This window comes from Bombyx mandarina, chromosome 24 (assembly GCF_030267445.1).
Source record: "Bombyx mandarina strain Sakado chromosome 24, ASM3026744v2".
Classification (NCBI taxonomy): domain Eukaryota; kingdom Metazoa; phylum Arthropoda; class Insecta; order Lepidoptera; family Bombycidae; genus Bombyx; species Bombyx mandarina.
Window position 1 is genome coordinate 7,738,944 of NC_143230.1, and position 144,179 is coordinate 7,883,122.

Here is a 144,179-nt window from a genome sequence, read left to right on the forward strand (position 1 = left end):
TTCTGTCACATGTTCAATGTAAAATAATTGAAACAAGTTTATTCATTATGTAACCATACATATACCAAAATGAACTTAACAAAACATAGATTCTTATGACACTAAAGTTTATTCAAAATGACCTCCGTGAATTTGAATACAGGCCTTCAATCTGCGCGGCCAGTCGTCTATCGCAGCACGAACGAGGTCCATGTCAATATCGGCGGCTGCCTTAATCAAGGATGTCTTGAGTGACTCCAAATTGGGATGAGGCTTTGAGCACGCCTTTTCCTCCAAGTGTTGCCATATCTTGTAATCTAACGGATTCAAATCTGGACTGGAGGAGGGCCAGTCTTCGTGCCGGATGAAGTCGATTTCACGCGCCGCCAGCCAGTCTTGTGTGCTCTTCGCTCTATGAGCTGGCGCCGAATCTTGTTGGAATACCCAGTGCCTGTTATTGAACATGGTATAAGAAACAGGTTCCACAAGGTTCGTCAGGACGGTATTTTGATACACAACTGCATTCGTTTTTACACCTTTCTCACAAAAATGTACCTCTGTTAAGCCCCAATAAGAAACTCCCAACCATACCATGAGCGAGGATGGAAAATGACCTCGTTGGACACGCGGAATACGGTTGCTCGCTTCTTCACTACTGTGTGCGTACACCTTATCATTTTGTTTGTTGTTGCTCTCTTCTACGGTAAAAAATTTTTCATCCGAAAAAAGAATTTCCCAATATTTTTTTCCCGCGTACCGCTTCAACAAAGCGCGGCCTCTCTTCAGTCTCAGTCCATTAGACGAGCATTCAAACGATGTCCTGTTTTTCTTCGATATGCCCGAAGCCCTAAGTCTTCATTTAACACCCTTTTCACCGTGGTTCTGCTTAACCCCATCTGAAGGGCCAATCGTTTCTGCTTATGTTTGGGATTTCTTTGAATTCGCGCCTTCACAGCTTTTATCACTGCTGGAGTCCTAACAGACCGAGGGCGACCACTTCTTGACCTGTCATCTACACTAGAGTCTTCATTGTATCGTTTGATGGTACGATAAACGAATCTTTTGGTTATATTCAAATTTTTCAGTATGTTAAAAATTTGAATTGGCGCGTAACCGCAACGATGCAACGCAATAACTGCAAGACAGTCTTCTTTAAGCGTCCACTCCATATTTAAAAATGAGTAAAATTCTAAAAGTATACATTTTAATTTTCATGAACAATTCGTAATTCGAATTCAATAAACTTTTTGGTGGCCAGCATTCTAAAAGAAAAGTTTTTACTGTGTGACAATACTTATAACCTGACTAGTTATAAATCTACAGTGGTTGTTTACGCCATCTATTGGTCAACTGGAACAGACTGCTTAATTCCATCATTTTAAATTTATCGAATGCGCCATCTACCGACGTAACTTTTTGTTTCATTCATTCCGATTCCATTTTAAGTATGTATTATTCAAGAAAAACCTTTCAACGACACAATGCGATTAACCTATAAAATTATATGTAATGTATCAAAGGAAGATTAAAGGTGGATTACTATTATAAAAACGGCCTATTTTCATTTCAAAATCGCTAATACGACGAGGAACGAACCTGCTTCTGAACATTTTGGACCTTCGATCACGGATTACCTGGGTGACGAAATCGGAAAGCAACCAGGACCAGCTAAGACGAAGTTATTTCTACAATAAACGAAGAAGACGAAAAGAAAAAGCAACGGTCAGGTCTTTGTTCCCGTCTACCCCGTTCCTAAAACGATTTGTGCTAAAACCGTGTGTGTTTTTTTTTTAGTTACACTACCTACCATTTTGTTTGTTTCGCGCCGCGCCGTGGATGCCTTCACGTAAGTACATACTGCTCATCACACGTAGACCATCAAAATGCCTGGCGATAAGGTTAGCAAATTGGAGGATTTTAAACGGCAAGGGGGAAACCTTAAAGGTCGACTAACTCAGTTTAAAAAATTTATTGATACGTTTACTGGTGCAGTTTTAACACAGATACAAGTGGCTGAAATACAATTAAGAATACAGGCAGCTTGCGATATTTATAAAAGATATAATGATGTGGAGATGGATATAGAATTGCTATTAACCGATTTATGTTGCGGTCTAACGCGGATTATGTCGAATCATTTGAAACATTGTATTTCACCACAATGGCTGTCGCCAACTGTTTGGTGAACAGAGCAGACAATTCTAACAGTTCTATAATGTTTCATCAGTTCATGTTCACAAAAACCGGTTAGTGTTAAATTACCTTACATAAAACTACCTTCCTTTGATGGATCATACGACCACTGGCTTGAATTCAAAAATTCGTATATTACTATGATTCATAAACGTACAGACTTAGACGAAATACAAAAGTTTCATTATTTACGGTCTGCGCTCGACGGAACTGCCCTGCAAGTGATCAGTGCCTTAGAGTTTACTCCTTCCAACTATCTTCACGCATGGGAGCTTCTAGAAAATCGTTTCCATAACACTAGGCTCTTAGTTAATAATCATGTAAAGTCGCTATTTAATATCCCTTGTTTAAAACAGGAATCATCTTCGTTAATTCGTAAGTTAATGGATACAGTGTTACGTAATTTACGCGCTCTTAACACTTTGGAGGAACCCACCGACGCTTGGGATACTTTAATTATCTATCTAATGGTATCGAAGCTTGACTCATCAACAGAACGCGAATGGGAGAACCATAAGGGTACGATATCGTTGAATAATTCTAATCAAAAATATACCTTAGACGACTTGCTATCGTTTCTTAGAAATCGAGCCGACATGTTGGATATGATTAGTGCCAATCATAGTAGACCTAAAGATAAGCCGTTAATTTATGGTAGTAAAATTAATAGTGAAATTAGTAAGCGTTCTTCTAGTTCAAATAATTTTCGCAGTTACGTTACATCAATAAACGAGAAATCCTTTTCAAACAATAAATTATATACGTCAAAGGGGGCTTCTTATAAAAAATGTGTATTGTGTGAGCAAAACCATGCACTTTATACATGTATCGCCTTTCTTAACATGTCCGTTAAGGATAGGTTGAAATATGTTGATGATAAAAAACTGTGTCGTAATTGCTTAAGAGCAGGTCATATGATAAGTGAATGCGTGTTTGGTCCGTGCAAACAGTGTCAGCGGAAACACAATAGTTTATTGCATATAGGTTCGAATAGCTCTCAAAACGAATTAAATGTGTGTGTGCGCGAAGACTCGGGTTCAGTGCCGAACCGGGTACATGCGTCTACGTCTAATGCGTTGCATTGTCTGCCCGATAATACGAGTGGCAGTTACGAGTGCAATAATAATAGCGAATTTAAGGTATTACAGACGGTCTTACTCTCTACAGCGTTGGTGGAGGTAGCCGATAATAATAACGTTTTTCATACAGCTCGTGCGCTTCTGGATAGTGGGAGTCAGAACTGCTTTATTACGGAGATAATGTCAAATCGATTAAACGTGTCAAATATATAGTCCACGGTTCGAATAACGGGTGTAGGACAAACAATCACACAGTCTAGTCACTCGTGCGATATTAATATACGATCAAAACTAAACGATTATCATGCTAAGATTCGATGTATTGTCTTGCCGAGCATAACATCCAGTTTTCCCACGATAAACATAGATTCTAGCTTTATACGAATACCTAAAAACATAAAACTAGCAGACCCTAACTTTGACGTCCCCGCAGATATTGATTTACTGATAGGTGCCGATAAGTTTTGGGATCTTTTAGATGCGGATAAAATACGTCTTCCGAGTGGACCATACTTACAGAATTCGAAGTTGGGATGGTTAATAACCGGCCCTGTCTTTAATAATACGTACTCGCATACTACTAATAATGTTCAGTGTAATTTTACACAGGACATTGGTAGGCAGCTAAGGTTATTTTGGGAGCTCGAGGAGGTAGCCCTATCACCTCGTGCAATGCTTTCGGAAGATGAACAAAAATGCGAAAAGTTATTTATCAATACGAATAAACGTGATCGAGAAGGTAGATTTTCGGTACGGATACCGCTAAGGGAGTCAGCTGATGTGTTAGGTGATTCTTATACGTTAGCGAAAAAACGATTTTTATCACTAGAACGTAAACTTGAACGTTTACCGGAATTTAAACGTATGCACAAATTTTATGCGAGAGTACCATAACTTAGGTCACATGTCTAAGGTAACTACGTGTAGTCAACCTAATTATTATTTGCCACATCACGGTGTTATTAAAGAAAGTATTTCAACTACTAAGTTGCGCGTTGTATTCGACGCTAGTGCGGTAACTAGTTTGAATAAGTCCTTAAATGATATACAATTTCCGGGACCTGCGTTACAAAACGATACTTTCTCTATATTGTTGCGGTTTCGACAACATAAATTCGTAGCTTGTGCTGATGTAGAAAAGATGTTCAGACAAGTTCTCATTCAATCTGACCAACGGTCACTTCAACTAATATTATGGCGCGAAAATCCTACGGATCCATCAGAGACGTATCAGCTCAATACGGTGACGTACGGAACCGCTTCAGCGCCGCACACTGTATTATTATCGAGATCTAGCAGAACTTAATTCAATCTTGCGTGAATTTATCTTTTTTTAATTTTACGTGTCATAAAATGTTAATATTAGATGTTATTTCGTATTTCTAAATAAATAAATAACATTAATTATTAATAAAAATCATTTATTTCTTTATTTTCTTTAAAAATATTATTTTTAATACTGCAACTTTGTTCTAAATACACAAGAAATATATTTTACACCCCTAAATATATTCAAAAGACTAAAAACAATTCGCATAACCTTCTACCCACCCATCTTCCTCCGTCGAGTAAGTTTCTTCTCCCATGTTCTATTTTGCACTGTTGATTTGGAAGATAGAAGACCATCTGAACCTATCAGAAATCGGTTAAGTACGTCTCGATTGGTGTTAATTCTGCTTGTTTTCCTGCTGAAATACTCGCGATTCCTCCTATATTCCTTATTGTTCGCTTCTTGAGCTTCTTCTGCTAATTGGTTCAAAGGTAAAACGCATGTTTCAATTACTTCTTTTGAGTGTGAGAGGATTTTGTGTATACTAAAAGGCATGTAGTACCAGGAACAATGTACTAAATAATGTTTTCTTGTCTCTTCGGCATATGTCTTGTGCCTCCAAGATAAAAGAAATGTTTGATTAAATCCAGATTGATATCTCTGTTATGTTCGCTTACATTTCTCCCATTTAGATTGTATTTTTGCTGTAAGACTACTTATTAACATTTGAAGTGATCATGGAGGGTTTCTACAGTCCTCTATGTCATAATATTGTAGTATTTTTTCAATTATAAGGTTATTTTGACCTTTTTTTATTACTTGGAAACCATATATTAAAAATATCTCGCCTTTTCATTGCGCTGAAAACAAAAAAAAAATGTATGAGTGGGCAAATAGGACCAAGGGATTTCAACTAAATTTCAAAGAACATTGACCGTAGAATGCTATAACAGTGATTTCCCGGTGTATACACTTGCATACATTTTTAAAAGTCAACACTAATACAAAAAGAAATTTTTTTTCAAGGACTACAGCAAAAACGTTATTAATTAATAACATTTCAATATTATAAGGTTCAAACTTACCTTAACGTATCCTCGATGATATAAAAAACGATAAAAATGACCAATTATAGCACTTTAAACGACAAGAACAGACCTGTTCGCATTCTGCAATAAAGCAAAACTAAACAATTCACTCGTGCTAGTACGCATAAGCTATGTTTCGAGACTTCCCCTGTGTTGTATGGTGTTACACACTTATTATTTTTATTTAATATTGGTTATTTAGTTATACACCTGTGTAATAAAGGGAGTTTTAGGAATATTTAGAAGAGTATTATTTTTTAATTAAGTTCTGCTAGATCTCGATAATAATACAGTGTGCGCCGTACTCGAGTATGAGATGCATCAGACAACTTGCGCTTGAGTGTGATGATGACGTCATCGCGCGCGTCATCACGCAGGACATTTTTGTCGACGATCTTATAAGCGGCGACGACGATTATCATAATTTGTTACGTATTTGTGAGAAATTTAATTTAGACATTTCGCAGAATAAATCAGCAGAGCATTTTATAGGCGAACATGCACAAACTAAAACACTAGGGTTGGGCTGGCATAACACTAGTGATGAGTTATATTTTTTAACGAATATTAATAGCGATCATAGTGAATTAAATTTAACTAAACGTATAATGCTATCTATCATATCTCAAATATATGATCCCTTAGGACTTTTGTCACCAGCAGTCATAATATCAAAAATATTATTACAAAATTTGTGGCTAAGCAGAATTGATTGGGATACTCCTGTTTCTGCAGACATAACTAAAGCTTGGAAACAATTTATTTATTCATTAAGATTTTTAAAGGAAATACGTATCCCTCGTCACGTAAGGAGTGAACATACTCAGTATACGGAACTTCATATATTTACCGACGCATCCCAGAGCGCGTACGGTGCTTGCGCTTATATTCGCAATACAGTGATGATTCGGAAATAACAGTTCGTTTGTTATGTGCCAAAAGTAAGGTCTTTAAAATCGATTAGTATTCCTCGTTTGGAACTTTGTGGTGCGTTGGTAGGAGCCAAGTTATATAAAAGAGTTAGTGAGTCGCTTAGATTAAAATATAACAAAGTTTACTTCTGGACAGACTCGACGATAGTCATGGGTTGGATTAAGACATCACCACATTTGCTTAAAACATTTATACAGAATCGAGTAACCGAAATAAATGAACTCACAGGCGAGTTGGTGTGGTCACACGTAAATGGCAAGGATAATCCCGCTGACTTGTTATCGAGAGGTTGTAGTTTAGATTTATTAAGAGATAGTGATTTATGGTGGTATGGCCCGTCGTTTTTACGCGAGTCATATTCAATAAACATAAAAAAATCCGATATACCGAACTGTCAAACTTTACCAGAACTAAAATCTAAGCAAGTGAGTTTAATTTCTACAGAATACGATGATTTAATTGACTTTAAGCGATTCGAATCATTTACGAAATTAAAAAGAATAGGTGCTTATGTACTTCGGTTCATAAATAATACACGCGCGAAGGATAGCCGTCAAACCGGTTCCTTAACAGCCTGGCCACGGGACATTCGCCGATACGAATATTCGCGCGGTGCGAACGGCGAAGCGTCTAGCGACTAAAATAAGAGCATAGAAATGTACCTAACAAGCCACGCGCACGGGCGACCGGCGAAGCGACCGGCGAAATGTACCGAGCGAATCGCGCGATGCGGCGGGCGAGCAAAACAAATGCATGAATACGGACGGCGCGAGCCACGGAGTCGAGCGGTAGTCGCGGCGAATAGTACAGTGATTAAATGAGTTTAGTTGTTTTCGCCGCGAAAAATTAAAACCGAAATTTTTATATTTTTTATTTATTTTTTATTTTATATTTTTAAAGTCGTCGTGGCCTAACGGACGTCCGGTGCAATCGTGTTGAGCGATGCACCGGTGTTCGAATATCAGGCGGGTACCAATTTTTGTAATGAAATACGTACTCAACAAATGTTCACGATTGATTTCCACGGTGAAGGAATAACATCGTGTAATAAAAATGAAATCCTCAAAATTATAATTTGCGTAATTACTGGTGGTAGGACCTCTTGTGAGTCCACACGGGTGGGTACTACCACCCTGCCTATTTCTGCCGTGAAGTAGTAATGCGTTTCGGTTTGAAGGGTGAGGCAGCCATTATAACTATACTTGAGACCTTAGAACTTATATCTCAAGGTGGGTGGCGCATTTACGTTGTGGATGTCTATGGGCCAGTAACCACTTAACACAAGGTGGGCTGTGAGCTCGTCCACCCATCTAAGCAATAAAAAAAAATTTGCTGAAATACTAGCTAGACCAGCTATTTGGAAGTCTAGCCACCCAAAGTATTTCTCGTACTTCTTATGGAATTCTCCATCTATAGGTACACTCCGATTCTTATTCAAATCATGTACTTCACAATCTTTTCCAAATAATAGGTCCTGAACCAAAAAACTATTAATTTGTAAGCAATATCGAGATAATTTCGATATAGACATTTCGCTGTCGGACTTCCTTACTAGTCGCGGCGGCGAACGTGAGTACCCGTGGCCTGCAAACGGTGCTGCGCGAATGGTCGCCTCGTCCACCGCTTCGCTGTTCGCACCGCCGATCCCCGTGGCCAGGCCGTAACTCTTAGTGAATTGAACGCGTCACAGCGAATGCTCATTAGATTAGTGCAAATAAGGTCGTTTCCGGACGTTTATAATAATTTAATCAACAAGATTCCAATTCGAACAAATTGTAAACAATACAACCGTATTTCTAGTTTGAATGTTTTTTTGTATGTATATTACAATGACGATTCGTTATTTTTTGGAACCGGGCATAAGTTGTCGGCCGTTTTCTTAAGAGTCTAAATAAATGCATATTCTAGCATTCAATATGCGTGATATAAAACGAATGTTTGCGGCTGGTGTTATAGCTGATAAGGCAACAAGATACTCTTTAAGGGTTTTTCCGTCAATAGAATCCAATATTATGGCTTGATCTTTTTTTGGAAAACATGTTAAAGACGTTACGTTGGCATAATTTGATGATTTGGGTGTTGATGGCATCATTGTGGGTCGTGACGTTGTTGGTTTTTGGGACTTTGGGTGACTATACATTATTTTTGTAGGGGCTCCTGTTTCCAGGAGTAGAGTGTTAATTTACTCGTCGAGCCCTTCGTCGCAAGCGACGGGTTCGACGAGGACGGTGACCGGTGCTTGTGGTACTTAAAATGGATCAGGAGGATCCGTAATGACGTGCTTTGGGCGACGTCGACGGTTTACCATTCGGTCTACTGGGTCGGGTATGTAGTTTCCAGCGGCTACGATGAGAGGGTTCTCATGTCGTGCCGCCTTCTCAAAATGGCGCAGCGATGCCGACTGTAGATACTTACTAAATGAGTCGAGCTCAATGTCATCGTGGAGATCCACGTTCCTAAGGAACCATGGCGCTCCGACGGCTATCTTGCAGAATCGGGATTGAATAACCTGAAGGGATTTCAAGTAGGTGCGGGCTACGTGAGCGAACACTACGCTTGCATATGTCATAACGGGGCGTATACAAGTTTTGTAGAGAGTTACCTTATTGCGGAGGGATAGTTTGCTTCGACTACAGAGCATTGGGTAGAGTCGTCTTAGTATAAACGCGGCGCGTGCCGTTTTTATGTGGGGACGGAATGTCATCCCTCTGTCGAGGGTGACGCCTAGGTATTTGACCTTCGAGGCCCACGGTATGATGGGGCTAACGGCGGAGGTGTTTGCGCGCCTATTAAGGAGTGGGATGCTCGAAGTGGTGTCCGGAAGGGTTCGCCCCTTTTGAAGAGCACCGCTGCGCTTTTCGTGGGGTTGATGTCAATTCGCCACTTCCGGAACCACTGTCCCATGGTGGCTACTGCGATCTGGAGTCGCCGATGAAGCAGCGACATCTTCCTACACGAGTAGTAGATAGCCGTGTCATCGGCGAAGAGTGCTAGATGGGTCTCCGGAGACCGGGGTGTATCATTGATATACAAACTAAATAATAACGGGGAGAGCGCGGAGCCTTGCGGGACTCCGGCAGTCAGTTGACGGGGACGAGAACGAGTTCCCTCTACTCGATATCGAAACGAACGGTTCGACAAGAAGTCTCGTATGATGAGCACGAGTCTGTCTGGCACTCCCATGTTGTACAGTTTGTAAATTAAACCGTTGTGCCAGATTTTGTCGAACGCCTTCGCGATGTCGAAGAAGAGGGCGCCGGTCGGGATTTGTATACGCCTATTTAGTCCTATCAGGATGTGCTCCGTTAGGCGGTGCACTTGTTGTACGCACGAGTGTTTAGAGCGGAATCCGAACTGTTCGTCTATGAAAATGTTGTTCGCGGTAACAAAGTCCCAGAGGCGTTTCCAAAGGAGCCGTTCGTAAATTTTTCCTATCGTCGGAAGGAGACTAATCGGACGGAAATTAGAAGTTTCGTTTTTCAGTTTGCCCGGCTTATGTATACCGATAACGTCCGCTTCTTTCCACACCGTGGGAAAGATGCAATGCGTCATAGCGGCATTTAAAATGGTAGCCAACATTGCTATCAGTTGGACTGGCAAAAGTTTTAGCGCGTGGTTGCGGATGCCGTCGGAGCCGGGTGCCTTCCTAGGTTGGAGGTTGTGGATCCCGTCTCTAACTTTGTCAATGCCGTTAGTCAATGCCAGGTCTATAGTGCTCGGACGGAGCGCGATATTTTACGCGATTATTATACGGATAACATGTTGGAGTTGGGGGACCGACTACTTCAAAGGTGAGGTCGTCTATAAACGCGTCGAGACGCCTACCGTTAACGTTTGTACGATGGCAGTTCCACCTAGTGTGGTGGCAATTTAAATCGCCTGCCAGAATGACAGAGTCTCCCATGCCGAACAGTGACTCGATGTCACTGCTCAGGAGGGGCTTGTCCGGGGGGAGATAAACGGATGCGGTAACGATCGGCTGGTGTCCCGTCAGCGAGATACGGCACACTGACGCCTCGATATGTGAGAGCGAGGGAGTATCGAGAGGGACAACGTGCAGAGCCCGCCTATAGTAAATGGCAGTCCCGCCTTTGGAGGCGGTGAGTCTGTCATTCCTAACCATGACGTAATTCGCGACTTTCGGGTCACGACGCGAGGGCTTCATACAGGTCTCCTGCACTAACAAAATATCTACAAGATTGTCGCGGAGGGATTCGAAAATTTGATCGCGTTGCCGCGCGAGTCCGTTAGCATTGTAGAATGCTAACGTAAGGGAAAATGGTTTTTCTCTACCGTTTCGCGCCATTGATTACCGGTAAAGATTTACAAAGTACGGGACACGGACTCGTATACGTCCATGTGATCGAAAGCGGCCGCGAGCCGCTGTTGGGGGTTGTCGACCTACATATCGCGTCTGCGAACCCGCGGAGACGAAGTCGCGCACAAGCGCGAAGTCGTTGACGGCAGAGGGTTGCGGGGGACGGAACGCGGGCGCGGGGCAAGGTGCGAGCAGGGGCTGGGGCGCGGGGCGTGTCGCGAGCGGGGGCTGGGGTGCGGTTTGCGTTCCCACCTTCGTATACGGCAGCGGTTTTTTCCACGCCGAGACGGTGGGAACTGCAGCCGGCACGAAGGCAGGTTTCGGCACTGAAGGCGCCGAAATCTTTGGGCCGACGGTTCGGGGGGCTGGGTGGGTCGGACGTTTACGCGGAGCCCTAGGACATCCACGGTAGTTTGCGGGGTGCCCTTGCTTAAGGCATAGGACACAGCTTGGAGGTTCGGTCGCGGTTTCCCTAACTCGCGGGCAATCTAACGTTGCGTGATCGCCGAAGCATTTCACGCAGCGGGGACGCGCGTGGCAATTACGCGCCGAGTGGCCATAAAGCTGGCACCTGTAGCACTGCCCGGGAGTGTCACGTTTATGGGGGGCTTCGATGGAGACCCCGGATGACCTATCCGGGTTCTCCATCTAATACTGACGTGAGACATGCGATTTTCTTTTTGGCCTCCGGGGTGGGTTCTAGCGCTACTAGAATCATGTTATAGGGCTGTTTGCCCCGCCCACTGTGCATCCGGTGCACACTAACTATCGGGAGGAACTGAGCGGTCAGATCCTCCTTTATGTAGTCAATGTTGAGCTTCGGCTCGCCGTCCTCCTGAAGAGCATAAGTATGGAAACCTATGTTCTCCTTTCGGAGGTAAGCTGAGAGGGCCCTATGGTCGCACGGCGTTGCGACCTTGATCTGGATACCATGCGCGACGTTACGCGCATTGATGTAGTTAATTAATATTGGCCTTAAGAGCCTGGGAAACGCGGTTTTTTCCTGGAGAATCAGCGGGGGCGGGGCAGCTATTTTAGGAGCGGGCGCGGGTTTGGGACGCGGCGAGCGGAATCCGATTCCGGTGTCACGACTACTTGCGGGCGGGAAGCGGTCGCGGATTTTGTTTGTTTAGTCGTGGAGCTCCGGGACTCCACGACGCGGGTTCGCTTTTTTCCGCGGGTAACCGTTTGGAAACCATCTGAGGTTCCGGGCTGAGTGAGGGCTGGACGCGGATTCGAAATCCATCTCCGATTTGGTATCGGAGCCTGGACTCGAGACATAGGCGCTACATGAGTCGCTCCGTGGGAACGTGCGCTCGAATTTAATACGGAGGCGGGGGGCGCGGTGCGTGCCTCTGAGGCACGGTTAAAATACGCGGCGAGGGCCGCGGGGGGGGGGGAGGTATTGCCACGAGAGGCCCTATAGGCTAAATACTCGGCCCTAATTGTCGGGTACCTTTCCCGGAGGAACCCGACAATATCACTGTCACTGACACTTTATTCGTGCATCTTCGGTCTTCTTGCCCGGGGGGGGGGGGACTTTTGTTGAACTCGCGAAAGGCGAGGCCCCGGATAGGATTTTAAACCCCCCTGTGCTGCAGGACAGCAAGGAGCAGGGGGGGGGGGAATGCCTATGCCGTGAAAACGGCAATCGGCGGAGAAAAGGAAAGGAACCCGCTCGGGCTGTATAATGCTACAGCGAGCGGAACACCGAGCGGGGGTCTAGTCTTGAAAAAGACTGTTGGTTTGGGAAGGGGTAGGAAATCACTAGCCTGTGATAGTGCCACAAGAAGTCTGATCGTAGCGATTGGTTGCCTTGAAAAAGACAGTTGGTATCGGGGTGAGTTCGCGGTTACAACACTGCAGCGCACAAATGTGTGTTCCGATGCGTAGATCGCAAGCGACCAACGGATCGGAAAGTACGTCCGCACACAACCGAGTCGTAAACGTGAATGTATTCACGGTCACTACACTGTCGTGCACAACTGTGAGTTCAGAGACGCAGCCCGCAAGCGAGCAACGGATCGGAAAGCACGTCCGCGCACGACCGAGTCGTGAGCGAGAATGAATGATAATATGTCTAAAATGAACTTTAACTATTATTTTAAGAAATAAAACAGCAAAGGACAAATACTTGTATTACATTTACTTCAAATTACTAAAAACAATTGAATTGATAAAAGATTTCAAGATATTATTTTTAACAACATGAATTTCGTTGTTTGTAGTAAAATATACACCGTTCTATTTTATGTAAGCCTTATATTCCGATTTCAAGCAAACAATGAACAAATTTTCGGTCGAGTAACATAGACCACCCTTGGTCTTTGATGAATATCAATCTGTGGAACCACAATGTTTCACAAGAAAATAAAGTGTTAATACAAAATTTCGCATCTTATGAGATTAGTTAATTTTCTTGCTATCCAACCTGAAATGTAGACCACTATTTGTTTCATAGAATCGGTTGAGTGTTCATCATTAAGAATTTTCACAAACAGATCAACATTGTCCTGTGTAATGTTATCACTTTTCAGTACTTTGGCTCCGTCTGAAGAAACAGATTCATTGTCAGGTATTTGCACGGTTAATATTCAAGATGGCGGATGAACAATTTAAAATAGGGATGCTTTCTAGTGTGATGCAGTTTGTTCGGAACCGCAGTAAAAAGTTTATTTGTAAAGCAACAGCTGTCATTTATATTTTTATAATTTTTAAATTTGTTTCAAAAGTCATTAAGAATAAACTGTCAGCCATGAAAGTTGCATCATAATTTTATTTTATTTTATTGTAAAAATCTTCCTCCTCACAAATCCAAAGAAAGTATAAATATCTAAATAAGAAACCGTCCGCTACACAGTTACCACTAAAAGCGTTACGCAGCTCAAAATGATTTAAAATCTGTTTTATATATTCCCTTAAATTGAACCACGTTAGGGTTATTATTGTAGCCTCCGTGCTTCCGGATGACGCCAAATAGAATGTCTATGTGATCTTGGCTCAGTCTGTATGTGGATATGTAGTCCAGTGTTTGGTTATCTTCAATAAATGAAGCGTAAAGGTGTTCAGAAGTTCCAGGAAACCAGATTTACATTTGCATGCATACATCGACCCGTGTCGTCGGCTGCAGTTGTCTGTGCCGTTGACAACATGCCGTTCGTGTGTATGAGCACTAACCCTTTCTTGGTGATTGTAAATGTAATGCGACGTCTAGTTGCCCGTCTCGTTTTGTTGTAAATTTTCAATGACAAGATATACTGTGTTAATCCAGTAATTCCAAGATATCAGTAGAATTTTTTTCGGCAAATAGGTTTTTTGTAGCCATAAATATTACTCGATCGCGAATTGAATACATCAAACAGGCCATTAAAATTTTTGATAAGTTCGACGGTTGCTGCTGTTTCCTTGAATCTCGAAGATACTAATAGCTGTTCACAGAGCTCTAATGCATTAGCAACGCTTTTGCCGTGTAACTGTGTCATCAATTTCACCTTCATTATTTCATTTTGAAAATGCAAATGTCGCTCAGTCACTTTGTTTGCAAAATTTAATCCTTCATTGTCTTGCAACTTGTGTAAATTAACTAACAAATGCCATCTAATTTCTCTTTCGCACTCGTTGAAGATGATTGGTTTAGATTCGAAAGTGTTTCCAATTAGTTTAATCATATGGCAAGGATAAAAAAATACTGCCACTACTCTGTTACTCTCCGGGTGCTTAAAAGTGGTTTTTAAGTTATTAAAATCACAGCCGAAAACATTTTCCATTGAAAAGTTGGCTTGGCAACAGTCAAAAGTAAGAGCAAACTACATTTTCCCCAGATTGAAAACATTTACTCAAACAAGAAGTTATCAAATTAGCCTTTGTTTCGCCAGTGACACCTTTTACAAAAAATAGCCTACCGGAAGCTTCCAACTCTCGTTTAATGCTACCAATAGAAAAACATGGTTCCGTGGAAATTACTTTGCTAAATTTAGAACCACCGAAATCTACTACACCACCCATCCACCTTCCACAATGTAATCTAGATTACATTCAAGTATATTACATTAGATTACAGGAAAGTCTAGACTTTCAGAAAACTTAGGTATATTTACATTCACAAATTCCAATATAATTAAATTTTACTTTTCCCCTTCACGACTCCAATATAATAGATATTTGGATAGATATACTTACACTTTGTATTTACTGTGTGACATTTAGAAAAAAATTAAAAACAAGAATACGCAACGAAAGTGCTTGTATTCCAATGATTCTAGTAATCGAATTCACTCGCATCAGGATCTGAAGAATGGGGCCTGGAAACAGATTGTGGTATGCAAGGCGATGGTGGGTCCATGCATAGGGTGGGTATATGCATAGCTAGTAAATATATGAGGTGTCTCGTAGCTTTTTGTTGTAGTATATGGGTTGACTGTAGACATCTTCGGGCAGAGTTTGGAGTGATGTATGAAAATGTTTTAGGTGCAGTGTCTGTCTCGTTTGCAGCGTGAGATGTCTTGAATGAGTTAATTTCTGTGAAATGTTTAATTAATATTCGAATCTTCAGGTGAACTTATCAAATTGGAAATTTGTGCCCTATCTTGAATGAAGGGTTTGATAAATTCCAGTTCTTTTTGAAATTTAACGGGTCGATCGTTTGTCGTTTTTGTCCTTGCAGAACCACTTTTATTTTGCTTTGTTCGAAGACTCTTCCGGTAGCTGTCATGAATTTTTTTCCAGGATTTTTGACATTCGTCCACTAAAAAAATTAGGCGTGTAATGACCTACTACAGATGTTTAGTGGAAACTGTTTTATATATTTATTGTGGTTGCGGGACTTTACTCTCTGTTCCTCGCTACCCCTAAAATGGCAACCCCGACGTGATCACCTTTATATTCGTATTAAATATATCTGCCAAAGGATAAATTCAGTGTCCTTGAGACTTCCAATCTAGATAGGCGGTGTTCTATCTTGGCAAGTTGCGCTTTTAAAGGATCTGACGTGACCGAACTGCTTTTCGTTGTGGCTACCTCCTGAATCTCGGAGTAACTAGTCGTCTCGGCTACTTTATCTGCCATACTTGCAAATCTATCGATGTCTCTGACCTCACTGACGGATGACTTGCGACGGCAATACAGGCAGTGTGTTGCCGACGGGTAAATGCCCATCCACAGCATGCGAAGAGTTTCTTCCGCGAATTTATTTCTGGCAAGAACCTTCATTCTTCGTAGAAGCTGGGGTGGCTTTTGATCACCCAGTTCCATTTCATTCAGGAATTTTGGTACTTGCCGAACCTCGGATTCCTCGTAAACGGCAAGCAATCTGGTCTTCAATGCCTCGTATTTCTGGGAATCTGGGCGTGTCAGGACTAAATCACTGATCTGTTCCACATTATGTCTACTAAGCTTTGCGACGATCAAATTATAATGATATTCGTCTGATAATTGTCAAAAAATTTGGAATGCGGCTTGATACTGGTAATTGGAGCTAAGGTGTTGTCGCCTCCCTCGAACACGGTTGCATTCGTCAATGGATGTGACATTGTTACGTTACTGCGGCACTGACACGTAAAACTATGTAATGTCTTTCTATTATTATGTAAAATATAGCTCACCCAGTCCTAGTAGGTTGTTGGGTTGGAGAAATCCCGGCTGTTTCTGCTCAGCCCCGCCAACCCGTGAGGGCTAGAGAGGCAGGGGGTTCGGCTGATTGAGGTCGAGTATGCGAATTTTATTATTATAACCGTTATTTTTGAATTTGGTTTTAGGAGGGTACCTCCATTTCCAGTTCGGGCGATACTGTAACCAATTGATTGTTTAAAACGCTGAAATGAAAGTACCGCTCCCTTACCTGATTCCAGGTCAGTATCTCTGCGCTGGGGGCGAGATCGGCGCGCCTGGCCCGCAGCGGGGACGACACACCGCAGTCCACAAAATTCTCTCAGTAATTTGAGTATATTCTGCTTTTCATTGTAAAAGTGGTGTAATAGCAGATCAAGTGTGAAGGTATTGAAAAAAATAATAAATTTATTTAAAAACAAGGTTAGGTAAATTACAATGTTTACTGTGTAATGTATGCAACAAATGTTTTTATTAACAAATAACAGCATTAAACACAAATCAATGTCCCTAATATGGTTGCTTAATGAATATGTACTTTGACCTGAATAAACACTTACCTAGCAACCCAATCTCTTGACTAACATGAGACCTACTGTGGCTGGAGCTACTAGTAATACCATCACAATAAGTAGAAGTTATTTGCATTTAGTTAGGGGAGGATGACTGCAAAATAGGTGATTCTTGATGCAATGCTAAAAGGGCAATAAATATTTGTGTTTGAAATGCAAGTTTTGTTTAGGTATTATTTAAGATAATTAGGTATATAACATGCATACCTGTAGGATGTTCTGGATTGTTCCAATACTGATACATTTTCCGAGTTGGCAATAAATTCTTACAATATTCTGATTATGTGGATTAGTATTTGTTGTGTAAAGAAGGTTTGTTGAATTAAATTTATTCCCAGAAAACTAAACCGACTAAAAAGAGGGAAGGTACTCACAAATGCTTGCTCGATATTATTTGTGGTCTTCTGTCCCCGGGGCACTGTTCTGGATGCTGGAGTTTAAGACACACGTTCTGGATGCTGGAGTTTAAGACACACGGACACACGCACAAGTTGAATAGCAAAGTTTGGGAAAAACAGTATTTTTGAATTAAATAGACTTTTTTAATGTTGCGCGTGCGGTGCAGAAACGTCGACGCAGTTCTTTTTTCCGCCCACTAGGAGGCACATTACAATTCTTCATTATGCCGATAGATGGCGTGGATTAGGACAAGGGAATTTTAGTCGGTTCCCTAACATTTCCCCCCACCGAAATCAACAATGATTTCAAAATAGGTAAACACAAAATAACGTTAGTATATCTAGAATGTTAACCTATATGAATGGGCTCTGCAAATTATGTAATTTTGCTTGAAACTTACAATCATAAAATAAAAATAAAAAAAACTAATACGATTAAGCTTTGAGCGAAATGGACTGTATATATAAATTTAAATGAAATAGATATGATGTTGTAATATAAAATAATGAATTAAATTGATTTATAATACGTTAGTCATCCTGCATTTTAGAGAGAGGACTCAGTTTTGTGACAGGACGCTTTAGCTTCGAGTTTTGCGTCCGAACCGTAACAACGTGAACCCTCCCATCAAGTCCGGGATGAATCTGTTCTACACGTCCTAGACTCCATTGTTGACAAGGGGCATTATCATTGTGAATCAGTACTAGGTCATTTATAGATAGATTAAGCGCATCAACGTACCACTTTTGACGTTGATGCAATGTATGCAAATATTCTAATTTCCAACGACGCCAAAAATGCAATGTAGCTTGTTTAATACATTGCCAACGCGTTAAATAATTAATAGATACGTCAGCGATATCATAACTTGGAGCTGAAACCAATTGACGACCAACCAAAAAATGTCCCGGTGTCAGGACGTCGAATTCACTAGGATCGGTAGATAAAATGCACAGAGGGCGCGAGTTTAAAATCGCCTCTATGTTAGAAAATAAAGTAGATAATTCTTCGGACGATAAAGCGCGTGTACCTACTACGCGTTTTAAGTGTTATTTAGCCGATTTGATTCCAGCTTCGAAAATCCCACCAAAATGACTACCAGTTGGAGGGTTATACATATTTCCACGTTACCTTGCTGATGGTGAACTGATCAGTGAAATGATTTTGATTTGAAGTATAAAATTCATCTATTTCAATTAGGTCTCTGCCAGCGGCAACAAAAATTTTTCCATTGTCAAAAAAAAAAAAAAAGGATAGACCGTATGTGGCAGTCCGCGTCAAGCCGTAAACCGATCGAATGAAGCCAAGAAGCATTCAGTAGTCAACGCCGAGAGTACTTCAAGATGTACTGCACGTGTTGAGTAACAAATAAATAAGCACAAATAGGCTTTTGATATTTTCGCATTACGCCTATTTGATTCCTTTGTATAAAATGGACCTCCTATATCAACACCGACAGTATGTTGGAAGGAATAAATATCGGACTCTAAACGACATTTTGGTAATGAGGCCATTTTAGGTTGATTAATTCCGTATGCTAAGAAACCGAAAATAACAAGTGAATTGCAATCAACAATTGATGATACAGAAGTTATACACTCTACAAACTCGCAGCTATACACCTAAATCGACAATATATGGATGATCAGTCATGTTTTGCAATTACCTGACGTTCCTATGTGGGTTGGTTTCAATAGCCGGATTTGTAACAATGCTACCTCACAACAATGTATTTCTTATTTAACCCCTATCAATGCATCACCAACTAGTACATCTATAGTGCTAGAAACTATGGAACAGAGTAAAAAAATTGCTGAAGATTTACATCAAAATTACATCCAGGTAACTTATGATCTTGCTATAGTAAAAATAGCATGGCAAATACAGTCTACGGAAAAACCCAAATTTGATAATTTATTCATACATCTCGGACCGTTTCACATTATGATGGCTTACAGGTATCTAAAAGAAAGCATGTGATATATAATAAACATTGATTGAGAAAATACTTTGTAGTATTTTGGCCTAGTTACATTTAGTTTTTCATAATTATAGTTGATTAATCTATATTAGCCCAGTATATAATTTATGCAAAGTTTGCCTAAAACCAGATAAGGATTCAAAATGTAAAGAACCTTTAGAATACTCAAAATATTGAAGTAGGTATTAATATTATTACTTTTAATATGTAGAAATGTACCTTATCACAATCAAATCGTGGAGACAATCCTTCCCCACTTGGCCCAGCAAGCTCCATTATTATTTCCTCTTCCTGAGTTAGATTTAAAGCCTGCGATGGTCCAGGGCCACCTCCAGTGTAATAAAGGCTTCTTTTATGGTTACTATATTTTCGTTTTAAGGTCTTTTTTAAATTTTCGTATTTAGCCCGCAGTTTTCGCGTCTCTTAGGCACATTCCAGAAGAGCTATTGAAATCTTCTGCGAGCTTTTTCCATGTTCCTTCTTTTAATTTATTGTTTACAACGTTTGTTGTTTTGTTTTCTAACACATTCGAATATCTTTTTACTAACGTCGTTAAAAGTTCCGTTTCGGCAGTCGTAAAATTCGCAACTCTTTTCTAATTTTCACTCATTTTGTTGCTTATATTAATAAATATATTGTATCAACAAAATTTTAAAAATCCCGATCAGTACCTACTATGTTTAAAATTGGATTATTTCTTTTTTAACGTCACTGTCACGTATAATTATTGCCTTATTATTAAAAATGATTAAAAGAATGAATGGATAGTGAACGAAACTGAGAATATTGCCATGAAAAAAGCACTGATCGAAGTTTAGTTGATCTCTCCACATTTTCGAATTGATATTACGACACAGGTTTAAGCCATCGATCAACTTTTTCCGTAGATTATGAACTCCATAGTTTAAACTGCGATTGATATTACGGCCCATAGTGTCCCTAGGTATAATATAAAAACTAACACTATAACTGTGTCCGTCTAATTCAATGTGAGTGGTCAACTTTTCAGTACACAACACTTTGCTATATCCAGTAATCCCGCTAACACTGTATTTGTAGAATCGCTTCTCGGTGCGCCTATATGTGTATACAGTTCATATGACATTAAATTAATTTCACGGCCAGAGTCGATTAATGCTTTTACGACACACTGATTCACCATAATAGTTTTTATACACGCGTTTTCAAACTGTTCTTGAACCGTTGACGCTTCGCCGTAAACATCGCTCGTCTGTTTCCGTGAGGGGTCGGAGTTTCGTCCCCGGCGCTGCGTTGCCGATTCGTGCGCTCTTCGGACTTCGCTTTCCCACTAGATGTAGACTGCGTGGAAATATGGCCGTATTCGTTGCACTTGAAACATTTCATGCCTTTTTCCTTGTATGGACATGTTGATGATATGTGATTACAATCTCCACAATTAAAGCATCTTTGATTTTTAGGGTTCACCGTTTTTGTATGTGGCATATCACTCGTGGACTTTAATTTATCTTTAATTGTTTCGTACAGTTTAATTTTTTCTTTCAGCTTGGCGTATGTGGTAGCTCCGTATAGTACTATTTTGTTAATCTCGTTGTCAACTATGCCTTCTATGATATACTTAATTGCTACATAATCGGGTATCTTCCTGCGTTTGCCCATCTCTTTCATAGTCAGTACGTAGTCCAGACATGTTTCATCTTTTCTCTTTTTTTCTTGCAGCCATCATCTCATGAATAGTCTTACTATCAATTGTATCCGGAAATTCTTTTTGCAAAGTAGTTTTGAGGTCTTCCTAGCTCTTGAACGGTCGCTCTGATCAAAGAGTATGTAACACTACGTTTAAGACGGGAGTGCCATAGAAAAAAACGATGTATGAAACGTGCTCTCTAGTCTAATACCAACCTAACGGAACTAAGGCGTGATACAATGCTGCCAACATAATGTCCATAATGTCATTATTAGTGATGTGGGCTGTAGTAGCGGGCGAAAACTTATCGATATCGATTACAAAATTCTGGGATTTCAGGAAATATATAAATACAAAGAATATTTATTTAAACTCAGATTGTTTTAAAACTTATTTATTTACAAGGAATTAAACAATTACCCATGTTATTGATAATTTTATTTTTTTAGATAGGTTTTACAAACAATTACGCGTCAATAATATTTTTTTAGAACTAGATGTAGTCGGCGTTTCCTATCTGACTACACTGAGAAGAAAGAACTCTGTCAAACTCAGAAGTCACAATATCTTTAGAAGTCCAGTCATAATCTTGGTCAGATCATATGAAGACTATAAAATAAAATAAAAAATAAGTATGTAAATCAAAATTAGAGCAGCGTAGCCCCAAGCCTTCTTATCCACAATGTAGTGTGCAGCTCGCCTAACCTTATATTTGTAACTGCACACACTAAATTATAACAGTATTACATGAATTGTCGACTTGAACAGTTCTCTTTTATTTCAGCTACAACACTCCAATACATGGCGACCCTTAGCCAACAGTTAAAATTTTGCAACATACGTAAAATACGAGACTAGCTGAATAAAATATAAAGAAATATAATTATGAAGAATATTATGAAGAATAGAAGTTTGTAAAACGAGAAGAGGAAAGAAGATTTTAAAATTACAGAAAATGAAAAAAAAGAAAAAAAAAACCCTCGCAGAAGATTGATTTGGATGAAGCGATGAGAACAATAGAAGAAGACAGAAAAGGGTGTTGCTGCCGGGAGCCGGGAGAATGCTCAAGCCTTATGATGAGAGGATATGCAGGGCGCCGGGAGATAAATTGTACGGGTCCGAGGTGGAGCAGCTAGGAGTCAGCTCGAGTCCAATGCTGAGGAGTTCATTCACTCATGCTACGTAAGACGTCATGACCTACATATACGTTGACAGTAAATACGTGCTTACTGCAATGTAAGTTTTTGCTCTGATATTGTAATTTTTTTTTGTTATTATAATGTTTTTGTTTATTATATAAATTTTATATGATATTATTCAGTTCATGCGAAATTACTTTATATTCAGTTTAAGGAAATTATGTCAGAATGATAGAATATTCTAATTGTGCTACAAAAATGTCAGACTCATTTGATATTAAGACTGCAATTTCCCTGTTGCCGGTAATGAATGGCCAGGAGCAGGTGACAAATCAACTTGTCGACGGTATTCTTTTTTATAGTTCGCTCATCAATGATGACAGTAAAATTAAATTAATAGATTTCGTATTAAAAACACGTCTGTCACCTAGTGCAAAACTGCGCCTTAAAGCTAAATATGCTGACATCGAAAGTTTGGTAGGAGATATTCGCGTTTATTTGTTACCGAAAAAATCGGCTGTAGCATTACAAACCCGATTATTTAGAGTTTCTCAAGGTCGTAGGACTATAGAAAAATTTGGTTCTGAGATTGAGGAGTTGTTCGTAAACCTCACGATTGCTCAGGCTAACGAGAAGCGCGATGCATATGAGGTATTGCGTACTCACAATGAGAAGACTGCAATTAAAAGGTTTAGCGATGGTTTGGCCGACAGACGGCTCAGCACTATCATTGCCGCGCGACAATTTGCGTCCTTATCTGAAGCTATTACAGCTGCTGTAGACGAGCAATCTATGTCTTTCCACCCACAAGAGCAGGTTATGCAATTTAGAGCTAACCAAAATGTTAAACGCGGAAACTACAGAGGTTTCCGAGGCCGAGGAGATAGCCATTTTTATAACAATAAGACAAATTATAATCGTAACTATAATTGTTATGAAAATAGTACAGGTCAACGAACTTCACATATCGTAAATCGAGGTAAACACTCAGGCGATCAACGCCAGCGTCAGCATTTTCGCGGACGGCCGATGAATAATCAGCGTGTACAGCATAATACGCAAGAGTCTAATGTCCAAGACAACTTGCGCAACGATAACGCAAATAATTATGACAACTTAGAGTTTTTCGCACCTAAACAGTGCACTCATTCTATTTTTAGTTATAGTAATTTTTGTGTAATTAAGTGTCAACTTAAAAATAGTAATATCGATCTTAATTTATTAATCGATAGTGGAGCTAGTTTATGTGTACTTAAGTATGAATGGTTGTCGCGACATAAGAATTTATTGAATTTAGTAAAACATGATAAGATAATTATAAAAGGAATTAGTGGTAATTTAGAGTCTATGGGATATATTTATTTAAATATTGTAATTGATCATGTGAATTTTCATCAGAAATTCTACATTTTTGAGCATTTATCTTGCGCCGCAGAAGGTATACTAGGTCAGGATTTTTTCGAGCGATATAACGCGGTATTAAATTACAAAGATGGTACAGTGACTTCAGAATCCCAAAACGAGTCTGTTAGTGTTAATGTTAATAAAAGTACGTTTACAATTCCACCCCGTTGCGAAGTCATCAAACACATCCCGACGTCACAAAACTGTGATTGCGTCATTTTGTCAAAGGAAATTTATAAAGGCGTGTACACAGCAGGTGTAATATCGAAGCCACATAATGGACTTATTCCTGTTAGGATATTGAATACAACGGATAGTTCGGTTAATGTAAACACTTCAGAATTAACTATTAGTTGTCTAGATAAATTTTATGTTTGTAAGTTTGATGACGATTGTTTGTCGGTTGATAGAGTTAGAACTTTGCTCACTACTTTGCAACTACATACATATCTGAATAAAGAGGAGCAAATAAGCATTGAGAACATATGTGCCAAGTATGCAGATGTTTTTCACTTACCAGGCGATACGCTCACAACAACTAATTTAATAGAGCATTCAATCCAACTTAAGGAAAACGCGTCTCCATCATATGTCAAGCCTTATCGATTGCCAAAAGCATTGAAAGGCGAGGTACAAAAACAAATAGATGAGATGATTAAAAATGATATTATAGAGGAATCTATTTCAGAGTGGTCAAGTCCAATTTTATTAGTACCTAAAAAGACAGATAGGACAGGAGAAAGGAAATGGAGACTTGTAGTAGATTATCGTCAACTTAATAATAGGATACAGGATGTTAAGTTTCCGTTACCTAACATCACTGAGATCCTAGATTCGCTATCAAATAACATCTATTTTTCAAAATTAGATCTCAGTCAAGGTTATTATCAACTGTCATTAGACGAAAAATCTAGAAAATATACTGCATTCACAACAGACAAGCAGTATCAAATGAAACGATGTCCAATGGGATTAAAGACATCCCCAAGTGCCTTTGCACGTCTTATGACTATAGCAATGTCAGGGTTAAATTATAAATCATGTTTCCTCTACCAAGACGACTGTATTGTGGTAGGTAACTGTCTTGAAACGCACAACAAGAATCTCGTAAACATTTTGAATGTTTACGAAAAGTAAATTTGAAATTAAATCCATTAAAATGTGAATTTTTGCGTAAGGAAATAGTTTATTTAGGTCACAAAATTACTTCAGAAGGTATATTTCCCGAACCATCAAAGGTGACATGCCTGCAAAAATACCCTGTACCACAGAATGTAGACGAAGTCAAGAGATTTGTTGCATTCGCTAACTATTATAGGCGCTTTATTCCAAAATTCGCAGAAATAGCTTATCCTTTGAATGCGTTATGTAAGAAAAACGTACCGTTTGTGTGGAGTGACGAATGCGAGAGATCATTTTATAAGTTAAAAGAGATACTCATTAGTCCGATTGTACTTGACTATCCAGACTTTAGTGACAAAAATACTTTTACGCTACAAACTGACGCATCAAAACTTGGATTAGGCGCCGTACTGTCTCAATAGCAATGGCAATGTAGTCGCGTATGCCAGCCGTAACTTGAAACCAGCTGAGATGCGGTACCCTGTGATTGAGTTAGAATTACTCGCTATTGTTTGGGCAGTTCGACATTTTAGACCTTATTTATACGGGAAAAAGTTTTATATAAAAACTGACCATAAGCCATTGATTTACTTATTTAATATGACCGATCCTTCAAGCCGTTTAACTAAGTTTAGATTATATCTTGAGGAGTACGATTTTGAAATCAGCTATGTCCCAGGACGGCACAACGCAGCTGCAGATGCATTGAGCCGGATACCTATTACATCCAACAGTTTAAAGGAAATGCAACAGCATGTAGTATCGGTCATGACAAGAGCACAGGCTCGTAGGTTACGTATTGACTGTGACAATAATAACATGACTACGGAGGTATCCTCTACTCCAAGGCCTGATCAACCTAAAGTAGTGGAAATCCTCAAACGACCAATTGACGGCGTTGAATTGATTCTATTTTGTAGTAAAAATACATTAAAACAGATATTTTTATAATTTCTCAATCGTTGTCTACCGTAAGTGTGTTAACGAGAGAATTACAACGTTTTTGCAAGCAAATCAAAATAAACGAGCTCGTAATAATTAAAAGTAAGCGCTATGAACGACTTGTAAACAATTTTGTAAAGGAAATAAGCCATTTGAAAGATTTTCCCAAGTTACTTGTCATTAAAGATGTGACAAGTATTACTGACAAAGACACTAAGACTGTGATCCTAAATGACTTCCACCTGTTACCCACGAGTGGCCACGCGAGGGTAAACAGAATGTTAAATAATATTAGGAAGTATTATTATTGGCCAGGAATGACCAATGAAGTATCAGAATACGTAAAGAAATGTAAAAGTTGTCAGATTCAAAAGCATTCCAATAGACGTACAAAGGAGCCAATGGTTATCACATCCACGGCATCCACTGCTTTTGAGAGAGTTAGTTTAGATTTAATGGGGTCATTAGATGTAGATAATTTTAATTATAAGTATATTCTGACGTTACAATGTGATCTGACTAAATATGTTGAAGCTTATCCTTTAGAAAATAAGGATACAGTTTCAGTAGCGCGATCATTTGTAAACAATTTTATTCTGAGATATGGTATCCCTACAGAAATAATAACAGACCAGGGAACAGAGTTTATGTCATCAGTATTTACTGAAATTTGCAATTTATTGCATATAAAAGAAACTGCATTCAACAGCTTATCATCATGAGACTCTTGGAGGTTTGGAAAACAGTCATAAGGTTCTAGGAGCTTATCTTAGGATTCAGTGTGATAATAATAAAACAGATTGGAGCAGTTGGCTTCCATTCTGGTGCTTTTCATTTAACACTACAGTTCACTCTGAGACAAAATACACGCCATTTGAATTAGTATTTGGTAAACAATGTAATCTACCATCTAACATAGAACAAAATTCATATGTTGATCCCTTATATAATCCTGATTCTTACCCTTTAGAACTAAAGTACAGACTTCAAAGAGCACAAGCTGAAGCAAGAAACAATTTGTTATTTAATAAAAAATTAAGAAAAATAAATTTTGACAAAACTATTAATTCAATAAAATATAAGAAACGAGATTTAGTATTAATTAAAAATCAAGTAGGAGATAAGTTAGATAAGATTTATTTAGGACCATACGAAGTCATAGAAGATGTCTCACCAAATGTTAAAATCTTAAAGGATAATAAAGCATACATAATTCATAAAAATAATACAAAGAAGTTTGTAACTTAAAATATTGTTTTATTGGATTTTTGTTAGTAAAGTATGAAATTTAATAATATTTTGTGTAATTTAGTTTAAGTAATAAATATAAAAAAAGGAATTATATAATAATATCATTTTTTTTTTAAAAAGGGTGTAGTGTAGTGTGCAGCTCGCCTAACCTTATATTTGTAACTGCACACACTAAAATATAACAGTATTACATGAATTGTCGACTTGAACAGTTCTCTTTTATTTCACCTACAACACTCCAATACATGGCGACCCTTAGCCAGCAGTTAAAATTTTGCAACATACGTAAAATACGAGACTAGCTGAATATATAATCATTAAAGGCGAATTTACATTACGAAATTGTGGCATGAAACTAATTTCGTGACATTAGTTTTACCAACAGTTTCACTTGTAATTTAATACTTTCGTAATGCATGCATTAATTTCATGCATTCAAATTAGTTTCGTGCGCTGCGCGATTTTTTGGTGAAATTAGTGTCATGCAACTAATTTCATAGTGTAGACGCGACGTGAAACTAACGTTGCGAAAGGGCCTGCGCTGTGCGGACGTGTGTATTGTTAGTTCGGACGCGCTTCAAGCGTTGAAAATGGCAAACCAACGATGGAGTACAGAATAAAAATTAGATCTTATTAATGAATATCAGCGACAAGGGTGTCTCTGGAACCCGAAAAACCTACAGTAAAAAAGCAAAATTATCATTCGAAAATAGTTTTTATAACTCTCAGGATCTTCATCTGCTAATTTAGAGACTAACTTCATTGCACCTAAATACCTTCTTGTTGACCATCCTCGAATCTACCAACTTTTTTTTTTCTTGATAGTCTTTTTTTAAGTTTATATTCTATAGATAGCTACATTGAATATAGCAAATTACAGCTTTGATGCTGAAGGCGCCATGGTGACTGCGATACTGTTGATTTCGCGACACTAATTTTTTAACGAAATTACTTTCGCATATATCGAAACTACTTTCGTGAAACTGAGCTCAACATGCATGACACTAATTTCGTAATGTAAACTCGGCATAACTGTAATAAGCTTTCTGGTACAACTTACGCTTAATGTATGATTTGAATTTATTAGGGCTTAGATCTTGAACGTGGTTTGAAAGTTTATTATAAAAGCGTATACATTGACATTTGAATTACTACAAATACTAGTATTCAACTGCATCCCGTTAAGACTGGCAGCCGGCCCCACCGTAGTTGGGAAATGGCTAGGCAGATGATGATACATTCATTTGAAACGCAGGATAACCTAGTTCAGACACTCAAGACTTAGGGATATATTTTACATAAGCAAAACTGTATTAATTATATTTATTTTGCAACGCCTTGTTGTTGCGCCTTCTTTATCGCATCTGCAGAGGCCTCTTCACTGAGCGCAAATGACTGATTTATTAAGTTACAGTGATTTCTTATTAAAAGTAGGCTTACGCGTTGCAATAATTTTTCTATCATTACATTTTTGTGTTCTTCACAGATCCACGACAAATCAATATTTGCAAGTATTTCTATTTTAGAGTAGCTGCATATATTTTTGCGAAGATATTTGATTTCACCTTCTCATCAAAAATACTTGTCGCATCGTCTATTGCCTGACATAACTGAAGACTAGGGTATGTTAATGAGGTTTTGTCCGTCCACCACTCTCGCAAAGCAATATAATTATATATTGTATTTGGTTGCGGGTTGGAAACCTTCATGGCAACTATACATTTTAGACAGTCCACACCTTTCAGAAGCACAGAAGCTAAATAGCCGCTCACATATACTGTGGGCTGCTTTTCAAATTTTTTGAATTTTTCTTCTATATCTGCCAAGTAATTTTGTTGCTCAATATTATCAGCTAAGTGCAAAACAGGAACATCTTGAAAATCATCGATTTTGATGTCGTAATCTTCACTAGCTGCGCTCTCTGTCTGTTTCACAGGCTGGTATTTTTTATTTGGAAAAACAATTTCCTGAAAGTCTATAATGATTTCATTGTTATCTCTTTGGCAGTTGCTCCCTCTGCTTAGTGGTGCACTGAGACGTGTTAGAATCGCAGACTTCAATGCACAAGTGAAATGATGGCACGTTGGATTTCTATTAGTAGGACAATGTTGACGTATTTGGCCGAATAAATTTTCCAATGCATCCTGGTTAAATTGACGCAGGTTCATATATTTGAATTTTTTCACTAAATGTAAATAGTGCCAAATATCTTGTAGAGATGACAATGTGATTAAATATCCATTTACACATCTAATGTTTCTCAATCTCAGTTGACTGTCCGATTTTAAGAAATTAAGGGTTTTAATTTTACTTTTGAATTCAATCCATCTCCTATGATGGAAACTATTTTTACTGAAATTTTGCCGAATATTTCTTTTTATATCGCTTTTAGAAGCTGGCCCATTTGTACAATCAAATAATTGATCAAGTTCTTCGACTATGTGTGCTGTTTGAAGTATTTCCGGTCTTTCTCCTTGGTTTTCAACACTATCAGCTTGTAGTTTTAGTATAGCTGCAACAGTATTACTCAAAATTTGAGCAGCTAGCTTAACTCTCATTTTGGCTCGAAATCTGGGGTTCACATGTAATTTAGTAATTTTTTTGAAATGGAGTCTGATTCTATTTCTTTCTTCAAGTTTGATCAAATGAGCCCATTTCCCTTTTTTATTGTCCATTACCAGTTCACCGCCCTGCATAAAATTATTTCGTATTGATTTAAAAAGATGTGGCACGTCATATATTATAAAAACTTTTTTTCCATCAAGAAAAAAATAATGTGGTTCCGCAGAATTTCCCCAAGTTTTTAGCAAATTTAATGAACCCATGTTCGTTGGTCCCTGATCGCAAACCGTAGCTATTACCTCATAACCAGCTTCTGTTACAGCTCGAATTGTATCTTTTATTATAATAGCTAATTTATCGGTTGCTATAGTGCTCTTAACGAAATAGTGTGCAATGGGCTGTTTCATACTTTTATGAACCCCTTGAAGCATGATAACTAATGCGTGATCAGCAATTTTTCCAGATCGTTTATCATCGCCTAGGTCCTCATAACCATCTATTTTATCCGTGGCAACATTATATATTAGCCTTTTTTTTAGTGCTATTTCGTCAAAAAGAATAACACAAGTTTTATCTTTGTCCGATAAACTTTTAGCTTTTTTTTTTAGTTGATGCATACTCATGGAATCGATGCCGGTATCCATTTTCATATTTTCTAATACTGTTTGAAGTGTTCTGATACTAGGCATTGGTAAAAGTTGGGACAAATATCTGTACGCTTTAGGTGACTTTTTGTAAATAGCTAAAGCTACGGTTTTATTTAATTTAGTCCAACGTTTGCCTTTAGGTTCGCGACTTTGGTTAGCAATAGAAGATTCTATCAAACTTTTCAAGACAGGTGATGTTATTTTATCTATTTTATTAACTTTCTGTTTGAGGTTTTTTATTAGAAGACGACTTGATTTAAGTTTCTTTATTAGTCTTCGCTTCCGAGGTGTCACTGGGACAGCTTCTCTGTCTTGAGGTTTTCTTGGTGACACTAATGGTGCTGAAACATGAAGAAAGTCGGTGAAAAACACGTAAGTCATTAAGTACTTATATACTCAAATAACATATGTATAACACTCACTAGGACTAGAAAATCTTCTTGTCTTTGGAGAAGTCTGATTAGGATTCGATGTCGATGTAGAGGGTACTGTAACAGAACGGGTCAAAATATTATTTGTTGAAGGTTGATATTAAAGGATCTATAAAATAAAAACGACGTAATATCATTGTAAGGCTGTGCATCATAAAGACATGAAATATATTGACATAAAACAAATAAACTAAATTAACTAACTTGGTTCACACAAAAAAGCTTGGTGGTAGTTATGTTCCTTCTGTATGACTGAAGATAATTCTGTAAACATAAATTATATCATTATAGCAAAGTAATATGTTGAGAAATCAGGATGTGCTTTACAAATCAATAAATATCTCACCGCTGTATGAGAGCTGCACATTATCAGTTCTGGCTGGCAATGGTTGACTTCTAGCAATACAATGTAGTGGAAATCCAACTAAAATGTCATCAGATAATGGTGTAGATGAGATTTCCAAACTCGGAATAGCAGTTTTCTTCAGCTGAGTTTTTTTCTTCTTGAAATCTTTACTTCGGAAATGCTTTTCACAAACATATTTCAACTGATGCAATTTTTCAATGGGCACATAGACTAAGTCTTCTTTTCCTGTTACTTTGACCCATTGTTTACACCTAAAAAGTAGGTGAATAGTTATTTTTACTTATAAATTACGTAAACTACTGTTTTATATGAATGTAACAAAATAACTTTATACAATGTTATGATATGCTAAAATTATACCATTAATACATATATATTATGCACTCTTCGACCCAGTGTAGCTTTACATGTAAGAAAATTTATAATGACAAAACCAACTAATAGAGAAAACATTTATTTTACTCCCTTAAGTCATTATCATCATAAGTGACAACTGTAGATGTCCACTGCTAAACATAGCTTTCTCCAGTAATTTTTAAAACTAAATATCGATGTCGATAAATCCGATTGATGGTTATCACTAAGCAATGTTTTGTTAAAGTTATTTTTTTGTTAAAATGCACTAAACCTTTAGGAATTGTACTAGAATTGACTTCTATAAAGAAATAAATATCTAATTATGTTTACCGTTCTTCATCTAATGGAAATTTAGCCATAAAAACACGTTTGTTCACACCAATCCGGCATGTTTTTATACCGCAAATTTCACACGTTATTTTTCTCATTTTGATTTTTAGAAACACTCGATGACAAACAGATAACAAATTTCTTCGAACTAATTGATTATTAATGCACTTTTATGCAATTTGTACCGAAAATATAACCATAACAAAATAACTATCAAACTCTTAGCACAGACTACACAGAGTACTTTTACCACTGAAGTAGGAAACCTATGGAAATGAAACGTCAACAAAAAATTCGTGCCACTGTGACGTCATCTGGCCACAAAACATGGCGGTTTTAGTGCTGCCCAAAAGATTTTAATGTTAGTAGGTTTTATCGATAAACGTTCATGGCTTATTTTATTTTAAATATTGTTGAGTATTAATGTATTTGTAGAATTTATACTTTAATAAGAATTAAGTATATTGTTATGTGCAAAGATGATGTGATTTAGATATTATGTGAAATCTAAGACGAGTCGTGCTTCAAATTTTCCAAGTAAACGATATGACGATTTTTAAAATTTGTTACACTGATTTTATAAAGTTGTCGTTTGCCGCAAAACATAAAGATATGGCATAGTACAGTGCCATCAGCCCATTTCTAGCATGCTGAATGTTATCGTATTTTGAGTACGTGTTTTTCTTAGACTATTACAATCTATTTTAATTGTTTTGCTGACTCTAAAGTCCGTAACAGACTACCGCAGTGCACCTCAAGGAAGGTGCACCGCACCATTTGAATCACTCTCACTTGAGAGTGATTCAAATTTGAAACTTATCAAGGGACCGCCTGATAAAAAAAAAAAACACCTACAGAACATTTATGAAATTACAAACGTCATTCCTTGTGACTTCCTCTCTAAAATCACTTAATTAATAAATATTTAACGAATTTACAATAGTGTTTTACTCACTGCGGAATAAAACTATTTTATTTAAATAGTTCCGAAGAGATTTTGTCGGTAGCCTTTTTCCCGAAATATCTAAACAGAATGTCTAAATATGTTTTGATGACATATTTTAAAGAGGTATTTATGATTAGTGTCATGATGAATAGATTCCGACCGAAAAATGGTGTCCGATATTTCGGATTCAAATATATTATTAAGTGTATAATCTATGTTTCGGATGAGGGCTCCATAATGAATTTAAATATATATAGATAATAGTTTTGGGGCATCGACCTTCTTGAGATCCTATAAAATATGTTTTAATTATTATTTTTGTACGTTTTAAGCATGATAAAATTAGAAATTTTATATAAGCAATCATATTAAATCGATATCAAAGTCAATAAATAATGTACAACCCAAAACAGACGGCCGAACTGACGTGACAATGACATTTGGTGCGCTAAACATGGCGGATTTTCGGCCTCATTAGACGGAGACGGAGACATTTACGTATATTCATGTTTCATTTTATGTACGCACTGAAATACTGTTATATTGTTTTCCTGCGAGTTAAAGTGCTGAGTAAGAACGAGATAGATAGATATATTTTGAAGTCGTCGTGGCCTAAAGGATAAGACGTCCGGTGCATTCGTGTTGAAGCGATGCACCGGTGTTCGAATCCCGCAGGCGGGTACCAATTTTTCTAATGAAATATGTACTCAACAAATGTTCACGATTGACTTCCACGGTGAAGGAATAACATCGTGTAATAAAAATCAAACCCGCAAAATTATAATTTGCGTAATTACTGGTGGTAGGACCTCTTGTGAGTCCGCGCGGATAGGTACCACCGCCCTGCTTATTTCTGCCGTGAAGCAGTAATGCGTTTCGGTTTGAAGGGTGGGGTAGCCGTTGTAACTATACTGAGACTTTAGAACTTGTATCTCAAGGTGGGTGGCGCGTCTACGTTGTAGATGTCTATGGGCTCCAGTAACCACTTAACATCAGGTGGGCTGTGAGCTCGTCCACCCATCTAAGCAATAAAAAAAAAAAAAAAAAAATGTTTATGTGTGTGCCTTCAAAATGGGTGCTATTTATATAAGCAATTGTACGTATAGAACAATATGTCGTGTCCCTACTATATAGGTCTATGACTTTTACTTGTTACTTGTTGACACTAATGACAGTCAAAATGGCAGTTGATGTAATCCATCTATCTGTAGAAGACGTTAGCCCGATATAATCCCAGAGTTCTGAGGTCTTTTCGTAATTTTACAGGATTATAGCCGCCATTAAAAAGGACGTTCGTTTCATACAACATTTCTTTTGTATAGGAGTTTCGCCAGACTGGCTCTGATTTCAACCACAGAGCAGCTGTACCGATCAGCGATCGTCTCGCCACTATAAGCGTTTGCAATGGCGTCCATTGAAAAATGGCAATGGCGTCCATTGAAAAATTTCAAAATTGTCTTCGATGTCCTGCGTCCACCTGACGACAGAATACGTTTTGTCTTGGCCGCTGAATTTGGAACGAGGTCTTCCGCGTGTAAGGTACATGCCTGTTTCACCTGGTGCGATGATGACGTACCTGCATACTCGTGCTCGTCGGCAAAGTCCGCTTGACGGCTATTTCGGCGATCCTTATCTTTACCGTGGCCACCCATCTTCGTTTTATAATTCTCGTCGTTAATCCTCTTGAACTGATGGTCACTGTCTTCTTTGTTCTGCAGCCGAAAATCACCACGCCGCCACGTTGATCAACCTTTTCTACCGACGCCAACGTTGGCCCGATAAAAAATATTTTTGAATCCCGGACGAGCTCCCAAAATTGTAGGAGTTAAAATTTGGGGTGGGGCAGTGAAACACTCGATCACTACACAAAATCACGATTCTTTATTTCGTCTTATTAAATCGTCTTTAAGGTTACGTCTTTCGTCTTCCGGGTTACAATGCGTCTGAGCGTCGTCGCGTCCGGAAGCTAACTCCCGTGCTGCTTATGCAATAATCTAGATGTTCCGCATTCATTCGCCTCCTGTCTTACTTCCTAACACGACATCTCCTATCTCTCTCACTCAGTCATGCTCCATATCTGTCATTCCTCCATATCACTCCGTTCCGTTCCTACATATATATATATATTATATTATCCTACACATATATATTATATATGTAGTGGGCCATGGTATAATGGGTTCCATGCATTTACTCGATGTGATTTTATCTAGCTTTCTTTAATAACGGGAAGAAAAGACCGTTTACTTTGCTGAAGAATAATACTGAATATCAACAAGCATTTGCTACTCTTGGTGAAAAAAATTCAGAGGATCAGCTACGTAACTATACTGAGACTTTAGAACTGATGTCTCAAGGTGGGTGGCGCATTTACGTCATAGATGTCTAGGAAAACCAGAGAGAACAAAGTCACAGAAAATCTAAAAAAGAAATTGTTACGATTAAAGAATCAATACTACACATTAAAACTACACGGAAGAAGGTACAAAGAAGAGGAGTTTTACTACATAATGTGTAACGAAAAATATGGGAGGAGTACCATATATAAATTTTGGGCACATGAAAAATGTACTGTCGGCGAGACTAATCAAGGTTACATATGTGATATGTGCCGATCAAGCAATCTGTAGTTATTATCGAGATTTAATTGTGGCGATCCTATTCACCCCGTACCGTTCTCATTCACCCCGCGGGACGATCTTAATTACCTCGTATGGTATCGGGTAAAAAGGAACGCTATTGTTTTTTAGTTTATTCATATTTTTAATAAAACGTTGATTTTGGAAACTTTTTTAGATGATATAGTCGCTTTCAACTCAAAGAGCTCTTATCTCACTGTCAAGAGCTCTGAAATATATTTAAAAGCTCCGTGAACGCAACCTAAAGTTACAACCCGATAAATGTGAGTTCCTTTTTTCCTACCTATGCTGATAGCCTTGAGAGGCTATTTCAGCTTCACCCTAACGTGTCGGTGTTGCTTACACTGGCACTACCCGTGCTTCGCAGAATCTACCACCGGATCGGAAACGCGACCTACTGAAAAGATCCGGCGAGAAACTCAGTGGGCTGTGTCTGTGGGTTAATCTGGCCGCATCTGACCTCCAAAGCGGCTTGATGACAGTTTCGGTCATTAGTCGAATGTAAACTTGCGACGTCTTCACTGCTTACGATTTTAACGAAATGCCGCGTTGTTCAGTGATTGTTTGCAAAAATAACAGCTGTATTGTAAATTACAAGAAAGATAGCATCTCATTTCACACGTAAGTACTACAATATTATAGTTTGTCATATTAAAAAACGCGATGAATCAATCATTTTCATTAGGAACTAAAACCATTGCTTGCTTAGTACAAATGAATCAATGAATCAGTTAGTCTAATAGCGCAATGGATAAGTGTTTTTTTTTTTTTTTTTTTTTTTTTTTTATTGCCCTTGTAGGCAGACGAGCATACGGCCCACCTGATGGTGAGTGGTTACCGTCGCCCATGGACTTCAGCAATGCCAGGGGCAGAGCCAAGCCGCTGCCTACCGCTTAATACTCTCCACAAGCCTCGTTTGAAGAAGGACATGTCATAGCGCTCGGGAAACACCGTGGAGGGGAGCTCATTCCATAGCCGGATGGTACGTGGCAAAAAAGACCTCTGGAAACGCACTGTGGATGACCGCAGTGGCTCCAGGTAGTATGGATGAACTCTACTCCGGTGGCGGGCGGTGCGATGGTAAAAACGAGATGCCGGTATCATCTCGAACAATTCCTCAGAGCACTCCCCAGTGTTTTACTGATACTCTCACTCAATGATAGTTTCGTGAAGCGGGCGCTGCTGGTTTTGTATGTTAAGCCTTGTTCGGACTAGGCGAGTATTTTAGTCGAGTAGCGAGTAATTTAGTAGCTAAATGTGTCTAACACCAAAAATTTAGTCGAGTAGGTTAGTAAATAATTTAGTCAAATCAATCCATTTTGTTCTATTTTTCGGGCGAGTAGTGCCTCCACCACGAGTCCTTGCTCACTGGGTCACTGACTAAACATGTCCGAACCTGTTGATTACTCGAGTTCATTAGTGGCCGCAAAAATGACGTTTCGCTGGAGCGAAGAAACATCTTTGAAATTTGTTTCCAAATATGTACACCATGAATGCTTGTGGAATATAAGTCCCCGCATTATAAAAACAAGCAATGAAACTATCCGCATATTTAGATTTAGAAAATACTATGAATATACCCGGATTTGGTGAAAAGGAAATTAAATTGAAAATTATAAACATCAGGTTGGTACATAAATTTATTATTTTAAGTATTTGAAAAGCATATTTAATACTATGATACAATAAGCTCTTAATTATTATTACCTATTGTTTTGAGAAGTAGTTTTACATAACGAGATCCATTCCTTTATTATAGATCGACTTACTCGCAGGAGTTATAAAAATAAAGGACTCCAAAAGTTCAGGCGCTAGGACCGACACGATTTATTTTCCTTCAGTAAAATGGTTCAGTTTATTGGATGCATCCCTTCGAACTTAACTGACACAAAGTGAAAGTAATTTGGTAAGTAGCTACCTATCTACTTATACACATTATTACAATATAATAATTATATTATTAATTAGACTGTAGTATTGGTAGGCCGGTAGTTTTCAATGTATCATTCTTGTCTGCCAAGGGATAGATCCGCTTCCGACAAAATAATTTGCATATCTCTCCCGACGATTTATAGACCTTTGGGATGAACGATTACTTAAAGAAATAGGTATTGGTTGCATTCCGGGAGATTGTGACTCATTTCTCCAATTACCAGGAACGGTAGTCCCCTGCTTCAAAATGTTCTGAGTCTACTGTGTATTCATACTGTCTGTTCTGTAATTTTTAGGACTATAAGGCATCGGTTTCTCAAACACTGAATCTGACAGCCAGTATACCGAAGGCATTTTCGACTATTCTTCTAGGACATGACCCTCTGGTAGAACACCGTTTTCTAATTCTTGGTACAAACTACAGTTACGAAATACGCCTCCATCAGAAACCCTTCCATTACACCCAACGTCTATGTAACTAAAGCAATATTTGTGATCTACAACAGCCATTAAGACAATGCTGTTTGTCTCTTTGTAATTGTAGTATAAACTTCCTGATTCAGGGGGTGCCTTAATGACGACATGTTTGCCGTCGATTGCTTCACAGCACCCTGGAAAGTTCCACTGTTCTCAAAAACCATTTTCAATTATTTTCCAGTCTGTAATAGCAGGAACCCAAAAAAAAATTATGTTCATGAATATCTTTGATACTAATTACATTTTGTTTGTTTCAGGCTTTTGGAAGCCACACACTAATGATGCAGATACTGAGGAAATAGTCCTTTAGTGGATACTTTTCGTAATCCTACACCTCCTCCACCTCCGACAAAAAAGAGGAAAATCGCCCAGCTCTCGTGCATGGTTGGCCAATTAAAAGAAATAATTGATAGTAATAATTCTACAGTCGAAGAAACTGTGTTTGAGGTCTTCGGTAAATACGTCGGTCTTCAACTGAAATCTTTGCCCTTACTATTGGCATTAGAAGCACAGGAACAAATTCAACTTTAGAACGCCACAGTCATCGTATGCTACTGGATCACCATATAACGATCTTCAATATATTATATGACACCAGTACATATAATTTGGAAGAGCAAGCAACTGAATGTAAGTCCTCATCCATTTTAGCAATGCAGAACGCTAACGTTGACAATCAAAAGTGATGGGTACAAACAAATACATATAATAAATGCCTAAAAATGTTAAATTATTCTCTTAATAAATAATGTTCATAATAAATCTGTTACAGTTATTTAATCTTACCTTGATAATTCCATTATGATTCATAAATTGCTTCACAAACTTCGATGATGAATTCGGAAGTAGTTGATTTTCCGAGTCTGAATATATGTGTGAGTGATCTTAACTACATCCAGTAGCAAGAAAGTATAGAACTACTTGTAATTTTGTAATTGCAGGAATTGTACTTCTCAAATGGGTGGGTATCTTTACGCTGAATTTGAGAGTGTATTTTCGTTAACAGAAAATTCACACAACTTTCGGACATTCTCAAACTATCGAAGTATTCTTTGGGATCTTCCAATGCTAATTCCTTCAAAAGACAATTTCGTACCCATAATTTCTTTTTATGAATCACAGAACTTTCCTCACCACCTCTTCTAAATAGCCATTACGATTAGCTTAATCAGTTTATTCACTCTATTGCGTTGCCTGTTCTCATCTTGCAAAACACCACTCACTTGTGTACTTTGCTGGACCGTAATGCGAACAATTTCTGTGCAGTAGCAAGTAGTTTAGCTACTAAATTACTCGGTACTTGACTAAAATACTCGCCTAGTGCGAACAAGGCTTTAAGGGATGGGATGTGCTGTTTGTGATTGTCGATATTTATACGATCCTATACGAATAATTATTTAAGATACAATTATTATTTAAAAACACAATTTGTTTCTAATTCTTTATTACTTCACTTAACTTTTATTGAATCAATAGCTAATGGGAATATAGGTAATATTAACTTCAGAACCAAGTATTAACTGATAAACGTAAAAAAAGTGTAGACAAAGTATTGGTTTATATATTGTGGTATTCATGCATAATTCATATCATGATCATCATTTATTCTTCTATTCGTACACTCTTGACAGAATGGTCGTGGTCATGCATCAGTCGGATCTTGCGATACCGATGCTCTCGCGATGCGACGCAATATGGCACGGTGTTTCGCAGAGTGAGAGCAATCGTTATGTTGGAGTGAGTCACAGATTTTATGAGGTCGGTTATTCGTGTTGGAGATGGTCCGCGAGATCTTTTGCCCTCGACTTTCCCTTGCACCACCAACCGCTCAATGGAGTCCTCATTATGATGTGCCCGAGGAACTTGAGAATTCGTATTTGGACTGTTGACGATAGTTGTTATTGAATATGGAGACTCGCCCCAGTGAGTTTCCACTTCAGACACAGTTTTGATCGTCTCTCTTGCACCACGCTCCGAGAGAGACTCTGATGGCCGATATATATCGCGTCGGCGTAAGTCGCAATTATTGAGCAGCCTGGTTGTAGTGTTGACCGCGGTAGCCCCCTACCTCATCCGGGTTCTGACCTCGGAGGGGATCGGACGTCGGGTGTAAGAGTGCAGGGGAGTCGTTTAGTGGGTGGTGGGTCCTAAAATCCTTGGGCCCGCGGTCTGCTCACAACGCCATGCAGATCGTTGAGTCTCACATACCCCGCGCGCCCCTTTTGCGCGGGGACCTCGTAGGAGGTTCGGCCCTCTACCCGAAAAAAAAAAAAAAAAAAAAGTGTTGCAGATGCCCTGAATTTTTGTTGTGAAGTACAAATCGCTGGTTTCCATGATTGTAAAGGCATTGTGGAATATCTAAAAACTATCAAAACTTGTTCGATGTGTTAATTCAAGACATATGGCCAACTCCTTATAAAATACCAGTTTGCCCAGGCAACAAGACAAGGTTTTTGAAACTTTAGAAAAGGCGAAGGGTAGCTAACATCTATAAGCTTTCATATGGTACAGAGGCTATCATTACACCAAGAGAAACGGGTTTTATTGGTTTATTAGTGTGCATAGAAAGCCTCAAGGCACTGTGTATACAACGAGTTGAAAAGGACCAAAACCTAAGTACATTCCGGTTTACAAAATCAGCCAAGATCATTTAGAGCTTATGTTTCGACATATAAATAAGATCACATGGTGGATACAGCACCAACCAACGGCGCAACAGTTTCAGCAATATACAAAAAGCTCTTGGTACAGTCGGAGCTTAGAGATGTAGACCAGGGAAAGTGTATAGCTCTTGAGGAGGTTCTTTTTGTCGTGCTCCTCAGCTGTCCAAAATATAAATCTGACAATCGAACCGTGTAAGTTACACGAAGGTAATGACGAGACGAGATAAGTTTGTTATATGAACAAGCCGTATTGATGAGGAAATCAGTATACTTGTACAATAGTCACAGAATTTAGTAGCCAGGTAGGGTCATACAACGCTGGATTTATAGTTCATCGTTGCTAAAATTACTGAAGTGTGATGCATACATGCTGTAGCGGATTGATTGCAGATACAATTGACGGCAAGCACCTCAAGTTAATAAAATTGAAGGATAAAGGCGGCCTTATATTTCCATTCAGTGACGTAATAACCATATTTAATGGATGGAAGTAATAACAAAACATATCGAGGGGTGAAAGGCTATTTGGTTTAAGCGACATTTTTGCAACTTTACACGAGAGCCATTTAAAGTTTAAAATTTCGGAAAAGTTCATAACAAAAAAACTTCTTCAGCAATTTGAATGGAGTAAACTTAATTGAAATTCAATTAAAACATCAGTTGTTGATGCTAATACCGAATAAAACGGACCTTTAATTACAAAGATAAACGTCGCTTAATACAAATTGCCTTAAGCCTTATTTTCAGAGTATGGAATAAAGATTTAAGTGACTTCATAACCACAATTGGCTACAGGGAAAAAATAAGCGACGCTGCAATATATTTTCAGAGTAAGCCAAAAGCATGAAGTGACTTAGCCTAAAATTAATAGTAGCAAGCTATTTATCTCAACTACCAATTAGATTAAAATGACTGACAGGCGAATTTACTTATGTGACATATAATATGAAAATTTACCGTTTGATGTTACATTTTTTTACGTCTAATACTATCAGTGGCTGTTAAAACAAACTAAATATATCGCATCACTGAAAATCTCAGGTGCTTATATTGAATAAATAAAGAATACACAAACAACAACAGTTAAAGTATTTATTAGAAAATAATTAAGTAGATCAGTCTCAATGTGGGAACATCAATTATATTTATTATTTTTTAGTCTTAATCAACAACATCAGTTAAACTATTAATATTTTGTATAATAATCAAGTAAAATCAGTCTGACTGTAGGAAATCATCTATAATTATAATATAATAAATAATATAGTGATTTTCCTACATTCAGACTGATTTACTTGATTAATATACAACATATTAATTAACACATCAGTTAAAGTATTCAGATTCGTATAATAATCAAGTAAAATCAATCTGAGTGTAGGAAATCAACTATAATAATTCATTATACATGATTTTCCTACATTCAGACTGATTTTACTTGATATTTCACATCAGTTAAAGTATTAATACGTATTAGTATTTGTACATTATAAAGTATATTACTTTTACTGATGTGTATTAATCAAGTAAATTCAGTCTGAATGTAGGAAAATCAACTATAATTAGGTATTATTTATTCAGTATTACTTGAGATCGGCTGTTATAAAACTTACTAAGAGTATAATTAATCACAACCAATATTGTTTAATTATAACTTAAACTAATAAAACAAAATAAAAATATCAAATCAATAAACAAACTTGTAGTAATTATAAAATACAGCCAATGCTTGATAATAATCATAATGCAATAAGAAAGAACGTATTAATAATCATTTCTTCGACTGTATCTTCTACATCAGTATCCAGTAGAACATCTTTGGAATTGCAGTGTTGTAGATTTATGTATTCTTTATGAAATATCTTGGGTATAACCCAGTGTCACACAATTTCTTAGGTCCATGTATTTGGCTTTGGTAATCGGCAACTTGAATTATATCTACGATTGATAGCTCTAGGTTTCGCAATAATTGTATAATCTCTTCGGATGCATTATCTTTCATTGAAAATTTTACTTTCATTGATTGGATGAGATTTTTTGAATTGCTGTACGGATTTTACTAATTTTACCTACAAGGTTACCCTTAAAATATTTTTCAGACATATCATCAAAATTTAAGAATCCTCGTGTGTCAGATTTTCATTATAAGGTGCTGGTTCTTTTCTTGCTAGTGCTATTGTAGCCCATTGCGAAGGGCCCATACAGTAATATTCTTACGGATTGTTCGATTGTAGAGTGTATGCTGTCTACCGACATTCCGTGTGGCCAGGGAGAAGGTAATTCATTTGAATTGCTTGTAAATTGTTCGATTGCAACAAAGCATTATGTATTGTTGCAAGGACATTTATTTTTGTTTTGTCCAGGGCAAGAATCTGAATAGCTGAAGCGCCTGCGCGCGGCAGTCCGGTTGAAAGATCACGATTTTAACTCCCGGAGATGAAATAAATATGTATCATGCGACATGAATGAAATGTATCATATTAAATTTAATGATTGAAAGACCGACCCGTATTTTATTTATACCGAAAAATGTTTCATATTGCATTACTTCATTTATTGTCTGTATTAAGCGACATGCATTTAATAAATAATAGGACCAAATGTTTAACGGCTAAGCAAAATATCTGAAACAAAAGAACTACTTGATTTAAGTAGCACCTGCATGGAAAATAGATGCAGCTGAAAGAGCTTAACGACATCATGTCGTATTTGGGTGACGGCAAATGGTTAAGAGACATCACACCATGTAATGGTAAAGTCAAAATGATTTAAGTTACTGCTTAATAAAATTTGAAACAGGAAACACGCTTTAACTCTTATTGGATTATTTTCTGAGAAAGGTAACTGGTTTATGTCTCGTCTCTAATATCATTGTATGGTTTAAGTACATTACTAAAAAAAATTCAAAATCAACGTTGGATAATACACTGCCACTTTGGAAACAACCCAAAAATGTATTGTTTCAAACGCCAAATTTTAATAATCCGGCATCATTCGACGGAAAAATTCGCTGATTCCGTATATGTATATAACTCAATATCACCCTAGATGTCGCTTAAACCAAATAGCCTTTCACCCCTCGATATATTCTTTCATCTGATAACACGAAAATTCATCAAAAATATTAGACAAGAGCTCATGTCAAAATCTTTATCGCATTTTTTAGTTACCTTTTGAAAAAAATAATTTTCACCAATATAATCAATCGCCAATGAATAATCATTTAATAATACTTCTAAAAGCCGTAATGGAAAAATATATAAACATAAGATTACACTACTTAACTAGGAACGCTATACCTAAACTGTGTAAGCGCCAAGTATTAAATAAATATTTACATTGTACTGGTCAATAAAATCCTTAACAATTACGTTCGAGGGAAACTCCGGTATAGTTTTCTTTTAACAGTCGATAAAATTTTAGGAAAGAGAGCAGATAACATAGCTACTCTCTGAATTTATTGGATATCTTCTATGATTATCACTTAACCCCACTAGTTGCATAACTTGCACACGTGTTTATTTAGAGTCCGTAGCTACAGGTAGATGCGCCGCCCTCTTTTGCATGTGTTCTATTAATGAGTTTATTGGTGTTGCTGTAAGTTTCTTCGTATGCGGGAAAAATATGAGTTCGTGTGCCGTTCTTACAATTTTGGTTTTGTGTGAGTGAAGTAAGTGGGAGATGCGCAGAGACATCTGACACGAATAAATTTGTGTACAAGCTAATCTCCTGTGTTTCTATGATCTGTGGTCGTATATTCCACGCCTACCATATCCGCTTGATATTATTCAGATAAAGAAGTAATGCCTGATCCTAAAAGGTTCTTTTCTACTCTTCTGAAGTAATGAAACAATTAGAGCGTTTATTCAGAATCAAACATTTTTGCTTCTTCATATTGTAGTGTGTATGTTAGTAGTAGGACAGTCTGAAATATAGCGTCGTGCAACTACATGTGCATTTTATTAAATCCCGCAAACCCGCACTCCGTATAACGAGCCTGTCAGTCGTGCGATATACCTCACCGTGTGCACTTCGGCGACAGTAATATCCGTTTGATGTAGACGAAAATAAAATGGGAAAATCGTACTCAAAAGAAGAAAAAAAGTCATTATAACCCAAAACGCGGCTGCTGGAGAAAATATAGCAACAACACCAGGGAAGATCATATGCACACAATAACATCCTATTAGGCACCCTGCTAACTATTACAAAAGTGCATTAAAAAGTGGGTGCGCAAAATTTTCCACAGAGTACAAGCAAGATGGATAGGGCGTGAGCAGCCGGAGACGAGGAAGCTGGTATCTAAACAAGTGAGTTAGTGTGGTGGACAAAAAAAAAGTGCCACGGAAAAATTAAGATAACGGTGTAATAGGAATAGAACAAGAAATAAGCAAATATTAGAAAAGTACAAAGAATATATTAAGAAATTAGGTCCTAAGAGAAAAACAGAAAATTGGGTTTAGATAAAATAGAGGAAGCTAAAGCTTATATTCAAAATATAAACAAATGTTATCAATATCATAAACATAAAAAATAAGTCTTTGGTCGGAACAAAGCTTCCAAACGTTTCAATTTGGTTGGACCGGATAGGAATTTGGTTGGTCGGATCGCCGTTGCATCCGACCAAAAAAAATGCCAATAGAGATGCCAGAATCAAACGTATATGATTATGACGGACGTTTTAAAAAAAATTGACAGTGCGGCTACTTTAAAAACGTTGAAAAATAAGTTGGACAATATGCGTACATCCTATAAGAGGGAGCGAAAAAAGGTAAGCAAATTCAAGTCAAATAACCTGTTATGTATAAAATAAATATGTGTCTCATATGTATTTAATGACAATTTTTTTGCGTTTCATAATGATAATGACATGATTGCTAAAGGATTTCGCCTATTCCCTCGACCGACTTCTACAGTCTAAATGACTAGAGAAATATGAAGTGATATACAGCTGCGCGATATCAAAACATGTCTTGATGTAGCAAGACTAGCAAGTATACATAGCGGTAAATCAAGACATGTTTTGACAATACTTAACAAGTAAAAAAATCATTATATATTCTAAGTACTTTATTGAAGAAATAAAACAACTATGGGTTTCTGGAAGCTAGCAAGACTAGTGGCGCTGGAAACGATGAGGTGCATACGCCATCACTATGGTACTACGAACACCTCTCATTCTTGGACGAAAAACCACGCCGACGACAGAGGTTATGATAATATGGAGACGAATTCTTCCCAGTCAAATAATGATGAGGTAAACTTAAATATTTAAAGTATTAATCATTCTTTCTTGAAAATGTACCCGGCCCTGATTGTTAAAATGTTCAGTGAATATTTGTCTAACAGAATGACCATCTGCAGTACGTTGCCTTTCTGTTTTGCTAAGGCCTACTGAATTGTCATTAATCTCCAGTCTCCTGGCCGAAAAGTACATGTTTCAGTATCCTCGGTATCAACACAATTTCTTGTTATATAGTTTGATGACTTTTTTCTTAAATAATTGTGCAGTGCGCATGAAGCCATTACAACTTTAGGTTACATTATAAACATTAATTTGAATGGTCTTTTAATACTCTAAAACGGTCAGCTAAAATGCCAAATTATAACGGAACGTAATTTCCGAACGTGCGATACCGCCCCCGCCGCCGCCTTACCGCCCGCTGGGACAGAGCTCTCTGAGCGCGAAAACACACGCCCTCAGCGCGCGCGACGACGAACAGTAAATTTTGCGAGTCTTAGTTTAACTGTACGATCTAAACTCATTTTGTATTTATGTTAGTTATTGTGTCGCTTTTATATTAAAACCTCATACCAAATCAGTGTAAACATTATTTCTATATCATCTTCGCCAACAGCCCGGAACAACGAACTCACAAAAACTCACAAAAGCCCCGCCAGTCGGACTTGTAGTGTTAAAAAATGCATTTTCTACAATCTTCTTGCTCTGGAAAGTCTATAATTGAAAATTCTTTGATCATGTGTCAAATTTCTTCTTGGATATGGTTTTAAAAGATTTTCATTAATGGCCAATGCATTATCTGCCACAAAACAATATGGGACGATAACATTTCATTGCGGTAAATAGAAGGTGATGGTAAATTTAGTTGTTTCGATATCAATTTTTCATGAAAAGTTGTATGCTTGAATACTCCACCATCAGAAAAACCTATATTTATATAAATAAATTCTTAATTTGCATTCACAATACCAAGCAGGACTATGCTAAAAGTTCCCTTATAATTATAGTACAATGTACTCGATTTTGGCGGCTTCTCGATAATAACATGTTTGCCGTCAATAGCACCCAAGCAATGATTAAATTGCCATTTATTTCAAAGTCTTTAGCTATTTGTAACCAGTCATTTTCTGTTTCAGGAACCTGCAACAAAAAGAGAACGCGATAGAAAACTAGAAGTCATTACTTTTGAAACATCAATAAATGTAAAAAGAAGTTCAGAACAATATTTTGGTCAGCGGTATGCGTACCAGCAGCAGGTGCCACAACCATCACCAACACCATCACCAGCCGTCACCATATGTACCATCACCAACACCATCACCACAGCATCGCCAGCCGTCACCATATGCACCATCACCACAGCATCACCAGCCGTCACCATATGCACCATCACCACAGCAACACCAGCCGTCACCATATGCACCATCACCACAGCATCACCAGCCGTCACCATATGCACCATCACCACAGCATCACCAGCCGTTACCATATCAACCGTTACCATTAAGGCTTAACGACGGAGGGAAGATCTTCCACCGAGCGGGTGATATTGCTCGGTAGACCGGCGGTCCGAATGTTGTTGTTCGGAACTTGTTTATATGCGCTTTATCTTGAAATGTCGTAAGCGAGATTCAGGCATCTGTCAATTATCTTGCGTTGTATGATGGCTACCCGCCACATCACTCCCCTTCGAGACTGGAGGTTGTGTCATTTTTAGTTAGTGTTGTCCGTGCTGAGATTAGCTTGCAAGGGCCAGTGCTGCTCGAAGCCTGCGGTGAGTCGAATGTGTGTCGCCAGTGCTGCTCGAAGTTTGCAGTGAGTCGAAACTGAGCTGAATGCTGCGTGATTGTCGCCAGAGCTGCTCAAAGTCTGCGGTGAGTCGAGACTGAGCTTGAATGTTGCGTGCGTGTCGTGTGCAGTCCATGTGATGCAGAGCTGCCACGCCGGAGATGTGTGACCCCAAGCGTTGATGATTCGGTCGTGGGCTGCGATGAACTGTAGCGGCGTGATGAGGCAGTGAAGTTGCGTGCCGTAGGACCAGGAAGCGCGATGAGTCGGCTGCGATGGTCCTGTTGAGGCTGCGATGCTGGCTTGCTGTAGGACGACTATCAATGACGTGCTTTTATCTGCGAGAATGCGAGGATTGTGGTAGCTGAAGTTCTTGATGCGCTGATGATGAATCAGAAGGTTGCGTGTTCACATCTCGTCGCAGGTCACCAGTTTGTAAGGCTTAACGACGGAGGGAAGATCTTCCACCGAGCGGGTGATATTGCTCGGTAGACCGGCGGTCCGAATGTTGTTGTTCGGAACTTATATATATGCGCTTTATCTTGAAAATGTCGTAAGCGAGATTCAGGCATCTGTCAATTATCTTGCGTTGTATGATGGCTACCCGCCACACCATCACCATCCCACAGCATCGTCAGCCATCACCATATCAACCGTCACCATCACCATCCCCACAGCATCGTCAGTCATCACCATCACCTAAGTACATACATACATCACAATCACTTCAACTCAGTCAGCCATCATCATCAACATTACCTCAGCTTCCACCATCATCATACCAACACATAGTGTCCTCTCAGCTTACATCGGATGACTCGTCTTCACAACTAATCTATGATTTGCCACCAATCCAATTAGATTCCACTTCACTAAATAATTACTTCCCAAACACTTCTTTTGAGTTGAGCAGCAATCAACAACAGATAGTCAGAGGAAGGCGAAGGAGTTAAATAAATATTTGATTTTAAAAGTAATTTTTGGAATTGATATTCGTACTTTTTCATTTTAATTTTTTGATTTCGAAAGTAAGGATACACCCAACAAATAATACATCTAACTTCTTTATACTTGCTAACAGAACCGCCATCTTCATGTTTGTTACTATATAACGTGTCTGTGTCTAAGGGTGTCCCTGGTATGCCGATGTTACATGAGGCCCAGTCGCGTCACTCCCCAAAAGGTGGTCTATGGGTCGAGAGACACGGGGCCGAGTCGCACCACTTCTAGACACGTCACCACCGGTAGACAACCGGTGAACAGAACAGGAGACTCTGTGAGGAGGATCTCAGGGCGCCACCACTTACCGCTCTGGGAGACTCACGCCAATTGGGAGACTCACGCCAATAAATGAAACGATTACAATATATATTACACTTGAGTTATTCACTACACAGGAATACAGATTCGATGGTTATAATTGTTCACACAGAATAAATTTAGTGGTACGGTATCGTTGTTAAATATGTGTCGGTAGGTATACCGAACACACGAGAAAGTATTCAATGAAAGTGAGATTAAATTAACAATATTATAACAATGACGGTATCACCAGTTTGGTTCACAAAATGACGATGAACGTTCAGTGGATTGCTTCCCCGCAACTGGGGTTGCTGGATCCGAGCCAGGTTGTGTATGCAGGTGTGTTTCTTGTTTTACGGTAGTCAAGCACTTTCTTGGATCGCCTAGCCAGAGCGCCTCGCTTCCGGCAGCGTCCACTCAGAAAAGTACTGCGGGATCTTGAAGGTGAGAGAGGTCACGCTCCGCACCCTAACATGTACATGTAATGTACCAGTTATTACACGACAAGACAAAGTGGTGTTAAATTCTATTTAGATAAAGGTTGTGGACACAGTGTGGGGAATAAATATGAAACACTTACCCTGGTTGAATAAAATACACCAAGGAACTGTTAAATTGACTTTGGTAAATACGAAATACAACTTGCACTGCAGCTCAAGAGATGTTGATTGAAAAAGGCTTCGGACAAAGTGACTTGTCCTTTTATATTAATTGTCTTACGGTTCTCGAATGTTCCGCCTATAGTGCTGTGACAATCTCACCCTCGAACCACAGACAAGATAGCACGGTCACGCCATGCAGTGTCGAATAAGTGCACTACGCAGCGTTTCATAATTATATATTTCCCACACTGCGCCACGTACATGCTAGAGGGCGTTAATTTAAAAAAAAAAAATTTTAATTTTTCTAGCGTTACAACTATAGAAAAGAAATATACATTTTTTTTAAATATTAAAGTTGTTTTATTGATTACCTTTAGGTAATCGTTGAGTACTCTAATGATAGCTTCGCAGGTCTCTGGTATTATCTCAGATAGTAGTTGTGGTTGATATACATGTGCTTAATTAAGATCTTTATATTCTCTTCCTGAAGCGAGATATTTTAAAGTTGCCACTAATCTTTCTTCGGCAGTTACAGCTCGCCTCATAACTGTATCGGTTTTCGTTATATATTTTTTCACAAGATTTAATATTTCATCAAATGATTCTGGAGTCATTCGAAGATATGTTCGGAAATCTTCATCATCCAATTCCGTAAGGAGCCGCATATGACTGTAATATTCTCTATTTCTATAGTAGAATTTAGCCCATTCTCTTCGTTTTTTCCTTTGTTCCTTTGTAGCGGTGCTGTAATAAGAATGGTTGCTGCAACCAACGCTATTTTAGCATTTTTCGATAATACCGGTGGCATGATGTTTATGCATCGACGATCGACGGCATCAGGTGGCAAGACGTCCGTTCACTACTTCATAGCAAAGTCAACTGACGGCTGGAAGGCCAACCGTCGGACATCTGTAGCAATGTTGGAATGGTTGCTATGTCGGTTCCAATATGGCTGGCACCAACCGAATCGAAGCGTCTGTACTTACTTATAGGCTACGTCACACAAATCGGAACGCGGCGTAGACCTCGTAGCCGAGCAGCATAGCGTAGCCTAGCAGCCGTGTCGTAGCGCAGCCGCCGGTCAACACGAGGAGATATTGCGTGGAAGTTCGCGTGTCGACAAAGTGACCGTTTGGGTTTTTGTGTGATTAGATAGCAGGACCAAATTAAATTGTAGAAATATTTGAACAGACTACACGCTGCGGCCGCGTGATAGTTGTTTACGCGCAAACCGAGTGACCGAACAGCGCGCTCAAGGTCATTGTCGTCTTGTGTTGTTCTTGTTTGTTTCTTTTTGTGTTTGTTTTGTATAATACACTACATATATTACATTATTCCAAATTTTTGATTTTTCGCCTAGTAGTTTTTTCAAAATTGCTATTACAAAATTGTGTACTAAAACAGGTTTTCAACTTACACGAAATTTCACTTTCTCCCAAATTAAATTTCAAAATTATTTTTGTTAACATTGTATTTAGATAGGTCCCCGATAAATAGCTTTAACTATTTTTTTAATTTTTTTTTAATTAAGTATTTTTATAAAACAATAGCCTTTGCGGTCACGGCGGAAAGGCGGCACTGAAACAAACCCTCAAAACAGGGTGAAAATATTATTGCGCGCAGACGTAAATTAGTTTATAAGATTCTTTAGGCCATAGTGAATAAATTAGTGTTTAAATTAGAATTTTAGGACCGAAATTCGATTCGCGATATTCAAAAACATTTTTGTTTACACGCCGAAGCAACCGCACAACAAAGTTGGCATTGAGATCGCGAATCGAAAATCAACTTTTTAAATAATAAATATTTTTAATTTCTTTTATTAAAACTGGGTAGGGCGTGGTCAAAAACTACCCCCACGTTTTTAAATTTTCGAAAAACACCATTTATATGTAAATAAACCAGGCCTAAACTTAGAAATTTTATCTATTCTTTTTTGTTTGTTTTTGTAAGTTTTGTTTTTATTTTATTTTTTAGTTTTTGACGCTAGGGTCAGACTGACATTGTCAATTTTCCCCGTTTCTCTCGCATAGCCCACGCACAAAACACTATACATTCGCGTATACACACAAGCAGACACAACATACACACGCCATCACAAACACAAACAAAAGACTACACAAAATGTATCGCACATCAACGACGTCTGGAGCCGCGACTAAACCCGTCAACCCTAGCCCCTCTGCCGCACCTAGCGCAGTAAAGGACGCTGCCAGAACGTTCATCTGCAGGCCCGAACGAAGCAGAAGGTCCCTGGATAACATGGAGACCTACAAGAAGCAGCAGGACAACTACGCGGCAATGCCGAGCGACCATCTCTTCCAGGAACTAATGAACACTTTGAGGATATTCCCCCAAAGGTTAGTGAATACCCTAAAATGAGGAGGGATATTAAGAACTTCCTGGAGATTCGTTCGGACAGGGGCCAGCGTGTCCTCTACGAACTTTGTAAGTGGTTGACGTGCTCGGAAGCGGCAACAAAACCACGATCACCCACTGTTGCAACTTCACCAAAATACGAACATCACATCCTGGAACGCCTGGGCCAAGTGGAAACAAACCTGCAGGCACGACTAAAGTATCCTTTGAAGAGCAAAATGTTCTCCGCGACGACGGCGGCGCTGACATCATCGACAGAGTCGACGATGTTGGGGTAGCCATAGACAAAACCGCCGAGAGCGTTAAAGTCATGGTCTGCTCCCAGAGTACCCTCGACGATAGGCTCGATGGTATTGCCGGTGATGTCGCGTCGGCTAAAACTTTAATTGACGAGGTCGCCAAAGGTTTAGTCACAAGCGAGCAAAAACCTATCTCCAGGTGGTATGCTCCAACGTTGCGGCCACCAAGTCAGGGCACAGGCCGGCGCTTCACTCAGTAGCAGTCACCCTTGAAGGGAACCTTGAAACTGCTGACGAAGTCCTAGAAAGAGTTAAGAAGGCGGTCGACGCCAGGGCAGCAGGCTTAAAAATCAACAAGGTGAGAAAGACAAAAAATCAGACGGTAATTCTAGGATGCAACATAGACGAACTAGAAAACTAGAACTAGAAAACACAGCCGAAATAGAAAAAGTTAAAACTAGAATAGAAAGCAAAGGGAATGGCTGGTTGTAGCGCGAATGCAAAACAAAAACCCTCTCGTCGTCCTTAAAGACGTCTTTTTGGACAGCGAGGACGACGAGATGGTCAAGGCGCTACACTCACAAAACCACGATATCTTTACAGGGCTTGAGGAAATAGATATAGAAATAAAAGTAAAGTTCAGGAAAAGGACGAGGAATCCTAAAACAGCGCATGCTGTGGTCCAGGTCAGACCTATAGTATGGCAGAGGATGACCTGGACCACCAGTTTCCTGCAACCCTCGACGTCTGGTTCCTGACAAACTAAAAATCGCTAAACAAGAGTTCGAGTCCATGATACGAAATGGCATCGCTAGGCCGTCAGAGAGTCCATGGGCATCACCGTTACACCTTGCTTCAAAAAAGGACAATGGATGGAGACCATGTGGCGATTACTGCATGCTAAATGCGCGTACAATACCTGATTGTTATCCGATACGCCACATCCAAGACTTCGCACACTGCATCAATGGTTGTATCATATTCTCCAAAATAGACCTAGAAAAGGCTTACCAGCAAATTCCAGTTGTTCCAGAGGACGTACCAAAGACAGCTATTACCACACCGTTTGGCCTGTACGAGTTCCCTTTCATGACTTTTGGTCTACGTAATGCTGGCCAAACGTTCCAAAGATTCGTTGATGAAATGACTAGAGGACTTGACTTTTGCTACACTTTCTTAGACGATCGCATAACGTGCATGAGCACCAATCGCATCTACGTGAAATATTCAAGCGTCTTCAAAATTATGGCATGGTCATAAATAGTTCCAAGTGTGTTTCCAGAGTTGAAAAGGTGCAGTTTCTGGGATACACGATCTCAGCTGAAGGAACAACACCTCTCGAAGCCAAAGTAGAAGCCATCCAAAACTTTCCTGAGCCGAAAACCATAAAACAGCTTAGAAGGTTCCTAGGGATGCTTAATTTATACAGAAGATTTATACCATCAGCTGCACAAACTTAAACTGCCTTGAACAACCTCCTTACAGGCTCAGTGAAGTGCACACATCCTGTCAACTTTAACGATTGGCATTCTTTTCTCGCAAGCTAAGTCCCAGTCAGTGCAAATACTTACCTTACTTAAAAGGACTACTGCGTACCATCCTTCCTGCAATGGATTAGTGAAGAGATTTCACCGCCATCCGAAAGCCAGCCGCTATCGTATGCCTCGCCAAAGCGAACTGAACGGACATACTACCGTTAGTTTTACTTGGCATACGGTGAGCTTACAAGGAAGATCTGAAATCTTCCTCAGCAGAATTGGTCTATGGCGAAACGTTGAGACTACCGGGACAATTTTTTGACAGTCCTACTTTGACACCAACCAACGATGACTTTATTGCTCGGTTACGTTTATTCGCCCAGCAAATAAAACCACAACCAGCATCACGACACGGACATAAACCAACTTTTACATTTGAAGATCTCAAGACGTGCATCCACGTTTATTTGAGAGATGATGTAAAACGCAGGTCATTACAACCTACATACACAGGAATTCACACCGTGCTGCACAGAGATGATAAAACATTGACACTTCTCATAAAAGGGAAGTCCATCAAAGTAACATTAGACCGAGTGAAACCAGCCTTCTTACTTGATGAACAACTACCAAAACACCAACCTGAAAAGGAAATTATCATAGAGAGGCGTACCAGATCAGGTCGCAGAGTACACTTCCCTGACTTTTACCGCCCGTAGTAACGGTCTCCGCGGGGGAGTGATGTGGCATCTACTTACCCACCTACACACACAAACACACACTAACACACTATGTACATTGTCATTTATATAATATATACATATAATACCGCGACGATAAAAAAACGGCAATAGAATGTGCAACGAAAACGCACATTCCAACGGTATTTGCAGTGGAGTGTGCGGGGAGACAACCCCGCTCCGGCGCATCCAGTGTGACCAGATTTAGCAGATTGCGTGGCAGATCTGAAATTAAGGAATTTTTTAGCGGAATCTCATAAAATCTTCGCAGAATTGTAGCAGGATTTGTCATCTAACTGTGTTTCACATTTAGTCAGTTGGGTAGTTGCGCTAAAAATATTTGAGGAATTTTACCTTTGTTAAAATAGTGTCAGATTTTTCTTCAACACTGACAACACTCAAGCACATTTTAGGGGAATCCCCTTTAAATGTTTTGCTTTGAAGTTGTGTGTAGTGTTCAATGAACACTGTTCTTTTTCTAAAAAGTCGTCGACCGTCATCACTCAGTTGTGTAATACTCGTAAGTAAGCTTATTGAAAATGAAAAGAAAATATGACCAGAACTATCGTACCGAGTGGGAGAAGGATCCAGTGTTTTCATTTTGGTTATCAAGATCCAAAGATGACAGCAATGCCGCTTTTTGTAAAGCATGTAATATGAAATTAGTTTCACGACTATCTGTTCTGAAAGATCACTCAAACTCTGTGAAACACTCAATTTATGGATACTTTGCTTATAGTAGCAAACGCCAGCGTGAATTCCAAGAATTCCAAAATTTTCTTAATTCTGAAAACCATAAAATTCTCCAGCATTACGATATACGTTGTTTATCACTTCATGCATGCGCCAACAGAGTTATTGAACAATGGAATCCACTGCAACTTTATTTCCGTGCAGAATATCTGGAAGATAAAAATATATCAGCTGAATTTTTAGCTCAAAATTTGAAAATGATATTATCAAACTCTACTTTTATGCCCTAGACTATATTTTAACCTATCCCAAATAAAATGAATGTTATTTTCCAAGGCGAGTACTCCACAGTGTAAAGAGTATACAAAGATTCGGCAGATATGCTTGTACTTCTTTTAAGTTGTTACATGAATATAGGTTATTTGAGAAGCACACACACTTCCGAATTGGATCCGACATCATCTGTAAATTTTTTGCCTCTATCAGAAATATACCTTGGAGTGCACGTAACGAAACTAATTGAATCATTAGCTCGAGATGTAAGACAAAAAACAGAAATTACAACATTCCTGCAACGAATACAGTATTTTTTTATTAAACTTTGCGTTGAACTAAAGTTACGTCTACCTCTCAATGAACTATTTGAGCAAATGCAATTTCTTGATCCACAAAACGTTGTATACAAAGAATTCACAAGTTTGGCCAGAATTGTTTCTAAATTTCCTAATTTGGTTAAAGAATCTGACATACAAACAATTGACTCCGAATATCGGGAGGTTAAATTAACAATTAAAAATTAAATTAACAAAAATTTAATTAAATTAAATTAATTAGGTTAAATTAAATTAACAAAACGGTGGCCGATCTGTTAGAATCTGGAGGAAGTTCTAATCCCACACCTATGAGTTCAATGAACACAGAAATGTTTTGGGGCCACATTTCAAAAATTACGAAGGCTGATAGAACTAAGAAGTATCCGCACTTGGTTGATTTTGCAAAGGCTATGATGATTTTGCCTATGTCTAATACAGCTTGTGAACGCCTATTTTCTCAAATGAACAATATAAAAACCGACTTGCGGAACAAATTTAAAAATGAATATGTTGCTGCAATTCTACATGTCAAACAGGCCGTTAAAGAACAAGGTGGATGCGTCAATTTTACGCCATCAAAAAATATGGTGAAGGCAGCACAAAGCTCGACAGTTCTATATAAAAACATGGACGCCACATAAAATTAGAAGTTACTGTTTCTGGTAAGGAAATTGATCGGGTGGAGTTAGCATGCAGTTTGGGTTTGACAATTGATCCCGAATTGCGATTCGAGGCCCATATTACAAAGAACTTAAGAGCTTGTTTTTACAGACTGAAGATTCTGTACTCGTTTAGACAGTACGTCAGTGTACCCATTAGGAAGTTGCTTATCGATAGTCTAGTTTTGTCGAAATTAAATTACTGTGATACTGTTTATGGTCCCTTTTTACTCTCGAGAACTGAAAAATTAATACAACGCATTCAAAATGCCTGTGCCAGGTATTGCTTTGACATTCCTGTGAGAGGACACATAACGCCCTATTTAAATTTAAATGATCACAATATATTGAAAATGGCAGCTAGAAGAAGGTTGCACTTAGCAGTCTTACTATTTGGAGTGATTTCGACACATGAACCTAGGTACTTGTATGAGAAGTTAGATTGGAGAAGCACTCAGTACAGGTATGGCTCACGAGCTACTGTTAAGCCACTGTTGACACCCAAATACAGAACAGCTGCTTTTCGGGGAGCGTTTAAATACGCAGCTACGCATTGCTGGAATGATCTCCCACCACCTATTCGTCACATTGTAACAAAGCATGGCTTTATTAATCGTTTAAAATCATTTCTTTTGGACTCACAAAAACTAATTTAATTTATAGTATTTATAGTAACTAATTTAATCCTAGCTTGTGAAAACTTCCTTCTATAAAAGTTTTTTTTTTTATTTTTTATTTTTTTAGGCTGCCCCCATGTTGTTGTTACTGTGTGCTTATTATGTTTCGTATTCGGGTTCACCATTTTATTTGATTTTTGTTTTGTTTTTTTTCTTAAATTTTTGGTTTTATTTTCGGGTTCACCATTTAATTTTATTTTTATTTTGTTTCTTTCTTAAATTTTTATAATTTATTAATTTTACTAATTTATACCATATTCTGAGTATGTACACACGTACGGAGTCTTCATTCCCGCAAAGAACCAAAGGGAAACGGGGGTGACTGAAAATCAGCGCTGTTCAATTTATCAATCTTGAACAGCAATAGCTGAGCCACCTCCTTTTGCCTTTTTCTCTTTTTTTTTGCTTTTCTTTTTTTTGTATTTCATTTTATGATGTGAAAGGCAATAAACGATCTTTATTATTATTATTATATTATAATTGGTTAATAAATATTTGAAATTAATTATTTGCCTTTTTTTCTTCTTTTAAATCCTGGTACAAATGATGACCTCATCTATTAGCAGAATTTTGGAATTATTTACAAAAACAAAGCAGATTTTAGCAGAATTTATACTAGTAACTGGCATAATGTTCGATTTAAATCTGGTCACACTGGGCGCATCGTCCCAACCGACAGTGATTCTCACGTCTTCATGCAGATCGCATGTCGCCTATCGATAACTTACTGATTCCGTTATCCTTTGTTTCCTGTATTCGTTTTATTTAAATTCAGTTTCCATCTTACTATCTGTCTCACTAATTAATTCTCTGGACTAAATCTTCGTCTGTGCTGTGCTACCTGCTTGTGCGTGTTCAACTTATTTTACGTAAATAAATAATAAATATAGACCTTTGTGGTGCAATTTAAATCCATAAAAACTAGCTAACCTAAAATAACCTTTATTAAAATAATAATAATAACAATATATATTCATCCATATTTTCAAACATTCCATATATACTTAATCAATATTCGTCATAAAAAATATGGTTTTTGACTATCATTTTTATTTAATTCAAAGACGGAATGTGTTAAAATGAAAAAAATGAATGCAGTCGCCTACCATAACCGAATCTTCAAAAACTGAAATCAATCAACAACTACAAAATTATGAATCTGATAAGATGTAGTTTGAGACTAATGAAACCGGAAGCAATATTTCAATAGAAGACTAACATTTTTTTTAAAGAAAACTGACTCCCGTACTAATGAAGAAAATTGAGACAATATTCGAGAAAATATCATAGAATTAAATAAGGAAGATTCCGTGTGTGGAAAAAGAAAAAGTGTGGCTACAATTTTCTAGCCATAACATACTCAGTTGTTTCCCTTGCAGATTTATATTTCAGGACAGATTGAATGCCTCGAGGCAAGGGTCAAACGAATACCCGGAGAATGGACCACGATGTGTAGTGGGATTGGAGGCATGCATGAGTGGTTAACCCAAGGGGGATGGACCCCATTAACAACATTGCTTATCCCTATGGAGGTGCAACACAACACCGTGGCCACCCTAACAGTACACGGGGATAACCAGGTTATCCACCGACGAATTCTATCTAGGAATACTGATGAACCTGAGAATGTCAAAAGGTCAGTACATAAAGTGGTTCTAGGAGATGTTGCTGATGTGTTTTATGGGTTTTCAATTAAATAAAAGGATAGTATTAACATTGGTTTAATTGAGAGATTAACACACTGAGAACATATTTAGAGCGACGACCAACAGAGTACTTCTTGTATAGACACAGAGTAGTTAATGTGACAGTTCACATTACAAGAAATGCACAGACTACGTATAAAGGCTCATATTTAAATACAACACTCTCACCAAAGGGGAATGCCCACTCTCCATAGTGTGCTAGGCCCAAGATGGACATCAAATATTACTATAAAAATGTACTGATTCAAATTCTTAAATGTATTGGATATCTAAAAAATATATTGAAATTGACGCCACTATTATAAAAAATATTATAAAAATAAAAATTCGTTTTGAGGTTAATTTTCTATATAAATAAGTGTCGGATTGTGAGATACTTCAAGAACTTTTCTTTTCTTAATGTTTAAGATGTTCCTAATGTATTTTTATCCAATAGGGTATAAAAAACACACTTCATTCTTTAAATATCTATATTTTCTTCATCTTCATACACAATTAGTATCATCTAAAAATAGCAAAGGAGAGCATATACACGGTTTTAAATCTCGGTCAGGGTAAAACCACAATTCGCACAATGTTTTTTAGTCGTAGTATGAAACGTTATTGATAAAAGTAAAATAAATCGAAGAAAAATCAAAACACATCCATTTTGTACGCAAGCACAACACCACAAGCAGCAAGCGAAGTGTCAGTCAGTCAGATTAAATTCAGTGTTGTCAGTATAAAGAAAAATAATTACATGAAATTCATATATCGATTTTTTTTTTAAATAACCGATAATTGATTTATATCTTAATCTTTTTTTTACGAGTACACATAATTTTTTATGTTTTTGTTTTAGTTGTACATATTTAAATAACAATACTAGTAAAGTTTTTTTTATTGCTTAGATGGGTGGACGAGCTCACAGCCACCCTGGTGTTGCTAAGTGGTTACTCGAGCCCACATACATCTACAACGTCGCAAATGCGCCACCCACCTTGAGATATAAGTTCTAAGGTCTCAAGTATAGTTACAAGTTAAAGTCCAATGGGTATGTCTTCGATGTTATTTTATGTGCATAAAATCCATTAAAATCGATTGATTAATGACAATACTTAAAATGATTTATTTATATGTTTTATTTATATACTCAAAATATTTACTTCATAGTAAAAGGTTTTGAAGCTGGCAATATTTTTCCCGCAAAAATAAAAATCCTTGTTTTTTCAATAGAGTTACTTTTTTTAAACTACTTATTCTAAACTGTAGTGGCGCTTATTTGTAAGAAAGTAAATGCATATTTATTAATGACAAAATTAATGCACTAAGTATTTTTTCTATAATCGATTGTCCGCTTTGGGCCTAAAATGGGCATTCTCCTTTGAACCTTTCTCCTAAGTTTTACAACAAACAGTTACAACTATTAAAACATTACTTACTAAAACTCATATGCACTGTACACACAACATATTCCAAATTTATAGAAACAGAAGCAACAACAAAGATGTTATTATTATAACAAAAGCATATTTTTAATTTCCTAACTTATGCACACCTATTTTATCTCTAAAATACTGAAATTTATCTCTAAGAAGAGCTTTAGTAAACAAATCAGCATATTGCTCTTTTGTACATTGTTCCATGTGCATGACAATCCTGGAATCCCAAAAAATCTAAAATATAAGAGATATTAATTATAGTGAACTATGTTTTACAAATTAGACAATTCAAAATAATTGTAGTTCTATGTATTGTAAACATTGTAAAGATAAGATTTTAATTACCTTTTATCTCACTAAAACTGTTTTTAGGCAGATCTTTGGTATCAACAATGTGAAAAGAGTTAATCTGTTATATCCACTTTTTTTTTCCCTACCTAAGCTGGTAGCCTTGCGAGGCTATTCCAGCGTAACCTTAACTAGTAGGTGAGCTCACGGGGCTCAAACCTGGCGACGTTGCTAACACGAACCCTAGCAAGAGCCGTGCTTCGCAGAATCTACCACCGGATCGGAAACGCGACCCACTGAGAAGATCCGCCGAGAAACTCAGATATCCTCTAAGCAATCTTACAATAAATTAATTCCGTATCCATCAAACATCGAAATAAATAAAACTGCTTAGTATGTGATAAAAAAATACAACATAATTCACTGAATTTTTTTTACACCAACGTTTAGTCGCAGTTTTTTTATTTTTTTTATTGCCTTTGTAGGCAGACGGGCATACGGCCCACCTGATGGTGAGTGGTTACCGTCGCCCATGGACTTCAGCAATGCCAGGGGCAGAGCCAAGCCGCTGCCTACCTGCTTGCCTACAAATGCTCGGGTTTTTAAACATATAAAAAATAAAACAGGTCAAAAAAGTTACTTTTTCTCAACTGCAAATTTTGACAGCAAGGCAGAACAATTATAGACTTTTCTAATGTCAAAAATAAGTTCACGGTACGCTTAGAGCCCGTCAGCATGCTGAAATGTAGTCACGTGGCCTCTGTCGTTCGCTGGCTATACTCTTACTATAACTTATATCTCAAGGTGGGTGGCGCATTTACGTTGTGGTTGTCTATGGGCTCCAATAACCACTTAACACCAGGTGGGCTGTGAGCTCGTCCACCCATCTAAGAAATATAATATTTTTTTTGTGATGAATACCAAATTTTCGAATTTTTTGAAAAAGAGAACAGCGACAAGCAAGTTAACAAGATTGAGAGGAAGATAATGAGGATGACTGCCAATCCATTCGACATACCCGATGATTTGTTCATCGAACGGTATAGATTATCAAAGGAACTCGTCCTCGGTCTTTGCAATGAACTTGGAACGTTTTTACCACGACCTACTAAATCCACAGATTTGTCAATTGAAAACAAAGTGAGCAGGCAATATGCATGAATAATAATAATGCAAGAATAATAGTCTAATTGAATGATGTAATTAAGGTTCAACTTGGTTTGCGTACTATCCGTAAAGAAAAACTGTGTGTGGTTGCAACGACATTTATTGTGCGACTCACTTTACTTTTGACAAGTAAAAATATCGTAATTAGCAAAGAGTATAAGGTTAGTAACAACATACCGCCCACCAAAGGACTACTAAGTTCTTTCTAAATCTATTGCACTAATTACAACGTCAAGGTGACTTCAAAACAATATTCTACAAAACGAAATAAAGGTTGCTTAAATACTAGACATCATAATACAATATGCTTAACTTGCGACTTAGTATAATATTGCTACAGTGACATTGGTAGAGAATCTTGACAAAAATACAAGATGACCTTTCACCGAGTGGAATCCACCGGCAAACGACATAATTTTGTTATTGATTTTGCCCTTAGGATCCAATATTTTGATCTGAGCATAGCATTAACTGAACCCCTCCATGTAGTGTCTTGATATGGGCGTCAGCAACGATCAAGTGTACTAGGGTGTTCTTATTTCCAAGAATAATTGGGTGTTTTCGGTCATCAGGTAAGTTAGTATATTTAAGGCGACCGCCCACCCTGAGGATATGATTCTCATCCAGGTATGGGTTTAGCGATCGTAATTTACTTTTTTTTTCTAACTTGTTTCTTATCTCTTAGCCGATCTCTTTCTTCTTTGAATTCTTGTTGTACTAACTTAATGCATGTGATAAGCGCCTCTTCTAATTCTTGTGTAGTTATTTCCTTGTTCGTACTTAAATTACTTTTGTATCTTAAAAATCTTTTACAGTAAATAATAGTTTTTAGTTATTCTGGTAACGTATCAAAATCTTCAAACCGAGCGGTTAAAGGTTTTAATTCTTCTGCATTGTGGTAAGTATTTAATTTTATTGGTTTCATTTCTAATTCTGTTTCCGTTATTCCTGGCTTACTGTATATTATTTCTTTTTTGCATAACCACTTGGGCCCTGTCCACCACAACTCTTTCTGTTTCAAGTCCGCCAGCAGCATGCCCCGCGACCCGATGTCTGCAGGATTCTCTTCCGAAGCTACATGAAACCATCGGTGTGTGTTTACATTCTCTACAATTTCTACGACCCGGTTCGCCACGAATGTCTTCCATCTATGAGGATCACCAGATAGCCATGCAAGAACAATTGATGAGTCTGTCCATGCATAGATGTTAGAAGTAGGTATACGCATTGCATTTTCTATTTGCTTAACTAGCCTTGCTAATAACAGCGCCCCACATAACTCCAGGCGTGGTAGAGACACGGTACGGAGTGGTGCCACTCTAGTACGAGCAGCTAATAGATTGGTGAATACTGAACCATCTTTCCTCTTCACACGAATGTAAGCTACCGCGGCATAAGCTTTCATGGAAGCATCGCTGAAACCATGAACCTCGATGTTTTCCATCTGTGTGCTTACTGTGTTTAGCCATCTTGGAATACCTATCTCTTTTACAAGTTCAAAGTCTTCTCTAATTGTCAGCCAATCGTGTAACAGCGATTGGTTAATCTCGTCATCCCAGCCAATCGGTTCTAGCCATAGCCTTTGTATGAGTATCTTAGACAAAATTAAGCTAGGGGCGATCCATCCCAGTGGGTCAAAAAGTCTTTGAATATCAGATAGTATGCCTCTCTTTGTAATACTGCTTGACCTTGCTGGTAAGTTAACTTTGTAATGAAACTGATCTGTGCCCAGGTTCCAGATCAAACCTAGGGCTTGTACATTTCCATTCAATTTAAAATCCAACTGTGCTCGAGATGTACGTTTGTTTGGTTCGATAGATTTCAAAAATTCAGCAGAATTGGATGACCATTTTGATAATACAAATCCACCTTTCTGTAGAATATTATCTACTTCTTGTGCTCTCTTTATGGCTTCAGGAGCACTGCTCTCCCCCGACATTAGATCGTCCATGTAAAAATCTTCTTATATAATTCGAACAGCCATTGGATGATTTCGACCCTCATCGTCAGCCACCTGGTGAAGCGTTCTTACAGCCAGGTGAGGGGCCGCCGCTGTACCAAATGTAACACGAAGCATACGATATTCTTTAATCGGGTCTGAATCATTCTCTCTCCACAAAAGGCGTTGATATCGATCGGCGTCTTCTTCATAAAGTAATATTTGCAGGTATATCTTTTGTATATCACTTGCATAGCAAACACGATGTAATCTCGATCTCATAAGTATATTCCTTAAGTCTTCTTGCAGTTGTGGACCTACAAGCAATTCATCGTTTAGAGAAACGCAGTTGGAGCCCTTCGCTGAAGCATCAAATACTACGCGTGTCTTAGAAGTTTCTCTGTCTGCATGTACCACGGCGTGATGAGGTAAGTATACTGATTTTCTCTCATTTATTTCATTCTTAGGTATTTCTTCCATGTAGTTAGTTTTTATGTATTCTTTCATGACCTTTGTATAATCTTCTTTCAGTTTAGTTTCTTTCTTAAATCTTCTTTCTAGCTGAAGTAACCTCTTTCTAGCTATTTCTTTCGTATTTCCATCAATCGAAATTGGATTCTTTGTATTAAATGGCAGCCTTACTAGATATCTTCCTTTATTTCTCGTATGTGTGCTTTCATATATCGTTTCACATAGCTTTTCTTCCTTTGTTAATATTCTCTTTTTATCATTGTCAATTTCCCAGAGGTATTTCAACATATGATCTATATGGATTTGATGATGAAGGACCAGAAATGATTCATTTTCACGGTTATTATCGATTTCTCCGAAGAGGATCCACCCCAGGTTGGTTTCTTGGGCACATGGAGAACCTGGAGGGCCCTTAATAAGTGTTGGTTGCACAATCTGTGCATACTCTTTAACACCAAGAAGTAAGTCTATAGAACCTGGTTGGAAGTAGTCTGGATCTGCCAGGTTGAGTCCTTCTAGATGTGGCCAATGTGTGACAGTTACAGCTTTGGAGGGGATCTTCGTGGTCAACTGTTTACTCATAACATATGCTTGTATGTTGATTTAGAAGCTTGGATTCCAGCGGGAGCCAATCTTAAGTTGAACCACGTGATCAACATTAGTTCTAGTAGATCCCACCCCGATAATACTTCCTCTCGCTGATTGCCTGGTAAGTTTGAGCATTTGAGCCGCCTTCTCGCTTAAAAATGAAGCCTGCGAACCTTGGTCTACTAGCGCACGAAGAACAACGGTTTGGTTATGCTCGTTCCTCGTTAAAATCATCGCTGTGGCTAGTAGTGCTGTGCTTTGCTTAGTACTGTGATGTGACGCCACCATGCTATTTATAACCTCTTCTTTCTCTTCTACCCCGTGGTGAGATGCACTCGGTTGATTCCTTTCCTCAGTTTGTGCCGATTCTTGATGGCGGTGGAGAAGAGTGTGATGCCGTCTTCTACATAAGCGACAGGACATTTGTAACTTACACTGGTAAGCAGAATGCCCAGGCACCAAACAGTTAAAACACAGATTGTTGGTCTTGACATAATCAGCTCTTTCTTTAGGTTGCAGTTTGGTAAAATTCTTACAATGACATAATGTATGTTTTTCTTTACAGAGCACGCAAGTTCTTTCATTTGGCTGTGACGTGGTAGCTGTGGCAGTGACTAAGTGTAAACGTTCTCTTACAGGTTTGTCACGGCTGCTACAAGTCCCTGACACGGACAATACAAGTTCTAAGGTACGGTATCTTGACTGCAGGAAATCTTTCAAATTCTCCCAAGTTGGTAGTTCGTCCTCTGATTTTGAATAAGCTGTCTGCTCCAATTCTTTGTGAGACTCCGGGTCTAACTTTTGTATCACAAGGAATATAATTATAGGATCCCAGGAGCTCGTAGGTATATTTAAATTTTCTAAATTATTCAAACAATCTGTCGTGACGTCTAATAATTTTTTTAATTGATTTGCAGACTGAGAACTAATTTTCTTCTGATTAAATAATTTCTTCAACACTGAGTTAATTATTAATCGTTTATTTCCATACCTTGACTTCAAAATATTCCATGCTTTTTTATAATTGTTTTCCGTGACTTGAACAGGTTTTAATAATGTTTCTGCCTCGAAGCTGACTGTACTCTTAAGATAATGTAACTTTTGTACGTCACTTAAAGCCGGGTTCTTATCCACTAAGGAGGTAAATAGGTCTTGAAACGTAGGCCAATCTTCATAGTTTCCAGTGAATTTAGGTAATTCGATTCTCGGTAACCGAACAAGGTTTTCGGTATCCGCAATAATCTTAGAATTATTTGGTGAGGACGTTAAAGTACTCGGCGCGGCTGCTTGTGTGAAAGATTGCAAAAGATCTTTTAAATCGGCTAACAAGACGAGATACAAATCTTCGAACACAAAGTAATCTTCATTTTGAAAATATGGTAACTCTTGTCTTTGTTCTTTCGGTGTTATTTTTACCAATTGTAGATGCGTTTGCTTAAATGTAGTCCAATATTCTTCGATACATTTGATTCTTGCTTCTACATAACCTCTTGTCAATCTAGCTTTTGGACATTTCTTCAAATTAATTTAAGTTTTGTTTAAGAGCGCAGCGGTATCTTCTAAAACGTTCAAAAGTTCATCCATAGTACCGTCCAACCAGAAAACGGAATAAAATTGTAATATTTATAAATTATGTATAAATTATTTGTCTTTAAATCACTGGAATGTGGTTTACGGCTTACTGGAAAACAATATTTTCACTGACCGGCGTCCATCTTCGATAGATGTTCAAAAAAATCCGCTCGAATTTGACCAATATGAATGATGTAATTAAGGTTCAATTTAGTTTGCGTACTATCCGTAAAGAAAAAATGTGTGTGGTTGCAACATTTATTGTGCGACTCACTTTACTTTTGACAAGTAAAAATATCGTAATTAGCAAAGAGTATAAGGTTAGAAACAACACTAATTATTAAACTAATAATTGTTCCAAAATGGAATAACTTCACAGTGAAATTGGAGTTGACATTAAAATTAGTATTTATCCTTTATTTTTAGGTATTAATTGCATTATTATTTTATGCGACTGGATCATATCAAAGACCTACACGAGATATTGCTGCAAATTCAGTTGGTCAACAAACAGTGTCTGCTGTTAAAGTACGCGTCACTTAAAAAGAACGCTGGCGGTCAAGCTGCGCACTAGGCTATATCGATGTATTTGGTGGTATGAGGTGCGGCGCGGGGCGGGCGGGTCACCTGCCGCATGCTTGCCGGTGTGCTACTGGTTCGTCAGTCGACCTTTGCTTTCCGCGCCGGGTTCACGTTACGTTCGTTCTCAAAATACCATCGCGCACAAAAGTTTTAATTACAAAATGGTTTTACATAGAAAAGTGAGAAAAATGATTTATGACGTATATTGTTTTATGAAGAGAGGCTGATAATAATGCAGTTGATAATTTGAAACAATGCATGAAACGGACCGCAGAGGCAACAAAATGTTCCGAGTCTACAGTGAGACGAATTGTAAAAGGTTCAAAACATTCAGAATTTCTTACTATCTTCCGAACTCCAGGCAAAAATAAAAGAGTTAAACAATCACCAATAACAGACATTGACAGCTTTGACCAGGGTGTTATAAAAAGAATCATCCACAATTTCCACGTCCTGAAAAAGAATTAGGAAATTACAGGATGACCTACATTTCCAAGGATCTGCAGCAAGTCTCAGGCAAATAATAAAAAAAATAGGTTTTAAGTGGAAAAAAACAAAAGCAATAGAAAAATTTTAATTGAGCAGTCACAAATTCGATTTCAAAGAATTGAATATCTGAGAAAGATAAAAAAATATAGATAGGAAGGAAGACCTATCCATACACTGATGAATCATACGTCGATAGTTCCCATGGGTCTCACCATTCTTCGACAGACCATACACTGATGAATCATACGTCGATAGTTCCCATGGGTCTCACCATTCTTCGACAGACCATACACTGATGAATCATACGTCGATAGTTCCCATGGGTCTCACCATTCTTCGACAGACGGTCCCACCACGGGCATTAAAAACTATTCCGGACGGCCACCGCTCAGGTTTCGGCCACCACGTGTGATTTTTAGACTTCTTACGTTGAAACGTGGCAGCTCGAGTATAGCCGCAGTGGCTGTCGCGGAACGGGTGCTGGGATTGCTTCGGGGAAAATAACGAAGACTTAATATGGCGTTCACACGGTCCTCGTGGCTTGACCGGCTCGCTGTCTCGAACTGAATTTTGCAGCGAGGTAGGCCCTCTATTTATGGCAACCCACGCGCGCTCGTCTAGTACTGTGATAAATTCGAGGCGCGGTGGGTGTCTATTGTTCTCTTGGCCGCCTCGCTCGCTCTATTGTTTGCCTAGTCGCTCTATTAGTGCTCGCTCTATTGTGACTCGTTCCCACGCCAAATCAAAGACCACGAGGACCAATTTTTATTTACAAAATGAATATTTACAATCTTACTTATTTCTATGTTTTAGCCTTTTTTTATTGCCTTTGTAGGCAGACGAGCAAAAGGCCCACCTGATGGTGAGTGGTTACCGTCGCCCATGGACTTCAGCAATGCCAGGGGCAGAGCCAAGCCGCTGCCATTTTAATTTTAATTTGTTCTTAACTATTCCTATTCTAATTTCCCTGTCCTTTGCGAACATATTTTCTATGGACTTATTTTACAACTATTTTTAACATAACTATTTATTTCTAACATATTTATTTTTAACTATTCTAATGATTATGTCCGTCGCGAACATCCTCCCGCCGTGTAGCGCCGTTCACGTCGCTGCATCCTCCTTGGTGAGCGGCGGACCTCGTGGGCAGCACGATGATTTTCTTCGCCGGGCGTCTCAGGATACCGCCGGCGGTGCGCACGTTGACCACTCGGGTGATGCCGTCGGCCCCCGAGTAAACCTCCTCGATGATCCCGCGTGGCCAAGTGTTCCGTGGGAGCGTTCCGTCCGCAATGATTACGACGTCGCCTATCTTCAGGGCGGCCCCGCGGCTGTGGGGCTCTCGCCACTTCTGCAGGTCGGGCAGGTACTTCCGGAGCCAGACTCCAGAACACGTCTGCCAGAGGTTGAGCTGCGCGCCAGTGTGCGCGCCCTATAAGGTCGGCGTCGTCAAACTTGCCCGGCACGGGGACTCGCGCCGGACCTCCCAGCAGGAAGTGGTTCGGTGCCAGAGGGTCGGGGTCGTCGGCGCTCACCGATACGTGGGTGAGAGGTCGGCTGTTTACTGTGAACTCTGCCACTGCTAGCAGAGTGTGAAAGATTTCGGGCGTCGGGTGCCTCGTTCCGTGGCCGAGAGCGCGGCCTTTACTGCCCGCACCATTCTTTCCCATGCGCCGCCCATGAAGGGCGCGCCCGGTGGGATGAAGCGCCACTGGATGAATCTTGAGCTCGCCTCGTGCTCGGTGGCCTTCTCCAAGGCTTGGCGCAGCTCCTTATCGGCACCCCGTAAGTTGGTGCCGTTATCGCTCCATATTTCCGTTGGGGCTCCCCGGCGCGCAATTATGCGCCCGAGCGCCATCACCGCTGAGTCACTGCCGAGGGTCGCTGCCGGTTCCAGATGTCCGCACGCGTCGTGAGACACGTGAAGATAGCCACGTAGTGCTTTTGTGTGCTTCTGCCGGTGGTGACTTGATAGGGCCCGAAGTAGTCGAGGCCTACGTACGTGAACGGTCGCCGATGGTGTGCCAGTCTGCTCGGTGGGTGGTCGCCCGTGGCTTGACACGGTGGTGTGTCCTTGCGGATACGACACGGGAGACAATTGTGTATCACGCTCCGTGTCACTGGACGTAAGCGTAAGACCCAGTACGACTGTCGGCAGTAGCTTCGGTTCCGGCGTGGTGCATCTTCCTATGGACGAAGTCTATTAGAAGCCTCGTTTCGTGGCGGGATCCGCCTAGCACGAGGGGCGAGGTGATGCGTCAGCTCCTTCGATGTTACCGATGCGTCCGTTTATTCTGAGCATTCCGTCCGTGTATGTTACGGACAAGCTTCGCAATCGGCTCGCTGGGGATACTTGCTTCCCTCGTTGGAGCGCCAAAATCTCCTCTTCGAAGGCTGCCCGCTGGCTTAGACGCCAAATGAGCATCTCGGCGCGTCGTTGTGTGTCGGCGTCCAAGGTTCTATATTGAATGACCGCGTGCTTTGGCGTCCGCGGTGTGTTCAGCGGTGTCTTCGAAGTCATTTTCTTAATATTTTTCTCCCACGTCGGATCCGAGCGCGGGTTCCGTCTGGTCCTCTTATAATAAGTGCGGTCACGACTCCTGCGGCATAGGTCGACGAATTGCACTATTCGCCCCGTTGCACGCAGGTACTTCTCCCACTTGGAAAAGCGTCTTGGGTCCGGGATTGCTTCGCCGAGGCTCTCTCTGCTCACGGCGAGCGCTGCGCATTTTTCTTCGCCCGTAGCTTCTGCTCTTCTTGCAGTCCGTTGTACGGGCCAATCATCCGGATGCCGTCTTAGGTATTCCGGGCCTATGAACCAGCGGTGGTTTCCTTCAAAGCCGACGGGTATTTCCCTTGTGGCGTCGTCGGCGACATTTTGTCTGATGGGGACCCAGCGCCATTCCTCCACAGTGCTGTTCTCCTCTATCGCTGCAATGCGGTGAGCGACGATCGGTCGATACGACCTCGATCCCGTTCGTAGCCAAGTCAGCACGGTGGCGCTGTCGGTCCAGAACACTCTCGCGTCTGGTTTTCGGTCGTGTTCTTCTGTGACAGCCGCGGCCATGCGGCTGCCCATTACGGCGGCTATCGAGGTGAGTTTCAGGGGCGCGACTCGGGCTTTAGTGAGTACGAGGGAGGTCCTGATCTCCCCGTCGGGCATTTCGGCGCGCCAGTATAACGCGGCGGCGTAGGCGGACTCACTGGCGTCTACGTATGTGTGGAGCTGGAGGTCGGCGGCGTCTGAGTAGCCGGGATAGCAGCGCGGCACTGAGACTTCGCGCAGGCGTCTTAAGTGGTCGATCCACTCTCTCCACATCGCGCAGAGGTCTTTGTCGAGGGTGGAGTCCCACGCCGTCCCTCGGCGCCACGTTTCTTGCAGGGTTTTCTTCGCTCCGACAGTGACTGGCGATGCGATGCCTTGGGGATCGTAGACGGACATCATTATGCGCAGAGCCTGTCTTTTCGTAGGCGCGCTGCTCTCCAACACTTCTTTTGAGATTCGCGCCATGTCCAGGTTGAAGGCGAGGACGTCTTCAGCAGGTCTCCACATCAGGCCAAGCACTCGTTCTATTTCAGTTCCATCGGACAGCGTCACACTTGTAGGTGGGGTTTCGTCGGTCATGTGGCACCGTACCTTCTCACTGTTCGAGGTCCATTTGCGCAATTCAAAATGGCCTTGCCGGTGTACTTCCCTTACCTCGTTTGCGATCCTGATCGCGTCTTTGCTTGTCCGGTAACTTCCAAGGTAATCGTCCATGCAGTGGTTACGCACGATTGCGTCGGCGGCGTCTGGGTACTGCAGTCGGTATTTCTCTGCGTTGGCGTTCTTCACATAGATGGCGGTCGCCGGCGCGACAAGCCGAAGATTATGGATCTCATCCGGTACTTTGTAGGCTCTTGTAAAGGGTCCTCCCTCCACAAGTACCGGAGCGCGTCGCGGTCCTCGCCTCGGACGCCTATTTGCATGAACATCTCCACGATGTCCGCTGAGACGGCGACGGCGTGCTGCCTGAAGCGCATCATTACTCCAGGCAGCGACTGCAGCAGGTCCGGGCCGGTGAGCAGGAAGTCGTTCAGACTCTTCCCTCTGGTCTTCGCAGCGGCGTCGTGCACGATGCGAATCTTCTCCGGTTTCATTGGATGCGTCACGCCGAAGTGTGGCAGGTACCAGGTTCGGTCCTTCGTACCCGTCGACGAAGCTACTTCGGCGTATCCCTTCGCTACCAGTGCGTTCATATGTTGCCTGTAGCGCTCTTTCAAATTTGGATCCTTCTCCAGTTTCTTCTCCACGGACGTGAGGCGATTTAATGCTTCAAAGTTGTTGGGTATCTTTGAGTTCTCTTCACGCCACAGCAGTGCGGTCTCGTAACGGCTGTCGGGTCGTTGCTGGGTGGAATCCCGAAGAATCTTCAGCGCGCGCTCGTCTGGATCGTTCTTCGGCGTCTTGGCGGCGACGGTGAGTCCCTCGATCGCGAAATAGTGTTTGAGGGCTTCGTCCATGTTTGTGTCAACCGTCGTCGCGTGAGCCACGAAGTTGACGCGCTGTCTCCTGCCTCCCGGGTGTGCTCCGTGCAAGACCCACCCGAGTGGAGTACGAGACGCCACCGGTTGATCGCGTCGTCCCGTCCGCATCTCCTCCGTCACCAGCAGGTGCCAGTTGTCTTGGCCGATCAGAATGTTCGGCGAGGCGTAGCTCGTTTTTAAGTGATGCCGGAGGTCGGTGAGGTGATGGCACGACGCGAGGACTTCGTTGTTCAGTCGCTGTGGTGTCAACTTCAAGCCGTTGACTGTCCGTAGGTGTAATTCTTGCGGTTCCCTCGTGCGTCCGCATAAATTCAGCGGGACGCGTCGTGAGCGTGTTACGTCTATTGTTGTCCCCGATGGCAGTGATGAAGAGAGGTTCGACCGGTCCTTTCGCGCCGACTCGTCTCGCGAAGTCATCGTCGATCAACGAGATGGTTGACCCGTCATCCAACAGAGCCCACGTATCCGCTTCTCCCGCCGGTCCGATGACAGTGATTGGCGCCATCTTGAGTTAGGCTGTCGCTGCTGTCTCGGACCGTGTGAGCACCATTTCTTCTATCTTAAATTTTCTTCGGTCTTCCCCAAACGAATCCGGCTCTCGAAGGACCAATATTCCGGACGGCTACCGCTCAGGTTTCGGCCACCACGTGTGATTTTTAGACTTCTTACGTTGAAACGTGGCAGCTCGAGTATTGCCGCAGTGGCTGTCGCGGAACGGGTGCTGGGATTGCTTCGGGGAAAATAACGAAGGCTCAGTATGGCGTTCACACGGTCCTCGTGGCTTGACCGGCGCAGGGCGTAGGCGCGAGTCTCTTCTTGTTTGTTCTTCTCCCGGAGAGGTCTTGACTCGTCGGCGCGCTATCTCCAACTGAATTTTGCAGCGAGGTAGGCCCTCTATTTATGGCAACCCACGCGCGCGTCTAGTACTGTGATAAATTCGAGGCGCGGTGGGTGTCTATTGTTCTCTTGGCCGCCTCGCTCGCTCTATTGTTTGCCCAGTCGCTCTATTAAGGTTTATGATTATTTATATTAATATGATTATATAGAGTCCTATAGATATTAAGAATTATTATTAAATATGAGGTTTGTATTGCAAAACATTTAAATATTATTGTTTATTAGTTGCTCAATTGACTGCTTTTAAAGTCACGTGACTAAGCCACGTAACCAGTCAAGAGGGGATAGCCGGCTGAGACATATTTAAAAGAGAATGCAGTACAGGGCGCCAAATCGTCGGTGCGCCCAGTCACGGCCGGAGTTCCCCAGGGAAGCGTCCTGGCTCCAGTCCTCTACGCTCTCTTTACCAATGACATTCCCACGCTCGAGGGCAACCTCCAAGCGTGGGAAGCCGATGTGAAGTTGGCGCTGTTTGCCGACGACAGCGCCTACTTCGCGTCATCGAACTTCCCCTCAGCGGTCATCTCGAGGATGCAGAGGTTGTTGGACTTGCTACCCCAGTGGCTGGACCGATGGAGGGTCGCGGTCAACGTGGGGAAGACCGCGGCAATTCTTTTCGGTCCGGTCCGTACAAGTCGTCCCGGGACAGCTCAGTCTCCGTGGATTCAATGTCGAGTTTGGATCCCGCGTCCGGTATCTGGGGGTCAATATCGACCGGAGTTTGAGGATGACCGCCCACGCCATGTCGGCGTTGGCGGCCGCTCGCTACGCGAGATTCCTCCTCCGGCCGGTGTTGTTCTCCAGACTTCCGGTCAGGACCAAGCTCGGCATTTACAAGACGTATGTCCATTCCCGTATCACGTACGCAGCTGCGGCCTGGTATCACCTTATCCCACAGAGTATGCGGAAGGGGTTGCAGGCCCAGCAAAATCTGGCTCTTCGCGCGATACTAGGAGCAGGCCGTTACGTCAGAAATGACGTAATAGCCCGGGATCTAGATGTGGAGTCGCTCGAGGAGTTCATCCGGAGGCTAACTCGTAATCTTTACGAGCGGGCTGACGACGGTGGACCCCACGAGCACCTCCGCAATTTAGCTCCCTTGCACGCCAGACCACCTGATGGTCGGGCGCTACCAAGGGAGCTACTTGAACCCCCTGCTATGGCAAGATAGTCGGCTTAACCGGAGTGATATGGGAGTGCTCATAATGAGTGCCCCCATGAGGAGTAAGCTGTCCACACTCATCATTCCCCCCACATTGTTGGGTGCTCCCTTATGGGGACCCTTTAAGGGAGCACCCAACAACCACCCCCGTGGGTGGGCCCCTCCCCCGTCAGGGGAGTGGTTCTTTCATGTCGGTCCTCCCCGCTTTAGTCTTCCCCTTATGGGGAGATTCTGCGGGTGAGCGTCAAACCCCGCGGCTCCCCCTCTGTTTTGTAGAGTAGGGGCCGCGGCATGGGACCGGTGGCGGGCCCCGGATTAGTTGCTGACTGTTGTCCAGGCTTGTAAATAATGTATAGTTAGTTTTAGTTAGTTAGTTAGTAGTTAGTGTAGTTAGATTGTAAGGAAAAAAAAAACGAAGCAGAGGACAGCAGCCGGCGCCGGGGTGCGTCGTCCACGGGCATCGCTCCTCCTGCAACATCAAGCCCATCGTATTACATATATGTATATATTTTTTGTCGATGTGAGTGTGCCGAGCACGCTGCGAACAGCCCCCCCCCCCCCCTAATCCCGTCTTGCATCCATTCCACCCCTGCCCTGTGTGGCAGGGAGCTTCGTTCCGGGCAATGGGGTCTACCCCGAGGCCCGTTTCGTGCCCCCGTAAGGGAGCAGGACGACCCCGAGTAGTAGTCAGAGCACAGCATTCATTGATTTCATTTTCGATTCGGGTTTCACCAGTGCTCTGAGGAACATTACCGTAGTCGTGCTGTGCGGAAAAGTGCATCCCAGTGCCAGTGTGATTGATCCAGTTCGTTGTCCCGGTGCGGAGACGTGCCAGCCAACAAGAACAAGGACCCGGGAACAGGTAAGTGGATCGACACTTCTTTCTTTAAACACCAGTTTAATACGGGTAGGTGTCGACCAGCCTGTGAAAGCTGCGTCGCCGTTTTATTTGAATATAAAATCGGCGAACGTTAGCGCTACTGAGTCTGGCCTCCCTGTGTCACTCCCAGTCCTCTCCTACCCTTCGGGGTTAGGCGGGGCGGTCGCTAAGCCCGGTTAATTGGTCTAGACATAAGGTTGATGGCGCCGGAACCCCTGTAATACCAGTTTTAGTAAATTTAGTGAAATTTAGAATAGCTTAGATTAGCCTCATTATTATTTCATACATTTAGATTAAATTAACTTAGACCTTGTAAAATAGTATTGTGTAATAAGTGGCGCTGCTGTAGCTAGTTTTAGCTTTATTGAAATTTTTTTTTTCTTTTTTTCACAACTACCCACATTTATTAAAACTTTTTAAGCATTTCAATTTTACGTAGAATTGAATTCTGGTATACCGGCCGACTTTATTAAGTATTCACTTATTAGATTTAGTTAATTTTACTTACCTAGTTCCTTGTTATTTGTAGTTTTAGTGGGGTGCTGGTAGGGTGTTCCCGCTATCACCTTTGTTTATAGGTTTTACAAGTGTTATTTGTTTAGGTTGTAGTTTATGTTATTTAGCATTATTTACTTTAATTATTTGGTTGACTGGGTTGCTTCACGGGTGTGGTGTGGCTGACTGGAAAGGTGGGATTTCACGGTACCGGAATTTTTTCGGAACCGTCAAATCTGTAGCCTTCGGTCTGTCGATATACGCTGGAGTAGTCCATGTTAACCGGGTATAGGAATAGGTATACTTATATATATTTACAGTCTTTGGACTAGGTCTCCATTCAATCAGCGCTTGTACAGACTGGTGCTACAATCTACCCCCAACGACAGCGTTCTGGTCTGTGCGTCCGGCAGACCCGATCGAGCGTAAGAGGGGTACTTCTTGTATTCGTTGTACGTTTTTAGTTTTTTTTTTACCACACTAAACACATTTGCGAGTATTGACTGCGTATCCGTGGAGTGGTGGTCGGGTTGGAGGGCAGATCTATTGGGTTCCAAAATAGACATAGGCGTGACCCAATAAGGGTCGGCTCCGGGAGCCGGCAGGCTGAGGGGTCCCCATCCGGACCGGGTCTGGCACCGACTTTGGCAATCGCCTCCCCACGAAACCCCACCCCTCCCCCCTCCCCCTCATCAAAATGATGAAAAGGCGCAAAGCCCCTGGCGAGGACGGTATAACTCCCCCTGCACTTACTAATCTCCCTCACTCAATCGTGTCAGCAATGACACGGAGGGTCGTTCCTTCTTTGTCGCGGTCGAGAACGCACGGTCCTCCGTGCGTGTAGTATCGGCTGGGGTCCCACAGGGTAGTGTTCTATCTTCTATCCTCTACGCCCTCTATACGAACGACATTCCCACGCTGAAGGACAACCTTCGAGCGTGAGAGGAGGACATGATGTTGGCACTGTTCGCTGACGACTCTGCCTACTTCGCGTCCTCCCCGTTCCCATCTGCAGCCATAATGAGGATGCAGAGGCTTCTGGACTTACTGCCCCAGTGGCTGGACCGTTGGAAAGTCGCGGTCAACGTGGGTAAGACTACGGCGCTCCTCCACGGTCCGCTCCGTATCAGAGTCGTCCCCAAGAAGCTCAATCTCCGAGGTGTGTCGAGTTTAAGCCGAAGGTCCGGTACCTCGGGTGCGACATCGACCGCTCACTGAGCATGGCGGCGCACGCCAGCCGAATCATCGGTTCGGCGAGCGCGGCCAGGTTCATGCTGCGGCCGGTGCTGGCGTTCGGGCTTCCGACCAGGATTAAGCTCGCTATTTACAAGACATATGTCCGCTCCCGCTTCACATACGCTGCTGCGGCCTGGTACCAAATACTGTCGCCGTCCCAGCGATCTAGGTTACAGGCCCAGCAGAATCTTTCCCTCCGTAATATCGTCGGGGCCGGGCGGTACGTCAGAAATGACGTTATCGCCCGGGACCTAGATGTGGAGTCGCTCATGGAGTTTGTAATTAGACTCGCACGTAACATGTACGAGCGAGCTGCAGCCCCCATGAGCACCTCCGCAATATAGCCCCTCTGCACGCCAGACCACCTGATGGTAAGGCCCTGCCGCGGGAACTATTGGTGCCCCCGACGATCGTTCGGAGTTAAAGATCCTCATCGGCTGTGAGGCCGGAGAGTACCTATGAGTGTCTCCGTCGGGATGGGTTTCACCTGTGACCCCACAACCGTTTACCGGTCTGGCGGGTTCCCCTTCAGGGGCCTGCACTAACACTCCCCGGTAAGGAGCGCAAGCCTGCCCCTTCACGTAAAGGAGGATGCTTATTACAGCCCCACCAAGGGGCCTGACGCCGAGCTGCAGCCCTCTTCCCCCGCCCCCGTGGATTGTGCGGAATTGTGGAGGAGAGGGCTCCATCGAGGCAAAAGTCAAGTGGTCTACCCCCACCGTTGGGGTGGAGCCCCCTCCTCTTTCCCGGGGGCTGTCTTTTTTTCTCTCGCCTGGGGGCCGGAATGCGGTCTCCCCACCCACCCAGCAAGTCCAAGTGCGACGCCGTCGACGTTGGGAGCCGGATTGGACCTCCGTCGCAATTTTTGCCGCGGGGACTCAACTGGATTGATCGGCCTTCCTCCTATCCTATGTTAAGTTGTCTAAAGATCATGTTTTATGTATTGATATTAGTATGTTATTATCTAATTCAATCTCAAAGCAATTGTTTTGACAATTGCTCTTCGATGATTGTTGTGATGAATTTTCGTTTGCTCCTTTTATTTCGTTTGCTCCTTTTATTGTTTTTGTTGTGTTTGTATTTGTTTTTGTGTTGTTGATATTTCTAAAGTTTAGGTCATTGTTATTGCCATATTGTCCTGTGAGTGTCCTGGAAGGCTGACCTCGCATCGCCGGCGGCGTCGCAAATCCATCTCCCCCATTCTGTAGCCCATAGTGTAGCCGTTAAGACCAACAGTGTGAAATTTACAAAAATAATTAAAGGAAAAAAAAAAGAAAAAAAACTCATTACTGCGGGACCTAAATTTTTGGGTAACCAGGAATGGAACGGAGAAAAAACAATCTCACGGGGGACTGCGGACGGTCGGCGACGGCGGGTGGAGCGGCAGCGGCTGGGGAAGAAGAGGAAGAAGAGGGAAGAACGAAGATAACATCTGGGGGGGCGTCCATCCCTCCCCTACTTCATGGGGGTAGACCCGCCCCATCATCATCATCATCACTCCTACATTAACAAAAAAAAAAGATGTGTGGTGTCATGGGACACCGGACAGGAACGAATTTCCTTATTATAAAAATATTAATTTTAAGTTATATTCGAGGTATAAAGAAAATAATTATTCGGGTATACATTTTTTATTGATAACAATAAAAAAACTACATTATCAACTTCATTTTATTCACAATGATTTATAAAAATAAATATAAATAATATACAAAGAAGCAGCTATTTATGTGAATAATAATAATGACCGTCAGCATGTAGACTATACATTAGACACTATAGCCATTAATTATACTAAGACTATACATAAATAATAAAAATCTTCTGCTGTTCGTTCCAACAAGGATTTCTGCCTGATTTTTTTAATCGCAAACAAAATCTTTGTACGCCGACCAAATGATTTCAATGCTGTTTTTTTGTGGCTCACCAAATTTTATAATTGCTAAACATTTCATTACTTCTCTATTATTATTGTGTGACATTCATATTATAATATAATACAGATGTTAGATGCATTAGTAACTGTTGCACTCATTCCATAATTTCAACAGTCTAAGTTGTTCCCATAAAAATTGATAGATGGCAGTAGTATTTCTAAAAATAAATAGTCGTGACAACTTTTTGTAAGAATTTTTTCCGTATAGCCCCCTTTCACAACGAGCGATAAGGAACTTCGTTCCAAAAAAAAAAGGACTACCTATCGAACATACCATCACCTCATTATATTACTTCATTACCTGTAAAAAACGGCCAACAGGCAAAAACATCACCCCTGCCTCGTTAGGCAGGGAGACCAAGCCCGGGTAGAGGGGATTGCCCCGAGGCCCGATCCGTGCCTCCGCAAGGGGACACGATGACCCAACGACGTCAGAGCACAGTAGTTGAATAAGACGCATCAATGTAAAAATGTAATGTGTTTACTGGTGGTAGGACATCTTGTGAGTCCGCGCGGGTGGGTACCACCACCCTGCCTATTTCTGCCGTGAAGCAGTAATGCGTTTCGGTTTGAAGGGTGGGGCAGCCGATGTAACTATACATGAGACCTTAGAACTTGTATCTCAAGGTGGGTGGCGCATTTACGTTGTGGATGTCTATGGGCTCCAGTAACCACTCAACACCAGGTGGGCTGTGAGCTCGTCCACCCATCTAAGCAATAAAAAAAAAAAAAAAAATGTAAAATTGGTAGATTAAATCAGAGTGTGAATAAAGTTAGGCTGTGTAATTTATATGTCTGACACCCAAAATGTCAGAAGCGGGATAAATAAGGCTCTAGAAAACTACCCTTACTACGCCCACGGCTCGGTAAAACGTAAGTAATTTTTTATTATTTACATGTGATTCAGTGATATTGAAAATTCTGGTGGTTGTGATTTTTTTTTTACTTGTATGAATTTTCTTTGTCTTGCTCCTCTTCATATTACAACCTGCGCTGAAGTCATTTTTTTTATGATTGCCTTGTAACCGTTCAGTGTAAGCGCACCGAACAATCGACCACGTAATGATCACATGTGCGATTGGGTTGAATAAACTATCAATGACGATTATAACTTTGACTTAATATTTAGTAAATCTATTAACCAGTACCAGTTTTATATTTCACGTTATTTGAAATAGTATTTATTACACGTAATTAAACTTAAAACAACAAATTCATTCTACCCACCTACCGTTTTATTTGCATGGTGACGAAAAAGTTAACGGTTTTATCCGTTGTATTAGAATCTAACGACACTCGTTATTACATTACATAAATGTATTAGAATGCGTCAGGTCTTTGGAAATACATGATTTTCGATGAATGCACATACATAATAATTTCTTTTTTGTTCCCCGTTCCACGAGAAGAGTATTTATACAATTTCCTCTTCTAGCTTTTCAGAATGTACCCGATATTATGCCATTTATATATGCCAATAACCCTATTCTACTTTTTGCAATTATTAAACCCGGTTAAAGCAGTTTATAATTATCATCATTCTAAGCTCCACAATGTGAGTTTCAGTTACGCTCATCATCTGTGACATGGAGGACGACACTAGCCGAGGGGAAGGGGCTAGTGCTCGGCTAGTATGAGGAAGTGGCTTAATCATAAAAAGAGCCCATGTGCTTAGTCGAGGGGAAGGACTAACACATAGGGAATGATCAAGGAGCATCCGAGGCTGAGGATGTAGGTCACATGTGCTTAGTCGAGGGGAAGGACTAACACAATGAGAGTGACCAAGGAGCATCCGAGGCTGAGGGTGTAGGTCAACAGGAAGGGATTAGGAGGATGAGCTCGAGGATAGAGCAAGGAGCATCCGAGGTTAGAGGATGTAGGGTCCATGTGCTTAGTCGAGGGGAAGGACTAACGCATGGGAGTGATCAAGGAGCATCCGAGGCTGAGGATGTAGGTCACATGTGCTTAGTCGAAGGGATGGACTAACACATGGGAGTGACCAAGGAACATCCGAGGCTGAGGGTGTAAGTCAACAGGAAAGTATTAGGAGGATGAGCTCGAGGATAGAGCAAGGAGCATCAGAGGTTGAGGATGTAGGCCAACAGAAAAGGATGAAAACGACAAGGACAGGACAGAGGAGACGGCGTGCGTCTTCCTCTTCAGGATCTAATATGGGGTCACCGCAGCTTAAGCGTGGTAAGGAGGACGATTGTTCGGATCAAATGTATTATTAGATAAATTATTTACCTCGACTGAGTGGAAACAAAAACTTATAGAATCTTTTCTCCAAAGCAAGGACTATGCTGAGTTACTGCATAATATGTTGGCAAAAATGGTTAAATACGGTGAGTCGCCAGAACACTACTATTATGCAAAAATAAACTTGTTAGATCATTGCAAAATTTATGGCAAGGAAGCGGTAGACTGTTTACTGTATGGGGCTAAAGATCGTGCCGTTAAAATCGGTGCTGCAACCTGAGCTGGTACTCAAATACTTTAGGACCGTGAAGATAGGCAAAGTTCGTAGGCAAGAAAAAAAAAACAAATCAGTCCGGCACAAGCGGAACGAAATAGGTCACCCTAGCTTTAAATGTGCAAAACCTTTCATGAAGTGTACATACAACCTGCAGGAGGATTGATCTCAGGTGATTAACTAAAATAAAACTCCGTTTAATAAAGACGATAGTGAGGCCTAAGATACTCGTTCTTGTACATTATTTTTATCTAACTGTCGATGATCGCGCTAATGATAAATATAACTGGATATAAAGATTAACAACTCAGGGGTCAAGTGACATGTAGATTTTGGGAGTCCTTGCTCATTAATGAGACATAGTACCACTAAGGATTTGAACCTGAATTTTTATGTGAGTGAAGGTATGCCAGTATTAAAAGGAATAGGAGGAAATGATATTGCCCTTTTGTTGTAGCTACTGTGAATGTAGAAGTTCAAGGGTTAAAAAAAAACATTGGAATATATAGTGAAAGTTTATCTACATTACTCGGACATTCCTTTACAAAGAAGCCTGATATTAAAATGACTAAGACTTCGACTGAGATTGTACTTGAAAGACTCACGTGTAATTAAGAATCGTAGTGGAAAATGACACTAAAATAGATGGTAACGTTGTACGTCCCATCATTGATGCTAATAGGCAGGGAACACAGCCGAAGACAGGCAGGAATAGCGCAAGATAATACAGGAGAAAGTTGATAGAGGAGGCCATGACCCTCAGCACTAAGGATTATCGACGTAAGGAGGGGGATGAGCAGGAAAACGATAGCATCTACGTCCATGGCTCGTTAATCTTTTTCCGGGGGACTGGATGAAGGGATCGATTGCAGTCCTGAGCTGGCAAAACAGCAACGTGAGGAGCTGCAAGGGTTATTGCTTCAGTATAGCGATTGCTTCTCAAGTGGGCTCAGGGACATTTTTTGGTGGCCCATGAGGGGAAAGAACTAGCACGATCCAGTTCTACGAACAATCCAGCTAAGTCAAGCTAAGTGAAAACTATATAATAAATCAGAAAATCAGTATATTCAGTCAATAATAGTCAAGATAATTATTCGACGTGTTCGGCACGGCAACATCGCATCGCGGCGCCCTCAAGAACGAAGCGGTCAAACCGGCATGCGGCCGGCGCCCGGCTCAAGTCACCGACGCATCGGCGCAAGTACATCAGTGAATCAGTGTCATATGTAATACGTAACGTAGTTAATAATATTTTCTAATTATAATATCAGTAATTTATCGTGTACTTGTAATTCAGTTTAGGTACACTGTAGTGCATTTGTCAGTTAACGATAGAATAATTAGTTAGTGTAAGTCAGTAAATAATAAGTCATATCAATACATAATATTATTCATTATTACTAGTTCAGATGTCTTCTAAGGGGCTATTGAAGGCTAAGGCTCAGTTTCAGTCGCGTTACGCGATATTGACTAACGCGTTTAAATCAGTTCAAGATGTCAACCCTTCATCAGCCACAGCCGCTGCCCAGCGGCAGTTCAGTACGTACTTCCCTCACATGTTGGAGTGTTACGAGGTAATTATTACCAACAAAGCGGAGTTCGACGAGCCCGAGTTTGCGGCGGAGCTAGAGGCTATTCAAACTCAGTTCAGCGAGGTGAGTGCAACGTCACTTAAAATAGACGAATTAATGCTTTCACCAGCCTCACCGACGCGTTCACCCGTTTCAGACCAGCTGAAGATCCAGCTGCAGGTCCAGCTGCCAGCCATTAAGTTGCCTGAGTTCAGTGGCCATAGCCTAGAATGGCTTAATTTCAGAGACGTGTTTCAGTCGTTGGTGGACAGTCAGCCAACATTATCAGAATCAGAGAAACATGATTACCTCCGGACCTCACTCCGAGATGAGGCGTTGATGGTAATTGGTCATCTGCCCATGGACGGCAGCATTATCAGGGTGTCTGGCAATTACTTAAGGCCAGGAATGACAACTCACGGGCGCTCACAGATCACTCTTATTATATCCCATTGCTAGATCTTTATGAGAATTTAAGAATTCCCACAAAACTTCCAATTTGTAATTTATGTAGGTTCGCAGGTTCGTGGAATGCACTAACAGAGGTTTTAGTGAGAAAAATATTTATTATCTATAGTGGCGTCGGATGACAAAAACTTTAGTGGTTAGGAAGCGCGCGGCGTTCGTTGCTTTGGTCACAGCACTGACTTCGTTCGCCTCAGGTCATCGGTCCGAGGCCCCCTCACCTCTCGTTGAACCCCGCGCACTCCCTCATACAAATCTTGTTAATTTAAAACTAAGCTAAAACTTTTGTTAACTTGTCCTAACAAAACAACTTCACCATACAAACAAACATACACCAAATATACTAATCGCAGCTCCAAATTTATATTTAACGCATCGCTAACACGCCCCACCCCAGTGCTGCCTCAGCAGTACTCACTCTCAACTCGTAATCGAGCGATGCGCGTGACCGATCTAGTTAAAATTCCCATGCCCCACCCCAGTACTTGGGGGTCGATATCGACCGGAGTTTGAGGATGACCGCCCACGCCAATAAGGCGTTAGCGGCCGCTCGCTACGCGAGATTCCTCCTCCGGCCGGTGTTGGCCTCCAGGTTGCCGGTCAGTGTGCTTAGTGCGAGTTTTGTAACGTTCTCACTAGCGAGCCAGTTTGCTCAAATTTGTATGCAATTGGAACAGCGCCCCTAGCGGCAAACGTACTCGGTGTTATTTTGTGAGTGCGAGTTCATATTAACGTTGTGATCTCGTAACCGAGTAATTTTACCGAAATGAGTACTACGAATGACATTTGTGCGAGTGCGTGTTACAAATTTGTGGATTTTAACGTTTCGATCGAGTATTTCTTTAGTAGTTTTATTTTTCCAACTAGAGAGGCAAAAATATCATGCCATAGAACCTAATTTTTTTTTATGAAAAATGATAATATGAAGTGAAATGGATTTGATTAATTTGAAGCATTAATCAATTGGCATGGAATGAAATGAAATGAGATCAGATAATATGGGATAAAATATAATCTCTGCAAAATGCTGATTATATACTGAGATTTTTTTCAGTGGACCTTTTCGAAGACTTCGAGAAGCTACGTCCAGCGGTTTTGTTTAATTTTTTTAAATTTTCGCTCTTTCACAGATACTAAACAGTTAATAAACCCACGTTACTTTGTTATTGCACAGATGGGTGGACGAGCTCCCGGCCCACCTAATCTTAAGTGGTTACCGGAGCCCATAGACATCTACAACGCAAATGCCGCCTCCCACCTTGAGATATTAGTTCTAAGGTCTCAGTATAGTTACAACGGTTGTCCCACCCTTCAAACCGAAACGCATTACTGCTTCACGGCAAAAATAGGCAGGGTGGTGATACCTACCCGTGCGGACTCACAAGACGTCCTACCACCAGTAATTACAAAAATTAATTTTGCGGGTTTGATTTTTATTACATGATGCTATTCTTTTGCAGTGAAAGTCAATCGTAAACATTTGATAAGTACGTATTTCATTAGAAAAATTGATACCCGCCGGCGGGATTAGAACACCGGTGCATTGCAAGATACGAATACACCGGACGCCTTAACCTTTAAGCCAGGACGGTCTCAAAATTACACTTAACACGAAGAAATATTAAATACGCATTAACTAAGAAACATTAAATAGACAAAATAAAACAATTCACACAATTTAGCTCCTCGCGGTCCCTCCAAAATGTCTTTTCACCTTTTTTTCCTAGTTGTTCAATTGTAAATGAATAAATCAAAATCAAATCGAGTTTACGTTCTATACGGTGAAAAATGAAGAATTGTGAGTGTGAGTTGAGATATGCTACTCGCTTCGCAGGGCGTTTATTCACCGAGAGCAGCAATAATATTATTTCTCGTATATTGGTAGCACGTGATGTTTTGGCATTAGACCGTCTAAATGAAATACAACGCATTTTAACAGCATTTTAATGGGAACCTACTACTTTCAAAATTATTCGGGTAATGTCACGTGTTCAATACTATTTTGTACCTTTAGAATTAAAGTGGCTCAACCCAAAATTCTTAGTTTCTGGTAAACTTCAATATTGTAATACAATAATTGTATTTTTTTAGTTTTTCGGTTTAAACACTTTAAGGCATGCCATTTTATTTGAAAAAGACAGAAAGAGTACTTTGTCCTTTTCTAGACTAAAAGAGACTGTTTAATTTTATAAGCTGATAGAATAATATAGAAAAGAATAATAGGATACCTACCCTCTAATCGTCACATTGGAAAAAGGTATGGCTTTATCATTTTATCATTTAAATTATTTTTTATTGCACTTATAAAACTAATTTAATTTACAATATGTAACTACATATATCTATAACTAATCCGTACTTGTCAAATTCCTCATAAATTGTCAATATTCTTAATAAAATTCCTATTAATAATATACAAGTGCAAATGTTGAGCTGCTTGCCAGAAATGATATAATAGTGCTTTGTTTTTATGTTGTTTCCTTGTAGGCTGCCTGTAATAACCTAAATCTGTGTGAAAGGCAATAAATGATTTTATTATTATCTACTAATGGTAGTCCAGTGGTCGAAATTTGACCATAATTTATTTAAATTTTAAGTTTGAACATTATTATAGTTCTATTGTCACCTTTATATTATCATCATTTCTATAATAATCATTACTCTATGTCGCCAAGGCTACATTATAGAAAAATAATATTAAAGACAAAAAATATTAATCTATTCTCAATTTGACCACAGATTGATAAATCAATAAACAAAAAAAGTATAAATGCATGTGTGTGTGTGTGTGTCAAATACATGGTAATGTGTGTAAGGTTTTTTTATTCATTTAGTTTATTTTTTTATTGTTTATGCACAATTAGTAATCTGCACTACTTCTCTATATTCTCTATGAGTGTGGGAAATTTCATACTTCTCCGTCCGCGCAATTTTCGTAAAAAGGAGTCCAACATTTTTGCTGCACGTATTACCTACTTAAAATGTAGGTTCTTAAGAATAATACATAAGTGTTTTGAAATATAAAACTAATCTTAAATTTTTTAGTTATACCACTTCCATTCTAAGGGTGCAATTTCGTAAACAAACTTTGCCGTAATGGCGTAACCTTTAAAATACACGAAAACTGCCCAGCATAAACATATTTTTTTAGTAACTTTAATAGAAGTATTAGAATTAGAAGTTTATTATAGAATTTATTTAATTGTAATTACATATTTAGACATACTTAACATAATTAATCTTGGAATAGGTAATTATTTCAGCTTTTTTTAATTAAAGAAATTATGTTTTACATAGGTTTAATCTTTTACCCGTTGAACGTTTATAAAATGATTGTATTTACGGTAATAGTGTTGATGATCTTCATTAGGTGGCCCAAATATACTAAAATTATTACGAGCATCCATCCTTATTTATAAATGTGTAAAGAAGCAAAATTATTATTACATTGTTCAAATTTCTATATAATTTATAAATATAAATCTGTACGTATGTACCTGTAAATATGTATATTGCGCGCGTGTGTGTGTGTGTGTGTGTGTGCGCGTGTGTGTGTGTGTGTGCGCGTGTGTATGTGCGTGTGTGTATATATTTCTATAATAGATAGATACACAGTGTGCAATTCATTTCGAAATTATTCTTGCCCATCTAATGGTTGTCTGGAAGAGATCACTGTTAGCGATAAGACCAAGAAAAAATGTTTCACAATATTTATTCATTTTGTGTACAATAAAGAATACTCTTTCACTGGTGGTAGGACCTCTTGGGAGTCCACACGGGTAGGTACCACCACCCCGCCTATTTCCGCCGTGAAGCAATAATGCGTTTCGGTTCGAAGGGTGGGGTAGCCGTTGTAACTATACTGAGACCTTAGAACTTATATCTCGAGGTGGGTGGCGCATTTACGTTGTAGATGTCTATGGGCTCCAGTAACCACTTAACATCAGGTGGGCTGTGAGTTCGTCCATCCATCTAAGCAATAAAAAAAAAACAACTCTATCTCGCTCTCTCTCTCTCATCAAACAACTCTTTAAAAAAAAGCAATGATTTAATAAGAATTAAATGAAAAAGCAAAGAATTAATATGTATTTACAACTAGCTAGACGTCTATAAAATTTTTTAACCGAAAAAATATATGTGTATAAACAATTAGAATAGATAAAACCTTAAAAAACAACATTATTATTAAAAACGAAAGAAAAAATCTTGATATTGTATTGGTTTCACGGCAAAATTTTTAGTGACTACTTAACTTGCTTGAAAGTGAAGAAATACTCTCAAAATCCATTAATTTGTAACTCGCACTCGCACATACAATAATCGAGAGGCTCACTTCGGTAAAGCTATTCGATACATGAGACAGCAACATAAACAAACCTTCTCTCTCCCACAAAATGAGATTCATAAGCTTACCACTAGGTGGCACTGATACAAACTCACACAAATTAAACATAACATTAACATCGACTGAGTAATTAAAAAAACTCGCACTAAGCACAGGTACATTACCCATTACCCGACTAATTATAAATATCGTTAGAAAGCTTGGCATTTCAATTAAACGCCTTAAAAAAAAACTTGCGTGCTACCAATATAAAAGAAAAAATTATTGCTTCTAAAGATGAATAAACGTCCTGCAAATCGAGTAACTCGCACTCAGAGCTCCGCACGTTTCACCGTGAAGAGCGTACACTCGATGCGAGTCATTCGATTCGATTTTTGAAACTCGCACTAAGCCTACAGGACTAAGCTCGGCATTTATAAGACGTATGTCCGTTCCCGTATCACGTACGCAGCTGCGGCCTGGTATCACCTCATCCCGCAGGTTACGCGGGTGAAGTTACAGGCCCAGCAGAATCTGGCTCTTCGCACGATAGTCGGAGCAGGGCGTTACGTCAGTAATGCCGTAATCGCCCGGGATCTGGATGTGGAGTCGCTCGAGGGGTTCATCCGGAGGCTAGCTCGTAATCTTTACGAGCGGGCTGACGGTGGACCCCACGAGCATCTCCACAACTTAGCTCCCTTGCACGCTAGACCACCTGATGGTCTGGCGCTACCAAGGGAGCTACTGGAACCCCCGGCTATGGTAAGATAGTCGGCTTAATCGGAGTGATATGGGAGTGCTCATAATGAGTGCCCCCATGGGACTGAGCTGTCCACACTCGTCATTTCCCCCCACATCGTTGGGGTGCCCCCTTATGGGGACCCATTTCCCACCCCCGTTGGGTGGACCACTCCCCCTTATGGGGAGTGATTATATCGGTCCCTCCCCGCGACGGTCTTCCCCTTCTGGGGGCCCTTAGCGGGTGAGCGCCAAACTAGTGTCGCGGCTCCCCCTCTGATTTGTAGAGGCGGGGCCGCGGCATGGGGCCGGTGGCGGGCCCCTCGTAGCTGCTGACTGTTGTCCCTGTATGTATATAGTAGTTTAGTTAGCTTTAGTTTAGTTGTAGTTAGATAGTAAGGGAAAAAAAAAAATAAAAAAAAATTTAGCTGTAAGGAAGCAGAGGACAGCAGCCGGCGCCGGGGTGTCACCGCCGCGGGCATCGAGCCGCGACCAGACTGCCCATCGTATTATATATAAGTATATATAGATGTAAATTGCCGCCGAACACGCAGCGAACAGCGTACCTTCCCCAAGTCCTCCCCGCATCTACTTCACCCCTGCCCTATGTGGCAAGGAGCTCCGTCCCGGGTAGTGGGGTTTGCCCCGAGGCCCGTTCCGTGCCCCCGAAAGGGGGTACGACGACCCTTCTTGTCTTGTCCACCCCAGTGGGGACTCGCGGGCGGTATGAAGGTCCATTTGATTCCGTGATTGGAAGCCTTATCTTTCAACACATCTTCGTCTAGATTTTTTATAGACTTCTTCAGTTCCGTATTCGCTCCTCGCAAGTTTGTTCCATTATCGGAGTACATATATTGTGGCCATCCACGTCTTGCGGCCATCCTTCGTAATGCCATAATAAATGAGTCCGCGGTAAGATTATTGACTAGTTCCAGATGAATAGCTCGTACCGTCAAGCACGTAAACAGGACGCCGTATCTTTTTTCGCGGCGTCTTCCTACCGTGACTTCCATGGGACCAAATAAATCCACGCCGCAATAAGTAAAAGGTTGTTGCTGATGGGCCATTCGCGCGCCAGGTAAGTCACCCATTCTTTGTACTTCTGGTTTAGATTTTCTTATTCTACAAATTGAGCATTTAGATGTTATATGTTTAACGGTAGGTCTCAGTCTTGTGATCCAGTATCTTTGTTTGACTTCATTTACTATTGTTTCTTGATTTCCGTGTGCGTAGTAATAATGATAATATTTCACGATCAATCTAGCAATGTAGCTTCTTCCGACTAGTATAATAGGGTTTTTTGATTCAGGTAGAATGCCAGTAGCAGCACCGATGCGTATAACTCCATACTCGTCTAAGTAAGGGGACAAGGTAAGTATATTGCTTGTTTTTGATACACATCCACTATTTTTTTATTTCAGTTAACTCTTTTATTAAACGATTCAGCTTGTGATTTTTTCAGTAACAATATTTCAGCTTTCTCCATAGTATCGTCGAAATCAAAGGTAAGCTTCTTGCATTTGTTTATAAACTTTATAGTCGCGAGCGTCATTTCTTATCCATTGCAGCACAGTCGTCGAGTCGCTCCAAAATATTCGTTGCTCAGGCTTTATAATAGGTTCTCTAGTGACTGAGTTCGCTAGTCTTGCCGCTAAGACAGCGGCTTGAAGTTCCAAACGTGGAATGGTAATAGGTTTGTTTCCTGCAACTCGAGATTTGCTCGCAATGAATGCTACGCGTATGTTAAACTCGTCGTCAATCCATCTTCAGTACGCGACGGCGCAGTATGCTTTGTTAGACGCATCACAAAATATATGCATCTGTAAGTTTCTATAGCCAGTTCGAGTTAAAACTCCACTGTAATCGTCTCCACAATTAAAACTGTGCGATGCAGTATTCGTAACGGATTCGGCGTGTGCTACGCTCGTAGCATTATTCGTAGCCGTAGTCCTAGAAATCGCGTTGTGTGAGGATGACAGCGGAAGGGTTTCATTATTCGTCTCATTCACTCGTATGATAGCAGCCGGATAGTACCTCGGGAAACTCACGTCTTTTAATGATTCCAGAAGATAAATCCATTTCGACCATTTTTGGAATACCGTTTCGGTTATGTAATCATCCCAGGTTATTTTAGATTTCCAAATTTCTTGTAGCATAATTTTTCCATCTATGGTGAACGGCGCTAGAATGCCATAAACGTCAAAAATGGACATAATCACGCGTAACATTTCCCTCTTGGTAGGCTTTTGAGTTCCGTTTATAATAGTTTCGGGTATCCGCTTGAAAGACACGTCGAATCTGAGAGTATCATCATTTGGATGCCAAATCAATCCGAGCGTACGTTCGCCTTCATACAGTTGACCTGTATTAAATTTAACAGCTGCTTCGCCCAATAAATCTTTAGGTAAACTCGCGAGTATTTTTTTACTATTACTCGTCCAATTCCGCATCTGGAACCCGCCTTGCTTGTGAATAAACATAATGTTGTGAATTAATTGTATTGCGGCCTCCTCGTTAGGTAGACTATCTATATAATCGTCCATATAGTGACTTCTATATATGGCGGAAGCAGCAGCGGGCATTGATGACTCATACCGCTGAGTGTTTTTATTTTTTACAAACTGAGCTATAAATGGCGAACAATTAGCACCAAAAATTAATGACGTCATAACGTAAGTGTTTATATTTCCCTCCGGTTCTTCTCTATATAAAAAACGGAAGGCATCCTGGTCTTCTGGTCGAATTTTTACTTTGAGAAACATATCTTTAATATCTCCAGAAACAGCTATTCGATTTTCTCTAAATCGCAACATGATGCCGAATAATGACATTAGTAGGTCGGGCCCTTTCAATAAGTAATCATTCAGGGACAAACCATTTGTTTTGGCCGCGGCGTCAAACACTAAACGCAGTTTCTTTTTGTTCGGGTTATCGACACCAAAATGAGGTAACTACCAAGTTTTCAGCGGTGTAACATTTGAGCTGATCAGTTTTTTTGCGAAATCATTTTCAAATAAATGTCGTATTCGTTCTTCGTATCTTTTTGCATATTCTTTTGTTATTTTTTAATTTTTGTTCGACTCCTTTTAGTCTACGGAGAGCTGTTAGGTACGAGTCCGGCATCGTAAAAACCTCATCCCGCCAAGGTAAGCCAACATGCCATTGACCATTGATGAGAGTGAAGGTTCGTTCTAAAATTTCAACAGCGCGTAAATCTTCCGAGTTCTGTCTTGGTTTGCCAGACACGCCCATGGACTCGATTGAGAACGACCTTCGCACCTCCTCGTGGATCTCTCGCAAAGTACATTCAGATTCTATGACGTCACTGGAGACAAACAATGAAGTGTGACGTGCAGCAGAATTAGGTAGGTAAGCATTAGGTACTCTTCCATGGAGGCACCAACCCAGAGGAGTCCGGGTGGCACAGGGTTCATCGGGCTTACCCACTCTCATTTCCAGTGGTAAGAGGAGGTGACAATTATCTTGTCCAATTAAAACTTGCGGATGCAGTTGTGTTGTGGTGCATAAGTTATGGCTGATGTCATTTAGGTGCAAACATTTCCTAACATTTACTGTAGGCAAACTTTGTGGTAGGTTTAACTCTTCGACAATCCGCGCATCGATTGTAAACATCTTGTTATCGGTACTACACTTACTACACAGTGTCACGTTTGCTAGCTGCGCATCGCACACTAATTCTGTATCGTTCCACGCGCCGCGCACACGAAGACGTTTGTGGCGGCCGCGTAGTCCCACTTGTAATGCCAGCGGAGCGCTAATCAACGACACAGTCGAGCCATCGTCGAGCAAGGCGGTCGTGCTAACAATTCCGTTCGGTCCGTGAATGTTTATAGGCACAATTTTTAACATTACGGAACAGCCGACATTAATATTTGTTACTATTTCAGACTGAACTTCAGTTTCAGGTGGCGCTTCAGATTGTACTGCTGGTACAGATTGAGTGTCGTTTCGATTCGGCACATAATGCAGTAAGCGGTGATGCGATTGTCCACAATTGCTTACGTCACAGCTTGGAGCGGAGCACGTTTCCCTACGATGATGCGCTAATAAACACTTATAACAAATGCCGTAACGCTTCACATGGAACCATCTGTCTTTTCTTAGTGATTTTTTAAATTTTTTACACTCAGTTAATTCATGGCTACCGGTACGACAATAACCACATTTTTGTACACTTTGTCCGTCTTGCACTAAAATTGTTTGTATATTGTTCACTTTATCATAAAGTTTACGTTTGAAATTGTCCGTCCTAGATTGCAATAAGGTAGCACTACAGGTTGATACTTTTACAGCTTCTTCGGTGAGGAAATCTGACAGCACCTCTAGTAGCGATGGACGATATACATCGATTTATTTAAAATACTCGATGTATAGTAACGATGCATCGTCTTGAACCGATGTATTGTAAATACTTCAACATCGAATATATATCGATGTTTTTCATTCGATGCATCGATTAGGTACGCAAATTATGAGATTACTATACTATGAGTGAAAAGAGAAACGAAACGTTATAATCAGTGCTGCCAATATTAATTAAACCAAAACAACAATATGGCCGACCGAGTTTCTGCTGTGTAAATGTATATTGTGTTTTTGTTACGATACGAGTTTTTGCCTTGTTTAAATCTAAAAAAGAAACTAATTTATGAACAGGTATGTCAGGTATGTGTATTAATAAATAGAATAATGTATTTAGTGATAATGATAATGGTTTTGCTAGTGAAACTTTACTGGAAATGACACATTGTTTTGTTGTCAAAAAGTACAAAGCAATTATTATATTTTACGTTTTATATTGCGCGTGCTTATAACTAAGATATAAAAGAGAAGATTATGTACCTACTTTACGACGAATGCATTAATTTCGCAATATGATACGATTTGATTGAAAGGTTATATTTTTTACCGCGAAATAATAATACTATCTATTGTAGTGATGCCAAGTTATCGATAATTACTATATTAATATTATCGATTAAAATGCGGCTTATACTTATTTGTATTCTACTAGGCAGTTAATAGGTATTATTATAAATTCCCTGTAAACAGTCCTATATAGTTTTGTTTTTTACTTTCAGTTATAATGGGACCTAAGAAAAAAAGTTCCGTTTGGCAGTTCTTTAACAAAATTGACGATAAGAAAACGAAATGCAAACTATGTCAAAAGGAAATTAAGTCTGCTGGAAACACTACGAACTTAATTGGACATATTCGTAATGTTCATAAGGCTGCTTATCTCGAAATTCAGCCGAAACAAACTACATTCAATGCAGTAACTACTACAGACGAAATATCGAATCCTCTGGATCTGGATACCAAAGTTACGCCTTATAATAAAATGGATGATGGAGTACTTCAGTTTCAACCTGTTCCAAGTTGCAGTGGCAGTCAAAGATCCGGTGCACCGTTACCAAAAACCGTAAATGAAACCATTGATTCAGACTTAGACGAAAACGTTACACCTTTAAAACGCCAAAGAACAATACAGGCCGCTTTTAAAGATATTTCCTCTTACTCAGAATCTGGAGCGAAGACAAGGAAACTGAACAACTGTTTGTTATTCATGATTTGCAAAGACCATCAGCCATTCTCAATCGTTGAAAACGAAGGCTTCAAAACTCTAATGAAAACAGTTGCTCCTCAATATAAGCTCCCGAGTAGAACAACTCTAAGACGCTGGCTGGACGATAAATATGAAGTAATTTCAGAAACAATTAAGAAAATGTTGTCCTCTATAGAAGATATAACCCTAACAACAGATATTTGGTCGGATACCTTGAATATGAAAAGTTTTTTGGGCATCACAGCACATTTCGGAATAGACATTGAACTATATTCAGTCACCTTAGGTGTGTACGAATTGGATGAAAGACATACATCAGATTATCTTTCTGAAATTCTCTTAAAGGTATGTCAAGACTGGAAAATCGATCAAGAGAATGTAACAGCTGTTGTTACTGACAACGCAGCCAATATAGTTAAGGCGATCGAATTAGCGTTTGGTAGAAGGAAACACATCCCATGTTTTGCCCATACTCTGAATTTGGTGGCTGAAGGCACAATGATATGTATTGAGTGGAGAAACATTGTTTCTAAAGTAAAATCAATAGTGACTTGGTTTAAACAGAGTTGCATTGCTAGTGATGAATTACGTAAAGCTACTGCTGCGGCTACGGAGTCTTCTGCTGGAGCAGCTGAGGTAAAATTAATACAAAGCGTGGATACTCGCTGGAACAGTACATATTATATGTTACAAAGATTTCTAGAACTCCGTAGTGTCATAAATGATATTCTCTTCCGCCACCCTAGAGCACCTGCAATGCTGAGTGCATCGGAAATATCTACTGTATCGTCTGTCATCATGGTATTGCGACCCTTAGAAGCGGCTACAAAAGAAATTTCAGGTGATAAATACTGCACAAGTAGTAAAATTATTCCCTTAGTTCGTTGCATGCTCTCTAAAATAACTTCAGCTGTTATAGAAGATCCCGTAGCGAAAGAGGTGCAGAAACTTGCTATTAATGAAATAAATAAAAGAATGGGTTCAATAGAACATGTGAATGCTCTGGCTATCGCAAGTATTTTAGATCCACGGTTTAAAAGAATGCATTTCAATGATCCGATAGCTTGTTCGAATGCTGTTACGAAAATTAAAGATTTAATGAAGAAGAATTTGCATAGCAATGAAGAACCTGAGTCCGATTCTGACAAGTCCGATAAAAATGAAGAGGCCTTTTCATTATGGACTGATCACCATAAGTTAGTGCATCGTAACTGGAAAATTAACAAATCTGAAGACGTTTTGTCTGACGAACTTTCCGTTTATCTCCGAACTCCTGTTGGAAGACTTAAAGAAAATCCGTTAGAAATTTGGAGAGATTACAAAATACAATTCCCGAAGCTGTACAAAATAGCTTTTAAGTATTTAACAATAGTTGGCACGTCAGTCCCTTCAGAAAGACTTTTTTCACAGGCAGGGCTAGTTATGACTGAACAAAGAAACCGGCTGAAGGGGAAGAGATTAAGCAAACTTTTGTTTTTACATAGCATTGACAAAAAATATTGGAATATGTAAAAAAATGTGTTGTCTCGGTGATTTTTAATTTTAATACATATATTTCCTGATTAATACATATTTTTGTTTTAATTAATGCCTAACCTAAAACAATCGATATATAAGAAACATCGATGTATTTCCCAATACATCGTATTACCATCGATGTGACCGATCGATGCATCACATCGAAAAAAACATCGATGTATATTTTAAACGTCCATCCCTAACCTCTAGTCTAGGTTTCGGCGATTCAGCTGTGATAAGCGGATAACTATAATCTGTCCACTTGGTGAGCAGAGTCGTGGGTAGCTTGCATAAGATAATGTTAGCCACTTCCATGCCTTACAGGTACTCTTGGCGACCAAGGGCTCGTACAGCGGCCACGTAATTTTTCACTTTTCCTGAAAAGAGTACTATTTCTTTGTGGTAGTCCGTAGGCAGTGGGTTCATCTTCTTTACGTCTACCACGATGCGAGATAGAATGACGTCAGCGTTTCCGAACTGTAGTTTTAAAGTGGAAATTATTTCTGCAGGAGAAGCACCACTGATAAGTAGGCCAGCGACGGCTTCTTGTGCGGTACCTCGTAAACACTTTCGTAACCGCCAATGGTTTTCTTTATCGCTGAAGTCGCAGACTTCAGTCGATTCCAGGTAGGCCTGCTCGAAATGAAGCCATTCTTTTGGGTCTCCGCTGAAGATAGGGAGTTCTTTTGGAGTGCTGAGACGACTAATTAGATAAGATAGACGATTAATTAGACGAAGCTTAGTATTTTGCTGGATGGCCGAGGACGTCATAAGTTCTTTGAATGCGCTCGTGAGTTGTTGAACTGCGTCGTTGTCGGCCGGGCTTGAGTGTGACTTGTGTTTATCACTGTTAAACTTAGTGGCCTGCTGCAGTTCCTGTTGACTACGCTCTAACCATTTTTCTATATCACCGCCGTTGTTTTTCTCCGATATTTTTGATGGTGGACTGTATTCTTCTTCGAGTTCTGCTAGATCCGCCGCTAACTTTTGATCAATGAGTTCCATTTGAATACGCGCCTTCGCCTGAGCTGCTTCTAGTTCCAGTTTCTTTTTCTGGATTTGTATTGATTTTGATGATGACATTTTCTTGGACCTGACTGAGTGACGTGATGCTAGTGAAGGCGGATTTTGTTTTTCGGTTCGTTCCGATTTCACTGCACTCGCGGCACAAGAACTTTTTGCGTCATGCTCATCGTCGTTTTTTCTTTGTTTGTTGGCGGTACTGCGGGTATTTACCATTTTTTTCTTTTGCGGTGGCGTGAAGAACATTCGCGATCCGGGTCGTAGGACCAATTGTAATTTATGTTGGTTCGCAGGTTCGTGGAATGCACTAACAGAGGTTTTAGTGAGAAAAATATTTATTATCTATAGTGGCGTCGGATGACAAAAACTTTAGTGGTTAGGAAGCGCGCGGCGTTCGTTGCTTTGGTCACAGCACTGACTTCGTTCGCCTCAGGTCATCGGTCCGAGGCCCCCTCACCTCTCGTTGAACCCCGCGCACTCCCTCATACAAATCTTGTTAATTTAAAACTAAGCTAAAACTTTTGTTAACTTGTCCTAACAAAACAACTTCACCATACAAACAAACATACACCAAATATACTAATCGCAGCTCCAAATTTATATTTAACGCATCGCTAACACAATTGTTCATAAGAAACTCTTCGGGTTACAGACATTGTTACGAATTTTGAAACGTATTTTAAGACGGTCACAAAGCGAATGGTTTATGCAATGAGCGACGAATGTTCCTCCTATAGTATTCATAGTTAGGTACTACAAAAAACTTTCAACTTAGATTAAAGTCCCCATAAATCAATTTCATTAATACTTAATAACAATTCAATTATTCATAAGTGGTAAGAGTGTACAGAAAAGGTTGTGAATATGTGAAAACTTTTTTGTTTCGTGTTATAAAGTAGGTAGGTATTAGTGAAGTTGCAATATCATTAAATCATGTCAAGCAAAACTATGTTCTTAAAAGTTAACATTGTGATAAGATAAAAGTATTGTAAATAGCATTTTTGTTATTTTCGTATAAAACGGAAAAACCGATAAACTTTAAAAATATTTTAATTTCGGAACGAACTTTTGTTTACAACTTTATCAAACGGGGCAGAAACAATGAAGCAGAGTCAGCTAAATGTCGTCAGGCAAAATGACTTCATGGTACGAATTGAAAACCTGTCAGGTTCGACAAAAAGTTGAACTGCCTGGAACTTGGCAGATTTCTATAAAGTTCATGGTTGGGCCCCTGGCCTACTACCTAAAATGGAACTGTTGATGTGTTTGAATAATGCCAAGTGCTTACTGTGTACTAGCGACTCCAGTGTAGCTCTACCATGTAGGAAATTTATAAATATTTTAATAATAATATACCTGTAATAAATTGGGAGAAGGAAATAAATCCAGAGATTTTAGATTAATTTAACTAAATAAATATTTAGCCAAAATTGTTGGGCTTAGCTCTATAGGGTGAGACTATAATTATGTTCATGTTCTACCTGAGTCAAATAGACAGATATATGTGGCCATCCGCGCAAAAGCGACCTAAACTTATCATAGTGAGTATGGAGATAATGAGATTTGAATTTATGTTTACACTGCTTCGTAAGCAGAAACAATACGCGTATAAATTATGTTTACAAAGGCATCTGTTATGGATGGGTGGAACTAGGGATAGGCCAGTTTTGCATCAAATTTTATTAAGTTTTAAGTAAATTGCAATATATAAGCACGAATATGAAAAACTGTAGGTAAAGCCACTTTTGCGCTGGCAGCCTCATATATAGTCACACTTTTTTTACATAGAGGTAGGCAGTACGGTTCTGACACATATCTAGGCGATATATTAAAAGTTTACAGTTTTCTCCATCCACTTATTGGATTTATTACCTTCTTCAAATTTGTGATTCAATTATTTTTGTATATTTTCCAGGAACCATCAACAAGCAAAGGTTTTGGAAGGACTTGGATGTGAAAAAGTTCACTGAACTTACACCTAAAAAGCAAAAGCTGTATAAGAGAAGCAGAAAAATCTATCTGAAATAAGGAGGCTCCGAAGAAAGTTTAAAGGTGTTAAAAATCCAAAAGATCTATATTGATCTTGATGATTGAAATATCTATATATCTATGGTGTTAGTACAAGTGTACAGTACAAACACTTGTACTAGCCGTCGTCGTCGTCGTGGCCTAAAGGATAAGACGTCCGGTGCATTCGTATCGAGCGATGCACTGGTGTTCGAATCTCGCTGGCGGGTACCAATTTTTCTAATGAAATACGTACTCAAAAAATGTTCACGATTGACTTCCACGGTGAAGGAATAACATCGTGCAATAAAAATCAAACCCGCAAAATTATAATTTGCGTAATTACTGGTGGTAGGACCTCTTGTGAGTCCGCACGGGTAGGTACCACCGCCCCGCCTATTTCTGCCGTGAAGCAATAATGCGTTTCGGTTTGAAGGGTGGGGCAGCCGTTGTGATTATACTGAGACCTTAGAACTATATCTCAAGGTGTGTGGCGCATTTACGTTGTAAATGTCTATGGGCTCCAGTAACCACTTAGCACCAGGTGGGCTGTGAGCTCGTCTACACATTCAAGCAATAAAAAAAAAAAAACTAACATTAAATGAACCTACCTACCAATGAATGAAATATTAAAAAGCAAATTAAGTAGTTCATTTTATTTACTATTACAAAGCAAACTGAAAAACTTTCTAAGAAAATTAACTGGATCGAGATAGACACTGGATCATGTTAGCCTTAAGCATCTATAAGAAATTAAACTCTTGTTATAGATTATTGAGTAGGATTAAATGAACCTACCTACCAATGAATGAAATATTAAAAAGCAAATTAAGTAGTTCATTTTATTTACTATTACAAAGCAAACTGAAAAACTTTCTAAGAAAATTAACTGGATCGAGATAGACACTGGATCATGTTAGCCTTAAGCATCTATAAGAAATTAAACTCTTGTTATAGATTATTGAGTAGGTTATTTTGTTTGCCTAGAGTGAGCTCTCTCAAGACATTATTGAACAAAATTCCTATGGTATGTGGAATCAACAGCCAAGTAATACAAACAATAAATGAAATCACAAGACCGAGATGTCAATGATAATTTATGTATAATGGCTTTCGATAAAATGTCAATAAGAAAAAATCTGACATATAATGTAAAACTCGACCAATTAGATGGTTACCAGTACCATGCTAGCCAAGGCTTATGATACTTACTTACCTACGCGTTACCTAATTTTGATAAGAGGTAAAATTTGTATTGTTTGTTTGTACGCACGTAATACCCGTGAATTTGAATCTAAATCGACTGTAAAAATTGCTATGGACTATTAATTATCCAATTTTACTACAAAAAATGATATTTTTCTTGTTTCAGATATAAGTTCGCATTTAACATACCTACTCGTATGTATGATCACTCTGCTAGCCGATATGGTAGTATATTGGGTCGTTGACAAATCCTAACATATTTTTATTTAAATCAGTGTTACATTAATAATGTCAGGTGGCCCTGGCCTGTTACACATTTCATAATCACTGAGAAGTGTTTCAGATGTCAGCGAAAAATTAGCAACAGTATAAAACTGCAGCATTTTATTCTTGCGATGAGTCAAAGCGATTACTGCAATGCTCCATTTTTTGGTTTTCTTTTTGTATGCATTCTACTTATGATCATTTTCCCGAAGACGAGTGCGAGGTTTGTTTGGGAGGAAATAATTAATGGTTATTGAAGAAAGTATTATTCCGTTCGATAGAGAATAGCGCTTACCGCAGTAGAAAAAGTGAAGGGATATCGCCAAAAAAGCAAAATCCTGAAAAATAATCCTGTAGGTGTAAGTAAAAATATAAAATAATCAACGACTACTAAGTTGGGTCTCGTAATATAAGTTATGTGATCTCAAATTGATAATGTTATGTTTTTAATACTTTTATGTGTATAACAAAAGGTTTAATAAATCTTAAAGATTAATAATATTAATTTTACTCTCTTTGTGATTGTGTTTTATTAAATTGGCAGTGTGGATACTGCTCAAATTATTCCTATTCGTCACGCAATTTTCGTAATAGTCACTGTCCTATATTCTAAATGGTACAAAAACTAGTTTTAAAAGTATCTAGCCGAATTCAATTCAATGCAAAGCAGTACCAGTAAGAAAATATGTTGCATGTTCAATTAATTACCTTTGTTTACCAATTTTCATAGTTATTTATCCTTACGGTATAGAACTTGATTCAGCAGCAGCGCATTATTATGGCGATTAAAATCATTCATTATTGTGCCTTAATTATTACTAATTATAATTGGTATTTCTTACCAAAATTAACTATTCAGGTTATAAGTATTGTCACACAGTAAAAACTTTTCTTTTAGAATGCTGGCCACAAAAAAGTTTATTGAATTCGAATTTCGAATTGTTCATGAAAATAAAAATGCATACTTTTAGAATTTTACTCATTTTTAAATATGGAGTGGACGCTTAAAGAAGACCGTGTTGCAGTTATTGCGTTGCATCGTTGCGGTTACGCGCCAATTCAAATTTTTAACATACTGAAAATTTTGAATACAACCAAAAGATTCGTTTATCGTACCATCAAACGATACAATGAAGACTCTAGTGTAGATGACAGGTCAAGAAGTGGTCGCCCTCGGTCTGTTAGGACTCCAGCAGTGATAAAAGCTGTGAAGGCGCGAATTCAAAGAAATCCCAAACGTAAGCAGAAACTGTTGGCCCTTCAGATGGGGTTAAGCAGAACCACGGTGAAAAGGGTGTTAAATGAAGACTTAGGGCTTCGGGCATATCGAAGAAAAATAGGACATCGTTTGAATGCTCGTCTAATGGACCTGAGACTGAAGAGATGCCACGCTTTGTTGAAGCGGTACGCGGGAAAAAATTATCGGGAAATTCTTTTTTCGGATGAAAAAATTTTTACCGTAGAAGAGAGCTACAACAAACCAAATGATAAGGTGTACGCACACAGTAGTGAAAAAGCGAGCAACCGTATTCCGCGTGTCCAACGAGGTCATTTTCCATCCTCGCTCATGGTATGGTTGGGAGTTTCTTATTGGGGCTTAACAGAGGTACATTTTTGTGAGAAAGGTGTAAAAACGAATGCAGTTGTGTATCAAAATACAGTCTTGACGAACCTTGTGGAACCTGTTTCTCATACCATATTCAATAACAGGCACTGGGTATTCCAACAAGATTCGGCGCCAGCTCATTGTGCGAAGAGCACACAAGACTGGCTGGCGGCGCGTGAAATCGACTTCATCTGGCCCTCCTCCAATCCAGATTTGAATCCGTTAGATTACAAGATATGGCAACACTTGTCACTCAAGACATCCTTGATTAAGGCAGCCGCCGATATTGACATGGACCTCGTTCGTGCTGCGATAGACGACTGGCCGCGCAGATTGAAGGCCTGTATTCAAATTCACGGAGGTCATTTTGAATAAACTTTAGTGTCATAAGAATCTATGTTTTGTTAAGTTCATTTTGGTATATGAATGGTTACATAATGAATAAACATGTTTCAATTATTTTACATTAAACATGTGACAGAATTTATGACCTGACTAGGTATAATAAAGATTTTCCATAACTTAAGAAATAATGAGTTTCCATAACAAGTAGTAACAGTAGCGAACTATACCGTTGTGGGCACTTTACCACCAATTTTTAAAGTAAATTTAGTACTTTAGCAATGGTGCCTGAACAAACAAACAGGCAGACAATTCTAAAAATTGTAGAAACGCGTTTAATGAAATAATTTTAGAAAACGACGATAAAATATCTCCAGAATTGAAAATGTACAGACATGTGAAATGTACACTTTTATTTTATGTACAGATTACAAACACTATTGATAGTGTATTATTAAACTTGTCGTTTCTAATAGTAAAATTAGGAACAAAATTGTGGAAAGATTAAAAACAAAATCAATTTACTATCATTTATTTTACTGAGATGAATTACCCCAAGACACCATTGGAACAGCGACAGTTGTTTCACACATAGACAAGCTTTTCGAATGTATGAACGGAAATACGCCCAAGAGGAAAGTAGTACCTTACAAATACGTCGCCAACCAGTTCTCATGTAGATTTTTTCAAAAAAATTAAACATTTATTGAAATGAAATTTTTAGGGGCAAAAATTAGACCCCATCTCAAGACGGCTGGTTGACACGACACTAAATGGCATAGAAAGACTACAGTAATTTAAAGACATATAATATTATTACGTTATCTGTGAAAAGACTTAACCAAGATCCACTTGAAAACTGTTTTGGGTGTATAAGAAGTAATTGCGGATGTAATCCTAAACCCACATCGGGCCAATTTATTGCGACATTAAAAACTAGCTAACTGGTCCTCGAGCGAAGAAGCGGCGCATTCATTTCAGTCCATCAGTGCAGGTAGTTCAAGCCTCGGAATTGCCCGCAAACCCTGTGACAGCTGAAGTAAAAGTAGACAACGTGAATTTCACACCTACATCCGCCACTTCTCGAACAGAGACGTTTGGATCGGGCAGGAGCGCCGCATCTAATATTTCTCTCGAGATTGATGTCGAGATCGAACGCGACATGGATCCAAATAGCGGTAGTGAAGTTGAGCCGGATGAAGATGTTAAGGAGGATTGTTCCTTGCGCCCTCTGCTTAACCCGAGGAACGTTGTCGCCGAGGATATAGACGACTTGAACTTTACAGAGGTCTCGGAACTCATGCTCTTAGACGCTGAAGAGGACCAAGCCATTCGAAATATCGCTGCGGGTGAAGTTGACGTTTTACATTTTGATTGGTGCGCTGATATCAACAATTTTAAGGGCGTCAGGGAGGAGTTCACTGGATTGTCAGGCCCAACTTTTGACCACTCGGGGATGTATAATATTATATAAAAATATTTTCAGTAATAGGAACACCACACAAAATAACCACAGATTCTGATTCCAAATTCGACAACGATGTTATTACAGAAATATGTGCACTGCACAACATTAAAATACATTTTACAACACCATATAACCCTAACTCAAATTCCCCCATTGAAAGACTTCATTCCACTCTAGCTGAAATGATCAGAATACAAAGAATCACAGATAAAGACGACCCAGTAAATTTAATGACATACGCTATCATAGCATACAATAATACCATCCATTCCGCAACAGGCTTTACACCATTCGAGCTACTCTATGGTCATACCGACGGTAGAAATCCATTGGAAATGCATTGCCCTAAAGAATTTTATCAGGAATACGTACTAAAACATAAACAGATCATGGTACAACATACAAAAATTAATTAACAAAAAATTATCAGAAAATAAACAAGTGGTAATAAGCAAAGCTAACACGAACACAGAAATAGCACCTTTTAAAGTCGGTGATAAAGCATATAAACAAGTCGCAAAAACATCACGCAGCAACAAACTAGAACCAAAATACTTAGGTCCTTACACAATAATAAGACTACACCCTGAACAAACGGCGGAAATAATAGGCAAACATGTAAACGCGAAGTCCATCAGAGTGCACTTCCGTCTACTAAGACGCCCTGAAAATATTTCAGGTACACCGTCACCCTCGTCGCAATGCTCCAGTTCGCCGCAAGCAACGCCGTCATCCAGCCAATAGACAACCACAATGGAATGTTTATCCTCAATGAGGCACAAGCCTAATACCAAGTTGACACGTTCAACATGGTAATTATCTATAACATATCTAGCTTAAGAAATCTATATCTAGACATATGTAGTAACTATTATACTTTTAGGTTAAAACAAAACAGCACTATTAAAATATCCACTATCACAAAACAGATAGATTATATAATAAGCACTATAGAAAATAGACTTCTATATCTAGGTTCAGAAACAGTAGGTTTTAAGACGGGATACAGGTCTAAACGAGGCTTAATTTATGGCTTGGGCTCAGTAATCAAAGCAATAACAGGTAACTTAGACCAAGACGATGCCATTAAAATAGATAACGAAATTAAACAACTACACTCATCCTATAATAAATAGTCTGGCATCTAACCAAAAGCAAACTTTAGGAATAATGAGAGAATTCATTCAGGAATATGAGAAAAATTTAAAACATATAAAAAACAATCAGGACGAAATTTATCTAGCCATAGACAAATATTCACAACAGAATCAATCTAATCATCTTTCTACCACAGCAACTAAACCGAGGAACGAACCCATGTTTTCGGACATCGATATGATGGGGTTCCCAGGCGTTGCACCTTACAGGCGGACAAATGAGTTTGCGATCACAGCTGAGGGCTTCATCCCACTTTGTGAGATGTTATAGCAACACATCAACCTTACTTTGTGAAGACAGTTTCAAAGTCAGCTTGGGTTTACTTTTGTGTTATGAGCTTATATGCTCGTCTGATTACATTGAAGCAGGAAGAGGGAGACTCAACATATGAGGAGGATTCCTTTGCAGGACAGATTCTTTCAGGCAATCACCATTTACCAGCACCGATCGAGGCCTATATCAAAGCATTAGGTCACGTCGTTGACAGTACATCCGTAAGATACAAGCTAAGGATGCCAGTATGGCCAAACGAAACCGGAGATTTCGGCAGAGTAGGTCGTACCACACACTGGAAATATATGTCGATGCCAAGTCCGTTAGTCTGTAGACAGCGGATTCAGGAAGATCTTAAAGTGACAAGTACACCAGGCGTGAGGGATTGGAACCTCCCCGAGGCATTGAGGCCAGAGGAAGGAGGAGCCGGAACCCCTACTCGTAATTGTCTGGGTTGGGCACGTGCAGCTACTTTGACCAACGATCAAGTAGCATTCCTGGAGAGCGCGAACGTAATGGAAGATGCGTTTCCAGTCAAATTATCGAAATTTCAATATTATTCCCCAGATGAAGAAGAACCCTGAAGGAGCTATCGCACAGGTCTGCTGGATACAAGTAGAGAATACTGATCAGGTCACATCACCAAACAACTTCTATTGTGAGTCAAGAAACAAATATGCTAACCATAAGCATATTCGATGAAATAGAGAGATCGTTTCAACAGCTCTATGACAGATTAAAACGTTAGAAAACGCCATTACTTTTGCACACCTAGGAAAAATGCACCCTAGTATAGTCGATCCAATATACATCAATACAAACCTAGCTTTCACTCCTATTATAAAAAATGTTCACGATTTAGAAAAAGCTATTACTGTCAAAGCATATGGTACTAACGAGTCTCTGAACAGCATACTGGAGGTGCCTCTAGTTGCTAAACAACCCTATAACCTCCTACACCTCTATTCCATTCCAAATGACAATAACATAATCCTAATACCTAAAAATCCTATCATAAGCCTGGGAAATGACGAGTTTGCGTACCCCCACGAGCCCTGCAGCCAAATTAAAGAAGACGTCGTAATCTGCAAACACCTGCAATGGCAGCACTTGAAAAATTCTACTGACTGCATATCTCAGCTACTCCAGCACCGAGAACCACATAACTGCACATACGCAACAGCACCCTACGAAAACAACATCGTACAACAAATAAAAGATAACAGCTGGATCATTGCCTTTAAACAAGAAGAAGTAATCAAAACTACTTGTGGTAATGATGTACAATACCAAAGAAGCAAAGGAATTTTCCTAATAACCATAGACAATAATTGCAACATACAGGTGTTAGATAAAACGCTAACAACACATCAAAAATATGTTAACGCAAAAGAAACCATACCTTTAACCACGTACACACGAAACACCTAAAGTACATCCTAGAAAAATAAAAATGGAAAATCTGGAACTGGACAACCTAAAAGATGCCTTAAAGCAGATAGATAAAACACAACTTCCAGACAATAATGAAGAAATAATATCCACCAAACCTAGCTGGTCATCAATATGCTTGTATATCGCAATTCTCATGGCAGCAGTTATAGCAGCAATTTACAGGTTCTACTGGAAACGAAAATCAGCGAAGACCATAGTACAGCAGCCATCAGTAAAAGCAGCAGAAGAACTTCAACAGCAGCAACAGCCTTTGCAGCCTCCGGCACGCCTCCTACTTAAGGGGGGAGGAGTTATATCATCATAACCTCGTTATCACACAATAACCAGGTTGAAATGATACAATTAGTATCCTATTAGCATGTCTCCTATTGTCGACATTGTTCAATAACAGGAAATCCTTGTACTTAGCTTAAGTTTAGACATCATTATATTCTGTTATTACATCCTTTATTGTCAACATTAAGTAGTATCAGGAAACCTTTGTACTTAGCCTAAGCCTATATATTGTTGTAATCCAATAAAGATAAGCAGTTGAGTTTCGCTCTTCAAGCCGAACACACGCCTCCAAATCGCTTTTTAAAAACCCTCTTGCCAACGCCCACAACCTAACTCGAGACAGTCTTAATATTGATAGACTTGTCAAAAAATGTTCATTGTGTGTTTAATGGGATGCACTTCTAGAAAAAAAAAAGCGTAAAAACCATTTTCAAAATATCCACCTGGTGCCAGAAAAATGGCCTTAACGCTCCATTTTTACTCCCCTGCTGCTTATAAGTACGTGTGTAAAATGTTCAACACATGCTTACCACACCCTAATACGTTGTACGAATGGTATCAGAGTGTTGATGCGGATCCCGGATTTTGTACAGAAACTTTAAACAGGTTAGGAGCAAAGGCAAAAGAATTTAGGAAAAAAATATTATGCGCCCTTGTTGCCGATGAGGTGGCAATAAGGAGATAAAAATATGGACGGGCAAGCGTTATGAGGGTTTGGTAGACATGGGTTTGGGAAGCGATGATAACAATCAAATGGCTACTCAGTCATACGTCTTTACGATGGTTGCAATTAATGATAATTGGAAATTACCACTGGCTTACTTTTTCATTGAAACTTTGAAGGCAGACACGAAAGCCAATTTGATTAAAACAGCACTAGAAAAATGTGAAAAATAGAGATTCAGATTCGTTCGGTAGCATTTGATGGTTGTAAAAGTCACATTGCAACCATGAAAAGGTTAGGGTGCGAGATAGATAATGCAGAAAATTTTAAAACAAACTTAAGACATCCTTGTCTTGTGCACATTACGATATTGTTGTGTTTCTACTTGCTTGTCATAATATGGTAAAGTTAATGAGAAATACTTTTGAATAATAAAAAAAAATTACACACATCTAATCAAAAACAGATTAACACATTCACTGCGGGTCACCCACAATCGCCCCGATACTTTGCGCACGGAATAAACAAATCTTTTTCGATCGTGCAAAACAGGGTTTTCTAGGCATTTTTACGAGCATGACAGAGACAACTATAGTTTTCGAATTGTGACGAGATAAAGTAATATTGGCAGTTTACTTACGCATCAGGTCATCTTCGACATCCGCCGCACAGGACTTTAAAAGTTACCTTAGTGCGGGAGCGGGCCTATTTAGGTGGGTGACCAGTAGCGACCTGTTTGGTCAGCCTTCCCTTTACGTAGGTTTACATTAGATATATGCTTTATGTATTGCCGTTTGTTGTACTGTATTGTTGTATGTTGTAGTGTTATTATTGAAAAAAAAAATACATATATATATATATATATATATTATCTAATTCAATCTCAGAGCAATTGTATAGACAATTGCTCTTGAGGATTGTTATAATCAATTTTCGTTTCGTATCGCTTACTGTTTATTGTTTGCTTATTATTGTTACTGTTGTGTTTTTGCTGTTGCTTTGTTTGCTTGTAGTTGCCTTTAGATTGCTTTTAGAGTACTTATTTATTAGATTGCTTCTATCGTATTAGTTGAGTGCCCATGTAGAATTCCCAAACTAGATTACTGTATTGCCATTTTAATTGCTGTATTGCCATCCTATTGTATTTGTATTGCCATTTTAATTGTAAGTGTCTTGGAAGGCTGATCTCCCATCGCCGGCGGCGTCGCAGATCCGTAAATCCATCTACCCCCATACTCCATAGAATAGCCGTAAGACCAATTGTTTATCATCAACATTATTAATATAATTAAAAAATTAAAAACACCCCTTGCTGTGGGACCCAAAATTTCTTTGTATAACTAGCAATGACGGAAAAAAAAAAAAAAAAAAAATACAAACACATCCTCACGGGGGGCTGCGTGACGGTTGGCGACGGCGGGTGGAGCGGCGGCGGCTGGGGAAGAGGAGGAGGAGGATTAAGAAGAGGGAAGAATGAAGAACGAAGAGAAGAGACCAAAGGTAGGAGGGTCGTCCATCCCTCCCCTACTTCATGGGAGTAGACCCCCCCACTATCATCATCACCTTCATCATCATCATCATCATCACCGCTGCATGATCATTGTCATTCACCATGATCATCATCACCATTCCCACATAAATTAAACCTAAGATATAACAATACCTACTCATACCAGCTCATCATCACCTTTAATGAATTACCAACAGGCAACAAACATCACCCCTGCCTCGTTAGGCAGGGAATTCAAGTCCGGGCAGAGGGGATTGCCCCGAGGCCCGATCCGTGCCTCCGTAAGGGGACACGAAGACCCAACGACGACCTGTTGCCGCACAGTGCAGATGGGTACACGTTGAGCCGCTAGTAGTATTGTGCAGTCACGGAAAGAGCACGCGCGCTCGTCGATTTCAGATTGCTAAAATGATGCAACGTAAAAAAAATTATATAAAATGTTAGTAATAGTGATACTGATGACGATTACGATGAGCCTAAACGAATTAAATACAGGAAAATATTTCAAAAGCAAGAACCTAAGCCATCCATCAGCAAAATCACAATTTTGGACAATAAAATAATCTGCCCCGCTAATTATAAACGTCAAAATATTATGGACGACATAAGCGACGAAGAATTTTTTCTGTAAAGGACAAAAATATGACTACCCTGATTCTGGAAATGATAATATTTGTTAATATTGTAACAAAATGTAAATGATTACTAGCGCCATCTGTCATCATCTGTCTGTATATAACTTTGACAATAAATAGTCAGTCTATCCTCAACCGCCATTTTATTAGGTTATGGGCCCAGAAAATCGCAGAAAATCATAAAGTCACAGTATTGAGTCGTTTTAACAAGGATTTTGCAGTAAAGCAATTGTTAAAAGACAGTATTCAGTGAGATTTAGTTGTGAACTGGACTGATCGTATTGATTATCGCAGTGTATTTGTGTAAAAACTATTCGTCAAAATGGCTACCAACTACCTTATCAATGTGCCGAAACTAAAAGGACGCGATAATTATTCAGAGTGGTGTTTCGCTGCAGAAAATTTTTTAGTTCTCGAAGGCATGAAGCATTGCATCAAGCCAGAACCGGGAAAAGAAATAGCAAGCGCGGATGACGAAAAAACTAAAGCCAAATTGATCATGACCATCGACCCGTCGTTGTATGTACATGTCAAAACCGTTAAATCGTCGAAAGAATTGTGGGATAAACTAAAGCAATTATTTGATGATAGTGGCTTTTCACGAAGAATAAGTCTATTGAGAAATTTAATTTCAATCCGGCGAGATAATTGCAGTTCGATGACGTCATACGTGACGCAGATAATCGATACAGCGCAGAAATTAAGTGGCACGGGATTTGAAATAAACGAGGAATGGGTGGGATCATTGCTGTTGGCGGGGCTGCCAGAAAAGTTTGCCCCAATGATCATGGCAATAGAGCATTCCGGGATTGCCATAAACTCTGACGTAATTAAAACAAAATTACTTGATATGAGTTCCGAGATCGGTGACCATGATCCGGAAGTTGCACTATGGTCGAAACCAAAAACGAGGGTAGATCAAAATTTCAATACAAAAGGCGAGAAACGAACATCAAATACGACAAATGTAAAAAAAAGGTTATAAAATGCTATAAATGTAAGCAAAATGGTCATTATAAAAATCAGTGTCCGAGTTTAGAAGCCGAAAAAAGAAAACAATCCAACGCCTTTAGTGCTATTTTCTTAAGTGGAAATTTCAACTGCGATAGTTGGTACATAGATAGCGGGGCCAGCAAACACATGACAGCAAAGAAAGAATACGTTGAGAGTCCATCATTTGAACATGAAATTAAAGAAATAATTGTGGCGAACAAAACATCCGTCCCGGTAGTGTGTTCTGGTGATGTAAACATAATCACAGTTGTGAATGGTGTAGAATATGACATCACAGTTTCAAATGTATTGTGCATACCGAGTTTAACAACAAACTTGCTTTCAGTGAGTCAGTTAATTGAGAATGGCAATAAGGTAATCTTTAAAGAGAAATTTTGCTATATTTACAATCAACAGAGAACTCTAGTTGGAAAGGCAGAATTAGTAGATGGTGTGTACAGATTATATACTAAGAAATCAGAACAGTTATTCGCAGCCACAGCTAAGGTGTCGAGTGAAACTTGGCATCGACGATTAGGGCATATCAACAGTACCAGCTTGAACAAAATGAAGAATGGAGCTACGACAGGTATTTCATACACAAATAAAGCTGATGTTGACAAATCTAAGTGTACTGTTTGCTGTAAAGGGAAGCAGGCTAGACTACCTTTTCAGCCTAGTTCAACTAACACCCAAGATATTTTAGAATTAATACACTCAGATGTGTGTGGTCCGATGGAAAATGTGTCTATTGGAGGATCCAGATACTATGTCTTATTTGTGGATGACTACAGCAGAATGGTTTTTGTATACTTCATGAAAACAAAGTCAGAGGTATTTAAGTTTTTCAAAGAATTCCAGTCACTTGTAGAAAAACAGACAGATCGGAAAATTAAAATTCTAAGAACAGACAATGGCGGTGAGTACTGCAGTCAAGACTTTGAAAGATATCTAAAACAACACGGAATAATTCACCAGAAAAGTAATGCTTACACACCACAGCAAAATGGTGTGTGTGAAAGGATGAATAGGTCATTAGTTGAAAAGGCTAGATGTCTAATTTTTGATGCTGGTTTACATAAAAAGTTTTGGGCAGAAGCCATAAATACCTCTGTATACTTAAGGAATCGATCAGTTGTTACTGGATTAAACAACATGACTCCATATGAAGCCTGGACAAAGAAAAAACCTGACTTAAGTCATGTACGTATTTTTGGAAGTAAGGTTATGATGCACATACCAAAAGAAAAGCGCTTAAAATGGGATATGAAGGCTAAAGAACTTATTTTGGTAGGCTATGCAGACAATGTAAAAGGCTATAGGGTTTATAACCCAGAAAATAACTCTGTCACAACTAGCAGAGACATTATAATAATGGAGAAAACTGAAAATACAATTGAAATTCCTATTGAGTGCAAGGCTCCAGCGGAGGAACAGAGAGAAGGAGACGAAAGTAGAACTACAGAAAGTACAGACACTGAATGTGATGATAATGATATCACATATATTCCAGAAGCTTCTTCAGTAAGTGACTCATATGACAGTTTTTCTGAAACAGCATCAGAACCAGAACCTTCATTATTAGACTTGAATCAGGATATTCCAAACAAGCGAGTGAGAAAAATACCTGATAGATTTAGCTATAGCCACTTATGTATTGCAGAATCAGATGATCAAAATATAATGGATATTTCACTCAAGGAAGCTTTAAATGGACCTGAAAGTAAATTTTGGAGATCAAGCATGGAGGAGGAATTAGAATCATTTAAGAAAAATGATGCATGGGAACTTGTGGATAAGCCTCGTGACTCTACAGTAGTGCAGTGCAAATGGGTATTTAAAAAGAAGTATGATAGTGTCAGTAATGTGCGTTATCGTGCTAGATTAGTGGCAAAAGGCTTTTCACAGAAAGCTGGCATAGACTATCATGAAACTTTTTCACCTGTGCTACGTTATACTACTTTAAGATTGTTATTTTCTATAGCAGTAAAACTAGGTTTAGATAAAATTAAAGATTTGGGTCAAATAAAGCAATGTTTAGGCTTAAGAGTGAATATGTATAAAAATGTTATAACTGTTGACCAAGAACAGTATATAGAAAGCTTGTTAAAAAAGTTTAACATGTCACATTGTAAAACTATAAACTCCTATGGAGATTAATTTAAGATTGGAAAAATCTGAGAATAGTTTATGTAATAAAAATATTCCATATAGACAATTGATAGGTAACTTAATGTATTTAGCTGTATTAACCAGACCAGACATAGCTTACAGTGTATGTTATTTGAGCCAGTTTAATAATTCATATGATGAAACTCATTGGAAACATTTAAAAAGAATTTTAAAGTATTTAAAAGGTACTAAAAATTTTGGTCTTGTTTTTTCTAAGGATAATTCTTATATAGAAGGATATGTTGATGCAGATTGGGGTTCAGATTCAAATGATAGAAAATCTTTTTCTGGTTTTTGTTTTAAATTGTCTGGTACAGTTATTTCTTTTGAATGTAGGAAACAGAGAAATGTAGCTCTGTCCTCAACAGAAGCAGAGTATATTTCCATGTCAGAAGCCAGTAAAGAGGCTATCTATTTAAAAAGATTATTGTTTGAAATTTTAGGCAATTCAGAAACAATTACATTATATAATGATTGTCAAAGCGCACAAAAACTTATTTTGAACCCAGTATACCATAGAAGGTCTAAACATATAGACATAAGATACCATTTTCTGAGAGAAGCAGTTGCAAACAAGTTTGTTAAAGTTGATTATTTAGAAACTGCTGAAATGCCAGCAGATATTTTTACAAAAAGTTTAGGGTCTTTAAAGCATAAATATTTCACAAAAAAGCTTGGTATATTACCCGTTACGAAGTATTTATGATTTTGTTAAGCGGAGGTGTTAATATTGTAACAAAATGTAAATGATTACTAGCGCCATCTGTCATCATCTGTCTGTATATAACTTTGACAATAAATAGTCAGTCTATCCTCAACCGCCATTTTATTAATATTTACATCAGTCCGAATGGAACAAAACTTCATGTTATGAAATCTGTCATCTTCATGTTATGAAATCTGTTTATAGATATAAAACACCAAGTTTACATTTAAATGTTTATTAGATTTTAATTAAATATTACTATTTGTTTCAAAAATATGAGACGTCGGTGGCTCAATGGTTAAGGGCACCGACTTGTGATCCGAAAGTCGCGGGTTCGATTCCCGGGACCGATCATATACCAATCAATTTTAAGAACTTACGTACATTTCTAAATGGAAACGGACTCTCGTACGGGGAAGGAAAACGTAGTGATGCAACCCACACGCCTTTGAACAATTTTGTGGGAGTGTTGTGGCGCCGCCAGTCTGCACTGAGCCAGCGTGGTCGTGTAAGGCCTTATCACCCTGATTCAAGGGTAGGGCCGTACGTACCCCTATCAGGGTGATTTTTTCAGGACATGTTGCAAACATCACGCCTATTCATGACACTCCACCATGTCGTTCTGGGTCCCGGCGGACTGACTGTGGTGCAGCCCCCTTACAGGGTAAGTTAATAATGTAAAAAAAATCAATTCGAAAATTTCAGAACAGCCAGGCGAGTGTATAAAAATCAAAATACAAATTTTGTTGTTGGCCTACAATTGATGTAGATATCAGTGAATAAACATTGCAAATTACATAAAAGTTGGTCACAAATAATGCAATTTGTAAATCTAAATATATCAATATCTTTTTATAACTTCACTGTAATTATATTGAATCAAATTAATTACATTATCACATTTTACTCAGTCTAATTTATAATTCGACTATAGTAGCTCAATTCAATTATGGGATTTGAAAGCACCAATTCATACTTTCCACTGAGCTATCATCACTTCAAAACCATAAATATACATTGTGCAAATCAATCACTATACTGTTACGAATATAGATGTATAACAATTAGATTTTATTTAATTACAGGCGGGAATGTGCGCACCAGAGTAATACAGGAAGAATTAATGCTTATAAAGGAAGGGAAGTGAGGATGAACTCTTTCAATTGCAAAAAAAGGAAAGAGAATGGATGATGATGGCAGCAGTAGAAGTCTACCTAAAAGCAAAGGGTGAGAGGGAAGCTGCAGAGGATCTTATAAAATCAATCACAGGCACAATTAATCGCCCATCTATATAATTGGTCACCCTGTTTAACTATGGCTTATACACTGCTTTATTTTTTGTCAAGTGGGGTAACACCGAATTGCTCATTAAAAATTCGTAGTAAGTCAATCTGGCAAATGCACCTCCAACAGTGCGTCTTTTGTTCTGATTCACTTAAAAAGGCATGCATGCGCTAGTGACGACTCATTACGGAGCCGCGCCAACCAGCTACAGAAAAAGTGCTTAGAGTACGCAAATTATTAGTACTGTATAAGAATGTTTTAACATTCAAGTCTATAAATTGTGCCCGATGTAATTTATCGGTAAGTCATTGATTTTACATATATGTTTGTTCTATAATATATCATGAACTTATTATGTATAATTCATACGTTTGTATATATTGGAATACGCTCCGTGGTACGTTACGTCCCGGAATTGTATAAGGATCTAAGTACTGTACTGACTGACGCGAGGGAACTGGTATAACATCGAGCCAGGATCCGATCTTCGTAATCACCGTATCCTACACAGAGAAAGATACGTATTTACTTGTATTATTTCATTTCATCGCAGAACCTGTCTTTACCCTCAATTGATTTTATAACCAGAACATTGTAGTCTAATTTAAGTATTTTTAGTTATCTCTTTTAATAGTCTTTTAAATTAATAATATACGTGTGTGTGTGTGTGTGTTTTATTTATTTATTACATTATTGTGTGTGACTGCAATTCAACTTTTATTTAATTTATATGGCGCCCTGGGATAAACATTCATTAAGAGTATCATTCTCTCCACTGCGGGTACCGGTGGGTGTAACCAAGTTTTCACCTTAGATTCATATATAAGGTGAATGCGTTACAGTGGGTACTCAGATTCTCGCTCACGACTCGGTCGTGCGCGGACGTGCTTTCCGATCCGTGGCCCGCTTGCGAGCTGCGTCTCTGAACTCACAGCTGTGCTCGACAGTGTAGTGACCGTGAATACATCGTGCTTATAATTCGGTAGTGCGGACGTTCCGATCCGTTGGTTGCTTGCGATCTGCGTCTCGGAGTCCATTTTTGTGCGCTGTGTTGTAACCGCGAACCCACCCTTTACCAACTGCCTTTTTCAAGGCAAAACCAATCGCTACGATCAGGCTTCCTGTGGCACTCACAGGCTAGCGATTTCCTAACCCTTCCCAAAACAACAGTCTTTTTCAAGACTAGACCCCCGCTCGCGATTCTGCCTGCTGTAGCACTATACAGCCCGAGCGGGTTCCTTTCCTTTTCCCCGCCGATTGCCGTTTTCACGGCATAGGCATTCCCCCCCCCCTGCTCCTTGCTGTCCTGCAGCACAGGGGGGTTACAAATCCTATCCGGGGCCTCGCCTTTCGGCGAGTTCAACAAAAGTCCCGGGGCCGCCCCCCCCGGGCAAGAAGACAATGGAAGACAGTGAAAGTGCTAGTGATATTGTCGGGTTCCTTCGGGATAGGTACCCCTCAATTAGGGCCGAGTATCTCGAATATAGGGCCTCTCGTGGCAATCCCTCCCCCCCCGCGTCCGTCGCCGCGTACTTCAAACGTGCCTCGGAGGCACGCCGCGCGCCCCCCGCCGCCGCGTCAAGTTCGAGCGCACGTTCCGACGTAGCGACTCACGAAGCGCCTAACGCTACCCCCACCCCCGCGCCCGCGTCGATCGCGTCATCGCTCGTGTCAAATAGTTCAGGCTCCGATACCGAATCGGAGATGGACTTTGAATCCGCGTCCAGCCCCCAGCCCGGAACCTCGGATGGTTTCCAAACGGTTACCCGCGGCAAGAAACGTACTCGCGTCGTGGAGTCCCGGAGCTCCTCGACAAAACAGACGAAATCCGCGTCCGCCTCTCGACCAAAGGTAGTAGTCACACCGGAGTCGGACTCCGCGCGCCGCGTAACCCCACCGCCGCGTCCCAAGCCCGCGCCCGCTCCTAAAGTAGCTGCCCCGCCCCCGCTGATACTTCAAGAGAAGACAGCGTGGAATCGAGTGTCCCAGGCCCTTCAGGCAAATAAAATTAACTACACCCATGCGCGTAACGTCGCGCATGGGATTCAGATCAAGGTCGCAACGCCGGGCGACCATAGGGCCCTCTCAGCATACCTCCGAAAGGAGAACATAGGTTTCCACACCTATGCTCTTCAGGAGGACCGCGAGCTCCGCGTAGTAATACGCGGAGTACCGAAAGAACTAGACATAGACTACGTTAAGGAGGACTTGATCGCTCAGGCACTCCCTATAGTTAGTGTGCATCGGATGCACAGTGGGCGGGGCAAGCAGCCCTACAACATGATACTCGTCGCGTTGGAGCCAACCCCGGAGGCAAAAAAGAAAATCTCATGCCTCTCGACAGTTTGCGGCCTATCCGGGGTCTCCATCTAAGCCCCCCATAAACGTGGCACTCCCGGGCAGTGCTACAGATGCCAGCTTTACGGCCACTCGGCTCGTAATTGCCACGCGCGCCCCCGCTGCGTAAAGTGCCTCGGCGATCACGCCACATTAGATTGTTCGCGAGTTAGGGAAACCGCGACCGAACCTCCAAGTTGTGTCCTATGCCTTAAGCAAGGGCACCCCGCGAACTACCGTGGATGTCCTAGGGCTCCGCGAAAACGTCCAACCCACCCGGCTCCGCGAACCGTCGGCCCAAAGACTTCGGCACCTTCAGTGCCGAAACCCGCCTTCGTGCCGGCTGCAGTTCCCACGGTCTCGGCGTGGAAAAAACCGCTGCCGTATACGAAGGCGGGAACGGAAACCGCACCCCCGCCCCCGCTCGTGACACGCCCCGCGCCCCAGCCCCTGCTCGCACCCCGCCCCGCGCCCGCGTTCCGTCCCCCGCAACCCTCTGCCGTCAACGACTTCGCGCTCGTGCGCGACTTCGTCACCGCGGTGAACTTCGACCGTCTGCGATCGTTCGCTGACGCGATACGTAGGTCGGTAACCCCCGAACAGCGGCTCGCGGCCGCTTTCGATCACATGGACGTTTACGAGTCCGTGTCGCGTACGTTATAAAATCTTTACCGGTAATCAATGGCGCAAAAAGGTAGAGAAAAACCGTATTCCCTTACGTTAGCATTCTACAATGCTAACGGACTCGCGCGGCAACGCGATCAAATTTTCGAATTCGTCCGCGACAATCTTGTAGATATTTTGTTAGTGCAGGAGACCTGTCTGAAGCCCTCGCGTCGTGACCCGACAGTCGCGAATTACGTCATGGTTAGGAATAATAGACTCACCGCCTCCAAAGGCGGGACTGCCATTTACTATAGGCGGGCCCTGCACGTTGTCCCTCTCGATACTCCCTCGCTCTTACATATCGAGGCGTCAGTGTGCCGTATCTCGCTGACGGGACACCAGCCGATCGTCATCGCATCCGTTTATCTCCCCCCGGACAAGCCCCTTCTGAGCAGTGACATCGAGTCACTGTTATCCTGGCAGGCGATTTAAATTGCCACCACACTAGGTGGAACTAGGTGAATCGTACAAACGTTAACGGTAGGCGTCTCGACGCGTTTATAGACGACCTCACCTTTGAAGTAGTCGGTCCCCCAACTCCATCTAGCCCAGTCATATTAGGTAAAAAAAGGGGTCAACCTCGGAATGAAAGATAATAAGCTGCAAATTGGTATGAACCTTTGTTTTGTCATTCTAAATGTTGTCTCAAAAGTCACAATCGTTATCGTGTCCGCGTCTCACGATATTCAAGGTCAAAGGTCACAAAAATCGATTTTTCGCGAATATCTGGCTTCCTATCGGTTAAATGAGATTTGCATTTATTATAAAAGTTGTAGGCTATAAAATTCCCTACAACTTTTGTTTAAACTTTTTTTTCATACGACTAACCGTTTTGAAGGTAGAGCGCGAAGAGTGCACATCGTACAGTCATATACGGCCTAATGCAAGGTCAAGCGTGAGTTATGGTTATCAGTACGTTATAAAGTCAATTATTTACTTGGAAATTATAATTATTAAACAATGCCTATTATTTATGTACTAACTATTAATTATTTATATTTAATTAAAGTAAGTAACTTGATTATTTATATATAATTATTCATATTTAACTATTTAAGTATAAAATATTATTAATTCTGGATTATATATTTTAGTTTTATTTTAAGTTAACACGACATTATATATCTTTTCTTTAAAACGCGTAAATTTCTCAATACTTATATACCTGGAAATACTTGTCCCTACCCTATGCCCTTTTCTATTCATTGCCGGGACAGATGTTCTATAGTATTCAAGGCCACTCTCTCCACTTTGTATGAGTCAAGATTATTCGTTAGTTTGAAATTGTACCGTTGCAACTAGGGACGTACGGTTTTAAGAGCTATGGCTGATTTGTGTTTTATATGTGATAAGAAACTTTCAGAAGGTGTTTCTGTGAATGTCGTACGTGGTTTACAAACTTTAAAAACTTCAAGTATTGAAAGAAATGATGGACATATAGACTATTTAAATACTTTAAGTTCTGTAAATGTGCATTCCGAGTGTCGAAAAGTGTACACGAGTAAAAATGTTATTATTGCATCAAAACGACGCACAGATGAGAGTGAACCTTCAACGTCAAGTGCACCTCGTAAAAAACGAAATGAAGTCTTTGATTTTGGAAAGTTATGCTTATTTTGTGGCCAAGAAGCTGATGAAATAGCAGAAAAGAAAAAAAAATAAAGTATAGACGGACAATAAGTAATGTAAGTACTTTTGCATTCAAAGACAACGTAATTAAGAGAGCAGAAGAACGAAACGATTCCTTAGGAGAATTAGTAAAGGAACGTATATATTACGAGTATGATTTGATCGCTGCTGAAGCAAAGTATCATACTATTTGCTATACTAACTTTTTAACCCGAGTACCATCTGCAGATAAAAAGCCTCGCCAAGATGATCAAGTCACTCAAGCAATGAAGGAGATTTTTTATTATATAGAAAATAATGAAGATTCTCAATTTACTTTGAAAGAACTTAAAGATGTCCCTACGGAATACATACCTGACGATAACACAATTATTACAAAATTACAACAAAAGTATTTAACTGATATAATAATCACAAAAAAAATTGGATCATTTACAATTATATCTTTCCGTGATACACAGCTTAACGTATTATCAAAAACTTGGTACGAAAATAAAAAAAGTACTCCTGTAGAAGAACGTCTACGGATTGTAGAAGCTGCTGCGGCTATTATTAGGGAAGACATCAGATCATCTGTAGTTGAAACAAAAACGTATCCACCTCCGAATAAAATGCTAGATTGTATTAATGAAGAAATACCAAAAACATTATCACATTTTTTGGAAGAAATGATATTATAAAATAGAAAAGGACAAGTAGATCATTTAAAAACGAAATGCACATCTATTAGCCACGCAATAATGGCTTCGATACGAGAACGTTCATTTTCATCACAGCTACTGTTGGGCCTTTCCGTATTTCTTCACAGAAGATATGGGTCTAAAAAATTGTTGGATGTTTTATCATCTTTAGGATTTGCTGCATCATATAATAATACCATACAGTATGAAGTTTCAGCAGTTTACCATCCACAACCTCGTATTTTACCATCAGAGTCTGGTGCGTTGGTACAATATGTTGGAGACAATGCAGATATTAATGTCAGTACTCTTGACGGTAATAATACTCTTCACGTTATGGGAATGATAAAAATAATTACTCCGAAAGATGCTGTAATTTATGATGATCGCATAAAAAAATGTACAACTAAACCGAGTGCAAAAAAGTTAGCAGCAATATCACATGTATCTCTTTTAGCATATGAAAAGCCAGTTGTACCTGGGTACAGCAAGATTCAAGTCCAAAATCTACATGATGATCAAGTACTGATTGAAAAAAAATTTAATGCAGTTGATTTGTTGTGGTTATACGGAAAATGGAAGAATCTTTCACCGTTGCCAGGGTGGAATGGCTATCTTCAACAACTTACGAAAAATAATCAAAATTTTTCAACTTCTCAGGTTATATTTCTACCTTTCATTGATCATCCTGCCAGTAATTTAGACACAATTTATACAACTTTACATAGTGCTATAAATATTGCCAAGTCACATCAACAAAAAACGTGCATAATTACATTTGATCAGCCCCTGTACTCAAAAGCACGTGAAATGGTTGCTGCGTCAGATGCAAACTCAGACTTGTCTAAAACAGTTGTCAAACTTGGAGGATTTCATATGCTCATGTCTTTTCTTGGATGCATAGGACATGTAATGGACGGTAGTGGTCTCAAGGAAGCTTTAAGTAAAATATATGCTACAAATTCGGTCGACAAAATGTTGAATGGTCACGCTTATGCAAGAAGTATCAGAGGCCATATATTATTACGACTTGCATTATCAATAAAGATTTTTGAAGAGATGAAAATTGAAAATTGTGTGATAGATGAGTTAATTGAACAGATAACTAGTCGCGATGTTTCCTACGAAGATGTTGAAGGATGTACGAGCAGCTCCAACTCGTTAATTGATCAATTTCAGGATAAACTAAAAGAATTAAAAGCTCGAGTTCCCACGGCACAGTTATGGGTGCAATATTTTGAAATGGTATCAATAGCCCTAGATTTCATTCGCGCTGAAAGGCTGGGACTTTTTCAAGAACATTTGGATGCAGTGCGAAAAATGCTGCCCTATTTTCATGCTGGTGGTCATTTCCTATATGCGAAGTCAGCTCATTTGTATCTTCAAGATATGTTAAAACTTGAGGAGACAATGGATCAACAGGTTTTTGAGAACTTTAAAAACGGATTCTTTACTGTAAAACGAACAGAAAAATTCAATTCTGGTACATGGACAGACATGGTAATCGAGCAAAGTCTGATGAAATCTATGAAGACAGAAGTAGGAGTATCTCGAGGCCGAAGTACACAAGAAAGTGTTCTATGTAAGTGGGTATATGCTATGTATGCCACGAATACAATTTGTGAAGAAATTGAACGGTTTTGTAACATTTCTTTCGATTCTGTGGACCAACATGTTGATGCTAGAGATTCACGAATAAAAAGGGATGATACTGATGTAAATGAACTGGTTGGTTGGTTTACGCTTCATAATCCCTTTCCAAATGCGAATCAGTTGGTATCCTTAGCTTCAGGAATCGTTGGAAATGACCAAATTAATTGTTACCGAGCCCATGAAATCGGATTGCAATCTATGGTAAAGATAACTGGTTTGAACTTCAACGAAATAAAGTTAAAACGCGTCGATAAGGTTTTACCGCTTTCAGCCATTAACAAATCTGTCAAAATTAATGATTGTAAAGTTTCTATAGATCCAATGTTACTTTTCCAGAGAATAACTGTAAGCAAAAAATTTGAAAGTAATTTACAAGAATATCTTCAGTATGAACTAAGTCCGTATCCGACATCTTTATTTGATAGTAATGGCATGAGAAAAACCACGAAAGCAACATTATATGACAATATGATGCCTGTCGTTATCGATCTTGATGAAAATAATGTAACATACATCATCGATGGTGGATTTCTTCTGCATCGCGTCGTATGGAGCAAAGACGATACTTTCTCTATTATTTTAAATAAGTACATTAAATATTTACAAACACATTATGGCTCAGCAATTGTTGTTGTATTTGACGGATATTCGGACTATAGTAAAAATATTAAAGCACTGGAACAACAAAGAAGAACTGCTGCACTTTCAAAATCATATGAAGTTTGTTTTGACGAAACAATGGTTGTGCCAATCAGTCAAGAAAATTTTTTATCAAATCGGTCTAATAAAAAAAAATTTATCGACATGCTTGTTGAAAAATTTAAAACTGTTAATATCACAACAAAACAAGCCAGAGATGATGCTGATGTTCTCATCATTGACACAGCTATTGCCTTATCAGAACATCAAAAGACTGCTGTCATCATAGGAGAAGATATCGATTTGTTCGTTATTTTAATTGGACGTACTCAGTCACATCATCAGGAAATTTTTTTGAAAAAAGTTGGCAAAGGCAATGTCAAAACACAAATATATTCTACTAAAAGTTTTGACCAATATCCTCGTACTAAAAAGCACATTTTATTTTTACACGCATTCAGTGGCTGTGACATGACTTCTGCGCTATTTAAAAAAGGAAAAAAAACTGTTACTAGAGCATTGGAAAAAATTCCTGATTTAGATAAACTGGTGGAAGTATTTCAACAAGAAAACTGCCCAAAACAAACATTATTAGAAAATGGAGTGCGCATCTTGTTAGCATTATATAATGCTCCAAAATCTGAGGACAACATTGATCATTTCCGCTACACGCAATTCATCAAATTTACAAAACTAAATAAACCTGTACAACTGTCAACACTTCCACCAACAAGTGTAGCAGCTCATCAACACATAAAACGTGTCTACTACCAGATTCAAACGTGGTTAGGGAAGGACTTAGAACCTCAAGAATGGGGCTGGATGCTTGAAAATGAAATCCTGGAGCCCATACGAACGTTATTACCTCCAGCACCAGCCGAACTACTAAACGTAATATTTTGCAATTGCAAAAATGGTTGTGGTTCCCGCTGTGGATGCAGAAAATCAGGGCTACAATGTTCTTTAGCTTGCGGCCAGTGCAACGGACAAGCTTGCCTCAACGCTTCACTGTATCCAAGTAATCCCGATGAAGAAAATACATATGATCCCGATATTCTCGAAGGTTTGGAGATGAACATGACAGATAATGAGGATGATGACAATGAATCGAACATTTTTGAGCGACAAGAAGAAGAAGACAACGAAGAAGAAGAAGATAATTAGCTTCCATTTCCAATTTCATTACAATTAAAATCAACAAAGATACTTTTGATATTTGAACTCACATTTTGATAAATGTATATTATGCCGTATTTAATAATAAATAAAAATATGTGTAAAATATATACTCTTACTATCATTTTAACTTAAAATAAAACTAAAATATATAATCCAGAATTAATAATATTTTATATGACGGATTAGGGACCGCCGTGATGTTTGTAAAAAGTGTGACGTCAGCACCGCTGACGTCGCGGTCATCACTTTCTTGACGAATGACTCATGTTTGGGTTTCCGAAACAAAACTTCACGAGAACTTCACGAGAACTTCGTATATTGCACGAGAAGCATAACAACGTTACAGAGATATCCGTACAGTACAACGGCTCGGACACGAATCAATCAGTGCTAGACAGCACGGCCGTATTTATGGGGCTTCGTACCCGTGAGCGTGTTGACACGTTTTAAACACGTGAGCGTGTTTACACGTTTTTCAAACACGTGAGCGGGTTTACACGTTTTTCAAACACGTTTTAAAGTATTGAAATTACAATAAAAGGAACTGTTTAACATCAATTTCTTATCACAGAGTAATTAGTTGATGATCAGTAGGTAAATAGTCATATTTGCGCCGACACGGCCATACTGACAGGCGGTGCGCGCTCTGCACCAGCCACCCATGTATGGTGTATCACCAGAGAGTTCTTGGAGTCCATCTGAAACAATGGAATGTCTGTTTCTGAGATTGGTATCTGTGTACCTTTTTATGTTACTTTGAAAGTAACTTATTTTGTGTAGTTTTATATTGTGACGTACACTGTGGTACTTATGTAGTGAACGTACACTGTGGTACTTATGTAGTGGACGTACACCGTGGTACTTATGTAGTGGGCGTACACCGTGGTACTTATGTAGTGGGCGTACACCGTGGTACTTATGTAGTGGGCGTACACTGTGGTACTTATGTAGTGAGCGTACACTGTGGTACTTATGTAGTGGGCGTACACTGTGGTACTTATGTAGTGGGCGTACACTGTGGTACTCATGTGGTGGCGTACACTGTGGTACTCATGTGGTGGCGTACACTGTGGTACTCATGTGGTGGCGTACACTGTGGTACTCATGTGGTGGCGTACACTGTGGTACTCATGTGGTGGCGTACACTGTGGTACTCATGTGGTGGCGTACACTGTGGTACTTATGTGGTGGCGTACACTGTGGTACTCATGTGGTGGCGTAATTTTATTAATCAAAAATAAAAACTTATCCTTTTGCCGATTGTTGATTTTGTTGTTCGACCATCCTGGTTTGTGAAGTAGATGGTAGAGGTTCATCGGCTGATGCTGGTGGGTAGTCTTCTTCCGCCGATACGGTTATCTGGTCTCCAGGTTGTTGCTCAGCGGAGGCGGCATGTGATCCCACTTGGGCGGTGCGCGCTCTGCACCAGCCTCGTTGATTCTCGTAGGTTTTCTTTGATTCCCATTGATCTGCAGGAATAAAAAGTTTCTCTGAGTAGCGCATCTGTTATACTTGCGTTACTTGTGACTATGTAAGTTTGAGACTATTAATGCGATTTTATTGTAGGGTTCTCGAAGGTTTTCGTAGATTTCTCGGAGGTTTTCGTAGATTTCTCGGAGGTTCTCGTAGATTTCTCGGAGGTTCTCGTAGATTTATTGAAGGTGGGATAAGAATGTGTAAGGTGTTGTTCGTTGTGTAAGGATATCATGGTCTTCAGATGAATTTTGTGGTGAAATTTTAGAAATCAAAAATAAAAACTTATCTTTTGTATTCATTGATCAGTTGATTGTTGATTCCGTCGCTCGACCATGCTGGTTTGTGAAGCAGACTGTACAGGCTTATCGGCTGATGCTGGAGGGTAGTCATTATCCGCCGATACGGTTATCTGGTCACCAGGTTGTTGCTGAGCGGAGGCCGCGTGTGATCCCGCTTCTGATGACGGATTAGGGACCGCCGTGATGTTTGTAAAAAGTGTGACGTCAGCACCGCTGACGTCGCGGTCATCACTTTCTTGACGAATGATTCATGTTTGGGTTTCCGAAACAAAACTTCACGAGAACTTCACGAGAACTTCGTATATTGCACGAGAAGCATAACAACGTTACAGAGATATCCGTACAGTACAACGGCTCGGACACGAATCAATCAGTGCTAGACAGCACGGCCGTATTTATGGGGCTTCGTACCCGTGAGCGTGTTGACACGTTTTAAACACGTGAGCGTGTTTACACGTTTTTCAAACACGTGAGCGGGTTTACACGTTTTTCAAACACGTTTTAAAGTATTGAAATTACAATAAAAGGATCTGTTTAACATCAATTTCTTATCACAGAGTAATTAGTTGATGATCAGTAGGTAAATAGTCATATTTGCGCCGACATATACTTAAATAGTTAAATATGAATAATTATATATAAATAATCAAGTTACTTACTTTAATTAAATATAAATAATTAATAGTTAGTACATAAATAATAGGCATTGTTTAATAATTATAATTTCCAAGTAAATAATTGACTTTATAACGTACTGATAACCATAACTCACGCTTGACCTTGCATTAGGCCGTATATGACTGTACGATGTGCACTCTTCGCGCTCTACCTTCAAAACGGTTAGTCGTATGAAAAAAAAGTTTAAACAAAAGTTGTAGGGAATTTTATAGCCTACAACTTTTATAATAAATGCAAATCTCATTTAACCGATAGGAAGCCAGATATTCGCGAAAAACCGATTTTTGTGACCTTTGACCTTGAATATCTTGAGACGCGGACACGATAACGATTGTGACTTTTGAGACAACATTTAGAATGACAAAACAAAGGTTCATACCAATTTGCAGCTTATTATCTTTCATTCCGAGGTGAAAGCCCTAATATGACTGGGCTAATCATGTTTTCCGTATAACATCGCGCTCCGTCCGAGCACTATAGACCTGGCATTGCTTAGGAACGTAACTCTGCGCTTGCGTTCCATCGAAGCACTGTCAGAGCTCAACTCAGACCACCGACCTGTCGTTATGCAGCTCGGTCGCCCTCACAACCCAGTCACTGTTACGAGGACCATGGTGGATTGGAATAAGCTGGGCACGTGCCTAGCCGAAGCCGCTCTGCCAATCCTCCCTTACGGCCCGGATTCGAATCTATCCCCCGAGGACACCGTCGAATCCATAAACATCATTACCGATCACATCTCTTCCGCGATCATTAGATCTTCAAAAGAAGTCGATGTGGAGGACAGCTTCCACCGCATCAGACTGTCCCCCGATCTTAGGAATCTCTTAAGAGTTAGGAACGCGGCAATCCAGGCCTACGTTTTCCCACGCATTCAAACCGGATTCGGATGCGTCGTCTACAACGCGAAGTCCACTCCCGCCTAAGCGACGCGCGTAACGATAATTGGCATAGTTATTTAGAACAACTCGCGCCCTCTACCAAGCATACTGGCGACTAGCTAGGACTCTCAAATCCGAAACTACCGCTACTATGCCTCCCCTCGTACGCTCTTCAGGCCAACCACCGGCATTCTATGACGATGACAAGGCTGAACTGCTGGCCGATGCACTGTAAGAGCAGTGCACCACCAGCATTCAACCCGCGGACCCCTAACACACCGTGTTAGTCGACAGGGAGGTCGAGCGCAAAGCTTCCCTGCCGCCCTCGGACGCGTTACCCCCCATTACCACTGACGAAGTTAGAGACGCGATCCACAACCTCCAACCTAGGAAGGCACCCGGCTCCGACGGCATCCGCAACCGCGCGCTAAAACTTTTGCCAGTCCAACTGATAGCAATGTTGGCTACAATTTTAAATGCCGCTATGACGCACTTCATCTTTCCCGCGGTGTGGAAAGAAGCGGACGTTATCGATATACATAAGCCGGGCAAACCAACAAACGAAACTTCTAGTTACCGTCCGATTAGTCTCCTCCCGACGATAGGAAAAATTTACGAACGGCTCCTTAGGAAACGCCTCTGGGACTTTGTTACCGCGAACAAAATTCTCATAGACGAACAGTTCGGATTCCGCTCTAAACTCGTGCGTACAACATGTGCACCGCCTCACGGAGCACATCCTGATAGGACTAAATAGGCGTAAACAAATCCCGACCGGCGCCCTCTTCTTCCACATCGCGAAGGCGTTCGACAAAGTCTGGCACAACGGTTTAATTTACAAACTGTACAACATGGGAGTGCCAGACAGACTCGTGCTCATCATACGAGACTTCTTGTCGAACCGTTCGTTTCGATATCGAGTAGAGGGAACTCGTTCTCGTCCCCGTCAACTGACTGCCGGAGTCCCGCAAGGCTCCGCGCTCTCCCCCTTATTATTTAGTTTGTATATCAATGATATACCCCGGTCTCCGGAGACCCATCTAGCGCTCTTCGCCGATGACACGGCTATCTACTACTCGTGTAGGAAGATGTCGTTGCTTCATCGGTGACTCCAGATCGCAGTAGCCACCATGGGACAGTGGTTCCGGAAGTGGCAAATTGACATCAACCCCACGAAAAGCACAGCGGTGCTCTTCAAAAGGAGTCGCCCTCCGAACATCACTTCGAGCATCCCACTCCGTAGTAGGCGCGCAAACACCTCCGCCGTTAGCCCCATCACTCTCTTTGGCCAGCCCATACCGTGGGCCTCGAAGGTCAAATATCTAGGCGTCACCCTCGACAGAGGACAGAGGGATGACATTCCGTCCCCATATAAAAACGGTACGCGACCGCGCCGCGTTTATTCTAGGACGACTCTATCCAATGCTTTGTAGTCGAAGCAAACTGTCCCTCCGCAATAAGGTAACTCTCTACAAAACTTGTATACGCCCCGTTATGACGTATGCAAGCGTAGTGTTCGCTCACGTAGCCCGCACCCACTTGAAATCCCTTCAATTTTATTCAATCCCGATTCTGCAGGATAGCCGTCGGAGCGCCTTGGTTCCTTAGGAACGTGGATCTCCACGATGACCTGGAGCTCGATTCAGTTAGTAAGTATCTGCAGTCGGCATCGCTGCGCCATTTTGAGAAGGCGGCACAACATGAGAACCCTCTCATCGTAGCCGCTGGAAATTACATACCCGACCCAGAAGACCGAATGGTAAACCGCCAACGTCGCCCAAAGCACGTCATTACGGATCCTCCTGATCCATTAACGGTGCTTTTAGGCACCACAAGCACCGGTCACCGTCCTCGTCGAACCCGTCGCTTGCGACGAAGGGCTCGACGAGCGAACTAACCCATAGACACAGCCCACTGAGTTTCTCGCCGGATCTTCTCAGTGGGTCGCGTTTCCGATCCGGTGGTAGATTCTGCGAAGCACTGCTCTTGCTAGGGTCAGTATTAGGAACTCTCCGGTTGAGCCCCGCGAGCTCACCTACAAACGTTAGGGTGAAGCTGAAATAGCCTCTCAAGGCTATCAGCATAGGTAGGAAAAAAAATATAAAAAAATAAAGTGGGTACTCTAGCAATAAATTAAACACTTGCACATTGTTACCATTGCGTTACCGCGTTATCATTTCCTGTTCTTTTCTTACATAGTGCGTGAATATTGTTTAATTTGAGCTTGTGGTGTTCACTTATTGTTTGTGACTGGAAAACTAGGGCAGTGGCTTTAGCTGACGCTAGGTATAGCCAACGTCGAATCACCGTACACTTAGTGTATGTACTTCGAGCCACGGTAAGGGATGCCATCAGATGATTTCGGGAGACGGGCTCAAACACCCGCAGGCCACGTCAAGGTCGACATCGATGCACTTTAACACGGGATGACCGCTTCGATGTCAGCAACGTGTTGGGAAATCGCTACTAAAGCTCGTACGCGTCTTTTTGAGTTGAGAAATGTCAGTGTGAGCGAACGTACCATAAGAAGAAGACTGGCAGAAAGACATCTAAGGATTTTACGTCCAGCTCACGCGCCACAACTGCACCCACAGCACCGTAGAGCTAGACTTGCTTTTGCGCAAGAATATGCTAACTGGACTGTGGAGGAATGATAAAGGCGGATAGATGTCAGCGAGTCTACAGGCGCCTAAATAAAAGGTATGCTCCATGCGCTATAATCGAAACAGTCGAATACCATTATTATTTAGGGGAGGTATATCTTACGAAGCTCTGCTCTTGTTGTGTTCGATAGAGGCAGTGTGAACGCCTTAAGATACGTGGAGGAAGTTATTCAAAATCATGTCATACCTCTTGCAATTGGTGATAACTTCAGGTTAATGCATGAGAATGCACGTTTCCATACCGCAAGATCTGTCCCGAAGTACCTTAATGAGGGCGGGATTAAAGTTTTACCATGGCCGATATGCAGTCCGGATCTTAATCCAATTGAACACATTTGAGACAACCTCAAAAGACGTGTCCGAGCAAGAGTACCAACCCCTACGACCCTAGGAGAGCTCAAGACGGCTGTGGTAGAGGAGCAATTTAGGAGGAGGTAGCAATTTAGTTGCAACTTTGCAGTGCAATATCGCATTCCGATTGTCACAATGATGATGAGTCATCGGAATATTTATATTAATACATAATAAATGTTATTTGTTTCCGAATACATAGCATATAAGGGCCGCTCGCGGTAATCTCTGCCCCCCCCCCCCCCCCGCGTACTTCAACCGTACCTCAAAGGCATGCCCCGCGTCCACCGCCGCCGTAACATGTTCGAGCGCACGTACGTATTTAGCGACTGAAGTAGCGCCTAACGCACCCGCCAACCCCGCGCCGCGTCGATTGCGTCAGCCCGGGACACCAGTGCTACGAGGCCCCTTACTGTTGTGCTGTGCGGTTAGCGAGTGCCCAGAGTGTGTGTGTTACCATCTAGCGGTGTTGTGTCTGCGCAGAAGTGTGCCGAGTAACGAAACGCAGGACCCGGGACCAGGTGAGTTATTTCTTTCCCAACATCAGTTAATTATTTGAGTCTGGCCATTTGTGTCCGTTCACAGTCCTCCTCTGCCCTTCGGGGTTAGGAGAAGCTGCTACTAAACCCGTGTAAGCTGATTTACGTGGTGGATCACGGTAACGTCGGGAACTCGTAATCAGTTTGCTCTTAGATTCAGTAGTTCGTAGTAATTTTTCTTTTATTGTTTTAAATTGTTATTATTTCCTACTGCTTAATTAACTATACAATTTAAATATATTAATTATTATAAATTATTATATTATTGTAGTCAACACAGTCGCCTACTAGCGCCACTGTGGTAAATGTTGAATCAAACCTTCTTTATAGTTTTTATACACAACTCTGTTCTATTCTTTTACTTGTCACTTCGACTTTGTCATTCTCTCTCCATAAAATAAAATGTTCATTGTTTTACTTTAATTATCGTTTATTTTAAAACCCACAACAGTAAATTCATTTAATTTTAACTTAGTAAATTTAGATATAACCTCAATAGTTGTAATATTTTTATTTCTTGTAAATATAAACTTAATCCCTATAATTGCATACTGGCGAACCGACCGACCTTTTTAAGTGGACATTGATAATATTAGTTTTCCTTTTCTTTAATTTTCCTTGGTAATTACGAAACATACTGTAGATTTTCCCGTCCTTGCTGAATAATATTTAGTTTTGTTTTCTTTGTTTGTAGAATTAAATTAGTTTATGTAGTTGTTAGTATTCTATCCCCACCTTATTTACAATCTAGGATGGAATCTAGCAGGTGCATCTAGTATCGTGTCGGGGTGACTGATGGCTGAGCGATGGTTCCGAGACTCTCGAGTCCGGAGCAACCGACTCTGTCGTCTTCAGTCAGAGCACACTCGCTCTCGATACATACATGTACATTAGTGTTAATTAATAGTTCTTTAATTTTGTTTTTTTTACTTAAACCAAATTTTTATAGCAATAGTATTATCATTGTTAGTTAAATAGTTTTTAATTTAGATATTGATTGGATTTGGAGCCCTCAGTGGTAAGTCCGTTTGTTATTTTTTCTGTTTGTTTATTATTCTTAATTTTCTTACGTACATTATTAGCCTGTCGCGGCGGGTGCCGCAGGGTGGATCGAGGCAGATTGTAAGTTTGATTTAATTTATTACTCTATTATTTACCTTATTATTTTATCATTACGCTACAACTCTTTTACATTATTAATCAGTCATTCAGTTTAGTTTAGTTATTACAAAGTATAACAGTACCTGGCACCCTTGTTAGATAACTAGCAAATTCATCGGTCGGTAGCTAACGTTACAGTTAGTACGGATGAATCGACAGTCGTAGTGACCCGTAATTAATCGGCTAGAACATGTCTGGGGGGCGTCACCTCCCATTATCAGCACTCCCGCCCGTCTCGCAAGGAACGTCAGGCGATGCCTCAATTAAATACCAGACCAACACCAGCCCATCGTATTATGTATAAGTATATATTTTTGTCGATGTTGAGTAACCGTGCACGCTGCGAACAGCTCTCCCCTTTTTCATCACGTCCTGCACCCACATCACCCCTACCCTGTGTGGCAGGGAGCTTCTGCCCGGACAGTGGGGATTGCCCAGAGGCCCGTTCCGTGCCCTACCCTTACCCCCTTACGGGGGTACGGCATCCGCAACCGCGCCTTAAAACTTACCAGTCCAACTGATAGCAATGTTGGCTACCATTTTAAATGCCGCTATGACGCACTGCATTTTTCCCGCGGTGTGGAAAGAAGCTGACGTTATCGGTATACATAAGCCGGGCAAACCGAAAAACGAAACCGCTAGTTACCGTCCGATTAGTCTCCTTCCGATGATAGGCAAAATTTACAAACGACTCCTTCGGAAACGCCTCTGGGACTTCGTTACCGCGGACAAAATACTAATAGACGAACAGTTTGGATTCTTTGCTAAACACTCGTGCATAAAACAAGTGCACCGCCTCACAGAGCACATCTTAATCTCTTTTTTTTTTGCTGGCAGCACTGACCGCTACTTGTCAATATTATTGTGCTCTCTCAATTATTATTTAAATTAAAATATTTATAAGTTTTGTATTGTGCTTAAAATTATATAAAACGTATATCTAAGTGATAATATAAGTTTATTGTTACGTAAAACATTTAATTAGTGCATTTTACTGCATAATTGTATTTTTTATTTATTTTACGATTGTAATATCAATTATTTTCTACAAATCCAAAATGATGACCAGAGGTACCAAAGCTCGTCAAGTTGATGACCAACTTCAAGTGGCTCTTCAACAACTAAAAACATCACGGGAACAGTGTCAACAACTGCTAAAAGAGAGAGAAGACAACGAAGTCGAAACACTTCAGGTAATAAAGAAAAATACCATGTTGAAAGGACAGTTGTCTCAGCTCTTCATTGAATACAATGAAGTTCTTGAGACTAACAATAAATTACAACCAATCCAACAAAAACGCAGTGTATAATTGTTGGCAGCCAAAGGACATGCAGTAAGATAGAGTGGACACATCTGCCCCAATTGTCTCTTGACGGGATTGTGATGTATGAAACATTCCTTATAATCTATGTTAACCTACCTAATGTAATCGTAAGTGTAATCCTATATAAACTAAGTGTGTATCAAATAAATCAGAGTATGATTCGGACGCTCGTTGGTTTGATTACAAATATATCCCTCCGACGCAACACCTTATATGGCGACCCTGCCGACGGAGTCATCTTGCGCGCCGCGAATGTATGACTATTAAAACTTTTCTTCAATATTGTGACAATGAATGCAGTGCAACTTTATTATTTTTTCATATCACACGTACGCATTATAATAAATAATTTTGACAATGGGTGCCCAAAATTCTAAAGAAGAGACACTGATCGTGCAAAACGTTGCTGCTGGGGACAACCAATCAACTATTAAAGAAATCCGAGGTCATATGAACACAACTAACATAATTCTGGTTGTAATCCTGTTCGTCATCCTGTTTGGTCTTTTGTACTGTGTATACAAGTTATATAAAAAATGCCATGTAAAATGGATTGATGAAGAGATAAGCCGTTCAGCTACGAGAAGATCGATTTTTCGTCGTCAGTACCAACCCCGAATTCCGAGACCAGAGGAGAAGTTCAAATTTGATCAAGAAGTTTAAGCAATAATGAATGAAATGATTTCGAGCGGAAAAAAAATTACAATTATGCGGTAAAAAAAAAAAGGGCGTAAAATTAATAAAAGTGTAAAGTGCAAAAAAAACAAAAAGTGCAAACTAAAAGTAAATGTGCAATAACAATATTTAAATAAATTAACTAAATCTGATATCGATGTTGTAATAAAATATTGCATCACGACCCGTGATTATAAACTTTGAAGAATGCAATAAGAGATCATTGTTTTGGAAACCAACTTAAAACAACCTTGGGACTGTAGTGATATTTCTGCGTATTATAATTTAAAACCGAAACTAGTGTTTAATATGTATTACGGATACTTAGTTATTTTTATTATTGGCGTTATGGTGGTAAGTTATGGATATTATTTTAACACTTTATGAAGACTTAAAGAAAATAAGAATTTACTTAATTAAATTGGGACCACAGAGAAGGACCGAAAAAGTTAATTTAATTAAAAATAAATTAAAAGAAGTTGCTGTAATTTATAAGCAGTATGAAAATTGGTTAATTGATTTTAATAACGCAGTTAAAAATAAATATTATAAGAAAGAATTATTAATAGAAAATTATTGTCATTTATTTTTAGAATTGCATAAGGATATTATTTTTTTGTGTGATTGCGCTCAGTCCGAAGCTGTTTCCGAAATGTCTTCGTTTGATTTAAAGACCGCTCTTAACTTGTTACCAGTTATGACTAATGAGGTGGAGAACACTAAACAATTAATTGATAATATTGAATATTATGATTGTATATTAAAGGATAATGCATGCAAACAAAATTTAATAAAATTTGTGTTGAAAAGTAGACTGTCTCAGGAAGCAAAATTAATGTTGAAATTAAACTATGGTTCAGTTAATGACTTAATTATTGACATGAAAAATGTTTTATTGTCAAAGAAATCTTCAACTGCGATACAAAATAAATTACAAACAATTAGACAAAATGAGGCGTCTATTGAAGATTATGGGAGAGAAATCACAAAATTATTTGTGGACCTTACAATTTCTCAAGCCGATGGCAATGAACAGTGTTATAATATTTTAAAACCACATAATGAAAAAATAGCAATAAAACGATTTGCCGATGGCTTAAGAAATCGTAGGCTGAGTACAATTATGTCAGCTAGGAATTATAGCTCGCTTAAAGATGCCGTTCAAGCTGCTCAAGACGAGGAGACTTCAACAGCTGCGACTACTGGAGAAATTTTGGGTATGTATAAAAAACCTTTTAATAATTTCAATCAGAGCAGAGGCCGTAGTTCTACCTACAGAGGACAACGTGGAGGTCGTGGTAGACCGTTCAGGGGACAGCCACGTAACCAAGGTTATACAAACTATTACAGTACTCGAGGAACATGGTCTAGAGGCAGAGCTGATGGCTACAGACAACAAAGAGGTAATTTTCGTTTCAACAATACCAAATATCAAGGTCCGCGAAGTCACAACGTTAATATGATAAATGAGTCTGCGCAAAGTACTGAAACGGAACCCCAAGTATCATCATCTAATCAGTTTTTTCGTGACCAATAGAAATAATATGATTTTAGCTAGTGATAGTAACTGTTTCATTTCGTTAAATTCATTGTTAGGTCGTGGAAAAGTACATTATTTTCTAGTAGACTCGGGTGCGTCATTATCGGCGTCCAATTACAGTGATGCGCTTTAATATAACATTCCAATCCATAAAGAGCTGTAGGCAGCGGCTTGGCTCTGCCCCTGGCATTGCTGACATCCATGAGCGACGGTGACCACTTACCATCAGGTGGGCCGTATGCTCGTCTGCCTACAAAGGCAATAAAAAAAAAAAAAAAAAACAAATGGATTAGGAGGCACAGTCCAAGCAATAGGATACGTTTATTTACCTTTGACTGTGGGTGATCGAAATATAAGCCACAAGTTTTATTTATTTAATAGCCTACCAATTAAGGAGAGTGGAATTTTAGGTCGTGAATTTTTAAACAAATACAAAGCTCAATTAGACTTTTACAAAAAAATTTTAACACTTTTCATCGGTCAAATACCTATTTCTTTGCCATTAGTAAATGAATGTAAAGTTGTTTTCAATATTCCTGCTAGATCAGAATCCGTACATTATATTCGTACAAATATGATAGAAGACTGCGTAGTTTCATCAAAAGAGATAAAAGAAGGCATATACTTAGCCAGCTCCATAGCTACTCCTAAAAATGGGTTAATATCAATTCGAATACTAAATGTCACAGAAAATAATGTATCATTAACGGATTTAGAAGCGAATATAGAAAAGCTTTGTGATTTTGATATTTGTTCATTCAGTAAAACAAAAAATAATTCAGATAGAGTCAAAACATTATTACCTTTAATGAGAATGACACATTTAAATAAAGAAGAACAAAATACGATCGAAAATATTTGTGCAAACAATGCGGATATATTCCATTTACCGGGAGACAAACTCACTACTACAGATATTTATACACATACTATTTCTATTAAACCTAATACGATTCCTATTTTTTCAAAACAATACCGTTTACCTATATCTCAAAAAGATGAGGTGAAATCTCAAATAGATAAAATGTTAAATGAAGGAATAATAGAGCCTAGCAAAAGCGATTGGTCGAGTCCGATATTACTGGTACCTAAAAAATCTAGTTCAATGCAAAATAGTGAATGGAGATTAGTAATTGACTATAGAAAACTGAACAATTGTATAGAAGATGATAAATTCCCATTACCTGATATTACAGACATTTTAGAATCCTTGTCTGGTAGTATATATTTCACTCATTTAGATTTACATCAAGGCTACTATAATGTTAAATTAGAAGAAAATAGTCGAAAATTCACTTCATTCTATTCTGGACAATACCAAATGACTCGGATGCCTATGGGATTAAAAACGAGTCCAAGTTCCTTTTCTTGCATGATGAATATAGCTCTAGCGGGTCTCACTTACGACAAATGTTTAATTTATTGCGATGATTTAATTTGTTTTGGCAGAAATCTAGAAATACATAATAAAAATTTACAAGACGTTTTCGAAAGATTGCGGAAAGTTAATTTGAAATTGAATACTGCTAAATGTGATTTCTTAAGAAAACAGATTTTGTATCTAGGACACGTTATTTCAAGTGAAGGTATAAGGCCTTTTTTACTGTTTCTATTTTCTGAGGATTCAGAAAATAGAAACAGTAAAAAACTATCCATGTCCTAAAAGTACCGACGAAATAAAAAGATTCGTAGCTTTTACAAACTATTACAGAAAGTTTATTCCAAAATTTGCAGAAATTACATATCCTTTAAATATGTTAACAAGAAAAGGTGTGCCCTTTGAATGGAATAGTGAATGTCAGAAATCATTTGAAACATTAAAACAAAAATTAACATCCCCACCTGTTTTAGACTACCCTGATTTTTCTTTAAAAAATAAATTTATTGTACAAACTGATGCTTCAAAGAACGCATTGGGAATAATCTTATCAAATGAAAATGGTCGACCAATAGCTTATGCTAGTAGAAGTTTAAATAAAGGAGAAAGAAATTACCCAATTATTGAGAAAGAACTACTCGCGATAGTTTGGGCTCTAAAATATTTTCGACCGTACTTGTATGGCCGACCTTTTAAGGTACGCACGGATCATAAGCCTTTAGTTTATCTATTCAATATGAAAGATCCTTCAAGTAGGCTCATGAAATTTAGATTAACATTAGAAGAATATCATTTTGAGGTAGAATATGTTAAGGGATCTGACAATGTAGCTGCAGATGCGCTGTCAAGGATCACTATAGACGATTTAAAAGAAATGCATGAGAGTGTAGTAAACGTAATGACTAGAGCACAAGCGAAAAAACTAAATAAACCTGATTCTGCGGTAGATATAGTAAACACAGACTCGAGGCCTGATCAACCGAGAGCCGTGAATACTCATATTAAACCAAAGGAATCAGTTGAATTAAGATTTATTAATGCAAGTAAATTAGATAAATTAAGGAAAATGGGAAAGATATCAAATGAAAATAAGATATTTTGTTATGTGGATAATGAGAAAACTATTTATGTAAAATTTCTAAACTCTCAATCGCAAATGACGCGAGACGCATTTGTTAGAGAATTAGATGCATTTTGCAATTCGTTAAAGTTAGAAGAGATATACATATTGAAAAATAAAGATAATAACATTTTTGTTAAGAAACTATTAGAAGAGATAAAAGAGAATAATAAAAGAGTAGGACCGCGGTTATGCATATTAAGTGATGTAGAACGAGTTGATAATAAAGACGATAGACGAGTTATATTAAATGACTTTCATCTCTTACCGAGTAGTGGCCATGCTGGTATGAGACGTATGTCAAATAATATTAAAAAATATTATTATTGGCCTGGTATAGACAACGATGTTCAAAAATTTGTAAAATGTTGTGACAAATGTCAACGACAAAAATATTCAATACCAAAGAAAGAGCCAATGATTATAAGTAGCACAGCAAATACTGCTTTTGAAAAAATCTATTTAGATCTTGTTGGACCTTTACAGACCGTTAGCAATAATTTTACGTACGTATTAACGTTGCAATGTGAATTAACAAAATATATGGAAGCCTATCCATTAGTATCTAAAAAATCTGAGGAAGTGGCAAAAACATTTGTTAATAATTTTATTCTTAGATATGGAGTTCCAACAGAAATTGCAACAGACAGGGGAAAAGAATTTCTATCAGAAATATTCCAGGAAGTTTGTAAATTACTTAATATTAGACAACTAAACTCTACAGCTTATCATCATCAGTCGCTAGGAGCACTGGAGGTGACACACAAAAACTTGAATGCATTTTTACGCATTCAAACTGATAACCATCCCGAATTATGGAGTAAGTGGATTCCTTTTTGGTCTTTCGCCTACAACACGACAGTTCACTCAGAAACAGGTTTTACCCCATATGAATTGGTATTCGGTAAGAAATGTTCTCTACCCAGTAATTTATCAAAAGACTTAGAACCATTATATAATTTTGAAAATTATCCCTGTGAACTAAAATACCGGTTGCAACTTTCTCAAAAAGAGGCAAGAAATAATTTATTAAATAGTAAAGTTAGTAGAAAAGTTAGATACGATCAAAATATTAATCCAATAACTTATAAGGAAAATGATTTAATACTTATTAAAAATGAAATACCTAGCAACAAATTAGATAACGTGTATACTGGTCTATATATAGTAGTAAAAGATATACCACCAAACGTAGAAATTATAAACAAATATGGAAAAAAAGACATAATTCATAAGAATCGCACAAAACCTTATTATAAAAATGCACTTATTTTGTATTTTTCTTATTAATTAATTAGTTATTTTTTCTTATTAATCACTAGACATGTAATTCCTATATTAATTTTAAGTTCAATACATAAACAAAAAAAAAAGTCTACAGTATAAACAGACTCTTTAAGTTTTCACCTGAGCAGGATATCAAAAAATTCAATTATGGAAGCTGAAGAACAACCATCAACTTCTAGGAAAAGGACAGTTGATGCTGACAACACTGAAAATGAGGTCACGGATCCAAAGAGACCTAGGGTTAACGTAGACAGCGAAACTAAGGCAAGGGTGCTAAAATACATTGTAGCGAGTGCATTAGGCCTTTTTGAGAGGCTGGTAATTTGTGATCACATTGTCAACATAACGGCTGGTCACCAGGTCATGAGTATCCTTCAGGGGGGACACAACATCCTTAGGAAAATGGCCAACTTCAGGATGAATACCCATCCTAATTTAAATTTGAATGCAACTGTAACTTGTGGGAATCAATGCCACAATATCACTTACCAGGAAGTCACAGCAATAATGAGGGAGACAGCTCAACAGCATGGCCTCGAGTACACGCAATCAAATCGTACTGACAATAACCACTGGTATGGAATTGCTAATCCTCTCTTTAATATTCTCTCTGCTTTTAAGATGAGATATGATGAGATACGCGTGGGGGTTTCAAGGATACCAGTAGGGAAGAGAGGAGATATCACTGACTATGTTGATGTATCCCAGTACGGCTTGACCCCTGCACATCACAGGATAAACATCCCGTTTAGTGACACCGTTAAAAATCTTGGTGTTATCATTGACCGCAGTTTGTCATGGGGACCACAACTGGTGTCAGTCAGTCGCAAACTATTTTCCTCTGCAGGTTCCTTACGTAGGTTGCGTAATTGTCTTCCAACATCTACTAAAATTGCACTTGCACAGTCTCTGTTACTCCCCATTATTGATTATGCTGACACCAGCTATCTTGATCTAACCGAGGCCCAGCTAAATAAACTTGAGCGGCTTCAAAATTTTATCATAAGGTTTATATTTGGTTTACGCAAATATGACCACGTCTCTGAGTATCGAGTTAAGCTCAAGTGGCTTCCTATTCGTTATCGCCGGAATGTTCATATATTGTCTCTTCTTTACAGTGTCCTGTTTAATTCCTCGTCCCCGCGCTACCTTCAGGAACGTTTTGATTTCCTACATACTGCAAGCTCTCATTCACTCAGGTCATCGGAGAATTTAATGCTGAAGTTTCCGGCTCACGGGACGTCATTTTATGACCATTCCTTTGCGGTTGAGGCTGTCCGTTTATGGAATGCGTTACCCTTAAGCGTTAAACAATCTTCCTCGTCGGAAATTTTCAAGTCCAGATTGAAATCGCACTACTTTACTTCTATGATATAACTGTATAAGTTCCTACTTCTTTTGTATTTTATCTTGTATATTTTTAGTATTTATTTGTACTTAATCGTATGTAAGTTTATCTTATATGGTATTTATTTTTCACATGTGTATTTAAGTATATATTTTTATATAAGTTTATTAAGATATAGCACCGTCCAGTTAACTTATTCCTCTCCCTGCAAGGTTGCCTGGAAGAGATCGCTTTCAGCGATAAGGCCGCCGATTTATATACCGACTTTTGTTTTATTACTTTACTGTGTACATATTAAGGTGTTATATAAATAAAGAGTTATTATTATTACAAAATGTTGTAGACGGCTTCGATCAGTGCAGCGGTGAGTATGTTGAGTCGCTCCAACTCTCAGCTGAACTGAAAGTCAAACTTTCTGAGGCACATGATTGTATCTCTAATTTACAGTTAGAGATAATAAATCTAAAAGCCCAAAAAACACAGAGCCTGTACTCGGAACTGATCGAGAGTGAACCAGCTTCGGGAACAGTGATCACCACTTCTCAGTGTGACATACCTACAATAGATTTGACTGGTGGTGACTCCGATAGTACACATTCCTCTCGATTAGTTCTTAGTAAGAAAAAGTGTAAGAGATATTCTAAATTAAATAAGTTTATAAATAAAACGGAGCAACTATTAAAATCTAGAAAATCTATTAATTATATAAAAACTATATGCAAAGAGCGAAATGCAGTGCGCATAAAACTAAATACTTCACTTAAAGAATTACAACTTGTTCATCACAATCATGAGTTAGAAATAGAAAAGTTAACCTCACAAATAAATTCATTGAAAACAGATTTGGACAGTGACACTAAAAACTATGAATATGCTCAAAAAGACATATGTGAACATATATCGGTGATGGATAACCTGCTTGATTTATGTAATAATAATAAAGAGCGATTTGAATCTTTGACATTACAATATGCTAATTGTAAATTCCACTGCTCTATATCGGGTTCTCCAGTACCAGACTGTTCCGTTAGTCAAAATAAATTTTCTAGTTCTATCTGCCCGTTGTAAACAATATAATGAAACCTGCACTTCCTAAAAATATTATTAAAATATTCAGGGATGAACTAGGGAAAAATATGGGTGTAGCGCTGAATGATCTGTGTTTGGGACAATCTGTCATAAATTATTGTATGCCTGGGGTTTCATGTACCCACATACTTAATAAAATTTTATATGTGACTCATTGCCCTAACACAACAATAATTATAATGATTGAGAGAAGGGGAAATGCAGATATAAGAGATATAAAATATCAAATAAATCAATTATTAACACTACAGGTGAAAAAGATCATCATGTTTGCATTTCCATTTATTCAGAGTATGCCAGCAGAAAATAAAATAAGACATAGCATTAATGATTTCATGCAAACAGTTTATAATGTAAATAATTATTATGTCATGACACCATGCAAATCAGAAAATATATTCTATACTATTGACATTAATTGCATGATAAAAAATAAATGTATTATTATGACAAACCTAACAAATACTATTTAGGTAGCTACAATTTTAGACAAGTAGCAAACTCGCTACATTATTTTTTACACATTTATCTAGCCATGAATTTGGCTAATCAACCTACTGCTTCTTTTGAGCAGGAAAAAAATATGACATTTATTAATTTGGAATCCGTTCCAAGTAATTTAAATTAAATCCTAAGACAACAGAGTTTACCTCTTGCAGTAAACATGATTTATTTGGACACAACCCATCAACAAATAATGTTTCTTTAAAAACAACTGTGATCAACCTGGTACATCAGAATTTACAAGGTTTGATGGGTAAAGAACTTGAAATTGATTTGTTCCTAGATTTTAATAAAGTCAATGTTCTATGTGTAACTGAACTTTGGCTTAAAAAATATGAATTAAATTGTAATTTTAAAAATCACCAGGTTGTGAGTTCCTTCTGCAGAGAGAATGCTATACGAGGTGGCTCACTGATCATTGTTAATAAAGATTATATATGTAAGGAACGTAGAGACATTGTGAGCCTCTCTGTGGAACGGATTATTGAAATGGCCTGTGTAGAGCTTGAGCGATTCATTGTTGTAAGTGTGTACAGACCTCCTGATGCGTTATATGATTCTTTTGAAAATATTTTGGAAAATATATTGCTAAAGCTTTCTGTCTCTAATAAACAAATTTTTGTATGTGGTGATTTTAATATCAATCTTTTAGAAAACACAAATACAGGGTGGCCCATACGTCCTTTGAAAAGTAAAATTTGAATAAAACGAACAGGGCGCGCGTGAGCGGTGCAGGGGAAGCGGGGGGAGTAACTTCGGTTTCTGGGAATTTAGTCGCGATGGAGCGTTTTACCGGAGCGGACCGTGCGTTTTGTGTGCGCGAGTTTTATAAAACGACAATTCGGCAACCGTTGCGCGGCGTAAATTTCGAGAACACAAAGGTTTACACAACTTTGACGACACTCCAACTCTTCAAACGATTAAGAACTGGGTTGCTAAGTTCGAGGAGACCGGTTCGACGTTAGATAAACCGCGGTTGGGTCGCCCAAGGACGTCACGTATGGAACAAAACATAGACACAGTGACACAGTCTATTCGCGAAAATCCGACACAGTCAACTCGTAAGCGCGCCAGAGCATTAAACGTATCCAGGACATCGTTACAACGGATTTTGAAGAAAGATTTACATATGCACCCTTACAAAATTCAGTTGGTTCAAGAATTAAAGGAAACTGACGGTATTCAAAGACAAAATTATGCGAATGAAATGTTGAATCGGTTTACTTCCTTCAATAACATAATGTTCTCTGACGAGGCTCATTTCCATCTTAACGGGCATGTTAGTAAACAAAATTGCCGCTATTGGAGCCCCATCAATCCAAAACTTAAGCATCAGAAGCCCTTACATAGTCCGAAAGTGACTGTTTGGGCCGCTATGTCAGCCCATGGTATCCTAGGGCCTTACTTCTTTGAGGATGGCAGAGGGCGCGCAGTTACTGTTACGTCGGAGCGATATGTGGCTATGATCGAAGAGTTTTTCATACCAGAATTGCAAAACTTTTCAGGCTTTAATGCCAGGACGTGGTTTCAACAGGATGGGGCCACTTCTCACACCTCTAACACTGCTATGCCCGTTATCCGTCAACTTTTTCCTGGCAAAGTTATCTCTAAGAGAGGAGACATTTCCTGGCCTCCACGTAGTCCAGATCTGACCCCGATGGAATTTTTTTTGTGGGGCTACCTTAAGGCTAAAGTATACGACACAAACCCGCGGTCAATTGAGGCCCTAAAAGAAAACATCCGCAGAGAAATGACAAGCATTTCAGCAGTGACGTGCCGCGCAGTCATCGACAATTTTAGACGTCGTTTGCAAGAGTGCCGTGATCGCAACGGATTACATTTAGGAGATGTTATTTTCAAAAAATAATTCCCGTTTTTTAAGCTTTTTATGTAAATAAAAATTTAATTCATAATGTAATTAGTTTTATTTTAATAATTTTTTTTCATATCAAAGGACTTATGGGCCACCCTGTATATACCACTATTAGATTCAGAACATTGTTAAAGTCATATAACCTCCCAAAATTATTTCTAGAGCCTACTAGGACAACGACCACATCGGCAACATGTTTAGATAACATATTTACAAAGGTAACACCGATTAAAAAATTATTAATTAATTAACATCAGACCATAGTGGACAATTTGTGTCTTTTGAATCTATTATAAATTCTAAAGATAAAAATACTCTTGTGATTGTTCCTATTAAAAAAAAAACGAATTGAGAAGTTTAGAAATAATATTAAGCAAGAACATTCAGAAATTATTTATAACAAAAACCCAAATTTGGCATACCAGCATATGTTTGAGAGAATTAATTTGGTCTTTACTGATGTATTTATTCCTAAATCTGTAACATTGAAAAACAAAACAGTGTTCAGCGAGTGGGCCACCACCGGAGTGTACAAAAGTAGAAAAAAATTATATGATCTGTACTCTGAAAAGCATATAATAATGATGAAACATTTCATCAATATGTCAGGAACTATTCAAAACTATTTAGAAAAGTTTGTTTAGCGGCAAAATCTCTACATTCAAGTGATTTAATAAAAAATGCCCCTGACAAGATAAAGATGACTTGGAACATCATTGGTAGAGAAAGTGGAAAAGTCAGAAATAGCCATCAAGAATTCACATTAAAAATAGACGATAACTAGTCATGAAGGTGTGGCTAATGCTTTTGAAGTTTTTCTCTGACATTCCAGTTTCAACTACCACTTCTCTAAATTCATCCCCCACAGCAGCTGAAATATTATTGCATAACCATGTCAACAAATATAATGAAATTTTTAAATTTAATAAAATTAATTCAAGCAATATAATAAAAAGTTTTAATAGCCTTAATGCAAAAAATACAGCTGACTTGTGGGGAATATCAGTAAAGGTTTTGAAGTCTGTAATAGACATTATTGCTTCTCATCTTGTTAGTATTTTTAATGATTGTATTAAGTGCGGTGTATTTCCTGACTTAATGAAACATAGTAAAGTGATTCCTCTTTTTAAATCTGGTAGTACTGATGATCCCTCTAACTATAGACCTATTTCAGTACTCCCTACGTTGAGTAAAATCTTTGAAAAAATTATTTTGACACAACTTTTAGAACATTTTAATTCAAAAACCTACTTCATAATAAACAATTCGGGTTTACCAGGGGGCGCTCTACAACTGATTCAGGTGCTTATCTAATCAAAAATATCTTTCAATCTTGGGAGGAATCGCATGATTGTCTTGGAATTTTCTGCGACTTATCCAAAGCATTTGACTGTGTTGAACATGAAACATTGGTGAGGAAACTACATCACTATGGTATTAGGGATGGTGCAT

At 39.6% G+C, this 144,179-nt stretch overlaps 7 protein-coding genes and 2 long non-coding RNA genes across 11 annotated transcripts; 5 read left to right on the top strand and 4 right to left on the bottom strand.

The window, feature by feature from the left end:
- Positions 1-26,925: 26,925 nt before the first annotated feature.
- Positions 26,926-31,783, bottom strand: LOC114251277 (uncharacterized). The gene is given in 6 exon segments (XM_089738173.1): positions 26,926-28,487; positions 28,490-30,490; positions 30,572-30,637; positions 30,785-30,844; positions 30,927-31,198; positions 31,635-31,783. Coding segments are annotated over 6 exon segments (2,721 nt in total). The 5' UTR covers positions 31,733-31,783; the 3' UTR covers positions 26,926-28,263.
- A 4,276-nt stretch (positions 31,784-36,059) lies between these two features.
- LOC149500022 (uncharacterized) lies at positions 36,060-38,322 on the top strand. Its single transcript, XR_016325346.1, has 3 exons — positions 36,060-36,845; positions 36,979-37,125; positions 37,886-38,322. It is a non-coding gene; the product is annotated as an uncharacterized LOC149500022 (long non-coding RNA).
- Positions 38,323-44,721: 6,399 nt separating this feature from the next.
- On the top strand, positions 44,722-48,695 carry LOC149500023 (uncharacterized). Its single transcript, XM_089737959.1, has 2 exons — positions 44,722-45,548; positions 46,670-48,695. Exons 1-2 carry the CDS (start codon positions 45,384-45,386, stop codon positions 47,045-47,047), a joined length of 543 nt encoding a protein of 180 aa, XP_089594085.1. The 5' UTR covers positions 44,722-45,383; the 3' UTR covers positions 47,048-48,695.
- A 13,402-nt stretch (positions 48,696-62,097) lies between these two features.
- On the bottom strand, positions 62,098-63,216 carry LOC149500024 (uncharacterized). Its single transcript, XM_089738276.1, has one exon. It carries the CDS (start codon positions 63,214-63,216, stop codon positions 62,098-62,100), a length of 1,119 nt encoding a protein of 372 aa, XP_089594402.1.
- A 12-nt stretch (positions 63,217-63,228) lies between these two features.
- Positions 63,229-64,257, bottom strand: LOC114252249 (uncharacterized). The gene has a single exon (XM_089738277.1). It carries the CDS (start codon positions 64,255-64,257, stop codon positions 63,229-63,231), a length of 1,029 nt encoding a protein of 342 aa, XP_089594403.1.
- Positions 64,258-69,139: 4,882 nt separating this feature from the next.
- LOC149500025 (uncharacterized) lies at positions 69,140-71,938 on the bottom strand. Its single transcript, XM_089738278.1, has 3 exons — positions 71,773-71,938; positions 70,835-71,696; positions 69,140-70,550 (listed from the first exon to the last, which is right to left on the bottom strand). Exons 1-3 carry the CDS (start codon positions 71,936-71,938, stop codon positions 69,140-69,142), a joined length of 2,439 nt encoding a protein of 812 aa, XP_089594404.1.
- A 9,912-nt stretch (positions 71,939-81,850) lies between these two features.
- LOC149500026 (uncharacterized) lies at positions 81,851-99,720 on the top strand. Of its 2 annotated transcripts, XR_016325308.1 has the most exons (3): positions 81,851-82,167; positions 97,654-97,790; positions 99,118-99,720. It is a non-coding gene; the product is annotated as an uncharacterized LOC149500026 (long non-coding RNA). The 2 variants fall into 2 exon arrangements; XR_016325307.1 differs by having other exon boundaries at positions 97,654-99,720.
- Positions 91,934-94,767, top strand: LOC149500027 (E3 SUMO-protein ligase ZBED1-like). 2 transcript variants are annotated; one of them, XM_089737950.1, is made up of 2 exons: positions 91,934-92,296; positions 92,713-94,767. In XM_089737950.1, the coding sequence occupies exons 1-2, from the start codon at positions 92,290-92,292 to the stop codon at positions 94,707-94,709; spliced, it is 2,004 nt and encodes a 667-aa protein (XP_089594076.1). In that variant the 5' UTR covers positions 91,934-92,289; the 3' UTR covers positions 94,710-94,767. The 2 variants fall into 2 exon arrangements, with proteins under 2 accessions (XP_089594076.1, XP_089594077.1); XM_089737951.1 differs by having other exon boundaries at positions 91,934-92,287.
- A 32,909-nt stretch (positions 99,721-132,629) lies between the features above and the next one.
- LOC149500028 (uncharacterized) lies at positions 132,630-134,125 on the top strand. The gene has a single exon (XM_089738279.1). The coding sequence runs from the start codon at positions 132,950-132,952 to the stop codon at positions 134,123-134,125; it is 1,176 nt and encodes a 391-aa protein (XP_089594405.1). The 5' UTR covers positions 132,630-132,949.
- Positions 134,126-144,179: the final 10,054 nt, after the last annotated feature.

Excerpts from the sequence above, each read along its gene's own strand:
- LOC114252249 (XM_089738277.1), bottom strand. The coding sequence starts at position 64,257 with ATGAGTAAACAGTTGACCACGAAGATCCCCTCCAAAGCTGTAACTGTC.
- LOC149500028 (XM_089738279.1), top strand. The coding sequence starts at position 132,950 with ATGGATATTATTTTAACACTTTATGAAGACTTAAAGAAAATAAGAATT.
- LOC149500025 (XM_089738278.1), bottom strand. The coding sequence starts at position 71,938 with ATGGCGCCAATCACTGTCATCGGACCGGCGGGAGAAGCGGATACGTGG. Across the intron at positions 71,697-71,772 it reads CATCGGGGACAACAATAGAC|TCAACGGCTTGAAGTTGACA; the intron begins GTAACACGCTCA and ends ACCTACGGACAG. Across the intron at positions 70,551-70,834 it reads GAGGACCGCGACGCGCTCCG|TGAGAAGGTACGGTGCCACA; the intron begins GTACTTGTGGAG and ends GACCTCGAACAG.
- LOC149500023 (XM_089737959.1), top strand. The coding sequence starts at position 45,384 with ATGGGTTTCTGGAAGCTAGCAAGACTAGTGGCGCTGGAAACGATGAGG. Across the intron at positions 45,549-46,669 it reads CCCAGTCAAATAATGATGAG|GAACCTGCAACAAAAAGAGA; the intron begins GTAAACTTAAAT and ends TTTCTGTTTCAG.
- LOC149500024 (XM_089738276.1), bottom strand. The coding sequence starts at position 63,216 with ATGGACGATCTAATGTCGGGGGAGAGCAGTGCTCCTGAAGCCATAAAG.